General features: G+C 38.4%; 1 protein-coding gene across 3 annotated transcripts; it reads left to right on the top strand.

Annotated features, from left to right (window-relative positions):
- The first annotated feature begins 12904 nt into the window (after positions 1-12904).
- ano2b (anoctamin 2b) lies at positions 12905-102785 on the top strand. Of its 3 annotated transcripts, XM_059325718.1 has the most exons (26): positions 12905-13217; positions 16888-17268; positions 33049-33147; positions 33401-33552; positions 34742-34796; positions 34876-34927; positions 38790-38845; positions 40482-40529; positions 41341-41405; positions 43629-43763; positions 45086-45246; positions 46492-46574; positions 46717-46803; positions 46937-46969; positions 48431-48514; positions 58600-58674; positions 58928-59129; positions 62351-62462; positions 64636-64693; positions 64796-64896; positions 69227-69369; positions 79908-80060; positions 81590-81642; positions 84427-84605; positions 99766-99871; positions 101547-102785. In XM_059325718.1, exons 1-26 carry the CDS (start codon positions 13185-13187, stop codon positions 101916-101918), a joined length of 3078 nt encoding a protein of 1025 aa, XP_059181701.1. In that variant the 5' UTR covers positions 12905-13184; the 3' UTR covers positions 101919-102785. The 3 variants fall into 3 exon arrangements, with proteins under 3 accessions (XP_059181701.1, XP_059181699.1, XP_059181700.1); XM_059325716.1 differs by lacking the exon at positions 46937-46969; XM_059325717.1 differs by lacking the exons at positions 46937-46969; positions 48431-48514.
- The last annotated feature ends 19613 nt before the right edge of the window (positions 102786-122398 follow it).

Here is a 122398-nt window from a genome sequence, read left to right as displayed (position 1 = left end):
GAGAAGAGGGTGACGTTAAGTTGTTAGCTAGTGCTCGCTAGCTAGCTTAATTAGCAAGGTGCAAACAGGAACAGGTGAGTGTCTTTTAGTACACCCGAACGCTGAACTAGACATTTTAAGGCAACCAAAATATTATAACATTGACTGTCATAAACTACAAAACACATTTTGAAAGGGTAAAGGTCAAGAGCAACAAACAGAAATGTATGACAGTGACCTGTCAATCCCAAGGTAACCACGCCCTAAAACACCCTGTTTTATCAACTATTTTACTCTTAATGGGACTATATTTAACTTTATTGAGACTTTATTGAGATAGATTATATATAAAGGTTGACGGCCCAAAGTGAAGCCAAAACATCTTGATCACCCCTGGTGGCTGGCTGCAGTATTAGTCATAAACTTCGCCCCCTCCATGTTAGCAGATGGGACTTGAGTCAAACTAAACACTCAAATAAATCTCTGATTTCTATCGTTTTAGGTAGTTCTTATCATGCTGATGTATGTTCAAGTGTTTATTTTTTTTGGAGAAGTTATGTTTTAATTTGTTTTATTTGATGCTGAAAAACTGGGGTGTAATGTGATGATTGACAGCTGTAATTGTACTCTGATTGGGTCTGGTGGATGTTTTGGGTGGGAACTCGATATTCCCACAACATACATGATCCATTTTTGACTTTTGATTGAGACCATAAACTCATTAGGAAAATGTTTACTGAGTTAATAAATGAAGTGATAAGTAGGGTCATTTTCTCATAGACTTCTATACAATTGGACGCCCTTTCACAACCAGTGAAGGCATGAGAAAAAATGCAGTGCAGCTCTGTGTGTGCTAGTAGATCATGACAAAAACAAGACAAGGACCCACCTATCAAAGCACGACACCATAGTGCCACCAGTGGTCAAAAACATTGCAGGTACCTTTAACTCTGGGATACTGAAACTAGGGCTGGGCGATATATCAATATAAAAGATATATCGATATATTTTTAAATGTGATATTAAATTTGATTCGACCATATCGCATATATCGATATAGTTCAAATTTGCACTGTGATTTTTGCTCCAGGCAAGGTTTTTATTTAAGATATTTTTTATTTCAATGTGTGCTTTATGGAGCTTTGATTATTTTTTTAAAGTTACTCCTGTTGTTATACAGTATTTATGTTCACTTAAATAAACAGTTTTAATAAAACTACTTGTAACATGTCATATTTGGCTTTGACTTTGAAATGTTCATTTGCTCTCACTTTGCGATAAAAATATCGGGATATGTATCGTATATTGATATTCAGCCTAAATATATTGGGAAATTACTTTTGGTCCATATCGCCCAGCCCTAACTGAAACTGTACTGTGCTGTTCAAGTACAAAATCATCTTTGACTCAGAATCTTTAAACTGGAGTGATCATACTGAATCATCATTGTCACTTAACAAATCAGTAGCTTTTTGTATTGGAGCAGTGGCTGAAGAGAGTGTGATGCAGGTAAAGGCTCTGAAAGAAGTGCTTCAGTGTAGAGATTATTTTGTCACACTGAAGCAGTATATTTAAAGCAATTATTTGACAGACTGGAAGCCAGTTTTGACATTTGAGAAGTTAATTACAACTTTAATAGTCTGTTAGGAGTCTAGCAGCACTGTTCTGAGTGATCTCTCTGAGAGCTTTTAGAAAAGACCTTCATTGTCCAATAATGTGAGATAAAGACACGGGTTAATTTTTCTTAGTTCTCTGATTCTCTGCTGTAATTTATTTTCCATTAAAACATATCTTGTTATATCAGAAAAACAGAGCAGTATAAAAATGTGAACAAACTTTTCAACCTCAAAAAAATGTGTCTCTTTAATTCACAAAAACGGAGCAGGATTTAAAAAAAATGAAAACTTGTTTTGTCAATTCAGAAAATAAAGAGCTTTTTAATAAAAGAAAAAAAAGAAAACAGAAACACAGAGCAGGATTTTCTTTTAATTGAGAACTTTTATCAGAAGTCTAATCTTAACAATTAACAATAATATTGTCAATTCAGATGTTGTTGTTTTTTTTTATTATGTATTTGAATGCATTATGCTCCCATAGCTCATAAGCCTTTCACTGAACACCTTATCTTGTTTACCTGGGTGAACCTCCTTATTGTATAACTTTAATTTGCACTGGGATGCCTCTTCCCTGGACCCTTAAGACCCCACAGGTTTGCAGCTAAACCTAAACAGAAGGCCCAGTAATTAATGCACATTAGAGAGCCCTATAATCCCTTCTTGTCTCTGTGTGGCTGTAATTCCTTTCCAGAACACCCAATCAGCCAGCCGGTCTGTTACCCATGAGCCCCGGTGTGCCGTGGATGAAGCGAGTGTACACAATGAGCTGAGTTGTGGAGTTTGTGCTACCCCGTCAGCCATTTGGAGGAGCGTATTATCTCAGCGGAGCTAAGCTTCTACTGAGCTGAGGATTGCACTACTGAGTCAGAGTGTTCCTCTCACCTGCTGCTGACAGCCAAACCAGCATGGCTGACTGACTGACTGACTGACTGGGAACTCAAAGAAAACAAGGCCTGCCTCTCAGCCGGAGTCGCTCAGAGTTGAGGCGAAATGGCTCTCCGTAAATCCCCCTCCTCTACCTGTGCAGGTGAGTGCTACAGTAACCTATAGGAAACCAGGCAGGACTCTCTTTTGTGTGGCCTGTCCTGCCTGTATCCTCACCCAACAAAAAGGACACACTAGACAGGACCACCGTAGAGTAACCCGCCTATTGTCCCTGCCCATGTCCCCCCAGTGTGTGTGTGTGCGTGTGTGTGTGTGTGTGTGTGTCAGCAGGCCGTGTGGGGCAGCCGTCATCCGGCAGCTCTTTACGGCAGCCGGGTGTACAGTTGCATGTGCTGTAGTTTAAATTCGATTATTCATTCAGACCCCTCGGTGCTATTGTAGGCCCCTTGTTGTTTTGTTTTTAATGATGACTTTACTTCTCAGTAAACCTCAGGCAGGGCAGTAATCCGGGTTAGTTTGCATTACTGCCTGCTGCTGTGCTTTACTGTAAGTGAGGTGAGGAAGCCGTTATCACTTTTGATTTGGTGAAACTGCAGGAGGCTGATAAACTAACATTCTTAAAAGACTAAAAGAAGCATCCCTTGCTGTTCAGAAAGTGCCCGGAGCTGAGAAGCTGACTTCAGAAGTAACAACTTATGCACTGCAGCGCATGAACATTTTATTGGGTCGCTCCAGGGGAAACATTCTGACACGATGCAGGCAGGCGATATCGACTGCAGCAGGGGAATGATTTGGCAGCTCTGTGGCGTCAGGATTTACTATCGAGCCTCCTGGAGGTTTTATGTTCCAAACTCATTATTATAACCTATCCTTGATGAGAGATGGCCGATTGATAGCCAATAATGACGCCCCAGCTGTTGCACACACTGCTTTGCTTTGGCACCCGAGCCAGGCTTCTACGTAGTTTGTTTACCCGGAATAGCACATGTGGAAAGTTCAATCAGTGGGGTTGTTGGAAAGTGAAAGACCCCCTCCAGACATGGTTGAAGACATAAAAATACCCTGCGTGGAATATCAATTTGTATCTCAAATGTTTTTTTCTTCAATTGCAAACAATCACCTTGTTAAGAATTATTAAAATGATATCATTTCCTTCCTGGTAATAAAAGAGAATCTGTGACATTATCCCAAATGTTTCTAACAATTTTCAAACCCAGAGAAATCTGTCATTTTAATCAAGGTGTCAGAGTGTTTCATTTGATCTCCTGTCAATGTCGTCTTTTCCCCTTTGTGCATGCGTCATTGCTGTCTGCCAGCAGCTGTCACAAATTGTCTTTTATCAATTTTTATTTATTTTTATGCTTCACTTTAGTCATCAGACAACTAGATATTAAGTTATCACAGAAGCAACCTGAGCAAATTTTAACAGCTGCTCGGCTCGCAGCTCCTCTGGGAGAGAAACACACATTTTTAATATTAAACTACTTTATTGAGCGTTTAAACATTTCACCATTACCTGATCTATTCGATTTGAAGAGGAGACCTCTGTTGATAATTCAGCTTCTGGTAAAAACGTCCTGAACAAACAGTGAAGGAATCCTCACCAAGAGAAACAGACTGCAATGACACTACTGCTGTTTCTTATTGATTTGATAACCTAGTGTGACCCCTAGTGCTAGATAATTACATATTGTATGTTTAAATTCAGATTTTAAAGATATCCTGTGAAGTTTTCATGTAAACAAACTAAAGTAATGTTTGCTTTCCAACACTTATTCATACCTAAACAACAGAATAGTTAAATGACTCAGAACAGCATATGGTTGTATTTAACGTTGTGAAATGATTGCATGGTCACAGTTTAAAAAAAAAACAAAAACATAACTACTTGGTTAAGGTGGCAAAATTACATGGTTAGGCTCAGGAACATATGTCCTGAGGTTGTTAATTTGCATGACAACACGTAACTAAGTGATGCCACTTAACTGCATAACCAGAGGGCAAATAAACTGTGAACTAAAGCAGTGGCAATGCGTAGCGCAAAGTTTGCAGTGACTGTAGGAGATCCCCCTAAGTGGGCCCCACCTGACTCCACTCACTCACAACAAACAAAACTAACAAACTTAATGGCCAGAACTAAAGCCAAACGAAATTTTATCCAAAGTAATTCTATTATTTAAGCTTTTATTGTTCTTCATATATATATTTTTGAATTTCAAGTTTGTATATGTTAATATTCATATTTTGAAAATGATGTTAACTTTAAGAATTTTTAAAATAATAACATTTTGCAACGTTTTTGTTGTGTCGCCCATAAAGTTGGAATAAAATACTTTTTAACTTCTTTCCATGAAATAATTGTGACAATGTGATTTATTTTTGACAGATAAAGTGTATATCTTCTCAAAATGTTATTAATCAATCTCTTTCAAACATATCACAATGGAAATGAAACCACAATTAACAGAGGATTGTGTCTGAAAACTATTTTTTTCTAACTTTATTGAAATTCATGTATAATGGTGATGTACGCTGGTTTGAGGGGCCCCCTGTGAGTTTTTGCCTTGGGCCCCAACAGACTCTAGAATCACCTCTGCGCCTAAAAAAACCTAATGATTAAGTAAAAATAATGTTTGCTGTTTCTTTGAAACGGTCTCTTGGGTTAAAATGACTGTGTTGTTTGACCCATCCACACCCTCTCCGAAACACATAAGAAAAATATTGTGGTTTTTTTAACATTAAAGCATGCAAACATGATAAAGTAGAAGCCAAAATACAAGTATAAACCTGGAAATTAGGTGCACAAAGAATCTTTACTAGGTGAGTGTGAAAACAGCTGTCTCGAGTTTTTTGAATGGCGGGAGACTTTGCGGAAAAAAACTGTGAAAGAAATCTTGTTAATCTCAGCACAACAGAGAGATCCGCTCACGCTTCTAAAACAGGTGTTGCAGATCTTGTGCATCACTTCACATTCTAGTTTAATAGAGATGGTAATATCGTGAAACCAAATGAGACAGGGTTAGGGCTTCCATACAATCAGTGAGCCAGAGCTGAGACAACATGTGATGAAAGCATCTGCATTAAGTGTTTGTGCAGTGCTGCTGCCCATTAGCTGTTCTCTGAAGGATGCCCTTTGTCTCTGCCATTAGAAATGACTGTGATAGAGAGAGTGTTTATGTTACGCAATCATTCCAAGAAACAGAGGCTGTGGGAAATTCCAAAAGCCTCTGCTATTATACCAGGGAACCTTTGGAAGAAAGTGGGGAAGTTGGGTTCACATGAGGGGACACAAAGTTCCAAGTGAGACCTAAATTTAGAATAATTTGCCTCCAGGAACACCTTGTGAAAGGAGATATTAGTCTTTACATATTCTCCCACAAATGAGGCTAAATTGAGCATTGCAACAGTTGAGTATGAGATACATTGCCTAAAGATGCAATGAGTAATATTTCCAAATTAAGATATATCCCCATATGTCCCTCCTTCTGTGCAAATCTCTGCCATTTCCAAGTGGAGAAAGTGTATTTGGTTAATCTATTTACTACTTTATTTTGAAATCCATAAACATTCAACATGTTTTTCTGTGATACCCTGCTTTATATTTATATATGAGGGATTTTCTCATTCATTTCCCCTCCTACCACATTCTAACTGGCGACCTTCCAGTTCCAGGCCTGCCTCTCTAACCTCCAGGCTACTGCGCTGCTGTCAAGTGAGCTGTAAGGAACAGAAACACAACTGTTGCCAGAAAATATCTTGTTTATATGTTGAAAATGCTTCAATAGAGAGAAATTATGAAGATAATTTCCCCTCTTGACCCGGCTCATGCTCGTGCAGCATGTTTAAAGTGCTGTACGACTGCTTGTGGATGACAGAGAGGAAGCTCGAATGAAATACAGAGAGCTGTCCGTGGTGCTGAAATGAGAGCACAGCACGTGGCCTGGTGCGTTACTATGGCTACAGCTGTCTGTATCCCTAAAATAACCATACACACACATAGTAACCTTATTACAAAAAAAAAAAAAACGGCAATCTGTTGCAGTTCCTGACAGCAAAGCATTCAGATTGACAAAGATGGAGAAATGTCTGTTTTTTGTCACTGCTGCACTTTAACTTCCAGAGAAGAACAGTCCTCAGTATAAACAGTGAGCAACAAGTCATCTGCTGGTGTTTTATTCATCTTCACAGCACAAACTGAAGACACCATTTACACTATTTTCCGTCATCTTCATTCTCCGTCCTTGTATTATATTGTGCTCTTTGTGTTTTGAGACTGATTGTTGAGAAGTTGGCTCTACGTAGGCTTGTCCTTTGTAAAGTGCTCTGAGACAGGGTTTGTGATTGACTGACACACATTAATTTGCACAATGTGAGAGAAAGCTTCGCACGGCCACTTTGCATATGTGTGGATCCAATTAACAATGAGCAGTAACTGAAAATGGTGATCGTCAAAACTCAGATGTCGTGAGGCTGTTCCATAAACAAGTGGTCCTCTACGTTTGAAAAGGAAACTGCCACAACAAATCTCCAGCCTTACTTGTGAGATGTGTGAGGAAAGCGGATGAGTAATCCTCTCCACTTTCTTAATGAGAGATGGCAAGGCACTTCTGAGCTTTGTTTTATGTCTGTATCCGTATGGCCCCTAGTCACCGCAAAGAAATGCATCTTTTTAGTGATGGACGAACTCCCCAGTGCACTTATGAACTCTCCCACTTTTATTAAACTTAGAATGAAATAGTGTCGCCTATGATTCCCATATAATTTGGCAAAGTAACGAAGATTCACAAAGTGCTAAACGAGCTGAACAAGTTTTCCTGTCATACAATTACACAATCAACATAGACAACAACTGAATTGAATGAAGTAGCCTCTTAGCATTTTCGCTAATCTACAGAAAGTTAACATTTTATGTCACTTTCTGGGGCATACAGTGCATACGATCTGTCAAATGTTTTTCCTAAGAGGACGAAAGCATATCCCACCTACTTAGTCTGTGATTGGCAAGGTTCCCAATGCTCCCCTGGAGCTGTTTCGTAGCTACAAATTCAGGATTGTGTTTATGTAGCTGACAGTCTTTCCACTATATTATTGAAAAAACCCACACAGGATCACAAACTTCAAGATGCTGAAGGAGTGTTGTGCCATGCATTGTTAAAATGTGTTTTTTTTTTATTTTTTTAGATATTTTTTTGGGCCATTTTCAAGGCTTTATTGAGAGTGACAGATTGAAAGGGGGAGACAGAAGGGAAGTCATGCAGGAACGGGCTCCGAGTTGGATTCGACTTGCTCACAAGGACAATTCCTCTATGGTACGTGCTCTACCAGGTGTGCCACTTGGGCGCCCTGTTAAAATGCGCTTTTAGTTCATTGCTGGGAGTCAGATGAGAGGGTTAGTACTACTATTATACTTTCCGAAATATATTGCTACAGCCAGCAGCTGGTTAGTTTAGCATAATCTAGCTTAGCTTAGCTTTGCTTAGTTTAAAGACTGGAAACCAGCTTCTTGAATTCTTCTTTGAATTATTTGTCTATCCACTCCAAAATTCAACTGGTTCTTCCTTGGCCAACGCTACACCCTTCCACCAAGTTTAATGAAAATTAGGCCAGTAGATTTTTTGTAATCCTGCTGACAAACAAACAAATCAAAACAGAAAACATGACCTTCTGGATGAAGCAATAAAAATGACTCATGATAAAAAGGACAGGATGCAAACAACCATTTGTAAAACTGCACCACTTCCTTTCTGAAATTTTTAATTTTAACTCATTGTTATTAAACATATGATATATAAGGTGTTAATTACTGAGCTTTAGAGGTGCTGATAGGCAGATTTTGTAACCTTTGGACAGAGCTGTTTGCTCCTGTTTCTAGGCTGGCTGTCTGTTTGATGTAATCTTGTGGGCAGATTTGAGAAAAGTACCAATCCTCTCATCTCACTTTCGGGAAGAAAGCACGAAAGCTTATCCCTCCAAATGGCAAACTGTTGGTAGAGATAAATGGGCCAGGGCAGCAGCAGCTTTCACCTCTGGCGTCCAGGGTTCACTTCACAGCTTAAGATTCAGCAACAAGTTTCTCCCAGGGGGTTTTCCTTGCAACCTCAAAGTGACCTCGGCTCTTGTTTCAGTGAGTGTCGGCGAACTGACAGCTGGCAAATATTTCCAACCAAATGTGTGAACATTACATTTATAGTCATACTGTTGGCTCAGTCATTTTATGGTCGAGGGACTTTCTATTTTTATGTTCATTTTATGACAATTTTGAAGTGCATAGCGAGCTGTGGATGTTTGGTTGACTTTCCTGGATAAACAAAAGAAAGCTGCACAGGACAAGATGTGAAAATACACCTGAGTCAATACAGCTGAATCATCCAAGAGGCTCTAGATTCACCCTGCTTCACTTTTGTGTTTGATCCCTGGTGGGAAATATTTACCCAGAGTAAACTAGACACATGCTCATGGATGTGCCTCTTCAACACCTCCGTGTCTAAAATGATGATCACAACACATCATTTCTGGCTAACAAGTTCCTTTAAACTTACAGAATTATATCTCAGCATGAAGTTCCCTTGAATCTTTAATAATATAATGTGGAACCCAGATACTGAACCATGAATTATAATTAAGTGTGCTTGAAAAAGCACACTATATACTATTCACCGGGCTTATTCTTATTCTTAAATTTCCCCCAGAGTATTGGTCGCACATACACTAAAAAGGTATCAAATCGACTGGCTCGGCCATGACAAGTGTGCTATGACTTTTCTCAGGGTTTCAAACAGTTTTCAAATTATTCGGCAAATGTAGGAAACGTAGAAAAATTCATCTTTGAATTATAGTTTGGGCGTAGGACGCACAGATGTGCCACCAACATGCACCCACAGCCATACTCAGACTCCTAAGTCTTTTTATAATAATATATTCATTCTTATAACACTTGAGGGGTGAATAGTGGACTGATTACTCTACCACTACTTACCACTACTTCAGTATTTTATAGGTCAATTGCCCTTTGGAACAGTCTTCCAGGTGAGGTTGGTGAAATTAAGGGAAAAGCTGGTTTTAAAAAAAGATTAAGAATGTATTTGATGTCAACAACTTAATTATATCGTCAATTTATTTGAGTGTGGTTGGGCTATGTGATACAAGACTGTATAATGCTTTCTTTTTCTTTTCTCATTTTTTTTCATTATTTATATATTCTTTTAATGACTTTATGTTTTATGTTTTATTAAAGGATCCCCATTAGCTTATGCCATGGCAGTTCGCTAGTCTTCCTGGGGTCCACATTCCAACAAGTAATACTCAACAGTCCTACAACAACTTTAACAGTAAAGATACATTCCAAAATACATTAGAAAAGTGCAGCACAAAAGTTCATTACAAAATGCAGCACAAATTAAAAAGACAGTTTGCAGAATCAAACCATTAAATTATAGCCATTTGGATTAAATGTTTAGGAATAATTGGTCAAGTGCATTTGATCAGAAAACAAAATAAAAAATACAAAAAAAAAATACAATACAGCTTTAACTAGTATCATTGATTGTAATCCTGGACATCATGAATCCAGGCAAACATTGCTTCTATAAAAAGTTGCGTCCTTTTAACCAAAATAAATGAATTTTTTTTTAAATAACCCCAAGAAAAATATAATAAGCCCAACACCTAACATTAACCACTGACTAAGTACATCTTTAATTTATTTTTGAAGGATATTTTGCTTTTTTCTTGACGGATATCAAGTCAAGACCACTTGAGTTTGTAATGCCTGTGGTAAAATTATTGTCTGGACCCCAGGAAGACTAGCTGTCGTCTTGGTGCTAATGGGGATCCTTCTAAATAAACAAATAAACAAATAGACCGCCATGTTAAAAAGGCGAGAAAATTTCTGGAGGAAAGCAGAGGTACCATTTTTTCTCGATCGCTCAAAAAACACCAGTTGTTCATTTTTCTTCACAAAACACATATGTAGATGTTCAGGAAGAACTCAGGATGCTCAAAGTGAAGTCGGTTCACTGATAGGAACTGCGATTTGGCCACAAATGCTTTCTGTTTGAGGGGAACTTTTACCTGTGTTTCTGTCTCTCTCAGTGGCGTCACATTCCACAGGAGCAGTTAATTGCAGTTGATTGCTCTGCTCTGATTGGTGATGATTGTATTCCACTTAATTTCCAAAATAAATGTCTTCCAGAATCATGGACCAATGGTGCAAGCATCATGCGAGTGGCCACTGCCCTCAGCGAGTCTTCCTCCATCCACAGCGACGCCTTGTTTCATCTGACTAAGGACATGTCTGGGATGGGAGTGGACCCCATGTACAGCCTCCTGGAGCCTCAACCTTATAAAGAAGAACCCTGGGCTGAGGAACCACAAATTTTGCAGCAGGTGATTAAAGGACCACAGAAAATATATGTGTCATATTAATAATGTCCTCACTGGGAACCAGTCTGCTCATGCACATTAGCAGTATCTTGTTAAAATAAGTTAATCATATAATATTTCCTGCATGGGTAATGCCTTGCATAGCATTGCATCATTCTATGATTTAGCATAAAATAGAAAAACTCTCATTAAAAAGACTTCATGACTTTTAATCTGTTATGATGATGGAGGGAGCTGTTCTCCAAGACTTATTATTGTTCTAGTCTTTCAAAATAAAGGCTGTTATTCAGCTATTTAGGTGAATCGAGCCAAATTCAACTTCAGCTTTTGAGTAAAAAGTATGACCACATGAGTTCAAGGTAAATGTTAGTTTAGGGAAAAGACGAAGGCTGATATTAGAAATAGGTTAATGGTAAAGCCTGGGGTTAGTGGTGCCTCAGAAGGGATGTGTATGTGTGTCATTTGGTGTCGGATGATTTCTTCTTATATGCTCATTCTGTAAAAGACAGAAATATAATCCTGGGACGTGTGGGACAAAAACAATGCTTCAAATACATTATTTATATATAAATATATAGTTGCCTCTGTGATTATGTTGTAGCTATTAGGAAAACACAGATCTCTCTCCAAGTTACATCAGTGGGCTGTCTAAGCAACCAAGGCTGCTCCCTCTCTCCACACTGCAAAAAATATCCATCTTGACCTGTCATTTTTCAAAATAAGAGCAGGAATATTTCTTCTGTTTTATTATAAATGACACAAGGTTTTTGGAAATGGTGAAGTAGTTCCACATTATATGGCAAATCAACTTGGGAAGGATTATTATTATTTTAGCTTTTATCTATTTCAGAATGAGCCCAACCAATTTTTCAATTAATTTACTTATTTATTTTATTAATATAGCGAAATGAAAACGTTTTTTACAATATATATAATGCATAAAATGATGCCTAGAGTAATTTAGAAATTATTTAATGTAGCTATTTCATTGATTTCTCCTTTTTTAAATTATAAATGGTCAGCAATTGACCTATATTTTCATTCTTTATATTTTTGTCATTTGTTTATAGCATTGGTTGACAATACAAGACATTAAAAGTATAATGTGCAATCATGTTTAAAGAATTTTCATGAAGTTATTTGTTTAAGAAAGCAGCCTTTTTGAGTACCTTTGTTAGTCATATTGGTGCACAATAGCTGCACAATCCACATAAAAAAGATTTTATTTTCATTCCAGATTTAAAATTCACTATATTGGCCACAATATCAGCAATTTGTGAATTGTATCTTCCTAAAATCGGTTTCAAAAATCATACATCAGGCAAAATTTATAAAAACAAGTGAAACCACTAATGAAATAGTTAGAATTTTCTAAAGATGTGTGGATTTTTTGTAATCAAAACGACATTTTTCCCCCCAGATCTTTATTAATAATGAGAGAAAAAAGGCATTCAGGATATAAACAAGACATATGAAGAAAAATGTCAGTTACAGTATCTGTAAAGTGTAGCACAGTTCACATTTGTTATTTGACATCAACTTTAAAGTCTCGATATAAAATTTCAATTCTATTGTAAAAACACTAAAGTTAGGGAGGGATTTGGAAAACTTCATCTTGTGGATGCGAAACTTACCCATCAGAAGCATAAGATGTGTTATAAAGCATACTGTTTTGTTATTAGATTCAAATTTTGAGATAATATCTTTAGGTTAAAAATGATGGGCTGTCCAGACTTATCGAGTATGAATTTTTCCATATCCCTCGAAAATATAGATGACAATTGGCAAACATAAAATAAATGTAAAGTTGTCTCTGGGTCATCTCCACAAAAAGTGCACATTTCGCTTACATCAGCAAACCTGGAAATTAATTTATTACATGGGTAAATATTATGCAACATTTTAAAATGAACTCAAAACGGCATTTTAAGACCCAGCATCAAGATCATATGACATATTGAAGACAGTCATTTTTTACAGTGTGAAAAGCTGTGTGCCAAAAGCGCCGGCGGTGCGCAGGCAGCCTCCAGATCACACAGTGGGATAGATGGGTACCACCAGCATGCGATCTGGCTGCTGACTCTTTATGCGCATGCAGCCTCTTAAATGTGACACATCTTACAATGAACCCTGGTGCAGATGAGCTGTCGCTTCTCTCGGACTGTGGACTAACTGGGGTGACCTCAGGTGTCATTTGTGGATGACTGGGATGAAGGTGGTGATGATGAATGTGGCTGTTTTTATCTGCGAAAACCGCCAACTTTCACTCCTTCTCTTCTTCTTCTACTACTACTTCTCTGTGTGTCTTTAAAGCGCAACAGCATGCAGATCTCCCAGAGTGAAGACAAGATCCCTGTAAGTACAGCGGTATCCCTCCGCTGCCACTCTGTTGCTTTTCTTCTCTTTGCCTTGAGTTTAATTAGCTTCACCTGTGACCAATATGTGTTAACGAGCTACTGTTACAGCTTTATAGTCCTTTTAACATTAAACGACATTGTTACAAACTCCGCGACGCTGTTTACGGTAAGCTCACTATAAACCACAGTTCAAAAAGTAATTACTTTACTGTTATAGTTGTACAGGATAGCTATTAGTCAGCCCAACACACGACGACACGTTAAAATAATTTACGGTTTCAACAAGTAAGGTTCAGTATGTAGAACCTTTTAAACGTTTTATTAACGTTTTACCAACTGGTTATAGAGCTAGCTAGGCTAAAAATGGGGAAATTGGGAACTTTCAGTGTTCTTTCTTAGTAGTAAATAAGTGTTAGCAAACAGAAATCCTCGAATTTGGGAAAGTTCCAGAAGTTTGAAGGTAACAGCCATTGTGTGTGCTGTGGGCATACTAGGGCTGGGCGATATGGACCAAAAGTCATATACTGATATATTTAGGCTGAATATCGATATACGATAGCCTATATATCCCGATATTTTTTATCACAAAGTGAGAGCAAATGTTCAGTCAAAGTACAAAGTCCAAATATGACATGTCATATGTAGTTTTATTGAAACTGTTTATTTAAGTGAACTTAAATACTGTATAACAACAGGAGAACCTTTTAAAAAAAAATTCAAAGCTACATAAAGTGCACATTTAAATAAAAAAAGATCTTAGGTTAAAATAGCCTATGAAATATAATAGGCCAATCTTTTTGTGGAATAAATATATTTATATGAGATAAAAATAACGAATATTACAAAAGAACTAAATATGACAAACCCTAGTAAGGGCAAGAAAGAGAAAAAAATGAGCTATATCGATATATGCAATATGGTCTAATTCCATATCACATTTAAAATATATCAATATATTTTTTATATTGATAAATCGGCAAGCCCTAAGGCATACACACATCTCAGCTGCCAAAACTTCCAATTGATGCTATTATTTACTTGACAATTATCTAATATCTCATTTTTTAATTACATAAGGAACATAGTAATGTAAGCGTTTTTCTGGGTGTACAGTTAAAGGTTTGAACCCACACAGGTGTGTGCTGATTAGACATCATTTTGGGCGGCGCTATACTTGAAATTATGTGAGGTCACCAAACTCCATAGGCACTCAATTATTCCCCGTAATACATAATCAATTATTCCCCACTCAACATGGGCAGACATGGAGGAGGACATATGGGCTGAAATATGTGCCACCAGAAACTGAATTTGAATTATTTATATTTGATTTTGAATTGCTTAACTTGAATAATTGCATTAAAAACTGAATTTGAATCACGTCATTTGAATTTGTATTGTTCAATTTGAATCATTACATTGAAAAACTGAATATGAATTGTAATTTGAAATTGAGTGTATTAGTTTGGAACTGAACATTCAGTTCTCACAATTCAAATTCAGTTCGCAAAATTCAATTTCAATTTCAAGATACACAGAGCGCCTCTTCGGCCAATCACCACCTTCGTTTTTTTGGGTAACATTTGTTGCCACCCAGTTGCCATGGCGCCTCTTCGGTCAATCAGCACTTCCATTTTGTTCCAGCCTCATCCATGGTCAAGCCAGTTTAACCTCTTCCTCCATTTCGTGGCGAGTGGCAACCAGGTGGCAACAAATGTTACAAAAGAAAACGGAGGTGCTGATTGGCAGAAGAGGCGCTATGGCAACTGGGTGGCAACAAATGTTACCCAAAAAATGGAGGTGCTGATTGGCCGGCGAGGCGATTTGTGTATCTGTGCTCGATTGCTCTGCCTCAACTACCCGCAGAAAATTGAAATAGAATTTTGCGAACTGAATTTGAATTGTGAGAACTGAATGTTCAGTTCCAAACTGATAAATTCAATTTCAAATTACAATTCAGATTTAGTTTTTCAATGCAGTGATTCAAATTGAACAATACAAATTCAAATTATATGATTAAAATTCTGTTTTTTAATGCAATTGTTCAAGTTAAGCAATACAAATTGAAATATAAATAGTTCAAATTCAGTTTCTGGTTCAGTCCATAAAGACAGTGCATTTGTAAGCCAATTGTTTTTGTTTGTATGGAATTTCTAAATAAAAGAAACAAATAATAAAATGTGATGAATTTATTTATCTAATAATATATAATTTAAAACCAGTTTTCTTATGAAATTACAGAATATTTAATGTAATGTGATAAATACCATTATGGTGATATAGGTGACAGAAGATTTTGGCCATATTGCCGACCCCTGCTGTCATGTTGCAGTAGCTTGTTTGTTGATTAGGTTATCAAATTTCATTAAAGCACCTGTAACCAATGTTTTACATAACAATTTAATCAAATGACAATGTGAAAATGATAAACCAACAGAGAATGTTTATATTCAGAATAGAATGCACAGATTTACAGAGCTCGATAGGGAGGATAAGCTGTGTTTAGCTTTCTGACGAACGACTTTGCTGTTTTGGTAAAATCTCACTGCTCTCATCGTGTCATTTTCAGCGGCAGAAGCCGGCTATTTTCAGCATAGAAACATAAAAAATAATAAATATAGAAGTCTGCTCAACACCAAAGAGCAGACAGACACAGTTAGAAATTAGCTGTTGAACATTTTAGAGTATATAGCAGCTATAGAGCCAGATATCTAAGAGAACAAAACAGATATAAATAAAGAGCTTATAAATATACAAGTTTCATTTCAATGTCAAAAGTGATGATATGTCAATGCTGGGCTCACTTGTTTCTACTGCCCCCAAGTGGCCAAAAACAGTCACTTCAAGTCTAAAGCATTTTTTGATAAATCTAGGAGATATTTTTTACAAGTGTAAAAATATTTTGGTGACATAGATAAAGCCAATTCTAGCATTTATTCTGTTTACTAAGATGCAACCAATGGCAGAGCTACAGTGGCAAAGCTAGTATGGTCTACTCTATGGGAAACATGGAAATACATTTGTGCTATGTGCCCTTCAATCTAAATCATGTAAGTGATGTTGCATTTTTATTGTTTAAACAATATATGATATATCTATATAGCAGTCACACTCACACAGACCGTTTGTGACTTGTGTAGAGTTTAATTTAGCATAGATGCACAACACCAGATTTTAAAAACCTGTCCTGATGAGAAGAAAGAAACCTGCTCCTAGGAAGTTGAAATCTCCCATCATGCCCAGAGCCTATAGAGCGTTCCCTCTTGTGTCCTCCATGTTTAGTCTCCCTCTCTACTTTCCCTCTGTCTAAATAAAGAATAAAACTGCCAAAGGTGAGCTGACTGCCCACTCTGCTGCTGAAGGTTCTCACTTCAGTGTTTTTGAGAACCTGCCAAAAGCCACTTCTGTTTGCGTGTGCTGACAGTGCAGTAGATGTTTAAGTTCATTCAAACAGTTATTACATAACTCCACTGCTGCGTAAAGGTTCTGTGTATCCGGTCTTTAAACAAAGTAGATTTGTTAAATGGATTGTGATACATTGCAGTGATTATTGTAAACTAATGAGAGTATAATGGAGATAGTTTCCTCTATCTAACAGCTGTTTCAGTGGTTGTGCTACTGCTTACTGATGTATATTTTACATTTCCTTTTTATTATTCTTCCTTCAGGTTGTGGGTTCATCTTCAATCCCTCAGGGCAATGGAGAAGGCCTTTACTTCTCTGATGGCAGACGGAAAGTCGACTACGTTCTGGTCTTCCATCAGCGGCGGCATGGCTCCATACGCTCTCGCGCCAGCACCTCAGTTTCACACGACCGGTTATCCATTGTTTCCAATGGCAACTTTCCTCCTTCGGTGGGCCCTGACGCGGAGCGAGCAAGAGCAGCTAGCTTACCAGGAGGGGAGGCTATGGGCGAGGTGTTCATGGAACTTGGAAGTCCTGGAGGGAATGAGCTGACGGAGCCTGCTGACCATGAGATGCGTCTCATCAGACAGGAATTTGAGGCCAATCTGCTGGAGGCCGGCCTGGAGATAGAGAGAGACAGAGAGGTGAGTGTGCTAAAGTCCTATCCTCATCTTCCTCTCTTCCCCAGGGCACTGTATTATAGCTGCAACAACTAATCAGTTTAATTGATTGAAGTCAATTATTAAAATGGTTGGCAATGAATTTCATCATCGATTTGTTGGGTCTATGGTGTGATGCACAGCAACACGTTATACTTCAGTAGCTCCCAGATTAATTTCAGCAAATTAGCATTACCTAAATGTGCTTTAAACCATGACAAACAGAAATACCTTCATTCTGTTTTCTTTCTGTTTTTTGATGGTTCAGTGTCGAAGGGCTTCTGATAACGCTTGATCACAAAACTGAGAAAATAGATGAAAGGTATTTCCATCTGCTTTATTTGTTGTTGTTTTTTAAATTAACTAGCTGGTTATAAATTAATTATTGTGAGTTTGTCCGTTAAAATGGATTCAGATCTGTTAGGGAAGGCATATTAAACTTTAACTTTGATGTTTACTTCCTGTCATCTGACATCATTCACATAGTGCAAAAGGAAAAATTATGCAGTTTCGAAATATTTCATGCCACAAGTCGATGGCTGTTTTATAGTACAGGGGACAAAAATGTTTCATATTGGAAAATAAAATAGATTTAAAAATCTGTGATGTCATCACAATGCAAAAGTGATGGACTGACAGGAAACCAGTGTTTGTAGCCAGCAGGAGAAATACTACTGCACATATTTAGTGTCCATTTATTTGATTTAATTTTTTATTGTAGTGGCCTTGTCTGTACTTGCCTTTAACATCAGAAAGTATTTACTAAAAGATCAAGGTGTGTATTGAGTTACATGTTACTGTAAATGTATAGAAGAGAAATGTAAAAGAAGATGAGGAATATGTTTTGTTGGTAATAATTCCGTGTTGCTTTTTAAACCAGAGTAAAAGTTAACAGATCAATTGATCATCAAATAGTTTTCAGTGGCAGCCCTGCACTGCACTGACACCTAAAATAGTGTTGCATTATTATTTTTTTATGGAGTTTAGAGTGATGACTTGAGCAGTGAGACACACGGAAGTATTTGGCTTCAGGCAGATGCAATTTGTAACAGTCAAATAAAAAGAAAAACCATGAGGAGAATAAGATTAAATTGAAAAATAATAAAATATGCAATTAAAATAAGCAATATAAATAACATCTTGACATCAGGCATTAGAGCTTATAGCCAACAATTAAACCTGCTTTCATTTATTTTATTTTTTGGGCGATTTAGTGGCAGAATAACAGGCTGTTTTATCACAGTGACAATTAAAACAGCAGACTCCAGCAGACACGGAACAATATTAGCATTTATGTGAAGTGTTGTTTCTTGCCATCTTACGAATGTAAGTCTATTTCTCACTTTTCTTATAGCTCTGTTTTGTTCTCCACCAACTCTTTTAACTGCTAAATGCTCCTCTAAGGTCACAGGCTAGTTACTAACTGCTCTGCCTTCTGTTTGGGGCTGAGGTTACAGCAGAGCGTTGGTTTATTAGAGCTTTTTCACAGCTGTGTGCAGCTGGTGGATAGTGATGAAAGCTTTAACACTAAGCTGTGGTCATGCTATCCCCAGTTAAAAAATCAATTGCTTGTCTACATCTCTTGTATGGTAAAGCGTGTGGGCTGACATTGACTTCATGTTGCATTCAGGTGCACCTTGTAACTGCAGAAGAATACATATTTTAAAGCAATACAGAATGCCTGATGGTCTTACTGCCTTTGGCTATATTCCATCATATTTTTTTATATATATATTTTTTTTATACATGAAATTGTTACCTGCTGCCTGGACATTTTGTTTTCCTTTACGTAAATATGGACATTCTCATATAAATTGATGTAAAAAAGGCACAAATTAGCTAAACAAAACATGGAGGAACCTAGAGGAAACACTGAGGATGTTTTTTCACTAGTCTTTTAGCAGATGAAATGTGTTTGGTATTTGGAAGAAGCATTGTTGTTTCATCAAGATGAACAGTTGGGGTTCATCTTTTTGACTAAAATATCTTGAGAAATAATCAGGAGTAAAAATGTATCCTGCTACAGTCTGTATTAAGTTTACTGTGTGTGTTTTTTTAAGATAAACCTTGACACAGGATCTGATGTAACTGTCTTGAGCTATTTGAGGTGAGCGCCTACATAGGAACCTGGCTCAGATGGTTGAGGAAAGAAGTGGGTGAGACTCGATGTCTTGTTAAGGACATAAGGTGACTATTACACCTGCAAGAGCCTAGTGCCATGAGGAGGTTTCTATGAAATGTATCTTATAGTTTCTTTGTACACGGTACCTTGTTGTTGTGCCCTCCTTTGGTTGCTTTTGGACAAAATAACAGAAAACCACATTAAAGTGTGTGTCAGCTTCAGAGCAAGGCAGGCACAATCATGACCAAAGGCAAGGTAAATCCTTCTGTATCTTCTGTAGCTACGGGTGAGTGGTGCAGGTACACTCATTCAAATAAACAAAATACAATCATGATTCCAAAACGCTTTAAAATTTGTATTATTATATTTTAACAGAATACAGTTTAGGTATTTGTTGAATGTAGGTTGCAAAGACATGATATCTAATGCTCAAACTGACAAACTTTCTTAAATATGTACACTTACTTTGACATTGATGCATTAGTTTCTTTAATTTAATTTAATTTAATTTAAACAGCATTCCAACTTTTTTGGAATTGGGGTTGTACTTCCAACTGCACTGTATATTAGCGTAACTGTATCCCAAATCGGACACCGTTTGGCTAAGATTCTATCAAAATTTCACATAAATTACTAATATAAATGATCATGTTATGCTTCTAATTAATTAAATGGTGTGAAACTAAAGTCTAACTTCTTATCTTTCGATCAGTATATTGTTTTTAACTGTATACGTTAGCCTCAGGTTTACCGGAATCGGCTAAAGGACGCTAATGCCGGTGAATTAGCCATGAGCTCACTGTATCCCAAATCAGACACTTTGATCTCCTCGCTGTTAAAACAATGAGCTGCTGAGTTTTTCAGGGGAAATTGGATGTTACTGGGGAAGCCAAATAAATATCACCGTTATCAACCAGAAAAGGGCATAGCATATCCATGACCTCTTTCTTGCAAGTGTATTGACATTCATTAGTGGGCGCTTTTAACTGTTGTTGTTAACAGACACTATGCACAGAAACTCAGGTTTAAACCTCTTGGGTTGCTGGGGTGGAGCCTCAAAAATAAGTGACAAACTGCACCAGCAAAACATAGATAGAAACATGATGTTCTTTTTTTTTTATAACACCCATGAATGGTTAAATCAAATTCAAACATTTTCCTATTCAAATTTAAATAATGGCATTCAATGGAGTTCTGTGTCAGAAACGGCTTGTATCCAGGGCAACACACAAAAATACACAAGTTTGTGCAGGCAGCACCAAACCTGCAAACCTGAGCAATGAGTCATTCAGCCTTGTTCTGCCACCCAGAACACTTGCTGGAAGGACAAAGGAAACCTTTAACCAACAATGTTTACAGCCAATAGTGTGAATCTGTATTGATCGTATAGAAACTGTAAAGACTGGGAATTGTTCTGCACGCTCAAAACGCATCGAGCTAAGCATTTTACAGGACAAGATCAAGTCAAGTCAATGATATTATAGCCGAATATCTCAAAGCATTCTTCAAATGGCTGTACATATAATAAAAACAGCAATAAGCAACATTAGCAAAACACACAAATGCCTCACACAAAAGTGAGATAAACTACATACAAAGCATTACAAACTAAATATTTGACATATTCTATACATAAAATTTAAACAGTAATGAGTAGCATTAGCGAAAAAATATAAAAGCCTACAGAACACATTTTGCTTCATATGCACTTTTGAATAGAGCCAGACTAATATGGGATTCTTGAGATGGATCTCACTAGTACGGACTAGTACGGATGCTTTGCTAAAACAAATACTTTTTTTTTTTTTTTTACAGTGTACTACCTCATTAAACCAGAGAAAACAAAGAATAAATTAGATTTAAATAAATGGTTAAATAAACATCAGAGCTGTATGTTCAGTATCAGTCAATTGCTGACCATTTAAATAGAGGAAAAAATGATGAATAACATAAAAAGCTAACACCATGTGTTGTTATCTACAGTATATGTTTGACAACAACTAATTTCTGCATATACCATAAACCTTAGAGCCATAGATACCGATATGTCAGCTCTACTGAATGAGTCCACTGAGCTAGCCTCTCGGATTTGGGTAGGAAGACGTTTCCAAAGAAAAGATGCTTGGTAAAAGCAGGCACTACCACCTACTGATGTAACCGACTTTATTTATTTTAGAAATAGACAGAAGACCGCTTAGTTGCAGCCAAAGTTGTGATGCTCAGAGCATTTGAACTATTCTAATTGTATCTTGTCAAAAGATCTTCTCAAGATACTCCTTCTCACATAATGGAAATACATTTTGGTCTAATCTCTGAGCTCTTCAAAGTGTTGATTCTTCCAATATAAACCTATCTATTTTCGGTTCTACCCCTATGTATATATGCCTGTGATTCTGTTTATTTTGGTGTTGGAATCCACACGAGGCCTGACGATTTCATGTGCACTGGCAGACTTAAACTCTAGTCGCTGTAGCCAACACAGCTGCTGGGCTGACCTCTTTGTATCGATTTGCTAATTTAGCCTGAAACGGGTAATTTTGTTTTGACATGTACAAATCGCTTTCCTGTGAACGTACGTTACATAGCAACCAGCATTTGTGTGTGACAGTGTGTAGTTTAGTCCTGCTTTTGTTTTCCATGTGTACATGTGTGCGGTAGGGGCTCAGTGTTTTTGTGATTGGGCTGTAGACTTAGGCTCATGGTTACAGAGTTGTACAAATCTAGTTATTGTTAAAGTTACACTACTGCTGCACTTTTGCTCCAACACAAATTTGGGAAAGTACGTGTCTCTTACGTCAGCTGTTGGAAGCTGCAAGTGGTGGTCTGGAAGTTTTTTGAATTGTTACAACTCTTATACTACGTACTAGAAACTGGAGTGATAGACTCACAATGTTAATGGTATACTTATCTGCATGTTCACTCCTACACATGCAGGATAGCAGACTTTTACAGCATCATACCAATGTACAGTATTAGGGTTTCCTATGTGTGTGTGATACCTATTTTGCTAAATACATGTGACTGTGCGGACATGTGTGTGCGCTGGCTGGCAGCCAGCTGGCCGTGTGTGCGGTCTGCAGGCTAGTATTAATCAGATTGTTGACAGTGTGGCCACAGAGCCTAAGCCAGAATGAGATTAGCTGACTGACTGATAGCTTCTTATCTCATCTGATGGAATGAGGGGTAGATCGAATCTGCAGCCGAGAGCGCCCGATATAAAGAGGAAGACCTGCATTTCAATATCCCTCATTTGAATGTGGTGAGGGGTAGTCTTACAAAATGACTGACAAACATAATTACACTCCTTCCATCAGCTAGATGTAGTTGTAGGAGGCGCTGGCAGAGAGAAGGAACATTGTCTGATAATAACTGCAGGTTTGCTGCTCACTTAATCACTCATATAAATTCAATCAGAAATCAGTAATGCATCAACGCTGTTTAACTTTGATTAGAATCCATGAAGAAGAAAAAAAGAACCGATACACACCAGATCGATGCAGTAGAAACAGACTCTTTCTAAGTGAATGAACTTACATCAAACAGAAAGAGCACTAACTTCTGACCTGCTGGATTCAGGGACATTAAACATGTGCCAAAAGGTTGTAATGGACATTGTAGTACTTGTTGAGGGATTATGGTCAATTTAATTGCTCTGTTGAGATTGTTTTTGTGCCTGGTATCGAATTTTAAAAAATGAAGCATTTCACTTTACTCCAAAACTGCTATTTTGCATTTCTAAATATTTAGCATGTTTAATTGGGGCTCCTCAGTTTGGCTTTGTTTCACACAGCAGGTTTGAAAATGTCCCACTGAATGAATGTATGAGTCACTGAATGAACCAACCATTCAGCAAAGCAACAAAATGATCTGAGGTGTTATTCATGTCCAGGTCAACAAACATCATGACAGTGTGATTTTGTAAATGCACCTCGGCCAGTGCTGCAGCAGGAAATAACCGTGTGATCATTCAAACAGTTTGAGGGACTTTTCATGAATATTAAATATTTCAAAATGACCCCTGTAAATTGATTTTGTTTCTTCCTTTTTTGCACATCGCATGGCCCAGGGCAAAGTGAATTTTTCTAAAGTCATTCTCACTGCTTAACCAGTGTTAGCTTAACAACAGGAATGCAATGCAAAGAGAAGTTAAATTCACTATGTATAATTAGGTCATCTTAATTAACTTGAATAAAAACATATTTAACATCTTAAACAAGGGGTGTTCAGATAAAAATCAAAGTATATTTGTAATTAATGTGCACATTGTATCGAACTGAATGCTCCTGCTTGTGTCCAACCTGTTTGACTTCAGATTAATTGGATCCTGGAAGAAAAAAAAGAGTGCATGAATGTCAAACTTGTTGACTGTGTCTGAGGATTATTGAGTTGACCTTCGATCTCTGAGGGACATCCTCTCACAGAGCATTTTTAATTAAGGTAGAGTGAGATGTTAATTCAAGGAGTGGAGCTGGGAAGAGTGCAGTCTGTGGGGGCTTGGGAAACAGAATGAGCAGGATTAGGTGTTTGGTAAGACTTCCCTCAGGTAGAGAATTATTCTCTCCCAACAAGTTGCTTAACAGGCGGCCGGGAATGAGCAGGAGCACACTCCTCTGTACTATAATCTACCTGCTCGTGTCCTGCAGAATTGCTTTTTGGTCTGACATTGTCCCATATTAAAGGGTATGTGGATTTTAGTTTTTGGCCAAATGAAAGTGAAATTATTTGTAGGCTATTGATTGTTCAGGCTATTATCTGTCATAAATTCCAGTCGATATTTTCTAATCACTGTTAAATTAGCTGAAATAGCAGCAGTGTAAAACGGACATAAGCTAACCATAATCAGGCATATTAACATAATCCAAAATTGTAACTTTATGGTTTGAAGGAATTATGCTCCAGTTCATATGTAAGTAAACTAAATGTCATACTGATTAATGATATAGATGCCTTGCAGTCACGTGACTTTAGACGCTGTTTGTTGTTGTTGCCGCCATATTGGGTACCCAACATAGCCAGGTAATGCTAGCGATGTTAATGTCACTCATTTCAAACCCTAAATAGCTAGATGGAATCTCTCCTGAGCTAAGAAATATACTAAGCCGCCACTGCTATCCTACTCTGTTAAGGTTAGCAGTTAGCAGCTAGCCAGTTTGTACAATATTTAATTAATGTCAAAGTACAGCTTGCTATGAAATGGCTTGTCCAATGAACGGTGATTCACTGGTTGCTTTATTGTTTGGAAAGTCTCAAGACCCACTTAACTTCCATGTCAATGATGAAAAAAATCCAAGATATTTAATGGGTCAATAAAGTCATATAAAACCTTATGTACATATAAAAAGGATGATTACCGGTTTGGTCTCATAACTTTGACCCTTTCACACTGTATTTTCACTTAATGACAGTTTATTTGAATGTTTTGGTCATCAATAATGTCTTGTTCAGCATATGGTTGGACTAACAGACACTCCAATGAGTCGCTGCTCAACAGTAAGTAACAAGTTTTTTGTTTTTATTTTTTGCTAGCCAAAACTAACATCCCAGTTAATCCTCCAGTTTATGCTAACATGAATTAGCAGCGACTTCTCTCAGTCAGGTTGAGGTGTAGTCAGTGATCAGCGTGTAGTCAGTGATGTTGTAACTACGCACCGGGGGTCAACTATGTTGGGGTATCTGTTTACAGATACCAATTGCCTTCATCAAGGATCACCAATATGGTGTTGGTTATAAGAATTATTAATAAATATAATAAATAATTATTAATTATAAGAAATTATATGACTTGATTTACTCTAAGTCAGCTCGTTAGGGTCACCATCTGTAAAACAGAAAAATATAGCCAATTCACCTAAATCAGTCTCATAAAGTTATTAAACTATCAATTTGGAACACTGATTATTAGTTATGAATATAATTATAATCAAATTACCATATTAATATTTAATAGTGGTTGAAGGAATCGTGAATTCTTGATACAGCAGAGGCCAGCATATCGTTCATGTACAACAAAAAATAGACAGCATTCGTAATCAAAAGGTATTTATTCTAAACAAGTAAAGCAAATAAAAGAACGCATCTATAAACTAAATAGAGAAGTACATTACAAAAGAGAGGGAACGTGTGTGTGTGTGTGTGTGTGTGTGTGTGTGAGGGGGGGGTTGGCGCTCCTCACACAATGAGTCGTAAAACTTCCAGCTGTGAAGAGCCAGGTGACGGGCCAGGCCTTGCCCTGGTCATGTGAACTGTTATAAATTGTGTCCTTTTAACAGTGATGTGAAAATCAGTGTATGAGCAGGTCAAAGGTTAGTATAGTTAGCTGCATATAAGACTGACTGTCTGTATAAAGCAAGATTAACATACAACTTTGATTGTAACATAAATATCACATAAATATACTTAAAACACACATATAAACCAAATCATTAATTACAGGTCAAATCCTTGCTGCTAAAGTCTTTGCTGATTACTTATCTAAGCCCAGTTACATTACTCACGAATCCAGTTGAAAAGGGGGAGATCCTTTTTAGTGGCAGGCGTGGAAGGAAGGAAGTTGAGTTCAATAATTTGCCTTCTTGCAAGTTAAGTTGCTGGTTGTCCTTGTTGTTGAATTAGAGCTTTCGCTGGCAGTTGCAATGAACTTTGTGTCCATTAATGCAACTTTGGTGTGCAGAGAAGGTCAGAGTTGCAGTTGTTCAGAATTCCTTATGGAAAGGAGATTCCCTTGAAGTCTCAGAAGAGAAGAGGTCTCACCTCAGCAGGACTCTGCAGGGGGTGAGAGGGGTAGGGCTGGTGGATCCAGGCCTCTGGATCTGCTCCCCAAGCAGGAGCGGTGAAAAAAGAAGAGAGAAGGAAGGGAGAACTGTCTCCTTTATAGCAGACCAGTGGACCTCCTGTGGGTCAAGAGTGCCTTGACCAATGACATGACCTGGAAGGTGTCGTAAAATGCCAAGCATTCTGGGAGATGGAGTGCTTGAGAGGAGACAAAATGGAGGTGACCTGCCATTTTGTTGAGTTGAGATCAAGAAAAATGTTCCATTTAGTCCACAAATGTTAAAGTCCACAAATGAACCCAAAATTCACCTGTGGTAGAATCCCAACAGTGATCAGATCCCTCTTGCTCCTCCACAGTCCAGATATGGTCTGTGTCGGAAACAAGATGGCGACACAAGATCGTGACGAGTGTAACGCTGACACACTAACACAAATTGTGAGCTACACAGGTGACTACTTTTGGTTGGCGTCCACTCTGCCCTCTTAATCGCTGCTATCCATTTTCTTCTTTACATAGTCTGTAGAATGACATATAAGAGTCTCCTTTTTTTAAAACTTGCTATTCTATAGAAGGGTTCTTTTAGAGCCAACATGGGCAAATGTTCAGAGTTCTCTACAAACATTTTTAGTAGTTAGTAGTAGCGTTGAGAACGAAAACAACCTTGCAAATAAAATTAAAGGTTCTTGCTCAGATTGTTGGCATCACCAACTGAATGCTTATTGGTTTTCATGTGAATCTTTCCTCATAGATTGACTCTTCACCACAGAGTCAAGCTGTTTCCAAAGGAAAATGAACTGTGCTTTTTGCTGATTTCAAGCTGAAACCTGGAACAAAGTCTGGTCCTGACCAGGTTAATAATGCAGAATAAGTTCCAATGGTGATCTAGCAAAGTTCAGAGAGCCACATTCGAGACAGAAAACTCACAATACTTCACTAACCCCCTAATCTCACTCTGTGGTACAGCCCTCAGGTAGTCCCTAGAAAAAATGTGAGTCCATCATAAAACTAACACAGATTTACATCTCCAGTGCAGCTTCCCACTTGTGTTTTTACTTCAATTACTAAAAGGCAACTGAACAACAACTTCTGAGGCTTCTTTTTAATGAGATGATTGTCTGAGCACAGCAATTGGGTCATAAAAACTCAAAATGAAGTGTATCCATGACTGTTACTGTGGCAACTAAACTCCATGTATTAGGAATGAGTCCAGTCTACATTTTGGGACTCCGTGGTAGACGAAAGGAGTTATACTGTCATTTCTTTTTCACTGTGTTCTGCAACCGATATTACAGCTCTGCAGCAGAAACCTGTAGCTGCTCCCAGTATGAATGTACTAAAAAGAAATGCTTTCAGTAATATTGTGAGTCAGCTTAAATGACCAGTTCAGATATGTGTTTATTTGTGAGATGCGACAGGTGTCTTGTAGTTGTATGATATTTCAGGACTCAGTGTATCCAGGTTAATCCCATACATCCGACCACCTGATGGTCTGGAGGAGCTCCTGTAATGTCAATCTCCCACAGCCTTTAACCCAGTTCAACGGCTTCCACTAATAAACTCTCCCTATGCTGTTTGTCTTTGTGTTGCTTTGCCTCTCACTGTCTTTGTCTTAATTAGTCTCTGTAAGATCCATTTAGTCTCCGTCTCACTCACCCCCGTCACTGTCTTTATTTTTGTCCCACTCTCGCCGTCCACACTCATCTCTGCTCACCACTTCCCTCTCTACTCAGCCATCCCATCACCCAACTGATCACCTTCTCATATTCGATGCCCCCCCCCCACACACACACACATCCAAAGACGCCCCCGGCTGCGTCCTAGTTAGCCCCCCAACAGAGATAAAAAGCTAATTGGAAATCCCTCTACTAATTAACCTTCTCCAGGCTGAAAGGTATTTATATCCCCAGCTTTTTGATGGAGCGATAAAAAAGAAAGGCAGGGGAGGGTGAGGAGGGGGAGAGGAAGGCAAGGAGGAGGAAGAAAAAGAGAAATGAATGCGAGCAAGTGGGTAGAACATAATGGATGTTGGTAGGGGGTGGGCACAAGTAAGTGAGAAAGGAAAGCCAGATGTAGATGCGAAAGTAAAAGGTTGAGGTAGCTATGGCATTTAGAGTCACCAGGTCAGATTCTCAGGGGAAAAAAAATGTTTTTGGTGATTGCAAATGGTGGAAGGAGTAAGAGGCTGATATAAGAAGTTCTTCAAAAGTGATGAGTCCTCCAGGTAGAGAGAGGAGGAATGGCAAGCGACAGGGCTTATAGGAAAAAAACTCTAACAATATCACTTGTTTATAATACAGTTGTGCAGTTGTATTTACCTTTGGCTACAACACAAAGTAAAATCATCTGGCAATGTGCTCCGTTGCTCTTTTTCACTTTTTCATTTTTCCACTGCATTGTGCTCCATTTTGTTTTTTCCATTAGCAAAAGATGTGGATAGTACCTGGTACTTTTTTGGTACCGCCTTGGCTGTGGTTCCAAGACAGCTGTTACCAGTTGATACCAGAAGGTGGAATGAAAACACTCATTTGTAATGTGAGGGGTGTATTTCTACTGCTTAACCTGCAATAGTCCTATGAAAGATAAATGGTTTCTGCTGTGATAACTTCCAGAAACTTTAAAACTTTCAACTTAAATGCTGTTTGACCAAGCTGCTTCAAATCCACGCCCCTGCCAGAACACTGAGATCCTCCAATCAGCTGCTACTGGCCACCCCTAAAACTAGACTCAAAACCAAAGGTGACCGTGCCTTTGTGGCTCTGGAATAACCTGCCCTGGAATATCCCATCTGCAGGATCTTTAGAGGTTTTTAAATCCTCCTTAAAAATTAACTTTTTCTCCCTGGCTTTTAATCAAGTTTAAGTGGATCTGGCAAAAAAATGTATTTTTTTAATATTCTATTTTATTTTTATTCTATTGTATTGCATTGTGTTTATGTATTTTAGTATTTTAGTAAAAAAAAAAAAGTTTTTATTATTTTATTTCCTGCAACTGTGATATCTGTACAGCACTTTGGATGAAGGGAAGTTAAGGTGCACTGTGGGTTGAAAGGAGTAAGCATGTTGAACATGCTCTGTTTGTGACCACACCCATGGTACTATATCAACAGGAGTTATATGTATGCATTTAGATATAAGTCTTCAAATAATGTCATATTTGTCAAATATTATGGAGGATCTAGATTTAAACATGTCCGCAAGCAATTTAACTAACTAATGAAAATAGTGTGACTAATATCAGCCCAAAAAAAAGGATTAATAAATAAAGCATGTGAAAAAGCAAGTGGGCAAAGCTCATTTGAAAATAAAGTAACTATGAGGTCTGCTTTCACTTTGGTTGAGCCGGGAGGAGGGGCCAAGTTTGGTAGTTTACAAACAGTTATCAACAATACCTGTATAGGGTGCTTTTAAAATTAGGCACTGGACACAACATGAACACAATGTCAATAACGTCAGAGTTAATTAAGAAGTGAATAAATAGCAGTTTAGTGATTATCACATGGCAAGAAACGTGTGTCTAAAAACAAGATAAAAACACTAAATCTGAGGGAAATGATCTTGCTGCATGGACAGATAATTTCGCTTGATAAGATTTCTTAAATTAAGATTATATCTAGAAACTGCACTGCAAATTATTTGTTTCTTATCAAGATAAAAAAAACCTTTAGTGTAAGATATTTATATTTTTTTAAGAGTTATTTTCTTATTTCAAGCATTCAACATGCTTATTTCTAGATTTAATAATCTTAATTTAATAAATCTTGTCAAGTGAAATTATATGTCCATGCAGCACGATCATTTCCCTCAGATTTAGTGTTTTTATCTTGTTTTTAGACACACCTTTTTTGCAGTGCAGGCCATATCTCCAACGCATAATTGAATTTCATTGGTTGATTTAGAAAGTAATTAATAATTTTAAAACAAACCTACAACTTGCCTGCAAACATATGTCTTTTGGAAAAAACAAAACTATATAAATATAATTGAAGAGTGCTGAGGCTGATGTGGCTTTACGCTCCACTGTGTCCCTGAGTAGGACAAAGGGCAGAGGGGATGTGAGTGAGGGAGAAGATAATGAAATATAAGAGGAGTCAGAGTGACAGTTAGTGAGTCAGCCAGTCAGTCAATCAGTCAGTGAAACAGTGTCTAGCGGGTAGCAGAAGGTACAGTAATATATGTGAGGAGGAGGGGTGGTGAGGGGGAGTGAAAGATCTCAGGAGAGTAGGAGTCGAGAGAGGAGAAAGGGAATCGTTTCAGGTTTCCATCATTTGCCATGCCACCTTTCTCTTTTCACTCCCCCCTCTCGCAGAAGCTGATGGGGGGTCTGAGGAGGGTAAGGTTACCTGGCTGTCGTCCCCTGCTGGCTCTCTTTCATTTCTGGTTACACTCTCACTCACATCGCAAACAAGCTCCATAATAGCTGCCACATAGATTTGGGAAAAAGTTTTTACTGCTTCTCAGTTATTGTTTGTCTATTGCTGTTCTCCTGAGTTAACTACAGAGCGGCAGAAGTGGGTTTGTTAATGCACCAATATTCATAATTCAATCACGTACCTTTTTCATGCAATTCAGCACCGCTAATTATCAGATTTTGCTAATGCATCTTAATGTTAAATAATAATATTGTGTGGGCACTGGAACATGATTCATTATCGGAACAAGCTAAGTGAGTCAGGATTTTATCTTCCATACAGTAAATACATTACATGTGTTTGGTGGCGATGATGATGGGAACACAAAAAACATCCAATGTGTCAGGAACAGGCTGCACCAACAAAACAGCTCCAGGCTTTGCTTCAGGAACAGAGGATACATCTATCTTTTATAAATACCAGTCATGCTGCTGGCCAAACTTGTTAGCCAAAGTGTTTCAGTGGGTCAGGCTGATGGCAGGGATTGGCTGTGTCTGGTTCAGACGTAGTGTTTTTGTTGTAGTGTGGAATACTTTGCAGTCTGTAATGCTGAGTTGCAGCTCCAGAGGCCAGGTTTTGAGGTCTGGAGGCAGCTGAGAGGCTGAGCTGAGGTCTCTCAACTATATTGGATTGGCCAGCAGTGCTGACAGATGGTCTGGTGGGCCAGCAGGTACTTTCATCCAAGCAATCTGGTAATCTATTTCCCCAAAATTAAATTCACAGTATAAAAAAATGTTTAAAGAAAAACAAAAAACTTTTGCCAAGTGATTGCCTTGTATCGTGTTTGGAGAATAGTTTTAATAACTATCCTATTTGCAGCTATCAAGTATCTATATATACATATAACATGAACTTTTTCCCACTGAGTCTGTCAAGATGATTGGGAAGACATGTTTCTTTTCTCTTCCTGGAGGTTTCACACTAGGGATGTTCTGATCAAGTATTTTGGCCCCAATCCAGATCCAAGTCATTTAATACTGATAATCCTCCAATACGAGTGAATTTCTCTCTTTCCTCCAGTGTTCGTTGCTCCGGTACAGTTATCTGATTAAACTGTACTCCATTGAGGGTTTATTTTTGTCGTCTCTAAATCTTTTGCGATCTTTTGCTCACAGGCTGTCGTGTGTCTGTTTCTTCCCCCCGAGCCCAGCAGGGGTTGGGGCACAGCAGCCGTAGAACACCATGCACCATACAGTAGACAGACACTGATCTGAAATTAAATGAGGTCATATAAATAACAACATAAATAAACAGTGTTATACTGCATTTTGCTGCTATTCATTGCTTGTTGTGTTTCACAGCTTTAGCCCTGTGTTCTTACACACAGACAGAGCTCAGTGGAGGAGAGTTGAGTTGTTTGTACATTAAAGCTTCACAGGTATAAACACCTGTGACAGCTGACGGAGGATCAGAAGGACTCAATATCGCTCAATAACCAATACTAATCAGTTAAAAATCCCTAAATACATTTGGCATTTAGCAGAGGCTTACATTTAGCAGAGGCTTTTATCTAAAGCGGGCTGCAAGGTGGTGTAGTGGTTAGCACTTTTGCCTCACAGCAAGAGGGTCGCTGGTTCGACTCCAGCCTAAGGCTCTTCTGTGTGGAGTTTGCATGTTCTCTCTGTGTCAGTGTGGGTTCTCACCTGGTACCCCGGTTTCCTCCCACAGTCCAAAAACATGCACTTAGGTTTAATTGGTGACTCTAAATTGCCCGTAGGTGTGAATGAGAGCGTGATTGTCTGTCTCTATGTGTCAGCCCTGTGATAGTCTGGAGACCTGTCCAGGGTGTACCCCGACTCTCACCCAATGTCCGCTCCAGCCCCCCACGACCCGAGTGCGGATAAGCTGTTAGAGATAATAAAAAAAGCAATGTTTTACAGTCGATACAGACACAAAGAAGTGCATGAGGTTACATTGAGTCCAACTGGATGTAGGTGCCATCAAGCAGTGCACTGCAAATGATTCTTACCAAGATAAAAAAACTTTAGATTTAGAAGTGTTAGATCATTTATCTTGTTTTAAGAGTTAATTTCTTATTTTAAGTGTTCAACATGCTTATTTCTAGATTTAGCAATTGTAATTCAAGAAATCTTGTCAGGTGAAATTATCTGTCTATGCAGCAAGATCATTTCCCTCATATTGAGTGTTTTTATCTTGTTTTTAGACACACCCTTTTTGCAGTGTGTACAAGGACAATGCAAATAGTGCATAGAAGTTTTATTTTTTTGTTGTTGTCATTTTTCATTTCTGTTCACAATGGAGCTGGGTCTTAAGTCTCTTCTTAAAGACTCAACTGATCGAATGGAGCTTGGTAAGTAGTTCTACCACCGGGGAACTACAGAGAGAGTCCACCTTGTGATTTGGGCCCCTGTAGCAGTGGAAGAGCCAGGTGCCTTTCATTGGAAGAGCAAAGTTATATAAACATTATATATATGCTTACGTTCAATTTTCCTTGTGTTTCAGTTAAAGACCCACGGCCCAACCTTCACTCGTCTCCATGCACCCTGGCCAGTACTGTGTCGAGAGGCTGAGTTTCTCAAGATTAAAGTCCCTACCAAGACGGTGAGATCTCAGTACATGTTTTCATTTTATTAAAGTCAGTGGATCCATGGCTGTAGCTGTCTGTGTAGTCTTATGTCTGTGGTCAAAGATAGACAAGATGAGAGGGCAAGACAGCAGAGGACTGAGAGGAGTCCTACTGTATGTGCCTCAGTATTTCTACAGGGCCACTCACTGCTAGATAAGTATATTTTCATTTGAGATGTAAGGCACTTTGGCCTTGAGTGAAGTTATTCTGAGTTGTGTGTTTCATCAGGTTTACGAACTGAAAGAGGAAAGTGGTTTTGGGTCCAGTATGAGCACAGTGTGGAGGAAAATGAACCAGCCTTTCCAGCCTAAAGTACCACATCAGGACCAAGAATGCGTCAAATATCTCACACACTGCTTCTCCAGGGACAAACTCCACCTGTAAGACACACACACACACACACACACACACACACACACACACACACACACACACACACACTCACACTCCTTTGCTGTTAGAAACCAGACTTTCAATTAGGGCTGCACGATTATGGCCAAAATGATAATCATGATTATTTTGATCAATATTGTAATCATGATTATTCATCATGTTAGGGAAAACATCTGTATTTTTATTGCACTACTTTTAAACAAACAATAGGAACAGTTTTTAGTGTGTGCACAGAGTATCTGGTGCTTGTTGTAAACAAACAGAGATTGCTAAGGGAACACCTCCTGCAGCAGCAGCAGCACATACAGACTGTACTGCTACAGAGCTAACTGTTAGCCTATTAGCAGACTGGATGCTAAGGGATTAACATCCCCTCCGGCTCTGCAGCTGGGAGAGACTGCTGCAGGAGGACTGTGCCGATTCGACTCATTCTCACTCTTCTTAACAAGCTGCCGACCCCGCGGCTCGTTAAGAAGAGTAAGAACGAGTCACCAAAAGTCTCCAATAACACCAGAAAAAGTCGCTGGATTTGTCGCCATTCGCTTTTTTGAAAAATAGTCGCTTTAGTCACAAATGGTGCGTGTTGTTGTGTTGTCGAGTACTACATCACATCCTGCTTAGCGTTCTATCCAATCAGCAACCAGGCTTTTTTCAGGGGTGAAAATAACCCTGCCCCCTGGTGGTTGGTGGTATACTGGTATAGAAAGTGCTTGATTAGATATGCAGGAGAGCTGCATTTTAAAATGGAAATATCGCCAACAGTCAGGTTAATTTAATCGTGGCGGCCAAATTCGTGATCAGGATTAAAATTTGATTAATTGTGCAGCCCTACTTTCATTTCAGAAGTGAAATCATGACACAACTATTAAAACTACTAAACAATAAAAGAATTGAATAAGTGGTTTCATAAAATGCCTAGCACACTTAATATGGTTACATTAGGAAAAAGGAGCTAATGGTAGTAAACTCAAGATAGATAGTTTTTCAGTCTTCTCTACTTAAACAAAATTTCAGCAATTACAGTTATCCTGTAGTCATCTGTACATATAACCTGAGTGTAAGTCACCATCCCAAACTTGTATCCTAAAACATACTGAGTGATACTGAGTCTGCAACCTGTATTATTTGAGAAAATGAGATCTAAGCTACATTGTTTTTATCCATTGTGTCTTTCAGGTATAACATCACATCTAAAGACACATTCTTCGACAACGCCACAAGGGGCCGAATAGTAAGTGTTTATTGAGCTTTTAGTCTGATGTCCAGGATGAGCTGGTATCTCCAGTCTGATGTTTTTAAATCTGTTTTAGGTATACGAGATCCTGAGACGGACGGTCTGTGTACGAACCTGTCAAACCATAGGTAAGGACACCAAACACTTCATGGGTCAAACAGTGTGTGTCTGTGTGTGTGTGTGTGTGTGTGTGGGGGGGGGGATGCAGCTCAGCACTGTGTGTCATGTTCTACTGGTCATAAAAGCTGTAATAATAATTAATTAATAATTAATTAATTAATTAAAACCATTAAAGTGTGACAGGTTTTAGAACATTATGAAGGTAATTTCCATGCTCAATTATGTCTCGTAAGTTGTCAATTTCTGAGTTGAAACCATTTATTACACAGATATGGTTCTAAATTGGACCTTTTTCTTACTTGAAAATTAATAAAAATGAGTCAAAAATACCTCCAAAACACAACATAGAGACAAAGAACACATAGAACACATAGAAAAATCAATTTGGAGATTTCTGTACTTTCAGCGATTGGATCGCAAGCACTTCTGTTCTGGAAAATGCTGGGAAACCTTGTTATTGTCAATATACCTAGGAAAGCTTTACATCCTCTCAGTGCTCTAGTGTCTCTAGTTTGTGGTTGTAGGTAGCAGGTTTCATGAGACTGTAATAATCCTAGAGGTCACAACAGGACATTTTATACAGCAAAGTTTAAAAAATGCTCTCATTACCATTACATGCTACTATGGAGACTCACAACATCACACATCAATACAATTGAGCTCATTGAATCCACAGGAGTCTCACCTTTCCAATCATATCACATTTATGCAATTCCAACACTATTTAGAGACCCCAGTATGCAGAAATATTCAAATACTATAAGAGATGAGAACATATTTTTATTGCATGTTGGATTCCTTTGATCTTCTAGTTTCATATGGTAAAAGTGTCTTACCAGTAGCCCACTACAGCCCCGGGTCTCCTCTATATTCACTTAGTAGTGCTGCTTCGTTCAGGTCCCCCCATCATAGTCTCCTAAAATCCTGTGGGACACAAATTGTTCTAAAGCTTGTTTTGCTGTCAAGTGTCATTTTTTATTCTTTCTAGATTGCTGATTGATATTTACATGCACACAACATCCAGAGGATAAATAACCCTTTCGCCCAGAGAAACACTGCAGCCTCTAACAGAAACCTCAGTCAAGCCCCAGCAGATATAGGGTGAGATTAAAAAGTAAATCCAGAACACTTGTGTAACAAGTTTGTCTGTGACACTGCAGGGTGAAGTCAGCTGTCAGTCCGAGGTTGTGTTGTGACTCTCAGACACGAATGGACTTTGATGGACTACAGGTGAACTGGGAGGTGATACTGATATGCCTGCTGGGAGTTCTTTGGGGAGGTGAAGTGTAGTGCAGCTGGTGACCCAAAAAAAGGAGCGAGATGATGGGATAATTGGATGAGACCAACATTTTTTTAACTCTAATTTATTTTGTTTGGGCACCGTAGCAACACTTTGGTCTCATTAGAGTGTTCCTCGAAAGTGGCTTTGCTCATTAACAATTTCTACTGCATACTAGGAGTGGAAGCAATTAATTTTAGCAGCGATTAAAAGCAAAATTATCTGTGGAGTTGCCAAAAACAGCGACAAAAGCCTCCAAATATGTGAGAAAACCAAAAACTGATCAGTGACACTTCACCCTGCTTGAGAAATAGGTCCACCACAGTTTTTGGTGAACTGAACATATCTGTCTGCTACTAATGAACGCAAATGTGACACTAACGCGCTGCTTTTTACGGCACCCAAGGATTTACAATGCCCTGCATGCTGGTGCTGAGTTGAAGTCTGTTCCCCTGTTTGTTGAAGGAGATTTATAAACAAATCAGTACAGACTCCAGTTCAAAAATTCTCACGTGCTTATGCAAATTGTGCCAACCGGGTCTGAAAAAAACAAGTCAAAATGTCAGGCACATCAGCAACAAACTAGAAATGCATTATCAAACATTAAAAAAATAAAAATAAAACAAACAGGATGAATAAAGGTGAACTTGTTAATCGTCTGGGACTGTTAACATACTTCAGAAATAAAAATTAACCATGATTGTGATCTAGGTAATTTTAATCTGTGTGAGCTGGACTTTGAGCTCACGCTTGTGAAGTGTGAACTTGCACTTGCAACATTGTAAGAGACTAAATAATGAAGCACTTTCTGCATTCAAATTACATCGGCCTTGACATATATATATATATATATATATATATATATATATATATATATATATATATATATATATATATATACATATATATAATATATATATATACATGTATACAGTCATGGAAAAAAATATTAGACCAACCTTGTTTTCTTCAATTTCTTGTTCATTTTAATGCCTGGTACAACTAAAGGCACATATATTTGTATCTACCTCATATATAGCTCATAAGAGTTTAATTTAAGAGCTGATATCTAGACATTTCCCATGGTTTTCTTGATAGTGATTGGTTATGATCAAGAAAACCATGGAAAATGTCTAGATATCAGCTCTTAAATTAAACTCTTATTAACTATTTTTGTCGTTATCATTATATTTGTCCAAGTAAACGACGTTTAGTTGTACCAGGCATTAAAACGAACAAGAAATAAAAGAAAACAAGGGTCTAATATTTTTTTCCATGACTGTATATATATGTATACGTCGTATTTTTTATAATGTGCACATAAAAGCTGCCTATGCTTCATATGAGACCCATCAGTCCCCTATAGAAATGAGCTGACACCTGTTATATTTCCAGTGTCCACCATATGTCTGGTTGGCTCCCCCGTCACAGCAGAAGGTCCCAGCCAGAGGGTACTGATGGAGCTGCAGGGGAAGAATGGAGAGAAATGAGATTTGCATCTCTTTAACCTCTATTCTATCTTTCCTCTTTATTATTATGGTATACATTTTGTCTCCTGAACCCGTGCTTCTGTTCCCCTCCTCCATCGGCTCTACAAGTGGGTCATACTTCCTGGGTCAGGCAGAGATTGAAGCAGGGCCCTCTGGGAGTTGTGGTTGACTCTAGCTGGTCAAGCAACCATTCGTGCATTTGTATGTGTGTGTGTGCATGTTGTTTGTGAGTTTCATTAATAGCACATCTAATCACTGCATAGTTGCCAGTCCCCTTTGAGCCACTGATAATTAATTGATTAATGACTTTGATGGAAGAGCCAGTTGTGTGTGCCAGGTCATCTGATGTGTCAGTGTGGCTCCTGACACCCACAGGTCAGGCCATCGCTTCCCACATGAACATTTCCAAAGTCTAAAAGTGGCACCTACGTAACCTAATCCCAGTCTGCCTGACACTGAAAAGCAGAGTTAAAACGATGCAGGCGCAGGGTGTGGCCTAGTGTCTGCACCACAGACAGCTAGATTAGCCTCCGTGCTCGTGTGAATACAAGAAAAATAGCTTTTGGAACTGGTCTATAATTGAGGAAAATTGGAGCATAATATCAATGATGACTGAGTTCTGAAATCTGTGGACCGACTACTCAAGGACCTTTGAGAAAAACACTGAGTCTGAACTGGAGATGAGTTTATTTTTCACAAATCACTAAAATATGGAAACAATAGAACAGTGTGCAGCAATACTTGTAGGATAAATAACAGAAGGTGCTCTTTTACAACGGCTACGACTTGATTTCGCACCACATCTTGGCGCACATTTGGTGTAAACTCACTTCTCAAAGCCACTGACTCAACTATTACTTCACTAGCTGCTGATTTGTTGATTTGATCCACTGCCCAAACTATTACTGAAATTTCAAGACAAATAAAGTTTTTGTGACTTCTCTCCAGTGGCTACAGTACATGATTTGCATAAAAGCTACATTAACGATTCAATGATGATTCGGATGACAAGGCTGGAGGATAAAAGCACCTGAGAGTGATGTTAAAATACTCCCCTGGGGTTGTTTTTATGTCTCTGCTCTCTTTTTCTCTCTTTTCCAGGCATCAGCACATTGATAGCTAAAGGAGTGTATGACGCATCCTTCCCTCTACACGATGTAAGTGTGAGGTTTGGAATTCCCAGTAGATGGACAATAGATTCAATTTGTGTCCCTGCAGTAATCATCTTTTTCAGAGAATAAAAACTTGAAAAAGGAATCAGTAAAATGCTTTGTTGCATCTTGCCTATTATATTTTTGTAACATGGTGCTAGCAGGTACATAAATATGTTTATATATTTTTGTTTTTGGGGCTGTGTGGCCAAAAAAAAGATTGGAGCAGAGGCCAAATTCAACAATCACATCAGTCTAAGGGTATACTATTTTTAGAATATTTTCACTGCTTTACCTGGCTATCAGATGGCCCTTTACGATGGAGAAGTGCACTTCAACATGCTTATCTCTAGATTTAATAATCTTAATTTAAGAAATCTTGTCAAGTGAAATTATCTGTCCATGCAGCAAGATCATTTCCCTCAGATTTAGAGTTTTTATCTTGTTCTTAGACACACCTTTTTTGCAGTGTGAGGCTGTTATCGATACTTTCTTCAAAGCCACAAGACTCTTTGGACAAAAAGAGTAATTCTACCTTACAAAACACAGGAGTTGCAGATCTACTAATGTCTTAAACAGTTAGTTTGTATGTGTTATTGTGCGACATTGATGAATCCAAACTAACCCTTTAAAACACCCAAGTTAAACAATAACACAAAAAAACCTGCCGATTGACTCAATGGTAGACCAGACGATTCTGCACCACCCTTTAATCTCTGGGTTATCAGTGCTGAAAGTGAGTTCAGAATACATACGTTAAAGTTAATAAGCTAAAAACAAGAGCACCGTGTTCTGTTCATTACAGTTTGTGTTTGAATGCCTGTGTGCATTCATGTTTTCGGCCTTAGTTAATCAGAACTGTCTACTTACTTCATCCACACCTTATATACTAATACATTGGGCCAGTACATATGCCTCCAGCCTCCATAGTATTTATCAAGTTCAGAAAAGATTTGTTAGAACTGCCACATCTTCAAAACGACTTGATCCTTCTGCTCCCCTTTTCCAAAAACTCAAGACAATGACAGTTTTTCAGTTCAATATATAACAAATATGCATTTATCTTTAAGTATATGTAAAGTCCAAATTCCATTACTAAAGATTTCAGATAATATTTCCATGTCAACTCACAATTACATAGGTAAAATACTAGACCATTGAGAAGATTACACCTCCTCACTATCGTACAAGCCTCGGTCAATTTTCCTTAAAATACAGAGGATCAATACTCTGGAATGATCAATTTAATAGTTCAATACAGTTTTCCTCTCTGAACACATACAAGAGCAGTTTAGTGGCTCTGATGCTCAGCTCACTCAGTAGTACACACACACACACACACACACACACACATACACAGACGCATGCACACACACATTTCTACACTTTTGTTTTATTTTACTTTTTTATATTATTAACATTTTTCTTTATTTTTATGGTGATTATTTTTTTCTATTTCTTAATTACTTCTTTTTGATTTCACTTGTGAAGTTGAATATAGGTAGAGGCCTGTAGAAGCCCTTTTGGGTTTCTTGCTGCTACCTTGCACCTTCCTTTTGTTGTTGTTTCTTTCTTTTTGTCTTATTATTGTACAAATTATTTTTTTTTTCAAAACTTTAAACCCTCTCTTGTCACTCTTCAGGGTGACTATAAGGTCATCGGCCAGGCTGAGGAGAGGAACGACAGACAGGTAGACGTCTCCTCATTTCTCTCTCTCTTAATCTCCTCTCCTTTCTTCCCTCTGTTTCTCTTCCTCCTCCTCTCCATTTTTCTGCATATCAAATCTACAAAAAGACCACTGCTCTAGTTTTTTAGAAAGTGACCTTGCTAATGTGATAGAGCGCTCTGGGCCATTTAGTGTGTTGTGAGACAAAATGTCATCTAAAAGTCCGCTGTACCTTTTGACTTGCTTAAAAGCAGCGGAACCTCCCATTTTCTCCCCAAAGTTTGTAAACAACTATTTCATCTATATAATCTTCATGTCTTATCTTTTCTGCCTCCTTTCCTGAGATCGTTCCTCCTTCCCATCTGTGTAACACTGTCACAGATTGGACTTTAAGTTCAATAAACAGAGGCAGAGCTGCGCTTAAGGCACAATAACTAAATCCATTGATTGACTTGAATCTCAAAGGACTGAGCAAAACAAAAACTATTTTTGGTTTTTATGTAAGCAAAAAACAACTGCAAATAAATAATATATGAGAATAAGTATAAATAGCAACTTCTTATTTTCTATTCACTAATGATCATGGTATTCTTTCCACACAAGCATTATAACATCACCGTCCTCCTGCTTTCCCTTTGTCTCTGTGCTTTGGCATAATGTTACTCAAACTGCAGCACTTTGATCCACTGGAGTTTAACTCAGCCAATCAGATTATTTCTGCCTCCAGATCATTTATGCCTCTGAGGATTGTTTGTTTGTTTTCAACTTCCTACAACTAGTAAACATACAGCATGACAATACACACCCACACTGACTCTCTCCTGTCTGTTGTCAGCTTCTGCACGACGAGTGGGCCCGATACTCAGCCTTTTACAAGTACCAGCCCATTGATCTCGTCAGGTAATGTGACCACAGCGTGAAAATCACATCAGCAACTCATCGTTTTTTTTACCAGGCATATCTGTTTAAAAAAAAAATCTTCTCACGTCTGATTATGTTGCAGTGCATCATGGTTGTTATAGTCACTGACAGACTTTTGATATTTGGCAGGATATACCCTTTGAAATCTACAGCTTGTCTGAAATCCCTGAGCAGAATCACCAACTCTGTGCATCACACAGTATACAGTCATGGAAAAAATGATTAGACCACCCTTGTTTTCTTTAATTTCTTGATCATTTTAATGCCTGATAACTAAAGGTACATTTGTTTGCACAAATATAATAATAACAACAAAAATAGCTCATAAGAGTTTAATTTAAGAGCTGATATCTAGACATTTTCAATGGTTTTCTTGATAATAACCAAAATCAATATCAAGAAAACCATGGAAAATGTCTAGATATCAGCTCTTAAATTAAACTCTTATGAGCTATTTTTGTTGTTATTATTATATTTGTACAAACAAATGTACATTTAGTTCTACCAGGCATCGAAATGAACAAGAAATTGAAGAAAAAGGGTGGTCTAATCATTTTTTTCAATGACATGAGCATACCTTTCAGAGAGTACAGTTACAGCACCATTCGTCTTCTCCATACTGCTGTAAAGCTATCCATTTTTTAGCTCATTTCCACTGTATTAGCATCACCATCCACTGTCCTTGTTCATCTCAAGATAATGACAGGCTTTAGCAGACTGAGTTAGCCATATCAAATGTTTAGGAACTACCGTTTGAAGCCTCACGTTTGTCATTTTGGTTGTCACCATCTTTTTTTTAAGGTAGAAGTCACCATATTTGGACGAGAGGGTAGTTGCCAGCCCGCGGGGCCAGGTACCATTGGGATGACAAGTGTTAAATCACAGCTAATGCTAGCTTGGTTAGCAAGGTGCATCCATAACTTGCGCTATCTGCTTAGATTCTAATTTTGGCTGGAAAAAGCAGGCTTAAAACAAAATTTACATACTGGGGTAAAGCAATAGCTGACTCATTAGAGTGTTTTTAAGCATAACTGAATGCTGAACAAGACATTTTTAGGTGACCAAAATCTTACAATTAACTTTGAAAAGAGATAAGATAAGATATTCCTTTATTGATCACCAATGGGGGAAATTCAGGTGTTGCAGCAAGTACAGAGTAAAACAGATAAGGTAAAAAAACAAACAAAAAAACCCAAATAGAATAATAAAATGGAATAGATAAATGGGAATCAAGATCAAAAATAAGTAAATACTTTAAAATAAAATTACAAAGAAACAACCACGATGAACTGAAAACATGTTGTGAAAGGGTCAAAGTTTCATCACAAATTCACAGCCAACACCAAATAAACAGTTAACACAGTGCCATGGATACGTATTGCTCTGGCTCTATCCTGATTGACAGGTTACTGTAATATCAACATGCCAATAACAAGGTAGTTCCGCTGTAAAACTCTGCTTTGTTGCCTATTTTACACTTATTTTTAGACCACTTAATTTGCCTACTATAAGGATATTAAACCCAGTGGATTAAGGTTAAATCATGAAACTTTTAGGATAGACATTAAAAAAGAGCCTGTCCTGTACAAGTTAATGGGCTCAGATTTGAGTGTAGTCTAGATTGAATATCAAATGATTGTGCTAGGAATAGTAGAGGACCAAGAAGAACCTCTAACTATGAGACATTGAGTCCTACATAATCTCTAAACTCTTCCTTTGAGAAGTTTTCTTTTTGTTGTTTCAGTCTGTGCTCTTCTCATTTACCTAAAATTGAGAAAAACATGATATCATGTATTTCTGTGAACCAGTCAGGATATACTGACATTTCAATCATCATGTTCCCTTCTGTTGCCAGGCCGCTGTCAATCAAATCAGCTCCAATCACACCCACACAGTCCTGATGAAACAGATTAGTTTGGCTATCAAAACTTTAACTTTTGATTGTTGCACATTTTGTAATGCATATTTAATGCTGCGTGTGGGTTTTAATGTTCGATTTAGGTCTTTGTTTAGGTCTGTCAGTCCTACCATAGCAGGAAAAATCAATGAAAACCCTATATAAACATTGGCATGCTTCTTATCCTATTTTAAGGACTCACACACCTGTGTTGCGTGCTGCTTAAGTCTACAGAGTCTTTTCTATCATGACCATGACCATCACTGTTACTTTCACCTCTTAATCCCTGACCCTTGACCCCACAGGAAGTACTTTGGGGAGAAGATCGGTCTGTACTTCGCATGGCTCGGTGTTTACACTCAGCTGCTGATACCAGCCTCCATAGTAGGAATCATTGTGTTTGGCTACGGGGTGGCAACAGTGGACACTAACATACCCAGGTACTACCAATGCACTGCAGCTTCATCTTTGGAAGAAATCTGTCATAAAATGCCATGTTTCAGTTCAATTAAAGCCTAGGTAAAGTAAAATCAGAGCAAACTGACAAATAGTAACATTGGTCTGTTATGATGCCCCAAATGATTCTTTGATCATCAGGTGAAATTTTACTTTGAAGGTGTTCAGAGATAAAGACAACATGGTGCCAGATAAGATACAGACATAGAAGGACAGAGAAAATAAGCATTTCTTCCGAGCACAATTTAAATATATGCACACATTCTCCTACACACACACACAGCAGACAGGGATTGCCCAGATACCTGCTGAATCTGGCTTTAGACAGGGTTGTGTGGGAGGAACACAGAAGGCACGGCTGGCAGTGTGTGTGTGTGTGTGTGTGTGTGTGTGTGTGTGTGTGTGTGTGTGTGTGTGTGTGTGTCATGAAGCAAAAGGTTGATAATTCAGCCTACACTGACTATGAATAGGGTCAGAGCAGAGAGGATCGTATTGTGGTTATGTGTTAAAAGTTCCATTCATTTCTAGTGGTGGAATTTTACAGACACAATGATCTCGGAGTCTTCGTACCTCTACTGAATCCTTAGATGCAGAACTTCAGGTCATTTTATCATGTTTTTAGGTGCAAGTGGCTAACATGTAAAAGGGGACATATCTAGTTTTCATTTTTTGGAGCTTGTGCAGATCGGTTTGGTATCTGGAGTGCTAGCTACATCTGTGAAATAAGACCACCCAATCAGTTTTTGTTCTTAAGCAGTAGTAGTAGTAGTAGTAGTAATAGTGATATAAAGATACACTGAATGCAGGGAAGGTTGTGGTGGATGAACAGCTCAAACACAGGGCATTCACCCAGGAGACTGAGGTGAATGTGGGGTTTTCCAGTTTTTAATTGCAGTTTGGTTAAATGGGTACTTGGTTCAGTTTAGGAAATATCGTGTATGAGCTTCAATTTTAAAATAACATTGATTTAAAGGATCAGGGTTAGGATTTGATGGCATCTAGCAGTGAGGCTTCAGGTAATGTAAATGCAAAAAGCCTCTCCCGAGAGCCAGTGTTTGTTCTGAGCTACTGAAACATGGCGGTGCAATATGTTTGACTCTGTGGAAGAAGGCCTGCTCCGCATGTAGATATGCAGAACTCATTCTGAGCTGACAGACAAACAATGACTCTTAGTTTCAGGTGATTAAATGCAAATAAAAAACATAGTTATGATTAGCAAATGTTGATTTCTGCCAATAGAACCTCCTAAATCCTAAAGTTAGATTGAGGTGCTTTGTGACATACCCCTTGATTTTCTCCCCCTCAGTCTGGAGATGTGTGACGAGCGTCTCAATTTCACCATGTGTCCTCTGTGTGACGGAGCCTGCGACTTCTGGCAGCTCAGCACCGCCTGCGGCACCGCCAGAGCTTCACACCTCTTCGACAACCCCGCCACCGTCTTCTTCGCCATCTTCATGTCTCTGTGGGGTGAGGTTGTGTGTGTGTGTGTGTGTGTGTGTGAGAGAGAGAGAGAGAGAGAGAGAGAGAGAGAGAGAGAGAGAGAGAGAGAGAGAGAGAGAGAGAGAGAGAGAGAGAGAGTGCATATGTGTTTGTTTGAAGAGGTGGGCTGAATGTTAAGTTGTACATTGATTCGGTATCATGTATCTGTATAACCTGCTTCACCTCAAGATCAAGTTTTTCTGAGAGCAACAGGTTAAAATAACACTCAGGATATAAACTTTTGATTTGCAGCACAAACACTGTAGTCTAACAGTAGATTAATAAAAATGTTCTGCCTTCCGCAATCTAGCTAGTAAGTAGTTCTGAGAAAAGCTCAGGTGAACTATGAGTTAAAAAATGATGAGCTTGCAGATAACAGAAAGCCAGTGATTCTCAAATCAAAAAATCAAATCAAAATGACTTTATTTTTCCCCGAGGGTAAATTCAGTTCGTCTGGTAGAATCTTTGTTAGAATGAGACAGTCTGATGGCTGTAGGAGAGAAGGATCTTTTGTATCTCTCCGTCCTGCAACAGAGAGAGAGGAGCCGTCCACTGCTGTTTTTTTGGTCCATAAAGGTTTGTAGCAGATGATCTTGACAGGTCATCTCTCCACCACCTCCTCCAGTGTGTCCAACCTGGCTCCAACCACAGAACCAGCTCTTTAGACCAGTCTGTCCAACTGCCTTGCATCTCTGTGTCTGATGCTGCCTCCCCAGCAGACTGCAGCATTAAACAACACACTACCACCACACACTGATAAAACATCTGCAGCATCTTACTACACATGTCCAGAGATCTGAGCTTCAAGAAGAAAAAGAGGCGGCTAGTAAATTAATGGATTTTTAAGTTTGAGTAAATAATGTTTGCAAAAGCTTTGCACATAATGTGACTGCTACCTTACCAGTTCATGTGCTGAATCGCAGATCCAAAACAAACCTGAGCATGTTGACATAGCTACCCATCACATGCTGTTTATATGTTGGCTGTGTTGTCTCCACTTGTCTTGTTGTTGTGTTGCTTTATCTTATGGTGTGTTAGGTGTTATACTGGAGGACCACAATGGAAATAAGGCTTTGGGTTTTCATCCTTGGTGATATTTAACTTTATGTAATGACTGCAGGGCATTATTTATATTGTTTTTTTATTGTCAAAATTAATCAAAAAATGCATCTGGAGATGATGCCAATTCTGAAAACTTTTTTCAAAAGTGAACATCTTTGTGTGTTTGTGTAGCGGTGCTGTTCCTGGAGCACTGGAAGCGTCGGCAGATCAGTTTGAGCTTCAGTTGGGATCTGACTGGCATCGAGGATGATGAGGTATGTACAGCACGCACATATGCATACACACACATATACATACACACACACACACACACTTAAAGAATCTCACTCATATTTAGATACTAATACTGCAAAAATAATGTACAAACATGAATATGCCTCCTGTTCGTCTCTTCAGGAACATCCCAGGCCAAAATACGAGACCATCCTCCTTCAGAAGAGACAGAGGAAGCAGAAAAATAAAAAGAAGAAGAAAAAGAATGAGGTAGGGAAGAAAATAAACCATTATTTAAATGCTTAGGACCACATTTCCCATAAAGCCTGTTTGCAAAAGACATGTCGAACACACAAGTGTTATATAATTAAATATAAACAATGTATGAATTCCATTCTCATAGCGGGACCTGACTGTCAACAGTTCCAATAGAAAGGTATTTTAAAGTTAAACTCATTTATTTTGATAAAATGTGCAGCAGACTGTGACATTCATCTGAATTACAGCAGGTTTTAAAACACTCATGCCTCACGATTACCATAAGTACACTGTAGTGCATTCTGTGGGGGAAACAGTGTACTGTAATCAGCTGATCATCTTCCACCTGGCTCAGTCTTCACAGTTGGAATCAGATGGTTCTTGATGATCCAGATGGATGCTGATAGATCTCCAAAGCGTGTGGCAGACATTAGTGTGATGATCTAATGATTAGGAATGATCTAGATTCCCTCTGTAAATTGGGTCAATCACAGTCCTGTTGGCCCACATACACTTTGCTTGGGGAACAGATGGCTTCCTGCCACAACCCGATTGAGGCAGGAACTAATTGACACGGTACATGACACCCACCACACCATCCCAAAACCTGATCTGGGGGTAACAGTAGGAAACCTCAAGGATTCCACTGGTGTTTTTTAGTTGTGGTGAAAGTGTCAACACACGCCACCTGCTGGCTGTCTTTAAGAAAAATAAAAAGCATCACACAGTCCCCCCACAAGGACTAGAAATGGTTGATTATGTACAATTATACCATGGCCTCTAATTAGCAGCTGCAACAGCTTGTGGCAGTATTTCTACCTTGTGAGTCTGTGTGAGTGTGGTCTTGACGACATCTACTGCAGAAACAGCCACAGAAGCTTTTATGAGCGCTTTCCAGGTATTTTCCTGAGTGTCTGTCTGTAAAGATTTTCTCAACACTATGGTAAACGTACAGATGCAGTCACAAAACTTTACAAGTGTATAGTTGAGATCAAAATAAAGGTCAAGCTTGAAGTTGGGTGTGGTCTTAGCAAGGGTGCTGGAGGCAGGGTGGTCTAAAGCAGGGAAGCAGCCTTGGCCTCCCGCTTTACGTCCCTGACCCATTTAGTGCTGCAACTGGTGTGATCCCATTACAAGAGGTCTCTTGTTGGCTTTGAGTTGGGTGGTGTTTGCCTCTTTTTTATCTCTTATAATCATGGAACGTATAACTTGTTGGGTATTACCAGACATTTGCAAAATTAAGATACAAGACAAGTCATAAAAGTTAACTGAATTTCATATTTCACTGTGGCTTGGAATTCACACCAGAATACACTGTCTTTTTACATATAACCATATTAGGTATGCTGTTGTAATACGGTGATAAATGCTCCAGTTATTTTGCAGTTCATAGTTCCAAATGGCATGATTTCTGTCATTAGTGAGACTTGTAGTGTGATACTTAATAATGAAATAATATAACTATATTCAAATAAAATGAGATCAAGATAGGGTAGTGTCTGTACAGTGGACAGAAAATGACACAATTGAGATTGTGCATGCTTTTGTATTCCATTTGTGCTTGTGTGTGTGTGTGTGTGTGTGTGTGTGTTTGCGCACTTGTGCATGTCCGTTTGTGACCTGTTCCTCTGTCTTGCAGCCAGAGAAGCAGGAGGACGGGACAGTGACAGGGAAGGACAGATGGAGACAAAAACTTCTGTCTGCCATGGCTGCAGGAATACCGGTAACCCCTCCTCTCCTCTCCTCTCCTCTCCTCTCTTCTCCTCTCCTCTCCTCTCCTCTCCTCTCCTCTCCTCTCCTCTCCTCTCCTCTCCTCTCCTCTCCTCTTACCTTCCTTCTACTCTCACTCTCACTCTCCTTTCCCTCTTTTTTCCTCTTCCCCCTCACCTCCCTCTACTCCTCCTTTTCACTTCCCTTTCCCTCTCCTTTGGCCTCTTCTCCTCTCCTGCAGGCTGCTGTCTATCTGTTCTTCTCTTCCTGTCCCATCCTCTGGCTTCTACAGTCTCAACTTCTCAGGTATTTGTTTGTGAAACTTACTATGCATTGTTACGTTAATACATATATCAAATACTCTTCACATCTCTTTATGGGACTCAAAGCATGACTGAACTGTTTTTTTCCCTGAGCTTCAACTATTAAGATCTATTAACTATTAACATCCATAATAATTGAAGTTTTTATTCAAAGCAGCCTGCTGGATATCTGTATTAGCAAGTATTTTGCTTCCTCAATTCAATATTTCCAGTGACTGATCACTTTTGTAAGTAGGTACTGTAACACCACCTGTTTTTGTTAGAGGAAGTGTCAATATTCTCAGTGATGGACATCTCATTTTTGGAGTGAAACCTCTCAGTTATTCTAAATCTGTTTATTTACCAGCAGTGTGAGGGAACAGAATGTACTTACCTTCAGCTGAAGAGGAGACAAACCTGTTATTTTGCTGTCGGTATCAACAAAAACAGGCAGTTGTCTAGAAACTCGCAACAGGTGAAGTGTTCCAAAGCAGAGGGAAAGGTCAAAAAGTGAGTAGGAAAGCTGGAACTTTGACCAATGTACAGGCAAGTAACTATATAGTTACAATATTTAATGGCATGTTGAGGAAGGACAAGATGGACAAGAGCTGATGCTGATGAAAGATTTACAGTCTCTTTGGTTCCTCCTTTTCCCCGTTGGATAATGTTTGAGAACTCCTACATACACACCAACAAAACACACACATACACTGGCTTCAAGAAGACTGACAGAGAGTGTGACTGCCTTATTAAATATTAACGGATAAGGCTGGAGACATTTTTGTTGTCAACAAATCCCTCAAAGACTAAATGCAAAACTTCCTCTGTACCATAGAGCTCCATTATTGTACAATAACTTAAATAACAATAAGGGAGTCACACAGTTGCACTCATCATCACAAACATACCGACTATAGTTTATTTTGAGCCTTAATTACTAACTTGTAACCTAATGTGTCTTAATCTGCATCATAAAATAAACCCCAACAAATACACAGGTTAAAGGATTATAAAGCTGACTGCAGGAGAGCGGTTATCCTAATCTTTATTATCCCACGTTAAGCTGGCATTTGGACCGACCGTGTAACTAATAACACTAATGATAGTTTATTATGCTTGGTGGCTCACTGATATGGCTTACTCAAATACCTCAATGAAACTGAGTTGTCAGTAATTAATGTCAATAATTTATGCCTGTGCTTTTCCTCCAATGACAAGTCAACAGAACTGCTGCTTGAATTCTGTAATGATAATTCTGCACCTGCAACCAATTGTCTGTGCAACTGAATTAAAAAAGACAAAGAGCACAAGACATGAAGGAAGACAAAGAGGAAAAACACAATGAGAGAGAGAGAGAGAGAGAGACTTAGAGAAGTAGAGGGATGGAGAGAAGTGGAGGGAGGGCCGCTGAGTGGGAGTGAGGCATGCTGGGCAGGAAGCCAGGGGTAAGATTAGGGAACGTCACTATGGCGACACAAAAATCGCTTTCTCTCTCACACACATGAACCATTTTAGTTGTTGCCTGTGTTGCCTCAAATCAGGCAATTTGGCACATTAAAGTGCTTTTTCATCATGTGACGGACATCCAGTTCTATTTACTTTTTAAAATTACTTGCTGGTTAATTTATTATCTGAAGCAAAGTCTGTTCTTCAATGCCAGACAGTTCTCTGTCAAAACTTATCACATCATTTCTTAAATGTAGAGCTGTCACTGCTGATAATGTGAGACATGTCCAAAGAGCTAAAATAAGATTATATAGACAGGACCATTATTAATTTTTTAGCAATGGAGAGCCAGCACAAGCACTTATGCATCTGGCTTACGACCATTCTTTGCTGGTTATTACAATGGCAGCACTAGATGTATAATAATATGCACCTGCCAGTTAAAGACAGCAGTCAGAGTACAAGAGCTGCTCCTATCGGTCACTGCTGCAGCTTACAGCATGTAACAATGAGCTTGACCAAACAAGTGTGTGAAACTTTCACATAGACGTCTGTAACGCCTGGGAATGTAAGAATGCCCACAAACGTAATAAACCATAAAAGTAATACAAATCTGCAGTTTTTAATTTATTAATCCGACAAACGTAATACATTTCCCACAAAAGTAATAGCTGCTGGCTTCTACAAACTTAACACGCGATTTATCACAAATGTAATAACTATTACGTTTGCAGGGACTTATTTCGTATGTGGGGGAGTGAAAATCTTCAACTTTCAATATTGTAATAAGTTCCCACAAATGTAATAAGGCAAAGAATAATGGTCGTTGTTGTCTGTTTGTTTGCCTATACACACACTACTAATAGGCTACTACCTGTGGGTGAAAAATCCAGCTGCTGGCTCTCCTCTCCGCTATCACACAACAGACCCTCCCTGAACGTACGCACGCAAGCAGCGTTCTCATTTATTTAGTTCACAAAATTATTTTGTGTTTAAACAGATTTATGTATTGCATAGGCATTAATCAATGAGCTTATTTATATTTTTTATATTCAAATGTACTGGTATGAATGCCACAACAACAATATTGCCAAAGTGTGTGTGTGTAGTGTGTTTATCTGTTTGTGTTTACAGATGAGTTTAATATGTCCATACCCATGGTCAGTATGGGTAGTATATGTATAGGCAAACAAACAAACAACAACAACCACAACGACCATTATTCATTGTGTTATTAGATTTGTAGGAACTTATATATATACACCATACTATATTGAAAGTTGAATTTTTTCACTTCCCCACAAATGTAATAGCCTAAGTCCCTGTGGGAAATCGTGTGTTACGTTTATAGTAGGCAGCGGCTATTACGTTTGCGGAAAATGTATTACGTTTTTGGGATTATTGCATTAAAAGCTGCAGATTTTTTATTACGTTAGTGGGCATTATTACATTCACGGGCGTTACAGACATCCATTCAGAGTTTTAAAAACTACTCCACCCAGAGCTTTATTTACTTGCATTTCTTAATTGGATGACTGTAAGTCAAGAATTCCGCCAAGATCATATCAGCCGGGAACCACAGGAGGGCTCTGAACTGTTACTTCAGCAACTTTACATACATACATATATATATATATATATATATATATATATATATATATATATATATGGCCCTATATATATATAAAATGAAGCATTTCATTCACTTGTTTAATCCTTTACTAGTCCCTATATAGAAGATACTCAGAAGTGTTCAGTAAATTGAGATTTCTGACACCTATGACTAATCAACATTTTGTGGATACAGAGTGTGAATTGATGATAGTACGGTGTGTGTCTGTGTGTGTGTGTGTGTGTGTGTGTGTGTGTGTGTGTGTGTGTGTGTAAATCTTGGTCAGTTTTGCACCTTTATTATTGTATTATATGATTGCACACAGGTTTGCATGTTGTATGCACTGCATGCTTGTCTCTTTAATTATTTATTATTTATTCATTTATGTGACAAAGAACATACCACCCAGAACACTCCTATTAGGGCACACACGGTTTGGAGAAATAGAGCGAGATACAGAGAGAGGGAGGAGGACGAACAGAGGGAGCGAGTGACAGAGAAATAAAGATTGTCTCTGTCACGAGATGAAGGCTTTTGCTGGGCTTTCCTCAATGGAGGTAACAAGCCAAATATAACACCTGACCCATTTACTACTACCAACACACACACACACACACACACACACACAAACATAGATACACACACTCACACTTCCACTCTGAAGGTCTTTTTGTCCTCCAAAATTTGAATCACAAATTTATAAACCTGTATGTGTGTATGAAATATACAAAAAATAATGAAAACCTCTTTAGTCTTTAATCTTGTGTTATTTAAGGCTCGTGCCCAAAAATCCATTACCATAATAGAGCTTCGATTACCAAACAAGCTCAGATTAACAAACAAGTGGCTGGACATAAAAACGTGTTAACAGCCTGTACTGTCCTGTTGAATCTGCTTCAGTGTTTCTATTTATCTAGTTTATATATTGTCTCTTTGCCTTGTTCTGTTGTTTTACTTAATCATTTTCTTTTTCTATACTAATTTTAAGTACTGTTCCATCAACCTGCCCTGGGACTACAGGTGGAAACAGCAATCTGGTAGAACCTGGCACGAGCATATTCTCTTGTTGTACAAGATTAATGTTTCATTGTGCGCTGTCCCTGTCTGAAATAAATAAATTACAATTACAATTACAACAACTAGTTGTGAACTTTAATCTAAAACCCTTGCTCAGAGACTGATTAATTTTACTGTCTCAGCCTGAGTGGAAGATACAATTATAGACCATGAGCATATATAAATACGCATAAAGTTGGAATCATTTAGTTTTCAGACACAATCCTCTGTTAATTGTGGTTTCATTTTTATTGTGATATGTTTGAAAGAGATTGATTAATTAATAACGTTTTGAGAAGATATACACTTTATCTGTCAAGAATAAATCACATTGTCACAATCATTTCATGGAAAGAAATGAAAAATGTTTATTTCCAACTTCATGAGCAACAGTACGGTGTACATTTTATGGTGACAAATGTTCTATCGTTTTTGAAGAAAACAGTCCATTATTTATCATTATGAGACATTTTTGATATGGGGAAATTCCAGATTTACAACTCTTAAAGGTGTTTCTTTGATATTTATATTCAATAAAGATGCATACATTGAGTTTTTATGTAGTTGTGACTATGTGAGTGGTTTTATTCCAAGTGACTATTATAAATCAAACAACTTTGATATAATAATTATATTTTATAAGTCTAAGCTGGAGTGAGCATGTTGTACCGAAGGTTTTATCCACCCTTATGACACCACAGCGGTTCAAGAAGGTCTAGAGAAAGCTTGAGGTTCATTTATCATTTAATTCCCTCACACTTCAAGTGCAGATGCATTGAGACTGACAGTCCTCACATTTTCAACTTGAACAGTTTTAAGCGAAATCTTCAGCAAAGATGTTTGGAACAAGCTTCAACACCTTGCAGAGGCCAAATGATCCCATGGTAAGTTGATTAAATGTGTTTTAATTGTGTCCTTTCACAGATAGAAAATTGTCTCCCATTAGCCATTTCTCCATGGCTATAAAAGGTAGTTTAATTTATCAGTCTACTTATTTATTTACTAAAATGTCTTATTATGTTTTGAAGTTGCTTGACAAGCAGTAATGTCATCAGGAATTTTAACAAAATTAATATTATAATCAAGTTGATTATAAGATAAATTATGTGATGATTTGATTATTCTTTGATTAAACTCAATGTGACTTATTTATTCATGTAATTTAGCTTTACATTTCTTGTTTTCAGCAGTTTAAGTTTAAATAAGAGATGGTCTAAACGTGTCCATTGTATTCTCTTTTTTTCTAGCATTACAAAGGTCACAAAGATCCTCTCAAGGGTGCCACCAGGACCAAGAGTTTAATGGAAGATGACAAACTCTGGTGGGAAACAGTCGTGGAGGCTCGTAGAAAGCCAGATGCCCCAGTTGCTGGTTGCTTCAGGGACACTGAAAGAGAATCCGTCAAAGTTAAGCTGACTTTGCCACTGGGGATTCCACCTGAGGGTCAAGAGAAGATGGCTATCTCAAAGAGGAGTCCAAGTCCCACCAGATGATGCAAGAGCAAAGTTGGAGAGTCTGACAGAGATTCCAGACTCCAGTGTACCACAGTCATGGGCACAAAAAGAAAGCCTGAGATCCACCAAAAACCCTCCAAAAGGACATGGGAAGATGTTTATCCAGCTGGGGTTAGAAAGCAAGTGTTTTATCCCTTTTTTGTATCGGTGATCTACTATTATTCTGAAGATTCAAAAATGACTTTTCACCCAGTCGCGGTCCAGGTGGGAAGAGGAGAAGAGTGGATGAACAGCAGGCAAACAAGAAGGATCCTGGGATGAGTACTTCAGATTCTTTTTGTTCCAGGGCCACTGAAGGGAAATCCTTCAGAGTCCAGAAGACTTTGATGGTGCGGATTCCATCTGAGGCCCAAAAGAAGATGGATACCTGCACAAGGAGTCCCAGCCCTGCCAAATGCTCCACAAGTGCTGATGGAGAGTCCACCAGAGTCAAGTGGACTCTGAAAGATGGCTTGGAGGCCCAACAACGACCTTTCCAAAAAAGGAAATGGGAGCCTGGTAATCCAGCCGACAACAGAAGGTGTTTCATCATTTCCCTGTATTGAAGATGTACTATAGCTGTTAAGATTCTGGAGATTCAAACGACTTTTCATCTTTGTCTGACAGGCACAGGTACATTACTTTATAGCAAACTACAAACACTTGGCACTTGTATTTGATTGTTTACAGTTTCAAGTTTGAATTTGTTGAATCAATTCTTTATTCTTGGACAAAAGGGGAAATCCTGGTCTAAATACAACCAGCACGCCAGCTGTCCTTTGCTCTACGCCTTCAAACCAAAGGGGACAAAGAGGACCACAACTCACCTGTCGATCCACACCTTCGGACCAAAGGAGACAAAATGGGCTCATGCCAGAAGACGGAGAAACCCACAGAACAAGCTTCATGGTCAATAATTAAATGACTGAAAATATATTTAATTTGTTGATATTCACTTAACAATGTGACCTCCTATTTTACAATTCACATGTGTCTTGCTCTTTTACAGTTTGAAGTATGTCCACTTTTTAAAAACACTTTGATTCAAAGATACCTCTCTGTTATTTAAAATGTATTGAAAATGAACCACACTAAAATTAAACCCACTCACACAGAAATAAAAGTGCTCCTTTCCTCTCAGCCCTTCAAGTCTCCTCCGTAATGTGAACTTCACTGCTTCAATGTGTCTGAAAAGGTTTCATTTGGATCTCAAGGTTGTACAGCAAGTGGTTTAGGTTTAGGTGCCATCACACCCTTGAGCTTATACTATCTACTAAGTCACTATTATTTCACTCTTTTTATTTCTATGCCCATCTTAAGATATGTCAGATAGATATATTTATTGGTTTTATATGGTATTGTTATGGTATTAGAGCTGAGTGAGTTTGAGTGTTTTTATCTGTTGGACAACACAGAGGGAGCAACATGTCTGAGCTCAGATGGAAGAGAATCACTGAACCAGACGGTCGAAAGACTGTGTCATTCTGATCGTCTGGCACCAATCTGCATACAGTGAGTGGATATTAGCTAAATATTGGTCAAAGAAAGAAGCATTAAGAGCACTTTTACTTTTTCACACTTTATTGTTTTTTACACATTAACAATACAAAACACAGAAACAGAACTATTAGGAACAACTCGTCCCTACCCTTTAGGGCAGCTTGTAACCTTTCATGAGGGAGGATATCAAAGATCTCCCTGTCAAAGGGTGACACGAGGTGGAAGAGTTTTGATCCAGTTTTTTAATATACACTTTCAAGCAACTAGAAGGAGTTTATCAAGGAGCTTATGATGTGATCTTTTACTTTTTCATTTGGTATAAACTTTTTTATTTAGAGCTGTTTAATGGCCAAAGTACAACAGCAATGCCACACAGAGCACAAAACATTGAGGTTAAAACAGTTAAAGTCAAATATTCCAACCTTTCCAATCAATAATCAATGTGTCATTAGCGACAGCCTCCTTTTCTTGGAGATGTCAAAGTCCTCTGTAAACACCTGTCGGCTGCATACTATCACAAACTTTAGGTCTGCATATACTACATGTTTTAATTACTATTATTTAAAATACATTATTTAGAGGTGTAACAAAACAGTGTTAAAGTAGAGAGCAGTGTGTTGGATTAAGTCAAGGTTGTGTTTATTGTATATGTCTGTGAATAGATTCAGCACACACTGCAGGTTGCACTGTGCTCGTGTTTCCACTAGATGGTGCTGTTGTGTTGCTAATTAGCATATATTGGGTCTTTGAATGTACTCTCTCTGGTCTGTACACTGCAAAACAGGGTCTAAAAACAAGATAAAAACACTAAATCTGATTATCTCTTTTTTTTAAATTATCTTGCTGCATGGACAGATAATTTCACTTGACAAGATTTCTTAAATTAAGATTATTAATCTAGAAATAATATGTTGAATGCTTAAAATAAGGAATGAACTCTTAAAACAAGATAAATTATCTAACACTTCTAAATCTAAAGTTTTATTATCTTGGTAAGAACCAACTAATTGTCAGTGCACTCTGCTCGGGCCAGTTCATCTCTGCTTGCAGCTTTAATTTATCTTGTTTTAAGAGTTAATTTCTTATTTTAAGCGTTCAACATGCTTATTTCTAGATTTAATGATCTTATTTATGAAATCTTGTCAAGTGAAATCATCTGTCCATGCAGCAAGATGATTTCCCTCAGAAAAAGAGTGTTTTTACCCTGTTTTTAGACACACCTTTTGAGTGAGTATGAGAGAGGAGTCAGCAGGTTAGAGGGCACCAATAAAGAATGATGGAAGGATTTTTACCCTACTTTTTAAAAACCCACTATTCAGAACTTTGGGAATTGAGCCCACTTTTCGAAACATTCTCTTTGGAAGACTAAAAGATGCAGAACAGATCAGAGTTACTGGTCTCACATGTTGCCCACTGATGAAATGAATGTTGATAGAATGAAAGGTTTTAGTCCCACCCTGACAATACCGGTGGATGTATCATGAACATGAACACATAATACAAATACAGTCTTATCTTTTGTTACGACTCAGGGCCTTCCTCTAAAGGGAGATCAGCAAATAAGTTTATTTCCCTAAAATGTCTAAATATCTAACTATTCCTTTGAGTCGAGATCATGGACTTTGTCAAATGTTCTGCATAAAGTTGTCCAGAAATGCTGTATAACGCCAAACACACAAGTGCAGCTTGCCACAATAATTGCATTTTTTTTAGCCTGGAGTAGTGTTCATGTTTATCATGTGGGAAGAAATTATTTCTAACATAGGTCAACGCATCAAAGGAGTCACAGGACTGTGTTTACTAATCGGCTGTGGATATTCTCTGTCCACAGCTAGTTCAGCTTGGAGCAGTTGTTGTACTATTCCATAGACATTACATGGCACTATGCTGCTGCATAATGGTTGATGCCCACTATAAGCAGTGAGCCTGGTGACAAAATTTGCATCCATTCATTGTGTATTGGGAGCGGGTAATTTGCTGCACACAGCATGTTGGGAAACCTGGTGATAAGGGTCAAGCTGAACAAGTAGGGCATGACACAGTAGCTATATGTTACTATAAAGTTAATACTTTATCCATATATTCTCAAATACATGCCTTTTAGCTTTTAATATACAACTTATTCTTTTAAGCCTTGGCTTGTTAACTTTTGTACTGTCTGAAAATCAATGTCCCTTTCTTATCTACAGAATCAATATTATTTCATTTCAATACTAAAACGCCTCAAACAATAATTCCTATATTAATGTCTGGGCACATGGATAAACTACTCCATGGGACAAAAACATTTGGTCAACCTGGTTTCTAAATGTAGGATGCAGACTGTAAAACGGGCCATTGTGCTGCGTTATGTGTCTCTGATGAGATGTGGTAACACTTCCTGTGGAGGCGGTGAATTACTGATGCTGCTGCTGCTTCAACTCTCCATTCAGCTTTGACAAAACATTGGAAAGCAGGAGAGCAAACAGTGACAAAGCTTTTCACATGAGGACATGAAAGAGATGTTTTCAATCAATGCAGATTTGCGAAAAAGCTTTTTTCTTCCTTCTCTTTTATGATGTCTCATTAGGCCGATCTTTGTTCTGCATCACAGATCCCCCAACAAAAAATAATGAAGCATTGGACATTATATGAGTGATGCTAACTTTACATCACCTTTCCTCTCTTGTCCCCCTGTCCTTCCTCTCAGGCTGCCATAGAGAAGTTGACCTGGAAAGACCGTCTTCCTGGATACTTCATCAACGTTTCCTCCATCCTCTTTATGGTTAGTACATAGAAATCAGGTTAATGCTCTCCTTAGGATCATACATTCCTTTCTATATGGATGAAAGCACTTTAGATAGAATAATAAACATGTGTATGATACAGCTAATGTACTTAAATGGATATATGACTGACCTACATTGATGTGTTCTTTGAAATATTAATTCCAACCTCTACACTGTGAATATCGGATAAATACGGTCGAGCAATTACTTATTTATTTCCTTTCTTTTTTTTCTCCTTTCTGCTCCCAGTTTGGTTTGACGTTTTCAGCAGTTTTCGGCGTCATCATCTACCGCATCACGGTATCGGCCCTGATGGCGATGAGCCCCGACCCGGAGACCAAGTCAAACGTCCGGGTGACGGTGACAGCCACCGCGGTCATCATCAACCTGGTGGTCATTCTGATCCTCGATGAAATCTACGGCGCCGTGGCACTGTGGCTGACCGAGCTAGGTACAGAAACACGTACAGTAGAAGTTACATACAGCAGTGGTGTAGGACTCGAGATCGGTCTTGGTCTCGGAAAACGGTCTCAAGACCTTTTTTAGAAGGTCTCGGTCTCTTTTTGGAATCGACTGCAGTTTTACTCTGTCTTGTCTCGGTCTCGGACAAAGCGGACTCTGAATTTTATTTCAAGACCAGTCAAGACCACATCTGGGCATTTTTGGATTTACTTGTTAATATCGTTACTGTGATTTTGCGTAAATCGTATTGCTTCGACTACAACCAATTCACATGACTCATATATCATTTGAAATTGTTGTCACCGTTAACGGCTGTCACCCCTCCCGCCTCCTTTCACACTAGTGATGGGAATTTGGTCTCTTTTTAGTGAGCCAGATCATTTGTCTCAGCTCACCAAGAAGAGCAAATGGCTCTTCATTTTACCACTTACACCTTTTATAATACAGCCAAATTTAGCGCTGTTTTGATTGTGATTTGTATTTGAACACATATATCACTTACATTTCAATAAATTGCTGTAGCCAGTTGCATTTATAGTTGTAAAATCCCTTGTAACTCTCTAACTAGAACCACTCTGCTACACAAAGCAGATAGAAAATGCCTATAAAAACCTGAGCATAAAAATTAAAAAAGGACAGCTATTGACATTTTAATTTTTTTAAATTTAAACTAACACGTAACAAAACAAGTAACGTACTGAATAAATAGAAATTAAATACAGCAATCAAGTAAAAGTGCTTTGTTAATGCCAACAAAAAACTAAATATTTTTGGTATAGAGTAAAAATAATAATAAATAAACAACATAAAAATAAATATAATACAATGAAAAACAGCAGCGTCCAACAGTTTTAGGTGTCTCAGCGCTGCCACCCCCCCTCCCTGCTTGGTGGTATGATCCTTGTCAATCCTCACATGATTGGTTCACACAGCATGCACGTGACACCTGTAGTCAGCGTCCGCACCACCCACTGGTACTTTTCCTAACGAGTAAAAAGAAAAAAAAAAGAACGGCTTGCTGACGGACGTGAGCCAGCTCCCATTGTTCACTTAAAAGAGAGGTTCACTCTGAACCGGCTCATTCGCAACCAAGACATCACTATTTCACACGCCCCCCCCACAGAAGAACATGTGAGTGACAGGAGAAGACGCCATGACAAGATGTCAGCCAACTCATCTGTAATGAAATTTGGTGACCTGAACCACAAAAGATTTTTTGTGCACATCTACAAAAAAAAACAAAGAAAACACAGCGAAACTTAAATTAAATTAAATTCTGCAAAGCAACGCTAACGGAGACGGCTGGGACTGGTCCTGGTCCTGGTCCTGGTCTTGGTCTTGGTCTTGGTCTTGGTCTTGACTCGATCTCGACCCCTCAAGAGTCTTGGTCTTGTCTTGGTCTCTATACACCGTGGTCTTGGTAATGACTTGGTCTCGGTTTAGGTGGTCTTGACTACAACACTGATATACAGTAATCATCAAAAGTCAAAAAGATCTAATGAAGTAACACAAAACACTACACAATGAGTAAGATTTTATAAAAGAGCGTCGTATTTACTGTACAGTACACAGACACAGAGGTAGGCTTCCGTTATGTGTTTCCTTTTCCCTATAATGTGGCAGTTTTGAGGCCGTAACTTTTGACAACAAACAACAAAAATGAGCAAATAACAAACACTGCTAAAATAAACTGTATCTGAATTATATAATTATATATAAATACATTTTTTGCGGGAAAAACATTAATTTTCTCGCTTGTCAAGAGTAAGATGAGATACAGAAGCAGATTGGGACCAGGTAGGAGAAAAAATTATGAGATGAAGATTTTTTTGGTCATTATGCAGTACGAGAAAAAAGTTGAAAATAATGTTGAAATACAATTCAGAGAAAAAAAGTCTTAATGACAAGAATAAAGTCAACTTTTTGAGCTCAGTAAAGTTGGAAAGATATTCACAGATTGGTTGTTCCCGTGTCAGTAAGTCATCAGTTTGAACAGTTAGGTAGACTGCAAGCTACAGCCTGATGTTCATCGATGTCCTAAAATGAGCAATAAGGACACTATTTAAGGGTGTAGTAGTACTACAATCCCCCTGCACATAATTGAGATATTCCTGGCAGTATAGTTACTCCAACTATTGTTTTGGGAAAATCTTCTTTTATGTTATTTATGTGAATCTATTAAACGTATTGAAAAAAATCAAGTTGTAGCTTGCAGGCCGCTTTTCCAAACTCAAAAAGTTGACTTTATTGTCATATTTTCCACTTTTTTCTTGAAAGGTTTAATGAACCCCCCCCCCCCCCTCATTATTTTCTTCTCCTACCTGGCCCTAATCCTGTTCCGTAGATTGATACCACTCTCGCTATGAGAGAAGGCATCAACTTCTAATTTTGCCTGACTCTCAGCAAGAAGACCAATAAGGTATTTCCTAAGAAGTCTTTGTCTTTAAAAACTATCAATCAGCTTATCCACGTGACATTTTTCCCCCACATAAAGTAAAATAGTCTGCAGCATTTATGGGCAGTTTTGCTTTACTTTTACCATCTAAGTTAATCAGTAGAGCCATCAGAAATATGGTATTTATCAGGTTTTTAGTAATCTGTCCCACTTACATTGTCCAGATAAATTCTGTCAGCACTTTTACTTGTAATCACCATCATCTGTTTTCTGTGTGTGTGTTCGTGCGCGCATGTGTGCCAAACAGAAAGACTCTTTCTGGCTCTTGGTGGACAGTTTGATGAAACTTTGATGTTTTCATGCTCCAGTCGTCCCATCAGTCATCCCAGGAGGTTTCAAGCACATTTATATTCATATTCAAAACCTCTGAAATAGAGGAAAAGAATGGGAAGAAGTGTGAGAAAGAGGGAATGTGTGTGTGTGTGTGTGTGTGTGTGTGTGTGAGAGAGAGAGAGAAAGCGAGAGGGAGGCTGTGCCATGTGAAAAGTGCTAGATTTTAACCTACTTCCAGCACAGTGATCATGTTATGACTCAAATTCAAGAGTCAGACTGACAGAATCACCTCTTTAAACTCAGTGTTCAGTCACCATCACCATGGATTAGAGACATACTGTAGAAACATCCAACATCCATTTAAAAATACATGATAGATAGCCAAACCAGGTGTTTCAACATTTTGTTTATTTCATTCAATCTCCTCACCAAACAGTACCATGCCATGTCTTTCTTATAGTTTTACTTCACCTGTTTTTCAGAGATTCCTAAAACAGAAACCAACTTTGAGGAGCGTCTCATCCTGAAAGCCTTCTTGCTCAAGTTTATGAACGCATATGCACCCATCTTTTACGTCGCTTTCTTCAAGGGACGGTAAGTTCTGCATTCCTAAACTAGAGCCCAACTGATTTGGGATTTTTGAGACCAATACCAATACAAATTGCAAAGAGGAAAAATGTTCAGATAACCGATATGGCAGCTGAATGTAAAATTACCTTTTCTAAGTGGATTGGGGACCAATTTTGTACCCATGTGACTCTGCAAAGATATTCAGAAGGTTTCTTCCTTAAACAAATAACTTTATTCAAGTATATCTAACATTAAGGGTGTTTCCACTACCGCCTAATACCCGGAATGAGGCGTGTCTCACTTGCCGAAACGCCCCTAATTTGAATATGAGCAGCCCTGACCGGTCTTTTGTCCGGCCTTTGTTTGACCCTGTCAAAGTTAAATGGTAAATTGAGTGCACTTATAAAGTGCTTTTATCCAAAGCCCTTTACACTGCACACTATGCACTACAATCATTCACCCATTCACACACACATTCATACTGGTAGCCGAGGCCTCTACCAATTGAGCCACAGCCGCCTTGAAGAGCAGGGCCATTTTTCTCCCCTGAAAAAAGCCTGGTTGCTAATTGGATAGAATGCTAAGCAGGATGTGACATAGTACTCTACACGACAACAACACACGCCATTTGTAAAAGCCGGCAAAGCAGTGTTGCCAACCTAGTGACTTTGTTGCTATATTTAGCAACTTTTCAGACCCCCTTAGCGACTATTTTTCAGAGCGACAGGCGACAAATCCAGCGACTTTTTCTGGTGTTGTTGGAGACTTTTGGAGACTCATTCTTACTCTTCTTAACGAGCTGCGGGGGCCAGCGGCTCGTTAAGAAGAGTAAGAACAAGTTGAAGCAGCACATTCCTCCTGCAGCAGTCTCTCCCAGCTGCAGAGCCGGAGGGGATGTTAACCCCTTAGCGTCCGGTCTGCAAATTTCTGATAGCACAATGTGTATGTGCTGCTGCTGCAGGAGGTGTTCACTTAGCAATTTACCATCACTATGTTTATGATCAGCGGAGACGCTGTGCATAATTAGCCATGCTGCTTTGTTTATGATCAGCGCCTGACGTTGTGCACAGTTAGCGACGGTGGCCACAGTTCATCTCCCGTGTTTAATCCGTTGCGTATGTAATCACGGATCATGGTCGAAACTGTCGCTAAGCGATTATGCGACGATGGAGAACCATACGTCACCTCTGGAGTCTCATAAATCCCTCTGGGGGCCTTTTTGTAATGAGACACGCAGAGTGACCGGACTTTTAGGAGGGTGTGGCCTGAGACTTTCCCCGTGGACACTCTTCCCCCTAAAGGAAACACAGCTAATATTATACATTAGATGTAGATCATCGTCAACCAATCCTATAAATAATACTGAGAAAGTAGTTATTATAAAATAAAAAGCTTAATAGACATCGGTATTCATTTATATTTGTTTATTTGTATAGAGACAAGTATGTAGCATTAATCAGTGCCACACTCTCTCTCGAATGAATGAACCAACAACAAATGCACATGAGACCTTACAAACACAAGCTCAGAACTATATGATATGTGTCTTCAATTGCTGACCATTTAAAAACAGAATAAATTAAAAATAAATGGTATACACCATTTTTAAATCACCCTAAGCATTGTTTTCTGCATTTAATGTTCTGTAAAAACAGTTTTCAAATCAGCACACACTAGGCGATATATATTCCGATACCTATAGATATCGATATGCCTTTGATAGGCCAATATCAGACGATATTCAGTCAATAGATATATCTGTCAGGCTCTGTCCAGAACATCAGTTTTACATGTGTTTGTTAGCTAAACACTGAAGATTTTCCTAAACAATACAGGAACATTTGCAGGCCAATACCAGCTTTCTGAAGCATTTTGTGCGTCTCCCGAACACAACACGGAATGCATGCATTGAATTTCAATCCATGCTGTCTATTTCAGTACTTTCACTTTCAAGAGCTTACTTTTGATACACTACTCTGATACTGTGTCAAACTACGGGTCTGTGAAGTTAGGAATAACTACTTAGAGAAAGCTACTGGTTGCATGGGAACTATGTTACCTGTTAACAATTTTGGTGGAAAACTTCCATCATATGCTGCTCCCTAAATTGTCATCAAAACCTTGAGCACTGCTACCAGAGCATTGCTATCCAAGTAACGCTTCTCAGTCCTTATCGTGTGTCTGTGTGCTTTTGCAGGTTTGCTGGTCGACCTGGAAATTATGTATACGTCTTTAATGATTATCGAATGGAAGAGGTTTGTTTTTCCAACTTTGTATCTATGTTTCTCCTCATCCAGCTAAATAAGTGAAACATAAAGTGACATAAAGTGTACAAATGAAGTGTGTGTCTCCCTCAGTGTGCGCCAGGAGGCTGCCTCATTGAGTTGTGCATTCAGCTCAGCATCATCATGCTGGGGAAGCAGCTGATCCAGAACAACATCTTTGAGATCGGCATCCCGTAAGTAGACTATTCACTATGGGAGTTTTTGTACCCCGATCTGGAGACATGAAATGCAGGAGAGCAAGTAACAGGTTATATTTTTTACTCAGGTGTCAGAGGTGAGGCAGGTCACTGGTTCTTTAGACATAACACACATACCTACAAACATGCATGTTTGCTCACAAGCACTTAAAAGATTCCCTCTCCTCTTTCTTGTTCTAATAACATTCCTTCCCATGCTTGTACAGTGGTACTTCATCTTGTGCAACAGCTCCGCTTTTACATGCAAATCCCAAAGGTCAGAGGTCAGCTCTGTTTATAACAACTGTCACACAACAGAGGTGCCTTTTGGCTTCAGGCTGCACTGTTACTGTTGCTGTAAGCTCAGTTTTACCTCCAGCCCTGTTGGTTCAGTCTCATCAAACACTGCGGTTCTTGTGGACGTCCTGAGGGATCAGCGAGCTACGGCATACACCATCCTACTATCTACATACCATCTGCTCATCTGTTTCACATTCATCCACTTTAAAGCTTTCTCCACCAGTCAAACCACAGTCTTGGTGTGTCGGCCAGTGTGTACTTTGATAAGGAATCTCAGTTGAGTGAAGGCAGTACATGAAAGGTTTAGAAAAATGTACCTGTCCCTGAAAGCTCCTGTCTAAAGATGGAAAAGATGGACCCATTTAAAAAACATGGTCCAGCCAATGTCCTCCCACTGAGGATTCAGGTCTAGGAAGACTTCACCGCCGCGTCATTCTGAGCTCACACCCATGAGACCAAAGCAAGGGACTGACCCACAACAGTCACAGCCTGTTTGAATTATAAAAGAAGGGTGTGTTTTTGGTGCATGTGGATGAGCCTTGGACAGGCTTGTTGACTCATTGTGACATATTGAGGTTTGGAAATGTGGACTTCAAATTATACAGCCCCCGAATTGGGCCACAGTTTGTGAGCACACAAGACAGAGACCTGAGGCTTAAGGAGAAGACAGTGCATGATGCACATATTCTGAGAAAAGAGATGCTTGATATAACTGGAGAACTTGCCTGAGAGTCATCACGTTTTTCCATCTTTGTCTGTATATACAAAAGTACATTATCAGACTTAGAAAACACTTACTGATCCCTGGGGGGGAAGGATTCCTGATGCAGTTTATCCCCTTCTAGAATATAAATGTGTATCATCAGAAATACAAGAATCATAGAAATACAAAAGTATGAAAAAAGTGGTTTGGGCATCTGGTAAGGATGCCTCCCGGGCGCCTCCCGTTAGAGGTGTTCCGGGCACGTCCAAGTGGTAGGAGGCCCCGGGGAAGACCCAGAACACGGTGGAGGGATTATATCTCTCTCCTGGCCTGGGAACGCCTCGAGGTCCCCCCAGGAGGAGCTGGACGTTGTGGCTGGGGAGAGGGGAATGCCCTGCTTAGCCTGCTGCTGCCCCGGCCCCGGATAAGGGGAAGAGAATCGATGGATGGATGGATGGATGGATGGATGGATGGATGAAAAAAGTGCATTATACTGACTATATAATAAAAATAAATAGTCAAATAGAAATAAGAAATATGTTTAAAAAATATAAAAGGATTATATATATAGAAAGTTTGGAAGCAACCTAAATTTTGTTCACAATGGCTTTCTTAAGTACCAGTCTGGATTCTTTGGATTTTTGGATGTGTTTACTGCATGATCAGACTTTACCTTTATTGAATTGAACCATTTTCCTCAATTTATCTTTAGGGATGCATTGATGTAACCAGAACATTGCTGAATAAATGTTAAGAAAAGAAAAGAGGGGCTTAGTTTTAGGGTTGAGAAGATTTGGAAGAGTCACAACTTCAGTGTAAAGGTAAAAAACAAATCACAGTTTGCATTATTCACTTTAGACTTTTGAGAGTTTGGCTACAAAAATCCCAATAAAATCTCAACTGTGTTTATATCTCTGACAAGTAAGTATGAGTAAAGAAACAAGAGTTCAGATGTATACATTGAGGAAAGAAGGATACAAAACAGTGATGTTGTAAGTTGCAAGTAATTTTAGGTCATGGGCAACATGCAGCCAAATTTGTTCTCAAGTTGGCTGGCAATACTGAATCCAAAGCCAAAATCTCCTAATATTAGAATTTAATGATTTAAAGCTGTATTACTTGATTTTGACCACTAGAGGGCAGAAAACACACAGATTCACAAAAACACAGCCACAAAGTGCGTCATAAATTGTAGTAGTTATGGTTTACTGTACCCGCTGAACAAATGCTGAATAAATACTCACACATACAGACACCCGCTGTCACAGTATGATCCCCATTTAAGGTCATGTTTCTGGCCACCTGATGTATGTTAAAGTCCACTATTGAGTGCCATTAGAAACACAAACTCATAAGAAAATATCGAGGCCTTTATCTGATCAAATGCTCAGTTTAACACGCAGCTAAAAAGCTGTAGTTAAATAATAATTATCTGAATTGTCTGACACATTCATATGAAGATATTTCTTAATGCAGGTGGAATGAAAAAAACTAATGTTTTTATATTAACTGGCCTCACATTTTTCAATATATGACTTTGCAGTAAAACAGTGTAATGGCTGCAAGAGGGGAGAAAAGGCAAACATACATTAAACATTCACAGGGAAAGTCTTGACCCACATCAGAAAACTCTTATCTCCATTCAGACCAACAGCACTAACATGACTGTGTGGAGAGTGTGTGTGTATGTAGTCAGATGGTTTGTGTGTGTTTGTGTGTGGACCTGTGTGTCTACATCTACTTTATATGAATGTGGATGTGTTTAAAGAAAAGTATACTTTAATGTGCCTTATAAACTGGAAATCTCTAGTGTGTGTGTGTGTGTGTGTGTGTGTGTGTGCATGCGTGCACATGTGCAATAAACACAAATAATGCCAAACAATGTCAAGCATCGAGTTGCTTTTATTAGTTTCTATTAGAGCAGTACACACAACCATATGCATACACAATGATACGTTCGCACACTGTGGCACAGAGAATGCATATACTGTGTGTATTGACCATAGACTATATAAAATAAATATATTTATATATTATAAATATACATATATTGTACAACAGAGACAGACAGTCACTGCTCATGAAACTTAATGTGCATGTGCAGGTAAAGTTATGCTACATATTTAGTTGCATACCAACCCGAACAGCAGCCAGACTGTTTTAAAAGACATATACTATATACACACACACACACACACACACACACACACACACACACACACACACACATACATACACACACACAGTTGGAACCACACCAAGGCATGTACTTACAGAAACACACACAGAACAGTATTTTGTACCTGGCTCTATCTGCTCTCCCGCTGTGTTTTCCAGCAGCAATTTATATGAATCACACAGTGATTTCACCTCAGTTTTCGGTTGAAAGACAATCTGCTGGCTACTTTTTCCTCAGCGTCCATATTTCTTAGAAAACAGTCAGCTTCTGGCCGTGAATCCAGATGCAATAAAATGTTGATTTAGCTGTGTCAATAGTTGTTTGTGTTTTATGTTTCACAAGCAAAGAATGCGTCTGTCTTTATTGTTCCAGGGAAAGTTTACTGGGTGCACGTCCAGACACCAGCATAGGACCACCCTGCTTCACATTTATGGATAATAATGCTTTGGTTCAGTTCCTTCTAAAGTAAATACGGGTTTATTTGTTCGGGTCAATTTTATTTATACAGTACAGCCCAGTATCAAAAATCACAAATGTTATGGTCTGTACAGCATTTGAAATCCTCTGCCCTTTGACCCTCGTGTCAGATAAAGAAGTGAACATAGTCCTGGTGACATCACCCATTGTTTTACAGTTTTGGCATTTTGGCCATCTTATCTTATTTTTTTTATCCAGAAGTGAAAATATTTTGACGATAGGGTGGATCTGACTGAGAACCTGAGGACACTATGATGTAATATCGTCTTGTCGATCAGAAGTTAGCTATGCCCTAAAGCATACCCTGCTTTATCGTCTATTTTACTCTAAATGGGACCATAATTTACTAAATGAACATAATGCTGTTTTGAAGAAGACTTAGAACTAGTGAGACCATAAACTCATTTGGAAAATGTTTACGGAGGTACTAAATCAAGTTAGAAGTGGAATCATTCTCTTGTAGACTGTGAAGTCAGTGACGTCGCCCCCTGTTGGCCATTAGAAAGAATGCAGGTTTAAGGCACTTCCACATTGACTTAACTTTTAAGACTCTGATCTCCAAGTCCGCTTTTTTTATACAGGCTATGGTGCATACTCAACCAATAAAAATATAGAAGTCTTACCTTGAATCATTTTCCCTCTCACCACCTTCTCCTCTGCCCTGACAGGAAGTTGAAGAAGCTGGTGCGTGCCATAAAGAATAAAGGATCAGCGGAGGAAGAGTTGGAGGGGGAGAGACCTCCACAGCAGTGGAACCTGGACTACGCACTGGCTCCCTTTGAAGGCCTCACGCCTGAATACATGGAGATGAGTGAGTCTAAACACACTTAGCTTAAAGGGACAAAGTAGCCATTTAGACCCCAACATACATTTAAAATGAATGCCCCTGGAATCACTGAGAGAGGTGTATGTACTCTGTATCTGCGAGGACATTATCAGGTAATAGTTCACACCTGGACTGAAGAACAAATGGATATTTGTGCTGGCTAATTATTGATACACTCATCAAGACTGTCCCTTATTAACAGCATTCATCAAATGTTGCTGAAACTCCTACGTTGACCTGACAACAAGGAACTTTACCGGAGACGTGAAATATGACTCCATCAAAACAAACAACATTTTTTTTCATGAACTTTGAAGGACTTTATTCCAGATGCAAAAGTGCACACAGGCTGTGTATGCAACAGTTAATTAACATGAATGTTCATCACAAACCAAAGCACATAAACACTGGAGATTAAAGCCGTTTCCTCCCTCAATTATAATCAGTTTAAGCTGTGTATTTAAATCGACATGTTTGCCGGCAAGTAATTAGCAAGTGACACATTATTTTGAATGGGTTTCAGTTTCATTCACTGTGGCCCCTCGTCTTCCCAGTGCTCTGGTTATATTAGAATGTCAGAATTATATTTGCTTTCCCTTTTTCAGGAATTTTTTTAGTTATTCAAACAGAAAATGGAAAGCTTCCGTTGTTGTTTCTCAGTTGTTCCAATTTATTGCAACACCATGTTTATACAGTACAGGCCAGCTATTGGAAGAAAGTTTGCAAATGCAGGGCTTGAAGACCTCCGGCACGGTGCCGGAAATCCGGCTCGGGATTTATTTAAAAAATTTTTTTTAATCATGTTTAAAAAAAAAAAAAAAAAGAACCCACTAAAAACCCTTAGTTAGTTAGATCTGGATATAACCGGGGAGGGTGGCATTACGGTGGATAGCTTATAGCCTGCCGGAGAAGAAGAAGGCGGCTCTCTGGTTTGGATAATGAGCAATTGCTCTGGTCATCCAGAATTACATAGGCTTTGATGGCCATGTCCTTATTATCCTTTGGGAAAATCTTTGCTAGGCAGATCTTAGAACATGAGCGGCTCCACTGACCCAGACCACAAACTTCTGTGCAGCTTGTTCCAATGACCCCTGGGTTAGAATTTACGTCTTCCTCCCCGCCGTTCTCTTGTGGCGGTGAAGGAGCCTTGACATATTTTGGTGATGGGCCAGGATGCACGGCTGCTTCATGATTGGTGCTATTGCATTCAAAACATTTCACAAATGACTTACAATCTTTAGCAAGGTGAGAAACTGAAGAACAGCATCTGAAACATATTCCTTTCTGCTTGAGAAAGGCCTTTCTGTCGTCAAGGAGTTTATTCCTGAATGTTCTGCATCTTTTCAGAGGATGAGGTCTGTTGTGAATAGGGCAATTCTTGTTAGGGTCGTTGTCGAGTGTAGAAACATCTGTTTTGTGTACCGAGATAGGTTTATTTGTGTTGACATTCTTCACAAAGTATTTATCTGGTTTTGTGGGTGTTGTGGTGCTGCCTTGATGAAAGAAACTAGGGTCATTTCGCTTCCTTGCCTCGTAGCACACAAAGTTGCAAAAATACTCAAATGGAGGAAAGCGACCATGGTTCTCTTCTTTGTACCTTGATTCAGAACTCATCCACTTTTCTTGAAGTCCATAAGGAAGCTTGTCTACAATTGGTCCAATTCCACGATAGGTGTCCAGATATGACTGGCCAGTGAGGTATCCGTCTTCTTTGGCACCTTGAATTTCCATAAGCAAATCCCCTAGCTCATGTAATTTAGCTCGTGGCAGAAATCTTAGGGAAGTTGTCCAACCATTGAAACAGTGACCTTTCGATGATTTCAGGGGCAGCATAGCACTCACGTAATCTCTCCCATGCTTTCTCTAAAGCCAAACTGGGGTTGCTCACACGTACTGAGCGCATACGTCTCACCTGTTCGCCAGATTCCTTTCCCAACCATTTCATCATGAGATCCAGTTCTTGGGTGGCTGCAAGGTGAACTTCGCCAGCAGCACCAATGAATGAGGAGTACCATGCACGATAATTCTCTGGTTTATCGTCAAATTGGTACAGTCCTGAACTGACAAGGTCTCGTCGTGCCAAATACTGCGCCAAGGGCTCCGCCATAGGTGGTATGTTGGATGGTGGAATAGGCTGGGGAGAATAGGACTGAGCATGTACATTCATGATGGAGTTTGTCCTTCCGACTTCATACTCTTTTCTTACTTTGGTCTTATCGGGAAAGTTTGGTGAAGGTGATTGCATATTCTCTGACTTAGGCCTCTTGATAGGTTGCGAATGTGTACTGTCCTTCGCAGGTGGATGCCATGTAACATAGCTGTCAGGTGATTCTGCATGCCGGGGGGGGGGGCCTCAGGATGGCCTGACAGGAGAGGATTGGGAGAATACCTGCGAAGATTGATTTGAGATTGCACATATTCACTGGTTCGATCGATTTTAACCCTTTCCGCTTCGGATATTGCACTTCCGACTGCAGCATCCATTGCTTCAGCATTTTCTAGCACTTGTGCTTCAACCACAGCCGCATCAGCTTCACGTTGTAACGTTAATACTTCCAACTCTGTGTCTATTCTTGCTGCTTCCAACTGGCTTTGAGCGTCCTTTGCGATCCTTTCTGCCTTTCTGGCAGCCTTTTCCATTTTCAGTTTAGCCTCTTGGCTAGCATATGATGCTCTCACTTTAGCAGCTTCTGCTCTAGCCCGGGCGCGGGCTGCACTTGCAGATGATGATGATGATGATGATGATGCCGATGCATTGCTCCTAGTGTTGGATACATGTGACTTGCCACTTGATGCCATCTTGCCCACTTCAAAGCGTCAGATTGTGCCTTTTCACTGTAATGTTCTCGTGCAGAGTGTTGCAACTCTGACTAAACACCAAGTTAAACCATTGCCAATGAAGACAGAGCCGTAGTAAGTTTGATCGTTTACTGTCACACTTCTTCATTAACATGTTGGTGAAAACTGCAAATAAAGCGATACAAAACGTATTTTAACTTAAACATTACAACAAACACAGCTGTAAACATGATACACATTGCTGCCTGCTTGTATATAATTGTAAATGAAAACACTTTTAACTTAATTTATCAAATACATTAATTTAGGAAATCACTGCTTATATATAAACAATGCAAATCAAACTTACGGCATTGCCTCTATGATGCTTCAGAGTGGATGTGCAGATTCATGCAACACATGTCTGCCTTCCTTTGTCCCAGTCAAACAGGAAGTGACTAAATAGGGGTTGATCCCAGAGGAAGTGACTAAACAGGATGTGACATCATAATATTAAGTAAACAAATAATATATTTACAAAATAAATTAGTAAATTAAACAATTACAATAAAATAAAATAAAATAATTAAATTATTTAAATTTAGTCATGCCACGCCCCCTTAAAATTTTGCCCCCCAGGACCGCTGCTGTAGAATGTGTTAGCCTACAAAACATTATTATTCATCATTAAGGTCGTTCACAGGTAAAATAGTTTAAAGGAGGGACAGCTATGCGCCAATAAAAGTTGACTGATTCACTGCCTGTCAGGGGAAAGTTACTATGTGGAGCTGGTAAAGAGCTACAGGTGTTGGATTATTATGTCTGAGGGTACACACACACAGACAGACACACACACACACACACACACACACACACACACACACATACACACACAGCTGTAGGCATGCCTCTTATACTATTATAACCAACTGCAGTCATAACAAACTAACACCTGCTCTGTCATAACGTTTCTCGGGGTAACAATAAAGCCTTAAAGTGTGATGAGTACAGAGCTGTTAAGAGTACAAAGGGGAGAAAAAAATAGATTTCAAGCAAAAAAGATAAACACAGCTGCATCCTTTCAAGAAATGTTTGTTTTTTCTCTTATTTACTGTGGTGATCATCTTTTTTTAGACTTTTCCTCTACAGCCACCATGAGGTTGACATCTGCAGTTTTAAGTGACATTTTTCGGCAAACTACTGCATGGATTGATGCTTTCAAAAAAAACTTTTGTTCTCTAGTAATTATAAATATTTAGGCCTTTCAGGAGTAGTGTGAGCTGCCAATTGAGGAACCGCGGAGAGCCGCCGGCGGAATTTTGTTCTAAAGCAGTGCAAGGATAAGGATGGCCTCTTGTTTCATGTAATACCCATAGAAAAACATGGATAAATCATTGTGTAGCTTAATGTGGAGTCACATCCTGACTAAGGCTAATGGGCAAATATGTGGAGTGTGGGTGGAGCTAAGGCAGGCTGAATGAACTCTGGTTGCTGAAACACACCACCTGTGACAGTTGAGTTATATCAAATTTCACCCCATGTACAGTTGGAATGAATCAATCAATTTGGAAATTAGCTTTAGAGACCAAAACTTTTTTGTACCAGGTAGTGAACATGTTTTTTTTCTGTTGTAAAGTTGGGCATTTAAACATAGGGGTCTATGGGGATTGAACATAGACTGTATATAAATAATGGACGTAGTCACCGTGTCGTCACCCATTGGTGTGTGGCCCGTTGGAAGCCTCGAGTTCAGTGTTACACTCGTCGCCATCTTGCGTCGCCATCTTGTTTCCGATACGCGGAGCAGACCATATTTGGACTGTGGAGGAGCGAGAGGGAGCTGACAACACTGCACTACACGCCTCTCTACACCGGCAACCCGACTGAGAGAAGCCGCAGCTAATCCATGTTAGCATTAATTGGAGCATTAACTGGGATGTTAGTTTTGGCGAGCAAAAAACAAAAACAAAATGTATCTTTCTTACCTCAGAAAACTGAGCAGCGACTCCTTGGAGTGTCTGTTAGTCCAACCAAACACTGAACAAGACATTTTTACTGAACAAAACGTTCAAATAAACTGTCATTAAGTAAAAATACAGTGTGAAAGGGTCAAAGTTATGAGACCAAATCGGTAAACGTCCTCTTTTATATCTATATAACATTATATATAACTTTATTGATTCGTTGCCGTGGATACACATTGTTCTGCCTCTCTCCTGATGACGGCTCGCATTGTCAGTGACCTGTCAATCAAAGCTAGAAACGCCCCAAATCATACGATTCTTTATTTTCTATTTTCTTCTAAATGGGGCCATTATTAGAACTATTGATATCAAATTGTCTTGAAGATCATTTTTAACTAGCGATTGAGACCATAGTGTTGTCCTGAAAAAAAATTCTGAGGTAATAAATAAAGTGAGAATTTTTCAAATTTTGCACTGAAATGAATGGGCAGATTTTTTTTGCAGCCAAACTTAGCACCCCCTACTGGAATGTTTGGTGGATTGCAGGCTTAATGCACTTCCTGGTTGGCCTCCATGCTCAGACACGGAGATTGCCGCCTGGTTTAAGTACAGTGTGCTGAGAACAGACAAATTTTGTTTCTCACAATTTTTTTTCACAATTTATCTTCATGTACGGTATGTGTAAGTGCTTATTGAATCAACTGCCTCTTTACCATGATAACTTGACTGGAATGTCCATGAACAACCAAGGTTCCCGAAATGATCGATTTGTTGATAAATGCACTTTACCAGATATGTGAAATTAGCTTCTTTCAGGTTTTACTGAATACATAAATTGATGTCTAAATCTGTAAAAAGAGTATAAAAATGTGCTTAGGAGAGATACACACAACAGGTAAATCCATAGATGACAGATTGTGATGAGGCCACCCGGCGTGATATTTTCTGATTTCCTCCAGGTCGATGGAGTTGAAATGCAGCAGCAGTTAAGCAAACATGCAGCAACAAGCTTGACTTTAGAAATTGGCAACATCTGTAGGTGAATTGTCAACCCATAAAACAGGCTATGGGCCTGTTTACGTCAAAGCCACAAAAAGCATGAAGATTTTGTTGAAATTGTAAAAAGCAAGTGAAGTTTTGATGCGTTTTCTGTGGGTAATGTCCGTGTAAATGTAGGGTCCAATGTAAGCTGAAAAATGTCTATACTATACTACTATAGTATATAAAAATGATATCACTATAATATATTTAGAAAAGTTAAATGGCATTTACATGTAGCTGCTACTTGCATCTTTTGGTGGAATCAAGTTAATTTCTTCCAGAGTTCAGTCTTTAGAGAAGTGTTTTGGTTTTTGATCGTGTGGTGATAATGTGGAGATTTCATGTGATATGGAGCGAGGGAGGAGGGAGAGAAAAAAACAGAAAGAAGAGCGGACTGATGTCGCTGCAGGGCACAGAGAGGAATGTAAGAAATGTCTGTGCTCGACATGCAAACATTCACACATAGCTGTTAGATATATGAATGAGTAGTCCTGGGTTTGTGTTAACTCTTATTATTTATGTGTGCTTGTCTGTCTGTGTGTTGTATTTGTGTGTGTCCGTGAGGCGTGTGTGTCTTGTTTGAGTGCGCCCGGGCCAGCCTCGAACCCGTCAACCTCGGCTCAGGTAGATAGCGAGGTTATTCTAAGCTTGCCCTCTAGCACTCGCCTCTCCGCTGTCGTATTTTCTTCCTCGCCGCTCTTTGTCTCGGCGTGGCATCCCGAGGTGAAGCCGTCAGTCTCCGGCTCGCTGGAAATCCCCGTTCCCACACTGCTAGAGTTCCACTGCTCCGACCAGAGCCGTACATCAGCTAGAAGTCAGACAACCTGCCTTGTCTTTCTCATGTTTCCTCCCCGCATTCTTAGGAAGCAGGTGAATGTCGTTTTGAGCATATATTGAAGGTCCATAACAGCAATAATGTGATCAAGCTTACATCTCTAAATCTTGCTCTTTGGCCTGGATCAACCCTGGGAAACTTTAGTGTATTTACCTCTGTGGAGTGTCCTCAAATAAAACCCTGATTCTCCACCAGTTCCAGAGCAGCCTTAGTGCAACTGATCTCTGACCCTCCAGTGGCCGAGGGGAAGCTGGTGTGGCAAGCCTGGACAAGTCTTTTAGGCCCCTTATGTTCTGCTTATTGAACTATTATTTCAGTTGGCTGTGCTGAGGAAGGCAGCAGCTGCCAACCACCCTTCAGCAGTGATATCCAGCATCGGTGTGCAATTGTTATGTACTTTATAATAAATTCCCATCAACTTTGGTTTTAATTATTAGTCATGGGTGTTGTGACTCTAGGTTATCTAATCAGACCAACTTACATAACACACACATAGTTCCGCACACTGCTTATTCATAAAAAGTCCCACTTTAGCTGGTGCAGTGGAGTATTTAACCTTAAAAGGCATCATCTGAACTGCAGAGCGAGCCTGGACAGACAGTGTGACTCCTGACCAGACAAATGGCCGTTGACCAACGTCAATCAGACGGCGTCTTAGTGACGGCTTGAAATGTGTGTGTGCAGCATTGTAGATTCCTTTCTCACATGTTAGCCTCTCTTGTGCTGGCAAATAGGAGAAATGGTAAATATCACTGGTTCTTTTTAAACTAACTTCACCATAGTATGGTGAATGGACAGACATGGACATGGACAGATAATTTCACTTGACAAGATTTCTTAAATTGAGATAATTAAATCTAGAAATAAGAATTTTGAACACTTAAAATAAGGAATTAACTCTTAAAACAAGATTAATTAAAGCTGCAAGCAGCGATGAACTGGCACGAGCAGAGTGCACTGACAATTATTTGTTTCTTACCAAGATAAAAAAAACTTTAGATTTAGAAGTTTTAGATAATTTATCTTGTTTTAAGGGTTAATTTCTTCAACAATTCTTCAACAACTTCAAGTGTTCAACAATTAATAATATTAAGAATCTTGTCAAGTGAAATTATCTGTCCATGCAGCAAGATCATTTCCCTCAGATTTAGTATTTTATCTAGTTTTAGACACCCTTTTTTTTTTTTACAGTGTGCTGACTTTATGTCAGGGTTGTCGGTTCGTCTGTATGTTTGTCCCACTGTCGTGAACGCCATATCTCAGGAACACCAAGAGGGAAAAGGTCATTGTGACAACATGACATTCTCCAAAAACACATCTGGTTAGATATTGAATTGGTGGCACCAATCTTGAAACTGTGGTGATTGTACAGGTCTTCTGTGTTGCTGAGTTTTCACTTCATACATTTTATAGACTTGGACAGACATGAATGCAAACTGCAACCTGACTGGTTAAGGCAAGAGGGGATTTTCATGTCCTAAACATATGTCTGTTTATGTAATCAAGCTTCCTCTGACCATAGATAATCACATACAATTTTGGGGGGGGGAAAATACAGCCTTTTATCACATAATGATTTGTATGTTGGTTTAGAAAATGTAGCCAGTGGTAAATACTGGAAGGCAACTTCACGATCAGTAAATCATCCATTGATCTTTGCTACTGAAAGCTTTACAGCCTGTGATTTCTCACCCTCAACACTTTTAATGGACACTATTGTTGACTGTAACGTATCTTACATCATATGATATCTTCCATTTTGTAAACATGGAAAATATTGCAAGATTCCTTCATTATTATATAATTCTCTTCATTGTGATAGCATCTCAGTACTATTTTCACCATAACAGACGGAAGAGTTATTTTAAAAATGATTTAACAACAAATATGCATATTAGGTATTTTTAAACACCATTTTGAGGTCTTTTTTTGCTTCCAATGTCAGATTGGTATTGTTCCAGCACAAGAGAAACCTCGATAGTATTGTATATATTGATTGGTTGAACACATGAGCCAATGTAGGACCAATTGCAATTGCCATTTTTTGAAGTCCTTTAGCCATGGAAATGACACAAGACAAAAAAAATGGAAGAAAACATGAGCTAAACGTGCCACAGCTAAATATATGATAACATAAAAGACAGTATTTGGTCCAACTTAGAGGGGTGACTCCCTCACCTGGTTGTGTCTGTAAGTAGACGTTACCCTAAAGTGAACTTCCATTTTGAGGTGTAACTAAAGTTGTTTTTCTGAACTGTGTTGAGGCTAGAAAAATTGATTTGTCTCTCAACAATTTCCCTTTTAACAAAACTGAGAGTACTGAACAACCTTTTCAGTTGGCCTGAAGTCTGTGATGCGCTTTGAGACTTTGAGATGGACAAAGAATAAAGTGATAATCAATCACTGCCATGGTCTGCGAACTCTGCTGCAAGGCAGTCACGCAGATGGGAAAATATTTAGTAATATTTGGAACAGGACATTCGTACATACAGTACTAGACCCCCATGATGCTATGACGTAAACTTGAACCTCACAAGACTCTGATTTTATTCTTCCATCAAACTGCTGTAAGAAACTTGAAGAAAGGCTTTGTTGAAACTGTGCCCTGCAGTAGAAAAGTGTCATTTGGGTTGTCTTTATGTCTCTCATAAAGCCAGTTACATAAACTTAAGCAATGGAATATTTCACAATTGATGTCGTAAACTTTCTGAATGTATTCGAGGACTTCAGCTGCAGCTTTGGGTTATGGGAACACATCTCATATGTCTAGATATTTTGCTGTTCTACTACTTACATTCCTGTGCTAGTTAATTGTTTGTACAGGGGCCATGGAGCAATGGGAAACATGGCCTGCAATTCAAGACACACACATGCTAATACCATGTTCCCACCATGATCTCCTTTTACATATTTCCTTTCAAAATGGTTGTAACGATCTTCAAAGAGAACTCACTGAAGATGAGAGGAAAAAGCTTGTTATAAAGCACAAACATTATCTATTAATAGCAGATTGAAATTGATCCAATATAATTGGTTTATGAGAATGTGTATAATGCCTGAAAAACTCAGTAAATTCAATGCTAATATCCCTGATAGTTGTATAAAATGCAGAACGGAGAAGGGAACCCTATTTCACTGTTTTTGGAAATGCAAACATTTACAAGAATTTTGGAAAAAAATAATTGAGACAATCTCCACCATAGTACATAAAAAGATGCCCGGAGATCTGAGAGTAAGCTGCGTAATCTCTGTTTAATACATGCCAAACGTCTTGTTGCCAGACATTGGAAAAGTACTAATTGTTCTTCTTTGAATATGTGGATTAATGAACTTTCTTCTTGCCAAATGATTGAAAGACTCACATATATAATCAAACAAAAAAGCCATATTTTTAATGATAAATGGAATTAATTTATCATATTTTTGGAATCAAGACCTGATCTCCTAACTCCTTAAATCTAACCTTTTTATTTTAATTGAACTGAATCTAATTTATGTTGGTTATATTTTAATATTTGTTTCTGTGTGTTTTTTTATTTATTTGCTTTTTCTCAAAAATACTCTCTTTTTCTTATTTTTTTTTTTATATAAGGTACATACTATATGTATATATATTCTGAGCATAGGTATGTTTCTTTTTTTTTCTTTTTTTCTTTTTTCTTTTTTCTTTTCCAAAGGATCGAAGTGTCATTGTTCTCATAAACTGATGGCTCCAGGGTTGGGGGTAGGGAGGGAAGTTGTTTAAAGACTTGAAAGATGTAACAGAATATTTTCGTACAAATTTTGAAGTTCAAAAATCAATAAAGATATGTGTTTTTAAAAAAAATTGTAACGCTATATGTTGATGTTTACTAACATTACATCGACTGCAGCATGTGTAATGATTGTTTCTGTGTTTTCTCCAGTCATCCAGTTTGGTTTCGTTTCTCTGTTCGTGGCTTCGTTCCCGCTTGCTCCGCTCTTTGCTCTGCTCAACAACGTCATCGAGATCCGACTGGATGCCAAGAAGTTTGTTACGGAGCTACGCAGACCAGTCGCCGTACGCGCTAAAGACATTGGTAAGTTGGTGTGACACACATGAACAGGAAAAACAAACACACAGACACAGAAGTAACGGGAATGTGTGCAGTTAGACTATTTGATTCAATCTTGCTACCATCTCTAGTTGGCACAAAAAATACTAGTTAGTCAAAGTAATTATTATATTCAGTGTTTGTGTAATAATTACAGGTGCATCTCAATCAGTTAGAATATGATGGAAAAGTACATTTCCAGTAGTTCAAGTCAAACAGCCCCAACCAAGTATTGAGTCATATAGATGGACATACTTTTCAGAGGCCAACATTTACATATTAAACATACTGTTTAAAATTGGTCTTTTGTAATATTACAGTTTTTGAGACACTGAATTTTAGGTCTTCATTAAATGTAAGTCATAATCGTTATAATTAGAAGAAATTAAATAAATTAAGACATGAAATGGTTCATTCTGTGGATAATGGATCGATATAATGTCTTATTTCCACCTTTTATTTGAATTACTGAAATCAATAAACTTTTTATGATCTTCTAATTTATTGAGATGTACCAGTATATGCACATATTCGGTGGGGGGTTTGTTTTTTAATTAGAAATATGTAGTTTCACATAATTAATATTATCATAACTGAGTACAAGAATTTGTAAAGCTAGAGTAGATAATAATTAATACCCAAAAAGCTTGAAAAATAAAAGACAGTTAAAAAGTCCACTGGGGACCACCTAGCCCCACCTGCCTCCACCTTCTCTTTCCCCCAGAATTTCCTTCATATCAGAGTGAAGCAGCATTGAAACATCATGGGATTCCTAAACTTCCCGCTGAAACCACTCAACTGTTTAGTTTACTCATGTTGATACTGTTGGCTAAAAATCCCGATCTTGGTAAAAATTAAATGATCTGGGTAATTTCAAAACTGCCTTTTCATTAAGTAAAAAAAGACCATTCTGACTGTGAGGAAGGCAATGCCGGTCTACCACTCCATTCACCACTTTGGTCCAGAGCGAATCTAGCTAACTACTGGAGGATGAATCCTAATATTTGTGGTGATCCACTGACTTTTCCATGAATCCACCATGAGGTTGATATTTGTTGTTTTGAGTGAAATGTCTCGGCAAATATCAGCTGGAGTGCCATGAAATTTGGCACAATCATTCATGACCCCCTCAGGATGAATTGGAATTACTTTGGTAGTCACCCTGGCTTCTCACCTAGCATCATTATCAGACCAACATTTATATTTGTCAGATACTTTGGTTTATGACTAAAATGACCTGCAAAACTAATGACATTACCACCAGCCTCAGCTGTAGTTGTTCAGTGTGAATTAGAAAATATTAGCCTGCTAACACACTAAATTACGATGATGAACATGGTAAAAAATTGCTAAACTGCTAAGCCTCAGAGCGTTGGCATGCTGATGTAAATATTACAACTAGCTTGGCTGTAGACTCTCTGACTCTTATGCTTGATAAAGATTTCTGTCTTCCCTACTTCTACCTCTTCTCACTTGAACCATTCTCTCTCTCTCTCTTGCTCTTCTCTCTATAGGTATATGGTACAACATACTGAGTGGAATGGGGAAATTCTCAGTCATTATAAATGTAAGTATTAATGCAATGTCCCCCTTTCCACTATCTTCTCATTGAATTAGTGATGAAGGCAGATGTATGCACAAGAAATGCATATATTTTGCTGTAAGTACTCTACACAATGTGACTGCTTTTAAGGGGCCAGCACTTTCACACTAGCCAGCATTCAATACATTTTGAGATTAATGTGAACAAATAGGAAATTCACTGAGACGACAGTCAGTCTCTTGCAGCCTGTCCAGTGCTTTTCAAATTGGCAATCAACAGGCCAGATTTGGAGGGAAATCAAAATTAATTTATTTACAGCAAAGAACAGATTAGTCGTTATGAAGAGTACTACTCAGTTGGTGGAAATGGTGGAAACCCTGGGATTTATCTATGTTGTACATTCTATCTACATAAATTTGCAGAATCTGTAGGCAATGGGACAAGATGTTGGTACCAGAAGTGTTCTGGGTTTTCGTTTGTAGTCAGAGAAATATTGTTGTAGAATCAACTTTGAGCAGGCTTTGGTTGCATGCAGGTCCAACAACTGGTCTAGCAACCTTGTAACCCATGAGCTATTGTCTAACAATGATTTAGCTTTTTATTAGCTTTTAAAAAATGGATTCAAAAAAGACAGAAGAAGTGGTGGTTGGTACTCCACCAGTATTGCTTCTTCCTGTTGCAGTTCAAGGTGAACATATAAAACAAGTATCCTCCTATAAATATCTAGATGTAACAGTCGACCACCTGCTGACATGGAAAGATAGAGTCTGTGTGCAACAAAACAAAACAGAGAATTTATTTTCTCAGACGCCTTCGCTCCTTTGGAATAAGCAAACAAATTTTGCTTTTATTCTTTACCTCTACCATCTTGAGTGTCCTAAGCCTGATTTCCACCGGGTGCGTAACGGCTGCGCCGCGGTCGCCGTGCTGATCTCTGCCACTCTAATCAATGAGACCGTTTCCACCGATCAATCCGTAGCACTGCTATTTTTATTGCAAGCTGTTGCTAAACCATGTAAATCTCAACAGAGCAGATCGCACCAGACAGGAAATCCGACTCAGAATCAGTGTAATACACTTCCGTCCCCTTTCAAAATAAAACACAATACGCAGTTCATGCAGCCTAAAACTACTTCACATCAACATTACGTCTTGACCGGGGGCAACAGATCAGCAATCAATCAATCAAAGGGTCTCAGAGGGTCGGAGACATGGACGATGGGAGACTGATTGTTGAAGTGAAACAACATATATTCATTTATGACATAACACTTTTTTTTATAAGGATAGATCAACAGATTTTCCACACTGGAGAAGCAAAGTAAGCTGTTTGTTGTTGTTTTTTACTTTATTCACACAGTTTATCACGGGATCTCGCGGTCTCCCATACGTTCAGGATTATCGCATGTTCTCGTTATCTCGCGTGTATACAGCTGGCTCGCTACGCGGCCGTTCCACACCCGGTGGAAATCCCCAGTTACAGTTCTGCAATACTGCCTGGTACGGATGTCTGTTTGTTGCGTCAAAATCAAAACTGTTTAACCAACTGAATATATGTTCAAAAATTGTTGGCCAGCCTCTTGTAAAAATGTACGACTCACCTATCAAAACAGCCTGCTGAGACTTGGCAGGAACATTGCATCCAACACAGGCCACGTTCTGAATGGGGAATATGTCCTGCTGCCTCTCGGAGGAGATATGCTGTTCCCTGTTTTAGGAAGATCAAACTCAAGGGATCCTTCGTACACCAGTCCATTCTAAAATTGAACAAAAACTGATCTAAGGACTCTGAATGACAACGCAAACGACCTGACTCACTGATCAATTAATGGATTGACACTGTATTGTCTCTGTGTTTGTCTTTTCTGTCATGCAATCAGGTGGCTGTGCCTCACAATGAATTTCGGCGAAGGCTGGCAATAAAGTATCTAATCGAATCTATTCATATGCAGAGAAACAGTCTGGTCGTAAAAGTCATCTCTCAAGTCTAACTCTCAAGTTGCTATAAACAATGACCGGAAATCCATTATCCGGATATCCGCTAGCTACACCTGAACCCCTGAAATATTTGCTGCTGAAAATGATAATATACTGTTAATCCATTTGACTCATTTAGAATAATACTGTTACTTAACGCTACAGTCACGATATAGAAACAAGGGCAGTTCAAAGACATCATGGACAGAAATAACGGTCAAAGTTTTCAAAGATTACACAATACAACAGTGCCACTGATCTCCCGTTTCTCTGCTGGAACATTTTAACTTGTAAGTTAATATTTGGAAACCAGTTAATATTCAAAATAGATTTAACGTCTCTGTTTGCTTTGGGATGTCACCCCTCATGACCCTGTGAGATCCCAGAGCCTTGTTTCAAACACCTTTACATGCTGATCTGTGGAGGTCAAGGTGTGTGTGTCTTTGTGAAGTCGGGAAAGTTCTGCTTGGGATTTGTCCTTGGTCAGCTAACCAAATCCTGTTCCGTTTACTTTTAATACTAAGGAGATTTAAGAAGGATTGAGAGAAAACAAGCAGCAGGAGTTTTTATTTATTCTAGAGCTATGGGGCATTGGACACATATACAAACACTTAAGCTGCCCCAGAAGCTTCACGGCAGTGGAAAACTGGGAGCACATTTCCCCTTTTGTACATTTGGGATTACATCAGTTCTATAGACATCTTTTAATAATACTAAACTTTGACAAATCACAAGTTTTACAGGATAAAATTTGCTCCGTGGTTTATGTTATATGAATGTTCATGATAGAAAAATGTTTCACTCTCTCATTCTCTCTCTCTTCCTCTGGAGGCCTTTGTGATCTCCTTCACATCAGACTTCATCCCTCGGCTCGTCTACCAGTACATGTTCAGTCAGACCGGCACCATGCACGGCTTCATTGACCACACGCTCTCCTTCTTCAATGTGTCCAATTTTAAACCTGGCACCGCACCGCACAGCTCACTGCAAGGAGACATCACCGTCTGCCGGTAAAAACACACAAACACACAAACACGCATGCATGATAAGATACAGACAGTGGAAGCAATACCTCACTTATAATTTGCTTAAATTACCTTTGTGATGCACATTAAATACAAAGGACAAGTTTTAGACATGGATGTAAACTGTAATAGACTGGTTGGCAACGCCATACAACAGCGAGGAATTACTTCTAGTTAGGGCTGGGCGATATGGACCAAAAGTCATATCCCGATATATTTAGGCTTAATATCAATATATGATATATCTCCCAATATTTTTTATCAGGAGAGCAAAGTCAAAGCCAAATATGACATGTTACAAGTAGTTTTATTGAAACCATTTATTTAAGTGTACATAAATACTGTATAACAGGAGTACCTTTTTTTTTTTTTAAAAAAAGCAAAGCTCCAAAAAGTGCACATTTAAATCTAATAAAAAATCTTAAATAAAAATAGCCTATGAAATAAAATAGGCCAATCTTTTTCTGAAATAAATATATTTATATGAGAAAAGAATAACAAACATTACAAATATGATAAACCCTAGTAAGGGCAGCATTTATATATAAAGAAAGAAAAAAATGAACTATATAGATATCCAATATGGTGTAATTCCATATCACATTTAAAAATATATTGATATATCTTTTATATACCGATATATAAAAGCCCTAATTCTAGTTCTTATTTTTTTATATAGTTTTCTCTTGGCTGCCAATGAAGTAGTTGCATTCAAGAAACAGTCAAGTCAGTTCATCTATTTTTACATAACACAGATTTAGTTTTGGGTATTTTGTAAATAGTGAATCAACATCAAAAAAACAAACTCTGTTTTGTCAGCTTGACAGTTTGTAGGCTGTAACTTTGACCTTAACAAATACTTAAACACTCTCCTTCAGTGTCTGTATCAACAATAAATAGATACAATTACCATGCGTATTTCAAGGCTAGTATCCATTTAATCTGATAGGAGGGTGTCTGTTTCTCCTTTAGTTCATTGAGTAGAAGTCTGTGTCAATCCCTCCAATTGAGTCCTTGTTTTTAAACCTTATTCACATCGAGAAACCTTTTGGTAACACCCTGGATAACCTTTGCACTTTGTGACATTCACACTGGATGCAATATATGGAACAATCACAGCCCTTTACTGTTCAATATTTGCTTTCAAAAGAAACTCACACTTTACATTCTGTTTCCACCTCAGAGAAGCAGAGTGAGATATGAGAATTTTATATGTATAACAATATGTCATCTGCATAAAGCGGCATATAGTGTTTTGTTTAACGACATGGATGAGGAATGATGCATTTTATGAGAGATAATTGCTACTTTTAATTGCTTGACTCCAAACAATTACGGAGTGGGGACTTGTGTGGTGGACTGGGATGACATTTATTCAGGAAACTTGTACAGTTTGGTTGAACATTTCGGGTCATAAAGAATATGTATACACTTTTAAAAGCCAAAATAAAAATACATAATTGCCACATATACGATAATTTCTACGTTAGGCTCGGCATTTATCAATTTGGACATGAGCGGAGGGTACGATCAGATCACAGTCTGCTCTCAGCTCGTGTACGCAGGTTTGAGTCAGTGTGAAGTCCGAGGCTGAGAATTGATCTTAGACTATAGTATCGATGCCTGGAGCTGATAAAACTCTGCCATGTTTTGTTTTTAATGATGACAAACCAAAGCATGTTTAGACTACATAATTTATCACTAAAACCTGATTAAAAATAAATACACCCTGCGACCGTGAAATTCTTTAACCAGAATACTAGCCGAGGCTATTAAATGTTGTTGTCTTCTGCTATTTACTGTTATCCTGCTGGACACCGGAGCGTCAGTGTCTCCTCCACCACCAGTGGTCCCCGAATAGAAACATTTCTCTTACTAAACGTAAAGAAGTGAATAATATCTCTCAATCATAATAATAACAAAAAAATTAAAGATTAAATAAAAAATTTCCAAAAACCAGTTTGTTCTATTGCATCTATTGAACGTCAGCATTTCACTTTACACTCAACATTGTTTACCTTCGGCTGCAACCAAAAATTTGTGAAAACTTTAAGTCTGCAAATGTAAAATATTCAGTGAACTTGTTTAAGTACATAACTATAAGTACTTTCATTTCATAAACCTCCGTTGCTGCAAATTTCTGTAAAATCTCTATTTTGCTCCTGTTGTTATTTGTGACAATGCACCTTGCTAATAAAAGTGAGTAAAAAAAAAAAAGAAAAGGAAAAAAAATCCTCTTTTTGGCCGTATTGCGTCCTTCGTAAACTCTGGAGGCCAGCCATCTGAATCAGGTATATATTAGGGCATGAAATGTAAATGACGTGTTTCGAGCCGCCACATTTATCAACAGCTGACCATTCTTACTCTCTGATTGGTGAGATACGAACGTATTTCAGATCTGCGCTCGTTGCTACATTCATTTGATAAATGAAGGCCTATGTGTTTAAAAATATTTCGATTTGGGAATTAATTTGAGCACACTTTCAATACCACACTGCAGCTACTTCTCCTTTAATGTCAAGTCAGTTCAATTTCCATGGTTCAATGTGAGGAGATGACAGTAGCAATATAACTAAACAACTTATGTAAATTAATTGATGTGCAGCTTACCTATCGTTTTAGTCTTCCTAAATTGATATTGTTTGAATTTAGCTTCAGTTTGTTCATTTCTTTTTTAAGAGCCTTGGTCTGAGATGGGGTGAAGTTGATGCTTTTTCAGATTTAGAAATACAGTAAACTATTGTGTCATCCTTGCATTTTTTACTTATGCCAGTGGCAAGCATCCCTTTCATAAGATCAATATAAAGCGCTGTAGAAGAAAAGGTCATGGATGCCGGCGCCCACAGACAGAGGTCAGCCTGCTGTTACATAAGACACCAAATAATTACTATGCAAGAATACAGTCTTTGTGCCAATGTAGTGTGGTACGTCACGCCCGAAACACGACGAGATACTGAACGCCCTTGAATGCTTATAGGCATGAAATTGGCTGGAGGATGTTAAAAGAAGGGTGTGTGTGTCTGCAGGGATTCAACTCAGTTTGTAATTCAAAGTATGTCTGTTAATTTCTCTCTTTTCTTTCTCTCTTCTTGACCCAGTTCATTTTGGGATTCTAGTTGTTTGGATGGAAATATGTAAGCAGGAGGGAGGAAAAGAGGAAAATTATGGATAAGTTGAAGGATCACCAGAAAAAGTGAGAGAAAGGGATTCCATGATTGAATAGGATAAAGCTGGGGATAGGGAGACATGGAAAGATGTAGAGATAAGGAAGGAAACGAAGGAAGGGGAGAGGCACTGTAGTTGGACGGATGGATAAATAGATGGATGGTGTGACAGAGGCCAACCACTAAGGTATTAAATCTTTAATTACATTTAAAAACAGCAGTGTGAGGAAGTTGAAGGCAGTTTCTGCGTCAGTGGGCAGAGCATCACCGCACATATCTGCAGACATGTTTTCTCCTACTGTATTCCCACTGCTGGATGAGGGCTAAATAAAAATGTGGGTAAACTATGAATTCTGCTTGGTGCTTAAAACTTTGCCAATGTCAGAAAAATCTGTTTTTACTTTTTCTAAAAAAGACTAATCTTTTACTCTTGAAAGACCTAATGCCAATACAGCCTAAATCAATTTTACACTTAATTGGTATCAGACACAAATGATGGTTCATCAGTTCTTTGCAAAAAAATGTTTGGGTAACAAATTGGAAACTGACACAGCAGAAATAGGATTTCAATGAAAACAGATGCAGGGTTGAACAAATTATGATCTAGAAATTTAGAAACCACCGTTGATTTTTAAAACATGAGCCAATCAATATGACAATCACTTCCATCCGTCCCGTAGTGTTTAGCAGCTGCTAGTATTGTAAACCCCTTGATTGGATATAAAGAGATTTTGTAATCATACTAACTTGTCAAAGACATGCGACTCTATGCCAGCTTCACATAACCATAAATCAAATACAGATTTCAATCGATGGGTGGAAAGGTTGGTTGATAGGTAGGTGGGTAGATGAAAAGATAAATTGACGGATAAATGGATGGATGGATGGATACCTTAATTTAGACAGGGATGACCAATTGACAGCAGAGCTCTTTTTTTACAGTGGTGGCCTGCATACACAATCAAAATACAGTCATGGAAAAAATAATTAGATCACCTTTGTTTTCTTCAATTTCTTGTTCATTTTGATGCCTGGTACAACTAAAGGTACATTTGTTTGGAGTAATATAATGATAACAACAAAAATAGCTGATAAGAGTTTAATTTAAGAGCTGATATCTAGACATTTTCAATGGTTTTCTTGATTATGATTTTGGTGATTATCAAGAAAACCATGGAAAACCACATTTCTATACAAAGCAAAGATACAACATTGTTGGAAACATTTTAGAAAATGGATAACTCAAAATATATGCCATAGGTATGTTCCTTTTTTTTAAAAAAAAAGACATTTGAATTAGCCTGGCTAACACCAGACTAATCTCAAATGAGATCTAGTCTGGAAACCAGCCATTCATTTCTCCGTAGAGGAGGTGCGGCTTATGATCCTCCGGAGCCGTTTATTGGACGCCAAGAATGTCTATCAAAAGCGTCTGGTAGGTAGCTCTTAGCCAATCGTATCAGTTATACCAGATGACGTATGTAGAGCGACAGAAATGGATGTTTGTTGTGTGTGTGTCTGTGAGAGAGTGTTGCTTGCTGCGTTGCTTCTCCAGTTCTCGCTTTCTGCAAGATTATTTATTTTCACGCTTTATTCCCCCTCATGTCATTCAGCCACACACATCCACTGATTTTATGGGCAATAAACAAGCTGCTGCGGGTCTCTCGGCGGCTTCGCTGTCCCCCGGCTCGTAGCGAGATTAGCGCCGCTAGTGGAGCCGCCGAGAGACCTTTTGCCTTTCAACTTTCGCTCTAAACTATTTAAAACACCATCTACAGCTAAAGAGAGGTTCGCGTCTGCTGCAGCCATGTTGGATCCGTATGAAAACTACAAAACTACAAGCTTCCGTCTGCCGAGTAGTACGCGTCATCGTCTTGCCGTTCCTCCCCGCTCTGTGATTGGATCCCTAAAACAGGGCTAAGAAACGGCCCTGGTTGCCAGACTGCCTGGAGGTTCGAAATTAAATTCGAGCGCGCAAGGCAGTATGGGTATACCCAGGCTACATTTGAATGTGCAAATGTTACAAATTATACATTCAAAGGTGATTCAGGTCCTTAGCCTTGTTGAGGTACTACTGAGCTAATATTAAGCCCTACCAGCCCCTATAGATGTTTGGCTCATGTCCATGTGGAGGAGGAGGAGGAGGGAGGGAAGCCAATTCCCCTACAGGGATACACTTTTTCTCTATATTCCTGACATGTACTGACATCAGTTAGTTTAAATCAAATCATATTAGCGAGACTACTTTTCAGTGATTTACAGGACACAAAGAACATGGGGAATAAGGACAAAGAGAGGACGAGATAACCACAAACTGCTGCGATAAAAGGATTTTTATGGTGAAAATCATTGTCTCTTCCTCGATAAGACTTCAAAAAGTATATTGATAGCAGGACTTTTAGGCTTCTCCTGCTTAATGTCAAGACAGCACTTATTCCTGTGCCAGCAGGAACTAAGCTGCAGTTACACTGTTATCACCTGGAAGTCAAGTGCTGGTCAAGAACTCATGGGATGGATTATGTCATTTCTGATAGGATGTTCCTCTCAGTTCATCAATGGAAAGTGTTATAGTTGCAATTCTTTATTCAGTGTTCCTGAGTTCAGTAATAAATCTAAATGTACAAATATCAGAGACATGTTGGAACAACGCAGCAGAAAGCATGTCATCTTACATGAATTATGAATATGTCTCATGGGTATAGTACATAATGTGTTCCTTCAGTTTGAAGCTTTACATCAAGTTTCCTTTTTGTCTGTTTTGAAGACTAAATCAAAGAGGTGTGATGTTTCTTTTGCCCTTGAGCGATCAAAACCAGTTCTACAGGGTCAGAGAATTTACACCTGAAACATAAGTAGTAAACAAATAACAAAACAAATCATCAACACTTGGCTGCCAACATTTCAATATGGACAACTCCAAAGTGCTAAATTTTAGCCTTTATGTTTATCATGTTCATCATCTTAGTTTTGCAAGTTAGAATGCCTACAGTACATGATTAACATACTCTACAGTTGAATGTGATAGTCATTAGTTTTGCAGGTATTTGTTAAGAAACCAAGCATTGGATACATTTGCTTGGTCAAAAAAAAGTCAAAAAAAAGTTTGGTGATCACCAAAGTTATTTGGGAAATAAAAATGAAAGAATTTAGTAGTTGTCAAGGAATTTCACTAAAAGTCCAAAATGTTAACCCCATGGTGAAGTTAAGGATCACCCAACACAATAATATTAATCCTCTGGGGATAAATGCATGTAAAAAGTTCATGGCAATCCATTTAAAAGTTGGATGAAACTTTCATTCTGGACCAAAGTTGTTGACTGACAAGTGTTTCCATCCCAAGAGCTAGCACAGCTAAAAAATAAGGAGAAGTAGGTTAACCATTCCATGTCAGAACGGATATTTGACACACAAAAAACTCAAAGTCAGTGACAGAAACGTGTCTTTGCCAAACACTGCATCTGTGAGATAGCTGTGTTCTTGTTTGGGTGCATGTGAGCACCAGAAATGACTATATGGCTACAGCAGCTGAGGTCAATGGTTTGATACCTTGTGACTAGAAAGTCCGACTGAAACAATTAAATTGTAATTTCTCCCATATAAAACTTTAATTAAACGTATTTGTCCTTGACCATTACCTTTCAAAGACCAATCTGGAACATGTTGGAAGGGAATTTAGGACTTAAGTGTTTTTCTCCTCTCATTCCTCTCTTTATCCAGACAGGAGGAAGTCATAAACTAAAGAGGGATGGAAGTGGTTTTGGATCAAAGTAAGCAGGATGCCAGACCTGTTGTCACATTCTCTGCTCTTAACAATTGTGGGAAAGGACAAACTCAGAGATAGAAATGAGAAGGAAAAACAGAATACTGGCAAAGAATTACAGCATGTCTGAAAAACATCACAGACAACTGGAAGGCAGAGGCATAGACTTATGAAAGGCACATGTTCTTGCTACGGATAGAAAAATATACTTTTGTTGGCAGTTCAGGTTGGGTGATGTTACATTGCATCCCATGCAATGGTAGCAGTGTGTCCACTGGTAGAGAATTGGCAATACCTTTTTCTACCCGTGGATGTACAAAAAGAATTGGATACACTGTTGTAGGCAGCACCCTGTTCATTCCTATGAAAGTTGCTCAGTGGCGTATGAAGGCAAAAGAGTTTGACTTCGGTATAACTAGGCCTGTCACAATAACCAATATATTGGCTTATCGTTCGATAAACAAAAATGGACACGATAGTTTTTCAGGAGAAATTGTCGTTTACATGGATGTTTGTTTACATAAGTCATCAACATTCAGCCACGCTGCTGCTTTCCCTCTCCTGTCAGTCAACTTGTGGGGAGGTGGGGCTCACACACACACATAGACACACACACACACACACACACACACACACACACACAGACGGTGTGGACAGCGTTGAAGCAGGTGAAGCAGAGAGAAAAAAAGAATCAGCATACTCAAGGCTAAGTTTTGCAGTGTGGGAACATTTTGGATTTGAGCCAGATGAACGCGGAGAGCCCGATAACATCAACGAGCCAGTATGTCAAATTTGTATGAAGATAGTCGCAACAAAAAGTGGCAAAACAACAAACCTCAAAGTCCGTTTAAAACACAAACATCAATCCAATTTATCCAGCTGGGAACAGAAAACAGGGCGGAGCTGCGGGACATGGAGCGCCCTCCATTTCCCGACAACTTGCAATTAAGGATATCTTTGCCAAAAAATGCAAAATATAAACATGACAGCACAAAATAGCGCAGGTTCACAGATAGCTTTACTCACTTCATAGAGAAAGAGATGCAGCCACTCAACACTGTGAGAAGCTTGAATAGGGGATTAGATAATTTAATCGTGCGGCTCTTCTAGACTTTTCAAATGTTATGTATCCTTAATGTATCCTTGAGCAAGATACTGAACCCCAAATTGCTCCCGATGCTGCGTTCATCGTGTGAGAATTAATTCCCAAGGGTGGCACCAGTGTGCCCTGGTAGCCTCGGCCACCAGTATGAATGTGTGTGTTAATGGGTGAATGAGCATAGAGTGTAGTGTAAAGCGCTTTGGATAAAAGTGCTATATAAGTGCACCCCAAGTTATCGGACCGAATTAATCAAATGAGTCATTCCTCTGGGATTTACAGATGTATATTTCCCAATGTAAGTCTATAAATCTTGTTCGGGCCCCATGCCACCACGTGACAGACCTGGGAGTTGAAATTCCACGGCTTGGCCTCAAATTAGCTTTTAATCCTGCCGATCTTCCTGGGGCCTTGTTTCTACCACGTTTCTCGCAGCGAGTCTTGTGATTCTCGCACGATCTTGTGATCTCGAAATCCAGCTGGCTGTAAGGTAACGTGATTTAGACATGAAACATGGAGGAGGGGAGTGAAGTTGGAAATTTTTTATTTATTTTTAACTGTTGTCTCGTGTCATGCAGCTGTTTTAGTTGGTAACCTAAAAAAGTTTGAAAAACAAGAATAAAATCAACTGTCATGAAGTACAATTTGGTTATTTTATTTTGATATACATATAAGAATTTAGCTACATCGACCACCCATATTTAGGGTTATTGATCCGAACCATATTATTACCTGACATCAGCCACGTTCTGTGATAAAGGCTTAGTGTTTGTGTGTGTGTGTGTGTGTGTGTTTTAAGGATGGGAAAGGTCTGACCCCTGTCTGTAAATATGATCCTGGATCCCAAGGGGGCATTGTATTGGCGGCAGGAACTCTCAGGAACACACAGACACGTTTTTCTAACTATAATCTCATTGGTCTTATGAAAGAATATGGAGTTAGATGCTCCAGTTGTTGCCGAGCTGCCCTATTATAACCAAACATGGAGTGTCTACAAAACACACACACACACACACACACACACACACACGCATGCACACAAGAAGGGGTAGAAGCCTTTCTTTAATAATAACATTTCAAATTTGGTTCCACCCTGGCAAGTTGAGTTAAATTGACTGAATCTTGACAGGCGGCGAGGTTTTTGTCTTGCTTTTTAGTTCATTTTGAAAGTTGATCTAAAACAAAATACTGTAAAATATTGGCAAGCAAGTGAGAGAAAGATGAACAGATCAAAGAAAAAAGAGAAGGAGAGAAGAGCTGACTCTCACGGGCAGCATTCCTCACTTATGACTGTATAAGGAGAAGGAATCAGACACCATAAGACCCTGCTGACACACACACACAATGCACACACACATTTTGCGTTCCTCACTATTATTTCTATATGACTAGTCAAGTAGTTAGTGAGACAATCAGGCCATTTTATCTATTCTGGCTTCAGAGGAATTTTTCATGACAGAGTGTGTTTGTGTGTGCATATCCGTTGTCTCAATTTAAAACTTTTATCTATCACATAAATCATGTTAAACTGCTCTGTGTTTAGTGTAAAGGACAGCTTCCAGTGTGCTGAATGTCTCCTGCAGCCACAGTTGGAATTTATTTTTAAGAAAGACTTTAGGGTCTGACAAGTTAAGTCAATGTGGAAGTGCCTAAAACCTGCATTCTTTCTAATGGCCAGCAGGGGGCAACTCCACCGGTTGCAAAAAGAAGGCTGATTGTATAGAAGTCTATGAAAAAATGCCCCTACTTCTTATGTGATTTATTAGCTCAGTAAACATTTTCCTATTTAGTTTATGCTCTCAATCGCTAGTTTCAAGTTTTCTTCAATACAGCATGATGTTCATTTTGTAAATTATGCTCCCATTTAGATTAAAATAGACAAGCTTGGATGGCTGTACTTGGTGATTGAAGTCACTATAATTTATGCAAGATAGGAATAAAGCCTCCAAATCTACCACTTTACATATCATTTGTTGTTTTTTTGTGAACAGCTGAATCTTGCACTGCTTTAAATGTCCCGGCTGCATATAATGTGGGGAGGCACTATCACCGTTTCTTTGGATGGAGCAGTGTATCCTATGATAAGCAGATATGAAAGGAGCCACTGAAGCACCTTTCCTGAGCATTTCAGGCGCTTGTACCAGCTCTTATGGCTGCCACTGCTGATACTTCTGGGTCATTTCACTCAGCTGGAAACCTTCCTAAGCAAAAAAAAAGTATTCCACTGCACCCTATCTCTTGGCTGCGGCGGGGATTTCCTGCAGTTTTTGCCGATTGCCTGGCAACCTCACGATGACAACAGAACTTAAGGAAGTCCCTGCTCCTGGGCCAAGAAATAGTCTGGCACATGACTCCCGCATAAAATCACATAATTTGCCTTGTGTGACATGGCAGTTTGTAGGTGAAAACAAGAACAGACACAAAATGACGGTTAAGAGCATATTAGTCCACCAGTTCTTAATTTTAGAGACGGAACATCTTTTCTCAGTTAAACAACATTTTAAGCTGTGGTTGCAAGCCTTTATTTGAAATTGGAATTGCTCTATAATGGAAGTCATATGAAACAAAGTTTTGCTTTGGGGGTAGACTGTGTTAGTGTTTTTTCACACCTGTTTTGTTTGGTTTGGGTGAATCAAACCCTGGTTCAGCTGGACAGTGTCATTGCTGTTATTGTTAAGAATTTAAATAGGCCTTTAAATCAGACTCCGCCTCAAAATTTCACCTGACAACATTACTTTGGCTACATTGCTTTGCTTTCCAGTGCATCAACACAATGCAAACTATGTGATAAACAATGAGCCAAGATCAAACCTGTATAATTGGTCCTTCATTGTGAATATGAAAAGTGGACCATCTGCTCTTCCTTTACACTTTGTTTATGCCAGGAAGTTTCCCGCATGGAAATTTCATCCAATTAGGGAGCTCACGCATCACAAATTTTGATCCGCTTGTAAATGCTTCCTGTGTGAACACACACAATGCCTATGAAAAGTATTCACCCCCCTTGGATGTTTCACCCTTTTGTTGCTTATACACATTAAATCATGGTCAATATATTATCATTTTTTGACAACGAAAAAAACCTCTTTAATATCAAAGTGAAAACAGATTTTTACAAAACAATGAATTGTAACAATGAAACAATTAATTGTAAATATATAAGGTAAAGAAAATGATTGCATAAGTATTCATCCCCTTTAAAGTAACTTACCTGATTCAACAGAGTTCCAGGTAGTTGATGCAGCAGTGTCACAGTTAGTGAAAGAGATCACCTGAGAGCAGTTGATTGATTTTAGTATCAAAACACCTGTGTCTGGGAGCTCCAGCCTCTGGTTCATCAGTATTGCTGCTACAATTGAAACATGAAGATAAAAGAACACGTCATTTTTTCACTTTGACATCAAAGAGGGTTTTTTTTTTTGCAAATTCTTGTCAAAAAGCCAAATTATATTGACCATGATTTCATGTGTAAAAGCAACAAAATGGTGAAACACCCAAGGAGGGTGAATACTTGTATAGGCATTGTACAAAACTCCAGGCAATATGTACAATTTGGTCCCTGATTCGCAATAACAGGCATTTTTGTGATATGGGAATGTCAGTTTTAGTAGACAGGGTTGGTAGTAGACATGTCATGGCTTAATTACATCTTCTGGATCCTCTTTCTATTGTGATAAATGTGTTTACTCATACTTTCTTAGCTTGATTTTGTGGCTGGAACACTACTCTTTATATAGCTATGGCTCCACATGACGCTGCTCTTTGTCTATAAATCTCTTTTATCTCTTCTGTACATTCAGTGGTTTGAGAGGATGCATTTTTCTGCCTCAAGATTGTACCGAGATTAACAATGAAATGGGTTGTCTCCCTGCTATTGCCATGAAAGGAGTGTTATATGTTGCATCCCACAGGGAAAAGGCAGACTCTTAAAGTAGCTGCTGTGAAAATGGAGCCCATAAGTACTGTAACATAAAGTCTCGACCCCACTTCCTACTCCCCGCCCTTCCCTCTACACTCCTTTTTCAAGAAATATTTCAATGTAAAGCCATTAATAAAGTGTCTTATGGCCCATGATGTATGTGGAGATGGTCAGATTAGTAATTGCTGTTGAAATATAATCTGGCCTGCACTCAGCAAAACCAGGGCATTCAACCAGGAGACTGGTGTTTATGGCCTGTTGGTGGAGGTTATGGTAGGAAAAAACATTTTTTCCAATAACATCTCCAACCTAAACGACAGAATTGACTGTTTTCAATACCGCCCACAGTGACACATTTGTCAAAAGTTTCTCGCAGTACAGAGCCAAGCGTTCTAAAAATAACACACGTAAGTATACAGACAAGTACGGATCGCAGTTGTAAAAAAACAAAGTTTGGTTGAATTGATGCGACAGAACCACTGACCTAGGTTTAGGGCAAAAAAATTCCTGGTTAGGTCTCATTAAAGAAAGTTTAAACAGTACAGGTGCATCTCAAAAAATTAGAATATCACGGAAAAGTTTATTTATGTCAGTAATTCAATTTCAAAAAGTGGAAATAACATATTATATAGATCCATTACACACAGAATGAAATATTTCATATCTTAATTTATTTAATTTCTTCTCATTATAATGATTATGGCTTACATTTAATGAAGACCTAAAATTAGTGTCTCAAAAAAAATGTAATATTACAAAAGACCAATTTTAAAAAGTATGCTTAATATGAAATGTTGGCCTCTGAAAAGTATGTCCATCTATATGACTCAATACTTGGTTGGGGCTGTTTGACTTGAATGACTGGAAATGGACTTTTCCATTATATTCTAATGTATTCAGATGCACCTTTAGATAAATGTACGTAAATGCCGAAAGTAGTTATGAGGGAGACGTGGCGACCGTAAGTAAAAAATGTGATTCGCAAAACGTGAGCCATAGAAGTTTCATTAAAAAAATAAAGGCATGTTACATTAAAAATTACTTACTTTTGTTAGGAAACCCATCACTATCCCTCCCACCCGCCATGAGTGTGACATCCGCCATATAAACTCCACACCTCCGTCAATCATTACTACTACATAAGCAGTAGACAGTCCAAAACGGGTCATATTTTGCTAACTGTACAAAACGCCCTATATTGACGTTTTTGAGGGGAGATCAGTCTGGATTAAGCCTTAATGTGTAAACTGTGCAGATTCAGTCTCCTCAGCCATGGCTTCATTCACAGCTTTTTTTCTCTCTATTTTTTTTCTTTTTTCGATGAAAAACAGAGTTGACAATCATTGGCCGGCACCATGTTCTCTTTCTTATGAGAATATCTCTCCACTACAAATAGAATATATGTTATGGGATGTGGAGAGATATTCTCTATACTCAGAGAACCAGGGTTACCCTGTAACTCAACGTTTATTTTTTATCAGAAATCTGAGTTTCTGTGAGTTCCAAAGCACCTGAAATTGCATCGTCTGTTTAAATGCCAAGTGTGTGGTCCTGTGTCTTGACTGAATTGCCTGGTTTGTGTGTTCTACAGATTAATTTTATGATGTCCTGATGTCTGTGGTCTCACACGTTTTTAAAGCATTTAAAACAGCGATCACGTCTGTTATGGTCGTAGCATGTTTAAAACAGCAAGTGTCACGTTTTGTAGGATCATATAATCATGCTGCACTAGTTTTCAGAAGAAATCATACAAACACTGTTCTGCTCTGATTAGCTGCTCAAATTCGCTTTGAAATTGTCTAATATTGCTGCATGTGTTGCATGTATTCACCTTCACTGTTTGGCAAAATAATGTACCTAGTTCACAGTCATCACAATTATCTTCTTGCTCCTCTGATTGCAGTCCAGACTGATAGTTTTACTTCCCTCAGCTGTCATCACAGTTGGCTGCTTTGCTGAAGAGTTGATTTTGATTGAATCCTGCTGTGTTCCTATATATTTCCATATGTGAATGACTGACAGCATCCAAATAGTTATATCATAAATAAACTCTGAGGATGAACATAAAGAGGGTGAGACCCTCTTTATGTTAAGAGTGACTACGTCCAACAGGAAACAGCTTCTCCATCAACTTGGCTTTGTATTCCAGGAATTGACTGAAATAAATGTACACATTATGTACCTCCTCCAAACTATCAGTGCATGTATCTTAATCCATTAGGTTTTAAAAAAAAAACTTCTGTTGTTTGTATTAATTTTTTAGACATAGATCACCACCACAGTTTTTCTCCATCATACTTTGCAGTTATGATATGCTCCTTAGACTGAAGGGCCACTGACACTGTTTTCTTTACTCGACTGCATCTCTAACAGCAGGATACATTTTAGCAGCCTGCCATTGGCAAATTTTATTTAAAGTAATGCTGAGCCATCATTTTTTAGTGAGACAATGAAGCATAACCAAAATGTGACTGAATAAATTACTAACAAAGACTGGCTCATGAATGTTTTTATTTATGCGTGTTAAATTGGAATTCAAGTTCCTCTTATGATCAAATAAGATAAGCAGCTGTCTCTTGCTGTCTGTGTGATGCACTTCCTCCACATTCCCAACCTGCCCACTCACATAAATTGTTTAAGTCTTTAATCTGACACGCCAGCTTTAAACAAAACACATCTTCTTTGTCTTCCTCTCCTTATGTCTGTTCTTGTTTTCTTATTTTCCTCCCTCGCTTCCATCCCTTGTCCTCGTTTTAAGCCGTCAGTCGTTGCCTCAACATGTGGTTTGAGTTTTCTGCTGTTTGTTTTGCCAGCACAATAAAGAGTGTTTACTACAAAGAAAACAAAGGAAAGGAATCCTCATACAGTTTATTGCACTTTGAGTCGGGTCCCAACTGAGCGGAGGAGTGGGATGGTTTAATGAGAGCTGTGCTCAGCCAGGTAAAGATAAATCAGAGTGGAAGGAGGAGGAAAGTTTGGCTGAGACAGATTCTCAGCACTGCATCTCCCTGTCACTCAAAATGATTACGTTTGTTTCTGTTGGTGGGGATCCTGTTAAAGGGTTTAACCACACTGCTGCTAATGCTAACTACACAAAAGCATCCAAACAGCTCACCAGCCATGAAACAATAAAACTGAAGAAATTTGAGCTGTTCCGTTTTTGGCATCCACACTAAATACGTTGTTTTTTTCACTTTCTTTAGGTACAAAGACTACAGAGAGCCTCCCTGGTCTCCAGACGCATACACCTTCTCCAAACAGTACTGGTGTGTCCTGGCTGCAAGACTGGCTTTCGTCATACTGTTCCAGGTATGAGCTCATTGTGTTTGTTGATACAGCGAGATATTTAAGACTGTTTAAACAAACAATGAAAGACAGAGAGAGAAAGACAGAATATGAAGAGAAAGCAAACTAAATACATCCAGAAATTAGACCCGTTTTACAGGTGCATACATACACATAGACTTGGAAAAATTATTAGACCACCCTTGTTTTCTCCTTACTTTCTTGCTCATTTGTTTAGACAAATATAATAATAATAACCACAAAAATAGCTCATAAGAGGTTAATTTAAGAGCTGATGTCTGGACATTTTCCATGTTTTTCTTGGTAATTATTTTGGGTATTATTCAAGAAAACCATGGAAAATGTCTAGATATCAGCTCTTAAATTAAACTCTTATCAGCTATTTTTGTTGTCATCATTATATTTGTCTAAACAAATGTGCCTTTAGTTGTACCAGGCATTAAAATGAACAAGAAACTGAAGAAAACAAGGGTGGTCTAATATTTTTTTTCCATGACTGTGATTCGGTACTTTTCCACTAGATCACTCACATTACTCTGCAGTGTAATTAATAGCATCCACGCTGTGTTCTACATTTGCATTTTTGTGATGTTCGTCAGTGAAGCTGAATGGATCTGTAGCCCATAAAGAGACATTTTAAAAAGTAATAGTGTATGTGTGGGCTATTATACACTGATTAGATGGATCAGAATGTAAAATGTAGTGAATTTTAACAGGAATATAACCAGATGTCTCATTTAGTCGGCCCATATGATAAACATCCGTGTGTCTGCACGCTTCACTTACATCTGTCTACCAAATGTCTTTCAACAGCTAAGCTGCCCGACAAGTTTCTCTCCATTTTGTCAAGTCAGTTTTAAGCAAACTTTTGACACGTCACAAAAACAAATACAAATATGCACACTGGGGGGAAAATAAATCGCATTGGCCATTTGGCCAATCTAACAGTGAAAAATGAAGGCATGTGGTGAAATTGGATACGTTTTAGCCATGTTTCATGCTGGGGATGAAGAAATATCAATATAGTATTCAAGAAGACACAAACTGATGATCAGTCATCTAAGTTAAAAAACTTATTTGGCAAAGACCTGTTTATATCCAATGTAATGCTTCAATTCTTTTTCGTCAAAGGCAAAAAATACCTCACGCTGTTGCACATAAAAAGGAATGGGATTGATTGGAAACTCAGGAGGGTTGCAGGGACGGCACGGAGGTAGAGATGATGCAAAAATAGTGTGTGGGGTGGAAGGGACAGGTGCATGGTGGTGTTCTAAAATAAAGACAGGAAACTAGAAGGAGAGAGCACAGACCTCTGCCAAGACCAGGCTGTACCTCGCAATGCAAGTAAAAGATAATTGGTGTATCAGTAAGATGATTTAAATCTTTAATATCTATCTACCATAGAGGCATTGTCCTCGTAAGCAGGCGGCCCAGGTTCGAATCCGACTCGGAGCCCTTTCCCTCTATCTCCCCCTTCACTCTGTCTCTATCAATAAAGCCCAAAAATGACCAAAAAATATCTTTGAAAAAAATAATGTCTTTCTTGGCCCATGCTTCATTCTTCCACCCTTCCAAGTTTCATGAAAATTCATACAGCCGTTATTCCACAGCAACCGGTCACTTTTGGCCATCCACCTCTCCTTTTTCTTCCCTTTCTCGTCTTCTCTCCCTCCCCCAGAACCTGGTGATGTTCCTCAGCCTGGTGGTGGCCTGGGGGATCCCTGACGTTCCCAAAACCATTGTGGAGCAGCTGAAACGGGAGAAGAAGCTCCTGGTCGACGTCTTCTTACGGGAAGAGAAGGAAAAATTCCAACTCATCCAGAGCCTCTTCTCCAAGGACAGCAGCCTCCACCCGGGCAGCCACACGCTGAGCCCGACCCAGGGCCTGTCCATCCCAGGCCGCTTCAGTACTCTACCCCCTGGTCTGACGCAGGCCTTGACTGGAGAAGGAGTGCCCAGGGCCAGGTGTAGGGCCGCCAGCTTCAGCCTGTTCAACAGGAATATCCCGCCAAGAAATGAAAATGAGAATTCGAGACACACGGCCGTGTGACATGAAACACACACATCTGTGGGGATGCTTCAGCTGGAGGACACGTTGCTCGGGTGATTCAGTCCGTGAATGTCTTTGCCTGTGTCTTTTGTGTCCTGGAGTGTCTGACACAGTAATGCTGTGATTAAAACAAATCGCAGCAACATTCTGAACTAATTTGAAATCATTGTTGTCAGTGTGGTTGAATGTGTAATGTCCACACTGTCTGAATGAGTGTCTGTGTGTTGTTCCTACTTGCACCGACTGTTCACCTGATAAAGTGTTATAATTTTTACTTTTTGGTAAAAAATTAATAATTTAGCGAGGCTCACTTGCTTCATAGCGTAGACAAGCAATAATTACAGTATTAGGCTGAACAAGTGAATATTACAAGAACCTGGAAGAGACAAAGAACTACAAACACATGGACATATTCAGTGATGAACACTTGACAGGTTGATGAACATGGACTCATTACTGGGGCTGAGGACTGTCACAGTTTTCCTGCTTTATGTGCTTATGCTCTTTATGTATTTTTGTTTTTAACAGAATTTGTAGCAGCGACAACATTCCATATTTCCTGTACTTTTTAATACATGAAAACAAACAGGAGCCTCCCAGAAGAGCAAATCATTTTCTTTACACCACTTGTTCTGTTACAACTGATTTTTCTCTGTAGAATTCAGGAATAATTTTATTTAATCTTACTCAAATTGTAATGGTAGTCAAAACACAGCTGCTGGTTATTGTTCCTCTGGTCATTCTGCTCTGTGTATTTATTGGACGGATGCCCATGCCAATGTGGCACAGTGTTGCATGCCACTCATAGATCATAGACAGTCCAAGCTGTTGTTTTAGAAATAGATTATCTGTGAAGCGAAATGCTTTTCCTGTTAGCCATATGGACTTTACAGCTGTCACCTGAGTACAGAATGACTTAATGAGTACACTTTGTGCTGAGAGAAAGCTAACTCTTTGCAGACTGGAGATGGCAGTGAGCAAGGAATGATGTCACTGTTGTTATTTTCATGGGTACAAATACATTCCTGCAGGTAAGTTATAAATCTGGATTACTGCTGCCCTAATAAAGGAGCTGTGTCACTCCTAAGAACTGTCACACAACCTCTGGCAGCCATGTTTGAAGTCTCACTGTCAATATATTTTAATTTGTACAACTGGGCCATCTGTTTCTGACTGCCAACCAGTCATTTCATCACTGATATTTATTGACTTTATTTATATGATAGATAATAGCTTGTTAGCTAGCTAACCTAGGCCAATTGCAGTATCTGGTCCAACTGTTGCTGTATAGTTGTTAGCAACTTATTAGCATTCTAATTGAATTAGCTGTTACATGTTAAAGTCAAACTGAAATTTAAATTCACCTCGCTTTTTGTCCAAGGAAATACAGTATAAGCCATAATCATACTGCTGGTAATGGTGGTGCTAGGGGACACGTTGTCAACTTATCAGAGCTTGTCATAGCCCAGTAGCTATGAACATTAATACAGGACGTTTCTTTACCAACACAAGCACACAGTGTTGATTATCTAATGCTAATGATTCATTTATAACGTTCAATATTTAAGATGACTCATCATGCTACTAAACTAACTAGATTTTTCCTCAGGAAGTGGAAGCTAATTAGCTTAGCGTGCCAACTTTAGCCACAGCTCTCACGCATTATAAAAAGAAGGAGGTCTACACTGCAAAAAAGGTGTGTCTAATAACAAGATAAAAACACTCAATCTGAGGGAAATGATCTTGCTGCATGCACAGATAATTTGACTTGACAAGATTTCTTAAATTAAGTAAGCATGTTGAACGCTTGAAATAAGAAATTAACTCTTAAAACAAGATAAATTAAAGCTGCAAGCAGCGATGAACTTGCCCGAGCAGAGTGCACTGACAATTATTTGTTTCTTAGATAAAAAAAAACTTACGATTTAGAAGTGTTAGATAATTTATCTTGTTTTAAGAGTTAATTTCTTATTTTAAGTGTTAAACATGCTTATTTCTAGATTTAACATTCTTAATTTAAGAAATCTTGTCAAGTGAAATTATCTGTCCATGCAGCAAGATCATTTCCCTCAGATTTAGTGCTTTTATCTTGTTTTTAGACACACCTTTTCTGCAGTGTGGCTAGTACCGACGGTCTCTCTTCAGGCTGTTGTCAACCACTCTTCCTAGTTATACGTTTGAAAGTAACACACTCTTATTTAAATACAACTCCGATAATTGTTAGCCAGAAGGCAGCTTAGTACAAGTCTTATTGAAGTTTGTTATTTGGCGGTGACCTCTAGTGGTGAGACAAGTAAGAAGTGAAGTATAAAGACTGAGAAAGTCCCTTTGGGCATGCAGGAGGTGTGGTGGATGGGCCAATCAAACTCAGGACTTTGACCCAGGATACCACTGCTCGTGTTCCCTGTGAACCAAAAGTGAACATTGTTATTTAAGGTGAGCTGTTAATTAGCTTCAGTCCGCAAATGCGTCACATTCTACGTCACCTGCGTAACTGCTACCAGTAGTTACACATGGAAGTTGTTCACTCCATCACTGATCTTTTTCCAGATGCTTGTTTTGCTGCCTAAACCTAACAAAATAGTTCACGCCTCAACTTTAACCACATGTTAGTGACCGTCACATGTTTAAAAACGGCAATCACAAGACTGTTTCATGACTTTGAATTATAAGTAATTTATTTGCTCATATCTCCTAAGATATACAAACCATTTTGTATAGGTTTACCGTTCATGTAGAACCTTTACTCTTTTATAAATGGTCCAGTGGAACAGGTAGCCTGACAACGCTAACTGATGAATCACAATATAATGTAATGACCAGTACAAGTAATGACATTGTTTAGTGGATCCAAAAATCAGTGTCCCCCGTGTTGGGGAACATTAATCCAGGAGATGCTAAAAAAAAAAAAAGCTTAAACTTAAAAGTTATTTTTGGTAATTACAGTTAAGACCAATTGGATACACAAGTCAGAACAAAAAAACAATGATATATGCTGATATCTCAGCAAATATGAATTTTAATTTCAGTTCAACTTTAACCATGGATGTGTTTCGAGACCTGGTTATGGTGTTAAGGGTGAGTCATGCTGCCATCCTGTTGGCCAACAAGCCAAGAAGGCTTTTAAGGTGTGCACTGGGGAGCAACTTTCTTCAGATGAATGGGCTCCATCTTGAAACACGATATCCAGTTCTGGTTTTGATGTTACTGTACCATGCCGACATGCTGTAAACCTTCAGTACTGTTTCAGAGGCCTTGTAACTGCTCTTGTATTTGCAATACAACACAAAACACAACATCTGTCTGCTCAGTTGGGACTCAGTCACATGTTCACTTTCAATGCATTCACACAGACTTTAAGACAAGGAAGTTGTGATAATAGTGAGAAATGTTCATCTTCACGTGATCCTTACCTTACTTAAACTGGTGTAGAAGTTCTTAAATACATGATTGTTAGATGGATTATGAAATAATTTTTACATGTTGTGTGATCTGTTTGCTTTTATCTCATTGGTCTGTTCTTTTTTATTTTGTATTTTTGGCCTTCTTGTGACCAGTAGTCCTTGTGAGATTACCTGGCCAAAAGAAAAATCCTCAGAAAAAAATAAACATACAAGGCTGAAGCAGGTTTCTGTGCGTGTTAGAATGTGGCATTGCAACCAATATGAGGCAATATATTCAGATTATCCTACATGTACTGATATACATTTAAATGCTTTTTAAATAAGCAACATATTTGTCATTATTTCAGATGCCTATTTCCTCTTGTAGACTTTCCCCCGCTATCTGTTGGCACCAGATGAGGCGAGAGTAAAGAAAGAACTGTCTGAGCTTGGTTGGTCTTGCCTGGAAGTTCTTTGGCAATCACTATATCAAGTGCATAAAAATTGCCACAGGGATTGATGGAATTCTGCCAAAACATTCTATTGTTTCCTTCTGCCTTTTTCCATCTCAACGTTTTCACTGGTGGTCCTGATACATGAAAAAAAAACAAGAGCAAGTGATCATTCTGTGTTAAAAATTGCTAAATGAATCGTAAAAATACAATAGGATTTAGCCAACACAATATTAAATTTATAGTCTTATAGTTTATTTATAGTCCCTTAACCATCTGGGCCCACTGCGGACATTTTCAGCCATTTCAGTCATTTTTCCAAGGCTGTGATAAAAACCAATGCCCCTGCCAAAAATAATTTGTTATATGGAAAATAACTACATTTTTGTGTTGTTTTTTTCCATAAAAAACATCAGTGACATTGTGCAATCAAACTGTCATTTAAAGGGTTAAAATGCCAAAAATGTTTAAACATTTGGTAGTTTTGAGCAGGGCGGAAGTTGTCTAAGAGATATATGCAGAAAAAAGTAGAAAAAAATATTAATCTGTAAAGTTTTTATCATGTTTTTTTAAAGTGGACATTTTCAGTTTAAAAACTTTAAAAAAAATAAAAAAAAAAACTTTTTAAGTTTAAAAACTGACACAACACAAAAACTAAAAATGCATCATAATCAATTTTGTTGCTAATCTGTGACATATCCAAGGCTGTGATAAAAACCAATGTCCCAGCCAAAAATTATTTATTATATGGAAAATAACCAAATTTTTGTGTTTGTTTCTTTTTCCATTGTGCAATCAAACTGGCATTTAAAGGTTAAAATAGTCAAACTATTTGAATGTTTGGTAGTTTTGAGCAGGGCAGAAGTTGTTTAAGAGGTTTATGCAGAAACAAGTAGAAAAAAATATTAATCTGTAAAGTTTTTATAGCGTTTTTTTGGAAGTGGACATTTTCAGCTCGAAGGGTCTGAAAGGGTAGTAAATCAAAGTGGGCCCAGAGGGTTAATAATGTAAAAACAACATGATGGAGACCAAAACAGAAATAAAAGAAGAAGAAATTATTTGTGATGTAGAGACACAGCTATTTCTGCCCCCTAGTGGTCACAAATTAATTAATACAGCTTTAAATGTCTCACGTTCTGACTCCCGTTCTGACTCGATGTCTTGCCAAACCTTTGCTAACTTTTTTTCCCGAGACTGTAGCAGGCTGAGTTTTAAAGTTAAAAATAAGATAAATAAGTGGTACCACATAAAACCAGAAGAAACCAGGAATCCACTGGTACCAACCACGTCTAGATATCTTTTCTGGAAGGGGGTGTTCCAAAGTTAGGCAACATTTTTGTGAGGGAAAAACTGACATGGACATTTTAAGGGGTTCCTTGGCCTCTGACCTGGAGTCCCAAAACAGTTTCAGAATGGCAGAAATTGGATATAACTGGGAAACTTGAGACTTTCATTGCATTGGCAGTATTTTTTAAACTTTCTTTAAACTCACTGTATACAATGACCTGTTGTTCCCTCTCGAGTAATCCCAGCTTCATAAAACTAGGATTATCCCCATCTAGAGACCTAGAGCATACAGAAGATATATATCTTTCCCAGGTATATTGACAATAAAAGGGTTTCTCGACAGTTTCTAAAACGATAGTGTTTGCCATCCAATCACCAAAAATGCAATTCTTGATCCCTTTTCCCCAGCCCTAATTTTTTTATAAAATGTTTAAGGGTTTTAACCTCTGACTACACCATAAAATGAACATCTTTTAACTGGTTTATAACTGTGGGTTTATAAGGATAATTTCCATTTATGTGATACTGTAGCTCTTTTCACCGTTGGGTAATATTAGATGTCAAGTTGGTTAAAGTACCTTTGCTTCCAAGAAGGGATGAATCTAGATTCAAAGAGCAAACTCTTCATACTTTTTAAAAACATTTTAAGAACTACATCTAATTGCGATTTCCAGCTTTAAATGGGTAATCCTCTTTAAATGGGTAATCAGTATTGTGCGGTTCCATATTCTAATTTTTCTAATCTGTCATGGTACATAGTGGGACAGCAGTAATGTAAAGTTGTGTTTTCTGTTTCCACACTAAGATCTTTAAGACATGAAAAGACTGATATCACAATTTAATGCAGGCTGCATTAAATGACAGTCAAGTGAGCTGGGAAAGTTTTGTTCTGATTGAGAAAAAGCACAAGGACTTAAATTAAGTAAAAGAAAATAATTTATATTATGTAACCATAGACTGTATAAAATAATACAACAAACTAACTAATAACTCCAACTAATATGATGCAAAGATGGTAAAATAGAAAAAAACCCAATATGTAAGAAACTGAATGCTTTTTTGTCATATGATGAACTATACAAATCCCTTATCTAATCTAAGTCAACAAGTGTAGGTCATGCAATTTTTTTTCTACAAAGGGGATGTGTGTTTTTTATGTTATTTAAGTTACCAAAAGGTCAAGTTTATGTCAACAATGCATTAAATAAGGTGCAGAGTAGAACTCTTGTAAATGTCACTGATGTTACTTCCTGTCTCAAGATTTGAATTTTGGAGCTTCTCACAGTTTGTTTTGGGGATGCAAATGTTTGCAGGAAATGCAAATGAAATGACAATATGGGATTTGTTTTTCATCGATGACAGTGGAGTCTTTAATTCAAGACAGGATTTGCATCACTTTGAACAGGTGCGTTTTGGTTTTTGTATGTTCTTGTGTGTTTGTTTTGAAGAGTGACTGTATGTATTTGAATCATTTTCGGTACATATTACAGGTGGTTACTAATACATGATATTTTATGCACAATGAGGTAAAAAAGAGGAAGACTTTTAAAGGTAAAAACAGACTGTGGGACAGGATAGAGGGCCTATCTGTGATTTGTTTACAGGACATTACTCTCAGGGTTTTTAGATACAAATAAGAGTTGGAAGTGTGGAAATAATGAAGATAGATATGTTCCAAGGTTACCTTAACTGGCTTGAATGGTTTGATGGTTTTGAGAGCGAGCAGCTTTCCTACTACTACAAAAACAAGACGTTTCAACCATTTATTATTTATTTTAAGCCAACTATTTCAACTTTTTTTCTTTACTTTAAGCTAACTATTTCAACCATTTAGTCTTTACTTTAAGCTAACTATTTCAACCATGTAGTCTTTACTTTAAGCTAACTATTTCAACCATTTAGTCTTTACTTTAAGCTAACTATTTCTCCCATTTATTATTTACTTTAAGACTATTTCAACCTCCTATTCTTTACTTTAAGCTAACTATTTTAACCTTTTATTCTTTACTTTAAGCTAACTATTTCAACCTTTTATTCTTTACTTTAAGCTAACTATTTCAACCTTTTATTCTTTACTTTAAGCTAACTATTTCTACCATTTATTATTTACTTTATATTAAGACTATTTCAACCTTTTATTCTTTACTTTAAGCTAATTATTTTAAACTGTTTATTCTTAAATTTTAGCAAAATATTTCAACCATTTATTCCATACTTTGAGCTAACATTTTAATGGTCAATTTTTAGCATTAAGCTAACTATTTCAACCATTTATTCTTTACTTTAATCTAATTATTTTAGGTGTTTATCAATTACTTTTAGCTAACTTTTTCAACTTTTTATCCACTACTTTTATTTAATCACTTCAACTATTTAACAGGAAACTAATTAACTTTAACGGTTTCTCTGTTACTTAAAAGGAAACTATTTCAACGGTTTATCCATAAATTTAAGCTGACGTCTTCAACCATTCCATTATATTCAGCTAACTTTTTCAACATTCTATAAGTTTGATATGTTTAACCAGTACAGTAGTACCAGATGAGCCACCAGTAATTTATTCATCACCTGTAGTTAACTGTTTGAACTTCTCTAGTCACTTGTGTAAACTATATTTTACACCATTTATTGCAAAACAATGTATTTAATCCAAATGTAAATTCCACTATTTCGAATTAAATGAGCAAAATCCCTGCTGGAATATGCAAAACTACCCTGTTAGGGTACAAGCACTCCCAATTGGGAATCACTGACACACCAACTAATTTGTGCTTTAATGTGTGTGTTTGCGTGTGTTGATATGCAACATCAAGTAGTTTTCCTTTTTGTAGTACGGTCAGTGGTTTTAAGCCTAAATTCGCAGAAACACCTGCCTTTTTTACAACTGCTAACCGTACAGGTATGTAAAATGATGTGTGCTGTTTTTAGAACACACCACTCCGCTCTGTACCGTGAGCCATAATATGCTCATATGAGTCGTTATGGGTGGTGTTGATAAATGGTCTATTCCATCATTTAGGTTGGAGATCTTGTTGGTGTTTACGGTACGAGGCAAAACAGATGATGATGAGCCATGAAATATGATAGAAAACCAATTTTTTCTGAAGATTTCAACACCAACTGAATGCAGCACGATTGCCCTAATTTGCAACGTTGACAAAAGTGAAAATGAATTAATGTATCCGCCCTGTGATTCACAGTGTGGCTGGGTCAGTGTGTGAATATGTCCTTCTATTTAATCCAATTGTAAATTCAACTATTTCAAATTAAATAAGCAATAGTCCCTGCTGGAAACTGCAAAACTACCCTGTTGGGGTACAAGCCCTCCCAATTGGGAATCACTGACACACCTACTAATTTGTGCTTTAATGTGTTTGTCTTTGTTTGTTGATATGCAACATCAGGTAGTTTTCCTTTTTGTAGTACGAAGCCAAATTGGCATGTAACCACAACATCATTTAGCTAAACCTCATAACAGAAGAATGAGCTATGGTTGGCACCCACACACTGAGCGTTGGAGAATGTGCTGCACACTGCCTGCATGTGTGTGTGTGTGTGTGTGTGTGTGTGTGTGTGTGTGTGTGTGTGTGAATAAAGCAACTTCTTACAATTGCAAACTTGTCCTTGAAGGCCAAATTGTCTGCCCAGGATGTTGTTAGAATCCATTGTTATCCTTTGAGGTCATTTTCCCTCCTCTATCAGCAAGTTTAAACAGCAGCAGGACATTTTCAGACTGTTTCATTTAACATGGACTCTGCAGAAATCCAACATATGGAACCAGCAACAAATGTGTCCAATCACAAGCTGCTTACATGGTGGTAACATTAAGATCATGATCAACACCAGCTGTTCAGTGGTGGGTGGTGCTGCTGCTGCTGGACACAGTCATGCAAATCAGCATTCTGAGTGTAACTTTATGGGATTCACATTCCTGACATGTAATGGGGATTGGGTCAACTGCTCTACAGTTGAACCACAAAGCAGCTTTATGCTGAACGCATAGTGGGAACACCATCAATTCAGTTAACTGCTCTCCAAGAAAAAGCTGCCGTGCTCTGGTGATGATGTAATAACCCACAACTTATTCAAATCCGGATGTGCAGCAGATTTTATATTTCTATATTCATATATCCGATCAGTCTGTCTCATCTGTGTGTGTGCACTTCCAAAGAGGATTATGTAAGATGATGGCTTGAATACCATCTATCGTCTAATCATTTGACAAACGGTGCTCTCAGTAACCACAGGGACATAAATATTTTGGTTTTTAGAGGCTTACAGTAGCTTTAGCGTGAGACGCTGGTCACGTGTGGGGAATTGCACAAACCTGTTAGGCTCCTTTTCCTAGGAAGGGAAGAATAGGATAATAAAAAATCTGATAATTGGTGAGTCTGCAAGTAGCAACAGATGGTATATAAGTGAGAGAGGTTATACAGCATTGAGAGAATGGATATTTAAAGGATGGGACAACCAATGAGGTCTGTTTGGGGAGTCCCACTGGTTTTCCCCGAACTAGGGAAGACCTGGGCATTTTCCAATCACTATGCAGAGCTTTGAACTGTGCCAAGAAGTCTTGTTTGACAGCTGTAGCAAGTAATATTTTAGCTCAGAGCGGTAAGACATAATGAATGCCTTGGATTTGTATTTATTCCATGAATAAGAAAAGAAAGCAACAAGTCAATATTAACTAAACATAGCCCTTCAACATAACTGAATTCACAGCAGTCATTTTGACAAGCAAAGGTGTTAATAACAGCATCAACAATATCTCCATTCCATGAAGTGTCTCAATAAGCCCATGTGAGTGGGCATGCACAGTACCATAGCCTTAGGGCGCTTTCCAGTCCATTAAGTTTGTCCGAATCAAGGTGAAATTGATACAATTGGTTTGTTTTGTATTTAGTTTGGTTTGCTATCACAGTGCAGAAATGTAAGCAGACCAAATAAAATAAAAAAAGATTTAAAGGAGGCGTGTTCAAAGGTGGAGGGCTGGAAATCTACTCATACTAGGGCTGGGCGATATGGACCAAAAGTCATATGCCGATATATTTAGGCTGGATATTGATATACGATATATACCCCGATATTTTTATCGCAAAGTGAGAGTAAATGTTCAGTCAATGTCAAATATGACATGTCACAAGTAGTTTTATTGAAACCTTTTCTTTAAGTGAACATAAATACTGTATAACAACAGGAGTACCTTTTCAAGAAAATCAAAGCTCCATAAAGTGCACATTTAAATAAAAAAAATATCTTAAATAAAAATAGCCTATGAAATAAAATAGGCCAATCTTTGTCTGAAATAAATATATTTATATGGGAAAAGAATAATGAACATTACAAAATAATTAAATATGACCAACCCTAGTAAGGGCAGCATTTATATATAAAGAAAGAAAATAAATTGAACAATATCGATATCCATATCACATTTAAAAATATATCCATATATACTTTATATTGATATATCGCCCAGCCCTAACTCACACTATTATTTCTTATTGGGTGAAAAGTTGGCAGTGAAGAATGTAACAAAGCAACATAGAATCAAGCGCAAACAGAATACCTTTTAATTATACCTGTCGTAATCTGCTCTGGTGTTAATCAGAGATCAGAGAAATTCTCTGAACGAGTTGAGTTTCCGGGTCGCCGGTCGTGTTGATCCATTATTTCCAATGTGCTGCAGCAGACAGCTGTTTAATCAGAGAAGGCGAGCCTTGATGCACTCTTACCTCCATCTGCTATTCTGAGCAATATGTTGAAAATAATGCAATGACAAATCAGCTTTAGCAAAGTGGTAGCCTACAGAGTGAAACTGAAAGACACAAATTTCATCTTTATAAGATTATTTGTGTACATCTCAATGCACAGGTAGCCCACAATCCACTGCGTTTTGGTTCATTTCCTTTAATTGGTTCTGGTCGGATTACGTTCACAGTGAATCGCTCTAGGGTCTGTTCGGAAACAGAGCTAGACCCTCTCTGCAAGTGGTCTCGGACCGGTTGTTTTGGTGCGCACCAGTACGATTGGAGCGCTCACAAGCAACCAAACGAACCGTAACAAAGATTTCTCCAGAGTTTGATTAAAACGGACTAAACTTTGGGTTGTGAAAGCACCCTTAGAACTGACTCAACTAAATGAGATGGAGCCATCATTAATGTCATTTATCTACCTGTGCTTTTCCTGCTTTGATCAGTCAAAAAGGTATTCTAAGGCTGACTGGGCTTGTTTGTATTTTTTTAGACCATTTTTAGACAAAAACATAAATATATGGCGTTTGTACAGCGGACCTAGCAGTAGTAGTGGGAGTAGCAGGAGGGAGGTTGATGTGTCGAACAAATGGTGGACTTTAACCAGGAGAACAGGATTTGTGTCCCATGTGAAAACAAAAGTTATGCCTTACCAGGAAGTTTTTTGCCTTAAACCTCAGCCAGTGGTTTTAAGCCTAAATTTGTAGAAACTGCTGCCTTTTTTACAACTGTGAACCGTACAGGTTTGTAAATTGACATGTGTGCTGTTTTTTGAACGCTCCACTCCGCTCTGTACCGTGAGCCGCAATATGGGTGGTGTTGACAAATGATCTATTCCATCATTTAGGTTAGAGATCTTGTTGGTGTATACGGTACAAGGCAAAACAGATGATGATGAGCCATGAAATATGATAGAAAACCATTTTTTCTGAAGATTTCAACACCACCTGAATGCAGCACAATTGCCCTATTTTGCAACAAAAAAACAAAGTCAAAGTCAAATTTATTTATATAGCACATTTACAGAGGGCTGAGCCGCACCAAAGTGCTTCACATAAAAGTGTAAAAAGTGCAATAAAATACAGAATTGACAAAGGTGAAAGAAACAAACAAACAAAAAATTAAATCTAAAATAAATTAAAAGAAGAAGGAATCATTTTAAAAGCACTGTGGGATTACTAGGGGACACTATTCCCTAGCACTTGCTGGAGGAAAACTTTAATTGAAGGCAAGAGAAAAGAGGTGGGTTTTAAGTGAGAACAACAGTGAAAATGAATTAATGTATCAGCCCTGTGATTCGGACCCGCTCCAAAATGTAATTGTCTCTTCCTTGGACCGTAATGTAGCCTTCCATCAAGTTTCATGAAAATGGACCAGTATTTTTTTGAAGTCATGCTGATAGGTAGAGGCATCACAATACACATTCACCATGCAAAAAAATAAACAGAGCAACTCTAATGGTAATAAAAACAAACAAAAGTGATTTTTCCCAAATAACAATGGTGACTCCTGTCTGTGGTCTTACAGCTGAATCATCCCACATAGAATCACCTCACAGATGATGTCAGACTCGACTCACATCAGCCCATGGATGTTTAATTTATGCAAAAGTGTTCTGAGCTGAGATCACCCCTGACTACTGTATACACACACACACACACACACACACACACACCTGACGAGAACATGAATTTACCTTTTTTAAAAATACTTTTTCAATATTATTCTTATATTTAACCCTCCTTTTTAACCATACATTTTTATGTTGAAATTGTGTACAATATAACATCAAATACTCATCTATAATATGCATCAGTTTGCTTCAAAATAAAACAGACATATAAAAAACGAAAAAAATTCAACATTTCTTCCTTTTTCTGTAATTTCCTGCAGCTAAAGCAGATCTACTGCAGGTAGAGCTGTTCCACATGGTGTCATGTGATGCATTTCTATCCTACATGTCTTTGAGTGTTTGTGTGTTCTCTGCCTCTGGCTAATTCCTGGCCTGCCCTGATTTGTTTCAAGTCTTCATTTACTTTGCTGCTTCTTCCACTCTTCCAGGAAAGTGCACAGACATTTTGAGAAGTAATTTAAATACCCCACAGCCCCCACAATTACGTGTGTCAATTGTGTCATATCAGGTTAAAAAGTAAATAATATAACATTACCTTGCGGTAGCAAAGCATATTGTGTGGCATTGTGTTGAAGCCTCAACCAATAGCAAAGACATGGGTGAGGTTGAATCCATTTGGATGTTGTTGGCGCCACATCCTGCTTTGACATTCAGAACAAATATGGCCTCAGCAGGCGATGCCACTGGCCTGTACTTGGATGCATGTACGTGTAGCAGTTTGATATTGAAACAAAATAATTGTAAGAAAGGCAAAACCTGTAGTTTTAAGTGTATAAAGGTGAAATACTGCAGTTATAACGTGTGCAGAGAGCTGATATGGAGAGGGAGGAAAGAGTACCAGCAGCTGATAATGATAAACAATATTCAGTGGAGGAAACTGTGAAGTTGCTTTTCAGTTCTGTTGCTAAAAAACTGGAAAAACAAACAAACAATTAATTAAGAAATGAATGCAGAGATGTTAGGGCTGGGCGACATATAGATATAAAAGATATATCGATATTTTTCAATGTGATATGGATTTAGACCATATAGCAGATATTGATATAGTTCAAATTTGCACTGTTGTCCTTGCTCCAGGCAAGCTGCTTTATATATAAATGCTGCCCTTACTAAGATTTGTCATATTTAGTTATTTTGTAATGTTTGTTATTATTTTCTCATATCAATATATTTATTTTAGAAAAAGATTGGCCTATTTTATTTCATAGGCTAGTTTTATTTAAGATATTTTTTTATTTAAAAGCGCACTTTATGGAGCTTTGATTTAAAAAAAAAAAAAAAAAAAAGGTACTCCTGTTGTTATACAGTATTTATGTTCATTTAGATAAAATAAAACTACTTGTGACATGTCATATTTGACTAAACATTTGCTCTCACTTTGCGATAAAGATATCAGGATATATATCATATATCGATATTCAGCCTGAATATATTGAGATATGACTTTTGGTCCATATCGCCCAGCCCTACATTAAGTGCAAATGCCATAAAACGGTAAATAACTTTTTTATTTATTTATTTATTTTTTACAAATATTAAAATACAAGTTGAAATTGGAAAATGAATATAAATGGACATTATATTATTTTTTTTTACACAGTATTAGTCAATTGCTTAATGTTAAATTACAGTGGATTCTATGTAAAGTACACATATGTAAAATCATCTGTTTCCTTACAGTAAAATTTAAAATTAAATGTAAAACAATGAAAAAACTTGCTTGCTAAGTGTTTGGCAGCCTGTGGCACCAGGCTGTTAAGATTTGTCTTTTATTTATTTTTAACTATTTAAAATGCAGTGTAAACCTGTTCTGGTTTAATTGGGCTGACATTGGAAAAATGGTATGTTTAAGGCTTTTAGCTGAAGTTGTCCAATGAAACATATCAGGACTTTTTTAAGGAGCAGCCCATAATAAATTGGTTATTTTCACCTGAACTTATGCATTGAATAACTCAGAAAGTGCTATAAAAAAAAGTGGGAGGCAATTTTTAAATGAATCACAATAAGTAGTAATAAATTCACAGATTTTAAAACAAGAACAAAAGTATTTTAGAGAGCTAGAGTGAGGGAGGGAGGATGACGTGCTACAGAGAAAGGTCATGTTCCTGTATGTCTGTGTCCTCGGGCAATACTATACTTTGCATTGTAAGTTATATACTTCTCCTTTTTCTTCCTGTTTTTCTCCATCTGGCACACCAGAAACTCCTGTTCCTCCTCATCTCATCTTCCTCTCCTCCTCTCTCTCTCTCTCTCTCTCTCTCTCTCTCTCTGTCTCTGTCAACAGCTTTTGTCTGTTTCCTCCTTTAAAATACAGATGAAAGACTTCTATAGAATTCTAATGTGAATCCTTTCATGTGTCACTCAGGAAAATGCCCCAGGCCACACCTTATATGCACACACACACACGCACAGACGCACACACACACACACACACACACACACACACACACACACACACACACACACCAGCAGAAGCGTGCATGTGCCCACAAACTGCACAAACCTGCAAACACACTAATATGCACACTTGTATATCTGCACACCCACAACTAAAAAATAACTAAAAACACATAACCGTACATGTGCACAATATTGTGTCTGCGTATCTGCAGAAGAGGTATGCACACAGAGCCATGCAGTAACTTTAACACACACACACACACACACACACACACCCACTGACATTAATAGGGATTGCAGCCAGGACACACCCTATTCTCTGTTCATCTGTGTAAATACATTAACATTGAAGTGTGAGAAGAGGGTGTGTATGTGTGTGTGTGTTATCTGCAAGTCTCACTTCATTTCTCGTCTCTTTTCTACTATCTCCTTTATTATAAAACTTGGAGATATTCAGAAATGTCTCCTGTGACCTTTAAAGTCTGTTATTGCATCACGTAATTGCATTGGCCAGAACATTTTTAAGGGAAATGTGTTTATTTGCAACATTTTTTGCAGTCTGTGCATTTCTTTTTCTTCACATTCACATCGTTTCTGACAACAAAAGCAGGATTCACCATGTAAAGACAAGTGAAAGAAGTAAGTTAATGTTGCATTAAAGGGCAGAGGAGCTCCAAAACAAGCAGTCAAAAAGCCATAAATCAGCTTAAGTAGTTATAGCAAACAGCTGCCAACTTAATACGCATGCAGGAACCTTATTATGAATTTGGAGTCATTTATCTGGCCTGAACCTGCTGCAGTCCAGTATTCACTCTCCTTTTCTTTTTTGCTTTATTTTGGTCTCCCCCCACTCCTGGAGGGAATATGTGGGCCTTTTCTTGCCAGATGATCAACTTTCTTCCCCAGATAACTGCTATTTGGTTCCAGACTGTAATTATTTTCCTGCAAAGTCATTTCCGCAGGTTCAAGCCCAAGTATCTAGGTGTCTACCTGGATAATAAGTTGGACTGGTCCCTAAACACTGACGCTCTCTACAAAAAGGGGCAGAGCCGCCTCTTTTTCTTCTTGAAGCTCAGATCTCTGGACATCTGTAGTAAGATGCTGCAGATGTTTTATCAGTCTGTGGTGGTAGTGTGTTGTTTTATGCTGCAGTCTGCTGGGGAGGCAGCATCAGACACAGAGATGAAGGCGGTTGGACAGACTGGTCTAAAGAGCTGGTTCTGTGGTTGGAGCCAGGTTGGACACACTGGCGGAGGTGGTGGAGAGATGAACTGTCAACATGTTCCAGGCCATCCTGAAATACCCAGATCATCTGCTACACAAAACCTTTATGGACCAAAGAAACAGCAGTGGACGGCTCCTCTCTCTCTGTTGCAGGACGGAGAGATACAAAAGATCCTTCTCTCCTACAGCCATCAGACTGTCTCATTCTAACAGAGATTCTACCAGACTAACTGAATTTACCCTCGGAGATAAATAAAGTCATTTTGATTTGATTTGATTGAGAGCTCATAGCTTCAATCTCATTTAATTCTCAACAAGAATGCAAATAAGCATATTATAAAACAGTTTTAACCCTTAATTGATATGTTTCAGAAGCCTAACCCACATCTGACACACAGGATGCAAGCCTCTGTCTCAGGTGTCAAAGTTGTGTGTTTATCGACGTAAACAATGTTTGCACCAGCTAATGCAAATGATGCGTCACGTGAATAGAAATACCTGTGATGCATGGAAAATGTCTAGATATCAGCTCTTAAATTAAACACTTATGAGCTTTTTTTTTTGTTATCATGATATTTGTCCAAACAATTGTACCTTTAGTTGTACCAGGCAACTAAAAGAACAAGAAATTGTAGAAAACAATGGTGGTCTAATAATTTAATTAATTCCATGACTGTAGTTATTTCTGCAAACTTTTGATCTGTAGATTGCAAGTAAATCACAGCAAAATCTCTTTATTTTGGGGTAACACATACTGCAAAGGGCCACACGGTGGAGTACTGGTTAGCACTCTTGCCAACAGCAAGAGGGTCATTGGTTCGACTCCGGCCTGCGTCTCTTCTGTGTGGAGTTTGCATGTTCTCCCCGTGTCAGCATGGGTTCTCACCGGTCCTCCAGCTTCCTCCCACAGTCCAAAAACATGCACTTTGGTTTAACTGGTTGTCTCTGAATTGTGTGAATGAGAGCGTGATTGTCTGTCTCTATGTTTCAGACCTGTGATAGTCTGGCGACGTGTCCAGGGTGTACCCCGTCTCTCGCCCAATGCCAGCCCCCCATGACCCCCGAGTGTGGATAAGCAGTTAGATTAGTGATGTGACGGTCACGAAAGAGCTGGTTCAAAATGGCGGCTCTTTTAAGTGAATGATGGGAGCCGGCTCACATCCAACAGTGAGCTGTTCTTTTTCTTTTTCTGTTTTTTTTTTTAAAATTTTAACTTTTCTCGTCAGGAAAAGTACCTGTGGGTGCTGCTGACACTGACTATGACCCGTCATGCTGTGTGGACCAATCATGTAAGGATGAACAAGGATCATACCACCAAGCAGGGAGGGGCGGGGTGGCAGCGCTGAGACGGTGACAAATACAGAAATAATATAATATAATTTAATATATAATATATATAATTAGTCTTCCTCAATCCCAATCTGCCCTGAAAAAGCTAATTACAGTTAGACAGATGATGGTGGTTAGTAAATAGAGACACCTTAAACTGTTAAACTGGATGCTGCTGTTTTTGCACATTGTATTAGATTTCTTTTTATTATGTTGTTTATTTATTATTATTTTTACTCTATACCTACGTATACTGTTTACTTTTTTTTTGTTTCTTTCATCTTTGTTAATTCTGTATTGTATTGCACTTTTTGCACTTTTATGTGAAGCACTTTGGTGCGGCTCAGCTGTCTGTAAATGCGCTATTTACATTTTTAATTTATCCTTTGTTTATTTCTCGAGGAATCATTGAGGGCAAGCCCTAATTTACCATTATGTCGAGAGTACAGAGAAAACACAAAACAGCACAGACAAAAACACATGCAAAAACATTAAAAACAGTTACAGTGAAAGGCAGAGTTATTGGTTATCATAGTTTTATGAATAATAAATTTGACTTTGACTTAGACACCAAAAATATGTAGTTTTTTTGTCCAGATGTCAGTAGTTGGCATTAACAAAGCACATTTACTTGATTGCTGTATTTAATTTCTATTTTTTCAGTACTTAATTGTTTTGTTCGGTGTGTTTGAATAAAAAAATAAAATGTCGATAGCTGTCCTTTTTTAATTTCTATGCTTAGGTTTTTATAGGCATTTTCTATCTGCTTTGTGGAGCAGAGTGGTTCTTTAACCCTGTAAAACCCAGATATAGAAAAACGCAAAAAAAAAAAATTTTCAACCATTAAGATGTTGTTGTAGGAGGCCTTTGGGGGTGAAAATGGAGTGTTTTCAAAAATGTTATGTTTTAGTAAGTTTTTACGGAAACGTTGTAATATTGCAACGTTGGGCTTAATGGGTAGCAGAATCTCCTGTATTTCCACTCATTGTCTGAACAACAGTACAGAACTAAGGATTCATTTGCAGGGTTTTGCTTTTCCCAAACCAGTATATAGCATGAATAATAATCTTAGTCATGTTGTTATGAAGTGTGATTTATTCAAACAAGCACTTTGACATTTATTTACATTATTTACATTTTAAGTTGCAGTCAGTTGCAGTGATAGTCCCAGAAGCAGTTCTTGTCCTCTGAAAAGCAGAGGCGGACATCACACTTGCTGCATTGGATATTTGTATACCCTTTACTGCAATGTCTGCAGCGTCCTCTTGTCGTCTTGTATGGAAAGTGTCCAGTGAGGTCTCTGCGCACATCCAGAGGGGGGTGTGCACATGTTTTTTTGGAGGAGGGACCGTTTGGACTCCCATCACCCAAGGATGGTCTCTTTACAGCATCCGAAGGGCTCCCTGCTGCGTCTGGGCTCCTGTTGTCTGCCGATGGCCGTCCTCTCTTTGGAGTTTTGGGTGCTGTGCCCACCTGATTAGGAAAAAAAATATATATATATATCAATTTATATACATCTCAAATACGCATGAAGATACCAGTCAAATATATCACAAACAAGGTAAATAGCAGGAATAGATAATTACCAGAATGAGAGAGGATGCAAGCTCTCTTTGCTGGTGGCATTCTGAAATGGAAAAAATAAAATTGAAACAAATGTACACTGTATATACAAATAGCACACATGCTTACTAGATTCCGGATGACGAGCAGGAAAGATGGGGTGGTGGGGAGACTGATTTCATTTTGAAGTGTTTACACATTGCACTGAAGTAGCCAATTCACACATTTCACAGGCAATACAATACTGTATGATTGACCTATCGTAGACTGTGATTATCATCCTAATAGGAATGCATGTAGCCTCCACCTTACAACCACACCTTACATTCCTGAACATTAGCACCTGTTCCAGAACAATGCAACAAGTGCACCAGGAGCATCCCCCACAACTGCTTTGACTATGAATTGATAGGAGCATTTTCTTATCAATAGAGACTAAGACAAAGGGCAGACATGCACAAACAGAATTTCTTTGGTAAAAAGTCATGCATTCTGTGATAAGGAGAAAATACTGAGAGTGTTGAAGGTGGGTAAAAATCATTATAAGTAAATGAAAATGTTTAGATACAGCAATATATCTTTGCACTTTAGTTTCTAATACAATAAATATGTAATTCAAAATAAGGCTCAGGCTAGAATGTGTAAATCATGTGTAGTTTAAAGTTATATTGTAAAAATTTTAATTGAAGTTCCTCTCAAGACATTCCTCTCAAAAACAGGGCTGTTTTGACTACCACTCTGACCCAACGTTGTAATATTGCAACACTTATAAAACAAGCTCTAAATAAAATGTAGGGCACATTTTCCACAAACACTACATATGTTCATGTTCTAGATACTGTAATAAACACACAAAAAAATATTCAAAGCATTTTACTTACTTGAATCAGATTAATCCAGTCCAGTAAATCGAAGGGATGTTGCTCGATCAAAAAATTGGAAGTTGTGTGACTTCTTGACCCTAGGGCGGGCCTTATATACAAATGTTGGATCCAATCGCATTGTGAGAACAAACAATAGGACCCAATGATCATGTTAATGTGGTTGAACCAAAAAAAAAAAAAATTTAGAGGTTTTTTGGGGATAACCAAAATTGTTATAATTCTGCAACACTGGGTCTTACAGGGTTAAGCAAGTTAGAGAGTTACAAGGGATTTTACAACTGTAAATGCAATTGGCTACAGCGTGTTGTGTGTTCAAATACAAATCACAAGTCAAAACGGCGCTAAATTTAAAGAGCCGGCTCTTCTTGGTGAGCTGAGACAAATGATCCAGCTCACTAAAAAGAGCCCAAATTCCCATCACTATTAAAGATAATGAATGAATGAACGTACTACAAGGCATCTAGAGGTATCTACAAGTATTGCAAGATGAAAATTTGCTTTGCATCTGGTGTGAACATACCGTAAGAATGACTTGGGAACAAAACATTGTAGGCAAACCAAGCAGCAAATAC

The sequence above is a fragment of the Centropristis striata genome, chromosome 22, assembly GCF_030273125.1.
Source record: "Centropristis striata isolate RG_2023a ecotype Rhode Island chromosome 22, C.striata_1.0, whole genome shotgun sequence".
Lineage (NCBI taxonomy): Eukaryota > Metazoa > Chordata > Actinopteri > Perciformes > Serranidae > Centropristis > Centropristis striata.
Note: the sequence above shows the minus strand (reverse complement) of the source record. Positions and strands in the feature narration are given on the sequence as shown.

What these genes read in the sequence shown, in the direction of transcription:
- ano2b (XM_059325718.1), top strand. Translation starts at nt 13,185, where the DNA reads ATGCAGATCTCCCAGAGTGAAGACAAGATCCCT. An exon ending in GTGGACACTAACATACCCAG is followed by an intron (nt 43,764 to 45,085) that starts GTACTACCAATG and finishes TCTCCCCCTCAG; the next exon opens with TCTGGAGATGTGTGACGAGC. An exon ending in AGAAGAAGAAAAAGAATGAG is followed by an intron (nt 46,804 to 46,936) that starts GTAGGGAAGAAA and finishes CCATTCTCATAG; the next exon opens with CGGGACCTGACTGTCAACAG.